The sequence below is a fragment of the Nematostella vectensis genome, chromosome 6 (genome assembly GCF_932526225.1).
Source record: "Nematostella vectensis chromosome 6, jaNemVect1.1, whole genome shotgun sequence".
Taxonomy (NCBI): Eukaryota; Metazoa; Cnidaria; class Anthozoa; order Actiniaria; family Edwardsiidae; genus Nematostella; species Nematostella vectensis.
The window spans coordinates 14,707,928-14,822,587 of record NC_064039.1 but is presented as its reverse complement, the minus strand read 5'-3'; the positions used below and the strand labels follow the sequence as shown (position 1 = coordinate 14,822,587).

The window sequence follows — 114,660 nt, the reverse complement described above, 5'->3', positions numbered from 1 at the left end:
GGAGACGACGGCCGCGCTCTTAGTCCTCAGTGGGCGGGCGGCTTTATATCGTGAAGCAACGTCAACTACAGTCAGGGCATACTTGTACCCGCGGTCGGTTGGCAAGAATAGCAGGTCCGACTGGTGGATACGGTTTGGTATCTGCTCCGAGAAGTGGGCGTAGGAAGTCGGAGGAGGGGCTGTCTGTGTGTAGCCCCCGGCGGGCTGCGAGCTTACCCACTTGCGCACTTGATCTATGGAGGCTAAGCCCTTGGGAAGTTTGGCATGCAGAGCGGTCACTCCCTGGAAGGCGTAGTATACTCGACGCATCGAGTTCTTCGTCGGACATTCGCTTCGCCGCCATTACGTGTCGGCAATGTACTGCAACAGGTGTATCAGTCCCCAACAGGCGGTTGCCGTCTGCTCGGGTAGTGCCGAGGCGGTCTTTCTGAGGTCGGTAGGCCCTCGGAGAACGAAATTGGTGAATCTCTTAACGCACTCCCTGTCTGCGCGCCACAACTCGAGGCTTCGTTTAGCAATGTCACCAAAGCTACATAATCCACCCATCGACGACACCTTCGGTGTCACTCGCTTAGCAGCGGCTGCTACCTCGTGCATAACACTCCACAACTGGTCTGCAATCATCTTATACGTATACGTATACGCGCAGTATGGAAAAAGGCCGCCTAGATGAGGCGCCGGAACGGCAGCTGCATTACAGCAAGCGGCTAGCTGTGTAGCCGATGGCGGGAGCGCCGGCGCCAATGTACGCTAACTCGGCGTTTTTCTGCGTTTTGCTGGGGATGTATTAGTCGGACAGCTCAGGAGCCCACATCGACTCCAGGGATTGTTTTGGTCGGGTCTGGTTGTAGAGTTTGAGCGCGTAGTCAGTGTCGGTGAAGTTTTGCTTTGCGAGGGCCCCTCTCTCGCGACTTTGCGCTTGCCAATCGAGGATTTTTTGTCGCCGCTGTTGGTAGCGTCCATAATCTCGTTGGTATTTCTTGAGGGCCTTGTCGTGCCTCTCCTTCTCAGCCAAGGCAGGGCTCTCATCGTTTGACAGGAACTTTGCGAGGTAGTTGCCACCAACGAATGCAGTCGCGTTTAGGGCGGCGCCACCAACCAAAATTGCGATGGAGGCCATCGAGTAGTGTGTACGTTTCACGTGCTGTGTGTACGTGAACACGAGTCTAATACGTTGCCTACACGTGTAGTACACTACTAATTGGGCAGGATCTTCTGGTCCTCAAGGTAACCCTTCAAAGCGACAGCACCCGCAACAGCGGCAGTCATTTTTGCGCAGTTCATGGCGTTCGCGGAGGGGTCTTTGGTGAAGTCTTCGCGCAAGACCTTGCGCCCAACCCAGCCAATACCGGCGACGAGGCCGGTTATGACTGCGGCGTCGGTGATGGTCTTTGTAATCTTGCTTTGCTGCGTCGTCGACATATGTACGCGTGTACGCATATGATGCACGGACGTGCGGATATGGGTGGGGCTCTTGTGTTTAAATGTCTTCTTACTCCATGGTTAACAGTCGAGATTTGCATAGTCCGGGAGCGCGAAGCGCTGTCGCCGGAGCGGCAAGCGGTAGATCCTTGATGTGCTGTGCATTTGCGGGCGGGGTCACGTCGTCGGCCACTACAAGTGGATCGGTAGCTCTCTGTTTAACAGCTGGTGTATGAGTGAACGCGGCAGCCAGCTCCCGCCTACGTGTGTAGAGGCTGATCAATGACACTAGAAGACCAGCGACTCCGATAACCGAGCTGGCCGACCAAGCAGAGTTGCTTTCCGGGACTGGTGTGTGTGCCGAAGGCGTGCCAGCGCTTGCCGTTCCGGCGGCGGCATCTTCGGCGCGCGCGCGCAAGCCCTCGCGTCCCTGCGACTCGCTAGCGACCGGCGACTCAACGTGTTGCACAGCTTTCTTCTTCGCTCTGTTAAGTCGGTTCCACTCTGCCAAGCGCCTTCCGGCTTCGACTCGTCCAGGGTGTTTAGGTCGTGTCGCAGGTGGCTCAGGGCTCGTGAGTCTCTCCACCAACGCCGAAGGCGTACGTGCAGGTTCGTGAGCAGTTTTTTGATGATGCTCATCAGCAGCTTGTTTGTCAGGTTCCGCTGACCCGTTTGTCGTTCCGGCAGGCTGAGCACTAGTACTTCCTTGAGGTCCCTCCATTTGTGATGCAACTACTTGGTTGCTGAAGAAGTGGCAAGCTTTCAAATGAACGTCTACTCTGAGGTGGCAGACTCGCCAGTGTGCGTTTGCGGGCAAACCACTGGTGGGTCCGCGACTGCTACCTCGTGTTGACACCGCGTGTCAGCGCTTGCCGTCCCGGCAGTGTCCACATGGCGTGCTACGTGTAACGCACCGACGGCTAAAGCCATCAAACGACCGCAGCGTAGAGACAGGCTTCCGCACAATGTGCGGCGCTCGTTGTTGATGATGTAGTCGGACACTAGGTCATTGTGGAGATCGACCACACTGTCTATCGGCAGCGTCATGCCTACTAGCTTGGTCGTAAGCTTCAGAAAGCTGTCTGCCAGGGCGTCTGTAGTCCGGCTGGCTAGAGCGGTCTCGTATCGCTTCTCGTACTTCCTCACCTCCTCGGCGCCCATGCGTTTGACGTCGTCGTGAGTCAGGGCCTTGCCTACCATTTCTCTCGACTTCCCCGAGGCTACGAGAATCGCGAGTTTCTCCCTCGCCTCTGCTATCTCAGTTTGCTCGGTTGCCGTTCTCGGTTGTCGTTCTGACAGGCTGCGTCGAGCAGCCCAGCGACCCGACGGCCGGGAGGCCGGCGGCGCCCCCCTCAAGAAGACTCTCAAAGTATTCGTCGCTCATCATACACCCTAGGGTGCAACACATGTGTACGTTTCACGTGCCTTGAGGGCGGTGTGGTCGATGCGTATACGTATACGTGGGTGGTGGTTTACTGCGCTTACCGTTCAACTAGGGCGATGGTATAAGGGTGACGCAAGCAAACCTCTAACTTCGAGAATTTTTTTCGTCTTGAGGGCCTTCATGTACTCTTTCATCCTCTCTTCTGAGTGGCAGAGATAGACGCGGTCATCCAGGAGAACACAGAACGAGTCAAAGAGCTGCAAGGGGTGGTAGCCACAGACAGGGAGACCATCGACGACCCTAACACGTCAGAGAGCCGCCGCCAAGAGTCCCGTGAGCGCAACGAGGAAAGGCTATCCGAGATTGACGAACTAGAACGCGAAAACCGAGAGCTCGAGAACCAAAAGCCGCTAAGAGAGCGCATCTAAAGCCATCTTCAAAAAGTACGGCTTTACCGTCACCGCTATCGGGTTGGCCGTAGCGACGACGATCGCGGCCATTGTGACGTCGCTTGGCATGTCGCTCTCCTCCGTGGCCAGAGGGGTCGGTAACGGGCTTAAGGCTATCGGGAAAAAGCTAGGCGAACTTCTCCCTGGACTAGTTGGCAGCATCGCGAACTTCGTGTTTAAGGCTGCAGGAGAAGCGGTGAAATTCCTTGGCGAGAATGCGTGGCTGCTCATTCTAGCCGTAGCCGCGTTCTTGGTTCGTCGAATGCAAAGCAATCATCGGAACAAGTAATACGCCGCGGCCACCGCGAGTGCCGACAACCCCGCCTTGAGGGCGGTGTGGTCACTCTTTTCGTCCGGTCCGGCTGCGCCTGCCGTTCCGGCGGCAGTCATGCTATGCGCAGCATGCATACGTGGAGAGGGGGCAGGCGCCGCGCCCTCTGCGTGCACTTTCGCAGGTGCGAAAGTCTTGCTTCGCACCTCGCGGTCGATCCTCGGATCAGTCACGTGTTGCACCCTAGGATGCCCACCGGACATGTTATGAGCACCGACTGGCTTTGTCTCAGTGTTGATCGCGTTTGCGCCGAGCGTCATGGAGTCTGTGGCTTTCTGCAGTTTGTTGTTGTAGCCCACAACGCTTTACGTGTTTATCACCAGATCGCCCGGCATCAGCCACACCTCTGGTGCGACCGCAAGACTCAGTCTCACCTTGGCCTTCTGCACGGCTAACTGGTGCCTTTGCACGCTTTGAGCGATGATGTCGTTTTCGATGATCGCGTCTTCAAGCAGCTTCGTGAACTCCGCCTGCGCCTCCACGGCCGGCCCACCGGCCCCCGCGATGGAGGAACGGACGTTCACCTGCGCGCCAAGCACTGCGTAGACGAACGCCTCGACCGAGCGATCGAGTCTTCCTAGCCCTGCTTTTGTTAGCCCCTCGCCTTTGGGAGACGCAAACCAGCTATATTGCACGCCCCCGTGGTCGTCGTTGCGTATGAAACCCACCTGCTTCCCACTATTGTACGTCCCACCTTCGCCGCTAAACAGATTGAGGTGGCTCGTGTACTCGTCCGCCGCCGTGTCGTAGCCACGGATCACGTGCACTTTGCGATACCCCTTCCCCCGGGTAGAACACAAACACATCGCCTAGCCCGTGGTTCCGCCCGCCTTTCCATCGGAAGTCCGGCTTACGCGGCAAACCGAACTCTATACATAGACGCTGGAAAGCGGCTTTCTTGTAGGGGTTACCTTTTTGCGTGAACGGGCTGTCGCCAGGCAGGGGGGCGCCGAGCTCGTAGAGTACCCTCCGCGTGGTAAAGTAGACGTGAAACCTTAGAAATCCCCTGATGACAAAGGGTAGCGTGGCGAAAGCTGGGTCGGTTAGGGACACCCCGCATCCGGCGGTTGCGCACCAGACCGCAAAGTTGAGTTGCTGTGGCCAGTACCCATAGGAAGGCTCCGATAGCCACCGGCGAGACTCCTTGGCGGACTTGTGCGTGACTACTGTCTCTTTGAATATGTCTCGGACCCTAGTCGTGAATGATTTGTCCTCAGCCACGTGTATCTCTAGCTGCGTGAGTAGTGGGGTGATGTCTGAGGCCGTGCTCTCCACGGGGGTCGCGGGCACGGCGTAGAGCAGCTTTTGCCTGAGGGTCAGAGACCTAGGGAAACCGGGTTTTGCGCGTTTGACTTGTTCGGCTATAGCGTGTTTGATATGATCGGCTATAGAGGCTCCCGCCGCAGTTGCCACCTTCTTCGTCTCTTCCACCCCTTTTGCCTCTTCGTTCAGCATCCGCCAGCCTTCCCAATCCATGCTCAGTCCTATTAAACACGAAGGCGTGCTGTGTTCAACACAATGGTAGTGTTACATACTGTGCTCACCAAAGGCGAACAGACGCTCTACTTCGAGCGGCCGATAAGGCGCCCACGCTTCCTGGCGCTCCGGCACTGCTAGCGGCCGATAAGGCGCCCACGCTTCCTGGCGCTCCGGCACTGCCCTTAGGGGGACTCCCACTTAAGGTGGCTTTGCCGAAAATAGAGGCCCTCTACATCTGCTGCGATATCGTAGATCGCACGCAACTCCTCTCCTTAGGCAAGCCTTCAAACGTTCTCGCTTTCCTAGAAACCCGCGGAGGCCGCACGAGAAAGTCGTCTATGGACCCGACACCCCCGTTTGTGTCGCAGCATCTTCCTCTGAGTTTGTCTCGAGTGTCCAAATATGGATCAGGGATGACTGCGGTAGACGGGTGGACTTTAAAGGCAAGCCTGTTCGCCTTGTATTAGAGCTAACCTAGCTCCGACGTAACAGACATGGCAAACAGCGCCGTTAGCAGTGGTGCCATATACCCCTCGCTTCCCAGTGTTTGCCCGCAAACGCACATGACGCCTGCCGTTCCGGCAAGCGTAATCTACGCGAAACGCGTTTCGGTGTCTATGAAAATCCAAAGTCCCCCCCCCCTCTTTTGTCCTTCGACAAGTTTTTATTTTCCTTAAGGTGGCCCGCGTCAGTTCAAAAGGACTGCTTTCCTAAAAAAACACGCATTTTCAAACCGCTTCCATACAATCATTATTTACGCGATTTCATTTATTCTTTCAAATTCTTATGAAAGAAACATCCTAGATTCGGTGTTTTTTGCAATGCCAGGTAAAATCCAAACCGATTGCGGAATAATTGGGATTAATCGAAGGGCGAAGTTTGGAAAAAAGTGACAGTGCAAAAATATATGTGAGACTCCTTTAAAATATGCTGTAATTACTAAACCGAGTTTGAAGTCAAAGTGAAATATAACGATATTCCGTTGGGCCGATCTTGCTCTAAATCGACTATAACAATCTGAACATCTCGATCTAGACGTCTTGAAGAATGAGGAACATACTGCCGATCAAATCGTCCACAGAAAGAATACTACTATCTAAAAGTAAGAATTGATATTTCCCTTTATAAAAAAAACGTAAGTATTAATATTTGGAGACAATGATTTCGAGTTTTGCGCTTGGACAAGTAAGCTGCACATTTCCGCCATAATTACCATTGAAATGCATTCATTTGGATCGCTTTTAGCTTTTGGTAAACTGTGTTTTGACTGTGTTTTTAACACATGTACAGTAATCATTTCAATAGCTATTTTCATGGCCACCACGTAGTACTAAATAGCTTACTGGGTATGTACAGGCATAGGGGGTTGTGGCCATCTCACTTTACCACCAAAAAGTAGTCTTTTTTTAAAAAAATACTTTTTTCTATATATATTGACTACTGCACATCCCCTCCCCACAGCTAATAACCAGATTGTGATTCCATATGAAGAAAACGTTGTCGTTTTGAGGGACTGGTACCGAGGACTCTTAGTTTCTTTTCAGATACTTTCTCCATTGACCAAAGATGGTCAAAGTCACTGTTTTTCTCTTCTGATTACAAGTCATAATGTTTACGAAGCACCTGCGGTACGGTAACCTTGAAAAAAAAAAACTAAGAATCATGCAGTTTTTTTCCAAATCAGGAATATAATAGTTTCCTTATATGGAGGTGACCGCGTTTGGCAAAAACGACAATTTTTGGCTAAATTTTCTTGAAATGTTGTTGAGGCCAGTGATTAGAAGGACTTGTGAGCTGGCACGTTTGCCATCTTCAAGTCGCTGCAAACCCAGTTCTAAAAGGTGACGCGTCATTGTACCGGATTCAAATGAGTCTAGTTATCCGACGTAACAAAGCGCGCTGCGTGCCCCTGGACTTCTCGATAATGAGCTTGTTCCTCATGGCAGTCGTGTATGTACGCAGGATGCGCGCGCACCTACCGCATTTAACAGCCTCTGTCCGCCGCCATTTTGTCATCCGAGCAAAACTCGTCGCCGCTTCTCGGCTCGTGTTGTCGGAGTGAAGCTCGAGCTTCTGTTACCCAGGGTAGATCTAAGTATATTATGTGACTTCCAATATGGGGGGGGGGGGGGTGAATAGGTTCGCGGATCGGCGGATTCAGCCTCGAAATGCTCACGGATTACGGATTTTGATGATTATTTCAGCGGATTGACGGATTTTGGAAATACGGTGGATCACGGATCTGTTGACAATTTGGGCACGGATTTCGAATTTTGACTGCTTTGAAGGTCGAATTTCGGATTTTAAATGAATTTCAATCGATGCTATTGTTTATCTGTCAAACCATGCGGATCTAAACTATCTGCGGATCCACGGATTTGCCCCGAAAATGTTGCGTATCGGCGAATTTACATACCCCTATTCACCCCCCCCCCCCCCCCCAATATGGAATGAACGCAATAACAAAGGTGTGATTGACAAGGGTACTTTAAGGAGGCATTGAAGTATCTTCCAATAGGATAAACAACTTTGTGTATGCTTTTATATGTGATTTTTATCTCAACAATAAAATGCACTGACCTTAGATAGATAGAAGACTTAGATAGATAGAAGACTTAGATAGATAGAAGACTTAGATAGATAGAAGACTAAGATAGATAGAAGACTTAGATAGAATGAAACTTGGCTATAGAGGTAGTAATGCAACTGGTTTATTCCGTGCTGTGTTGTAAAACTAGCCACTGGTTCATCCGCGTAGCTGAGTAGTGAACTTGAAAAGAAAGCAACTCATAATTTCTGCGTCCCTTGTTCCCGATTCAGCTGATAGCTTTACCACTGCGAATCACTGCTCAATATCCGCGCATGCGCAAAAAAAACATTGTTTCGATTATTTTACTTAATTATATTTACAAATATAACTTCCTAGACCGATGTGGTATCATATGAGGGGTTTTCATAAATTTGTAAAACATAAACATGAAACACATAAATAATAATAAAAGAAAACAAAAGAAACAATTCAGAAATAACACAAGAAAATTATAAGTACATTGGATTTTACCGATTTATGAAAACTTTCCCTTTTGTCAGAGTTGATAGAGGAAGACTCTTCCCCTACTTACTCTGGCTTTTCTAGGATGTTATTACATTAGAATATCTAGACCCTTTAGAAGAGTCCCACATTTCCTAAACTTCAGCCTTACTTCAGCTAGATCTGTTTATAGAAGAGTCCCACATTTCCTAAACTTCAGCCTTACTTCAGCTAGATCTGTTTATAGAAGAGTCCCACATTTCCTAAACTTCAGCCTTGCTTCAGCTAGATCTGTTTATTGAATTCTACGGCACTAGATACAAGCCCCCCTGTCTAGCCCCTTGTGAGCCACGGATCCTGCGAGATGCTCTCCAGGCTCGTCCGCCAGAACGCCTCTTTCTCGAGCAGCTTTTGGAGAAGCTCACACGCGTCTTGAAAAATAAAACAAAATTATGTATCAGTATTTTATCAGCGAATCTCGGGGATACAAGTGAGAAAAAAAAAGGATATCAACGCTGCAAACTACTCACAAAATAAGAAAAAAAAAGCGTAATCTGACAATACGAAGTCTGCGCAAAGACATACGTTTATCTAACGCTTTCTTTTAAATCACTAGCTACCCCATGTCCCAAGTTTCTCAAGTATAGGAATTACCCATCGAAAGGAACTTGGGGATTTGAAGGGGCTGGTTAGCTGCTTGGCTGGGCCCTTTGTACGCAACGCGGCCCGTTAGCATTTCGTATAGAGTGCAGCCCAGAGCCCAGACATTCGCCTCGCGGCGGTAGTACGTGCGGAGTGAGTCGTACTCGGGCGGACAGTATTGCATTGTACCTGTCAAGACAGATTGCCTTTGAGTACCAAGGCACTATAGGTTTTCACCGGACTACAATAAACCGGAGCACACTCAAGGCGCCGCGCGTCCTCGCTTTGGATCGCTTTGCGACCCTTTGGGGATGTGGGAGCAACTAGGGTCAGCTGTGCTAAGATGAAACACGTGATTCGCAATCAACCTTTAGAGCGATAGGGGCTGCTTGAGTACCAGTATGTTTTCAATAAATTGTAGCACACGTCACTACTCTAGAAATATACCAAATGTGAGCTAACCTCTAAACTTGGACACTTTCGGGTCTGCGTTGCGACCGGTAGCGAACCCAAAGTCAATGAGTTTGGCGCGAATGACTTTAGGGATATTTGCAACAGCACGCTCGGTACTGGATGCTCCACTGGCGGACGCGTGTTCTACTGATGGGCCAGCAATGGCGGGAAAAGCTGCTGACTTCCTCTCGCTACACCGTGGCCTTTTAGAGGATTTGTCCGCGGGCTCAACCTCCAGCAGGATGTTCTCTGGCTTGATGTCATTGTGCAGGATTCCCCTCTTGTCCAAGTAGTCAACCCCTCTCATCACGTCACGGAAGATCTTCCTGGCGACCTTCTCCTTCACGCGTCCTTGTGGCTGAATCTCGAGGAAGCTGAACAGATCGAGGCAGTGCGCAGGCCGTTCCATCACTATCACGTGACGTGAGGTCTGTTCGTCGTCAAGCATGGTGTAGTGTGCAAGGAGCTCTATGATGTTCACGTGATGGCATTTGTGCAGATAGCGGACCTCAGTTGGAATGATGCGATCCTTGAACTGTTACAACAAAAACGGCATAAGTGACAACATGGCCACAAAAACATATTGATGCTTTACAAGTAAGGTAAGGTATATGATGTTAAGACATACTCTGGACATGGCGACGTATAAGCGTCGTCTGGCATATATTTGATGGCGACCTATGACAAAAGCACTTGAATTCAGTTTTACAGTAAAAAAAAGATTTAACAATAAATTCCAATCACAGCAAAGCATACTAATTATTCCCCAAGCTTACGGGAACTGTCTTTGGTCGCTTGAACCGTCTCCATCGTACAATCTTGTCGGCACTGACCACCTTCCCGTAACCACCCTGTCCTAGCTCAGCACCGAGACAATACTCCCGGCGAAGCACTTCATCCGTGATGGCAACATCGATTGCTAAAGGGCAATATTTAAAAAAAAAACATTCATTTTGTATTTCTTAAAAAAAATCATAAAAATCACCTACTTAAACAGTGTTATGATTAATTTTAAACTTTTTAAGAATATTTTTATCACGCAACACATATATTTATCTATGTTAGCTTGTAGATATATTTATAACTTGCCTTTTATTATTTTCAATTAAATTGTAAATTATCATCATCTTTCTTTTTTTCTCTATATCAACCTTTTTTAGTTAAAGAAGATGTAAATCGTCATTGGAGCATCAGGATATGACACTTTATAAATAAAGTACTGATATCATTATTATCATAACCACCACCACCACAACCACCATCATTTATTGACCAATGTTTTGACAGGAAACCTGATATTACTGGGTATCAACATTATCATCATCATTCTTGTTTTATCATTATTAATATTATAAATGCCGTGTATTTATAATTCAAAAAGAGTAAAAATGATTGATTTACTCACGGCACGCCCTTCGCTTTCTTTGCCGTGGAATCGAAGCCGCCGTGGTCACTTCCAACGCAGGGGATGGGACCTAGTGTTAGCATACAATAAATAAAAATCTCCAGAAAATGACGGGGAACAATTTTTTGTGATATTTTGAATAAATCCTGCTCCGATAATCAAAGGTCCATTTATTTATGATCATCTCTTTATTTGCATGTCTTTACCCTCGTCTCGTTTGGCGGGCAGTTTGCGGACGTGCCAGATGTCTGTTTGACCTTCTTATTTGGCGGACGAAGAGATTCGCCACTTTCTCTTCGAGTCCGCTTGCAACTAAAGGGCAAATCATTCGATATAAATATATCATCTGCAAGATGGAGTTTTCAGTCCATCGTTTAATCGTGTTTTATCACTTTATTTCACTTTAAAAAAAGAAAAATAATAATCTATAGAAGAGTCTGCCTGATACTCACGTATTTTTATGACTTTCGGGCATTGTTCTAGCTTATTTTTCGTTTCTTTTTGCAGTTGCAAAGTATGTACGTCTTGCCTCACCGAAGTTTCAGCAAGAAGTGTGAAAATCTGTTTGTACACGCCACTTTTGCCTGTGACGAAACAACGGTCAGACGCGTTACCATGGCTGGAAAAAGTTGCGCGCGCGAGAAAAAGCTAAGGCATCCTCGCGCGCCTAGACTTCATTTAGACGGAGTCTGTTCCATTAGGAGCTGCTCAAATCTCGGGCCATTGCGCGTTCATAGACTGTTTTGCTGTTGGGCATCAAACTACGATATTAATGATCGATGCTGTAGCAAGCCAAAGTTGAGCAAATTGGTAGGAAATGATTTGACTGCCAGCACCCAAAATGTCTTGCTTGAATGTGTCGATGATGTTAAACTGGCTTGTCATCAAATTAGACAAACCCGGGACAACCACCTCAAGTACATTCGTAATAAGATCTCCAAGCGACTAGGAAAAAGAAAAAGAAATTCCTGTCACTTAAAGCAAGAACCCTTAAAGCAAGAACCAGTCACTCATATACAGCCAATATTAGACTATGGTGCTATCGTCTGTGCATGGGTTATACTTGATAGTAAATGGGATGCACCCATAGGATGCATCTACCTACCTACCTACCTACCTACCTACCTACCTACCTACCTACCTACCTACCTACCTACCTACCTACCTACCTAACTACCTACCTACCTACCTACCTACCTACCTTCCTACCTACCTACCTACCTACCTACCTACCTACCTACCTACCTACCTGTAATGATGTCAGTCATTTTTATGGAGGATTCGCTTGTTATTTCTTTCTTTACTGTTGATTTTCTTTTTAGTGTGAATATGTAAATTCTCACAGCAAAAATGTTTTTGTGGTTCACTCTAACGCCCCCTTTTAAAGAGCGTCAGGTTTATGTGGTTAAAATCAAGGCATTTGAATTACCAGAAGTGAGCCGTTCGTGCTGACCCCCTTGGGTTAATTACTCAATAAAGTTAAGAATGTGTGCGAAACCACAAATTTATATGCCAAAATCAAAGACAACTCTTAAAAAGGCATATCCGTTGCATATACTTCCGGTCAAGTGGCGGGTCGAGTGGTGGTTCAAGTGACGGGTCGAGTGATGGGTCGAGTGGTGAGTCGAGTGATGGGTCGAGTGGTGGGTCGTGTGGAGGGTCGTGTGGAGGGTCGAGTGGTGGGTCGAGTGATGGGTCGAGTGGTGGGTCGAGTGTCGAGTGGCGAGTCGAGTGAAGGGTCGAGTGGTTGGTCGTGTGGAGGGTCGAGTGGTGGGTCGAGTGATGGGTCGAGTGGTGGGTCGAGTGTCGAGTGGCGAGTCGAGTGATGGGTCGAGTGTCGGGTCGAGTGGTGGGTCAAGTGGTAGGTCGAGTGATGGGTCGAGTGGTGTGTCGAGTGGTTGGTCAAGTGTCGAGTGGCGGGTCGAGTAGTGGGTCGAATGGTGGGTCGAGTGGCGGGTCGAGTGGTGGGTCGAGTGATGGGTCGAGTGGTGGGTCGAGTGTCGAGTGGCGAGTCGAGTGATGGGTCGAGTGGCGGGTCGAGTGGTGGGTCAAGTGGTAGGTCGAGTGATAAGTCGAGTGGTGGGTCGAGTGGTGGTCGAGTATCGAGTGGCGGGTCGAGTGGTGGGTCGAGTGGTGTGTCGAGTGGTTGGTCAAGTGTCGAGTGGCGGGTCGAGTAGTGGGTCGAATGGTGGATCGAGTGGCGGGTCGAGTGGCGGGTCGAGTGGTGGGTCGAGTGGTGGGTCGAGTGGTGGGTCGAGTGGTGGGCAGAGTGGTGGGTCGAGTGGTGGGTCGAGTGGTGGGTCGAGTGGTGGGTCGAGTGGTGGGTCGAGTGGTGGGTCGAGTGGTGGGTCGAGTTGTGGGTCGAGTGGTGGGTCGAGTGGTGGGTCGAGCAATGAGTCGAGCGATGGGTCGAATGGTGGGTCGAATGGTGGGTCGAGCGATGGGTCGAATGGTGGGTCGAGTGATGGGTCGAGTGATGGGTCGAGCGCTGGGTCGAGTGCTGAGTCGAATGGTGGGTCGAGGGCTGGATCGAGTGTTGGGTCGAGTGGTGGGTCGAGTTGTGGGTCGGGTGGTAGGTCGAGTGGTGGGTCGAGTGATGAGTCGAGTAGTGGGTCGAGTGGTGGGTCGAGTGATGGGTCGAGTGGCGGGTCGAATAATGGGTCCCCCCGCTGGCTACGGGATTGCATGGGGCACTCACCGACCTAGCTCAAAATAAAATTTTGCCCAGCCCTCTCAGAAGTTCTGACTAGGTGGCCTTTTAATTTCCTCCCCTGTGGTCGGCAATCGCAGACATTAAGCGGCATTTGTTTAAATTGGAAATATTGCTATTACACCCTTCATCACACAGCAGAAAAAATATTTTTTCAGCAAAAAATAGTTAATCAAAAAAGAACCCGTGCCGTCCGAGCAAAAAGTGTGTAAATATATTGCTTATCAATATAGCCTACTTCGGCCTCATTGACTATTGAATGATAGTATAATCGGCTTCTACGTCTAACTAAATAGAGGTCTGTTAAATAGACGCAGGTAATTTTGAGAGCAAAGGATTTTTTGGCCTAATTTAAACTTTTGATAGTCAAAAGCACACCTTTCATCGACTGAGAATCACGAGAAAGATGGTTTGATATCACCAAGGGCTATATACCTGTAAACCACCTCTGACCACCTCTTCTTTATCTTATTTGCAGCGATATACTTAACATTCAAGTAAACAATATTAAAACACACACACAAAATAATGGAGCTCGGGGGGGGGGGGGGGGGGGGGGGTATGGTTTTAATAAGAACAGGTCTTAAGCAGAGAAATGGCGAATTTCGTTAACATAATACAACCGAGGGCTATCTTCATATGATGCCTCTCTTAGAACAGCCAATTGTTAGGCTGGTCTTGATTTCCAAATTAGACCTGATTTTTTTGGCAATCCTTTAATACAATCGATTTAATTTCTCGCAAACGCCAGGGCCGTAGCATGGGGTGGGGCACTAGGGGCATGTGCCCCCCCCCCCCCCCCCAATATTTGAAAACAAATATATGGAAATGACCTATAGGGGTGTGGCGGTGCCCCCGATATTCTCTTAATGTTTTTGTATTTGTGCCTCTCCAATATTCCGAGGCTGCTACGGCACTGAACGCTAAAGAGTTTTATTATTTAATCCCATTTTTATTATTCCCGGAGACATTTGTGCCGATTTTGCTCGAACTTTTGGTTCTTCATAGTAGCAAATTTATAGAGAAGAAAAAGTAATCGGATCAGTTAAGGTATAGATGTGGTTCCATAAGGTAACCATTTGATAAAATCAAGAGGCGACTTGCACTGGAACACGTTATTGCGAGAGTGCTGGAATTTGGGCGGAAATTAACAATAACTATTCTGATGGAAGAATGGTAGCTACTCGCCGGGCAGGTCTCTCTCCCCTACCGTATGTAGATTATTTTGCTTTTTAAGGCCTAAATTGTAAAACGTTTATTTTTTTATTTTTCTATTTTGCTGTAATCTATTTTGTTTTAAGGAAGGTTTTCGTATTAGCCCTTGTTTCAAGTTGATTTTGTCAAGTTGATGTTCCCAAGACCTTTTACACCTGGTTATCAGTCTGTTTATCAGTCTCGCTTTTGATTTTTCTGTTTTTCAGTCTTATGCTTACTTACTCCCTTTTGACTCACTTTTATTAAAAGAAAATGCCAACATAATTCCGATCTACACTACAAATAAATTAAAATCAGTTTTTATTGTCGTGAGACTTATTTGCTCTACTTTCCAATCAGACGAATTACCTTTCTCCATTTTATTAGCTCGAGAGTGTCCTACGAAGGAAGCCTTTTTAGCTAAAAGGCATTTTGTCTTTTCTTGGGACCATCACTTCAAAATCAATTCATAATCGGAAAATGGTGAATTTTCATTTAAATGTGCCTTTATATCTTTAAAGGGCCTCTTCAAAACCAAAAAGCAATACATTTCTTTTTCATTCGATAAAAAGCTTTATAAAATGAAGGTTTTTATGCCATTGTATTCACAAATTTGGGTCCCTTATCAAAACTTCTTGCTCAATATAGACTGATACAAGGCATTTCTAGAACCTGAAGCAGTTACTACCCTGGCATGTCTAACTTGTCTAGTACTATCAATAATAAATACTGCTATTTTCTCAATATATCTCTAGAACCGGAAGCAATGACTACCTGGCATCTCTGAACTGATAGATAAATAACACTAGGGCGATCCGGCACATCCACAATTGTCCCATAAATCTCCCACCAACACCCCAAGCTAACAGGGTCTGGATAGAGCGGGGGGGGGGGGGTGGGGAGGGTGGGGGGGGGCTGCATGTCGGTAGTCAGTTAAAATTTCCATAATTTTTCGGTAGTCGAAAAGAATTATCGGTCTTGTCGGTAGTCGGTGAATCTAAGCTAGTGCGTAGCTTTTTTTTACCAGATTTCGTGTATCAACAAGATTAAACATTATTTATGATTTATTAGAAATTAATCACTTATTAATAACTTATTAATAATCAATTTATTATGGATTAATTATTGACTGAAAAGTTGATGCAACAGGAAATACATAGTGCAATTTTTTTATCAAAATCAAACCGGTGAAAGCCTATGTTTGGGACGCCATATCATCTAATAAAACGTGCAATATGATTAGTTATTTGTTTCTGTGATCATTCATTATTCGAGAGAATATAAAAGTTTTTTATCCCCCAGAACCAAACTATGAGAAGCAATAAGCTGTTGTGTCATTTCGGGGCCTTTATTTCACCATTTATCTCTACTACAATCATTAAAGAATACATTCGTTATAACTTCTTTTATTGTTAGAGGAATTATATCTTCTCTCCTTGTATTTTTAAAAGATTTTTTTCTCTAAACATCCCTTTAAAGTAACTTCTAAAATCCGATCGATCACTTTTGCTGTAGAAACCCTGAAACATAGACCAGACATCATTTCAATAATGTGTAGTTCCAGGAAATATCCATCCCCCCATTGCGGGGATTGGAAATTACGTGGGGTGTGGGGGACGGGGGATTCAAACGCCCTGGAATTTCCAGAGGGGAGGGGGGAATGCCCCGTTTTCATTAACAGTTACTGTATTTTTTTTCAGGGGATTGGAGATTCCAAATCAAGGGTGGGGGGGATGTATGGATATTTTCAGGAACTACACAATCAATTTAAGCAATGTTTAAAAGAGAAAATGACTGCTTCAACCAGCAGTCAGTCCTTCGGGGGTACAAAGGTAGGCTTTTGTTTATTTGGAGTTAAGGGTAATGGAGTAAAGGATACCACCAAAAAATGATTGTATTGTTTCTGCGCAAGTCACTGACCGTTTAGTCATTTCAGATTTCGTACACATAGAAAGCAAATCCTTTTCCGACACACGCCGCCCTGTTGTTAGATTTTCTGCATCTCTTTTCTGTTTTCGGATTCTGAGTGCAGTTAATGGATGGGCCCAACCGGTCAAAATCTTGATCGGCGTTAGGTCCGCTCCAGCACTCTCCGTAAAACTGCAGACCTGGGAGATACATGGGATTGTTGCATTATTATAGAACTGTCGTTGTTTGTGGTAGGTGTTGGTGAATGGTAGTGTCGTTGTTGTAGCAATTGTTGTTAATAGAAGTAATGGTGGTTTGGGAAGTTAGGTGGCTGTGGTTGTTGTTTGTTGTTATGCTATCTTTTCTGCTTCTTGTTGCTCTTTGTTGCAATTGTTGTTATGAACGAAAACGGTGGTTTTATACCTCTTTTAGGGTAAAGTGGACGTGGACGTGGTGATTATTTTGTTAGCTTTAGTTTTTTATTACCGATCTTCTTGTATCCTTTCTTCTTGGCTGCATCGGAACATCGGCAAAGAAATCTTTAAGACAAATTCACATGTTTGAATTTATATATTAGAGACCTTAAGATCCAGGTTTTTCGCGATTTACGGCTGACCGCAAACCTTAAGCGGTCACGTGACCAGGGCTTGCCGTCGCGTTTGCCGTTCGAAGTTCACGTTTTGTACGGCTGGGACCCCTTCTAGAAGTAAGACATTTACGGCAAGGTTTTGCGTATTCTTGTTCACCGAAATCCCACGTTTAACACAGAGAGTTAGATTTTACTATGTGTTAACTTTCAACTGATATTTGTTTTACAATTGAAAAATACTTTTGAGAATGATTTTTATTAGCGCAAAGTCAAAGTGGTCGGCATGAATGGAAACAAACATGGCGCCAGAATTAAAGCTTCTTGTTAAACCTGTTGCTTCGAAAAAATCTTAAGCTTATCGGTGCAAAAACCTTTTTTTACCATTTTTGTTATAGCGATGTTATTTACACGTTTTATATGGCTCCTTTTAGAGGGTCATTGCTATATAATGACTTGTACAGACAACCTCGAATCTTAATTTTAAAAAATGGGCATACGTCTAACGTGAAACCGCAAACCGCGGCCTGCGGTTTGCCGTTAGCGATAAACTCGTCCAACCTCAATCTTAAGTTCTCTAATAAAATCCAATTTACTTTTGCGGTAATTTATGCTTGATGGTTTGGCGGCAGAGAGGTTTATTATTATTATTTTAGTTTTTCATTTATCAGTTTGTAGTGATTTTATAATAAACTTCTCTTATGCCAAACACAAAACAGTGTCAGTGGTTTATGTTGGGTTGAGGAATTTACCCCCCTTTGGGCACCTAGCTTAAAGGGATTAATTGCTCAAGCCAGCATATTGTATTTCAGTTATCTCTAGTCTTGATTGCTAGCACACGTTCACAGCTTCACTCTATAATTCTTTGTTCTTTTCAACGTTTATATATCAAGCTCATATTTTTCCCGCCCTCCCACCCTGGGCTTTGTGTGAAGGGTGGCAGAGAGGTTTATTATTATTATTTTAGTTTTTCATTTATCAGTTTGTAGTGATTTTATAATAAACTTCTCTTATGCCAAACACAAAACAGTGTCAGTGGTTTATGTTGGGTTGAGGAATTGCTATATAATGACTTGTACAGACAACCTCGAATCTTAATTTTAAAAAATGGGCCTACGTCTAACGTGAAACCGCAAACCGCGGCCTGCGGTTTGCCGTTAGCGATAAACTCGTCCAACCTCAATCTTAAGTTCTCTAATAAAATCCAATTTACTTTTGCGGTAATTTATGCTTGATAGAGTATCGCTGGCTTATACCATCTACAAACAGCGTCTCTGGCGTTTATTATACCACTTACTCGTTGCTGTCGACTCATTATATCACTCACTTGTCGCTTTCGGTTCATTTTATCACTCACTCGTTGCTTTTGATTCACTATATCACTCACTCGTTGCTGACGACTCATTATATCACTCACTCGTCGCTGCGGTTCATTATATCACTCACTCGTTGCTTTTGATTCACTATATCACTCACTCGTTGCTGTCGGTTCAATATATCACTCACTCGTTGCTGTCGGTTCATTACACCACTCACTCGTTGCTGTCGGTTTATTATACCATTCACTCGTAACTGTCGGTTCATTATACCACTCACGCGTCGCTGTCGATTCACTATATCACTCGCTGGTTGCTGTCGAATCATTATATCACTCACTCATTGCTGTCGATTCATTATATCACTTACTCGTTGCTGTAAGTCGGTCATTAAACTACTCACTCGTGGCTGTCGACTCAATAAATCATTTACTCGTTTCTGTAGGTTCATTATCACTCGTCGCTGTCGGTTCATTATATCATTCATTCGTTGCTGTCGGTTCATTATACCATTCACTCGTTGCTGTCGATTTATTATATCTCCACTCGTTGCTGTCGATTTATTATATCTCCACTCGTTGCTGTCGATTTATTATATCTCCACTCGTCGCTGTCGATTTATTATATCTCCACTCGTTGCTGTCGGTTCATTATATCTCCACTCGTTGCTGTCGGTTCATTATATCTCCACTCGTTGCTGTCGGTTCATTATAACATTCACTCGTTGCTGTCGATTAACAATGCCACTCACTCGTTGCTGGCGACTCATTATATCACTCGCGCGTTGGTGTCGGTTCATTATATCACTCATTCTTCGCTGTCGATTTATTATATCGCTCACTCGTCGCTGTCGGTTCATTATATCACTCACTCGTCACTGTCGGTTTATTATATCATTCACTCGTTGCTGTCGATTCATTATATCATACTCGTTGCTGTAAGTCAATCATTATACCACTCACTCGTTGCTGTCGACTTAATATATCATTCACTCGTTGCTGTCGGTTCATTATACTATTCACTCGTTGCTGTCGATTCACTACATCACTCAATCGTTGCTTTCAAATCATTTTATCACTCGCGCGTTGCTGTCGATTCTCTATATCACTCACTCATTGCGGTCGGTTCATTATATCAGTCATTCGTCGCTGTTGGTTCATTATATCATTGATTCGCTGCTGTCGGTTCATTATATCATTCACTCGTTGCTGTCGATTCATTGTATCACTCACTCGTTGCTGTCGTTTCATAACACCATTCACGTTTTGCTGTCGATTCATTATACCACTCACTCGCCGCTGTCGATTCCCTATATCACTCACGCTTTGCTTTCGGTTCAATATATCACTCACTCGTTGCTGTCGGTTCATTACACCACTCACTCGTTGCTGTCGACTCAATATACCATTCACTCATTCGTTATCGTTTATTATATCACTCACTCGTTTCTATAGGCCCTCCATTTTTTCCAGTCGATTTCCTCGCCAGAGAAGACGTTGCTCGTGTTGTCCCGGTCAGTGATGAGAAGTTCAGGCATCAGCTGTTTTCCCCATCCATATATGCTCTTGAAGCATCCGATCTTAACGGGCGAGCTGTTTTCACATCCATAATCATGGGATCGACCTGCATAAAGCAATTTATTCTTTTATCAATCTCTGAACTCCAAACATATAAAAAGAATGGCTATAACACCCCCTTATAAACGTTCCCTGGAGTTATAAAATGGGAGGTCATGCCCCATGAAGGAGGGGCTTGTATCGATGTTTGGCATCGACCAAGAATTGTATTGCGCCACCAAGTTCCACACGAGAATGCTGGAAAAGAATGCGCATATGCGTGCTGTGACAAAACTGAACACTTTCGTAGATGTGCATTATTCGAGTAAAGCTACGTCTTCATCTGCTAGTGTGCATCATTAAAGCCGTTGTGTACTAAACAAGGAGTGTGGTTTGCGAGTAAAGGTAAATAAAGTAAATATATTTTTTTTGCTTGTCTATATGACAGTTTGGGGGTAAAACATCGCCAATCTAAAACAAAAAGACTTGGTCTACCGCACGATACTGTCACACGTATCTCAGCAATCTGTTGTTCTGCGCATCATACCTAGATGTTCCTTCATGGCTTCAAGGTGTTCCTTTAAGCTTCTCTCAGCAAAGAAACATTGACCATTGTCAAAAGTACGAAACACAAAATCAACAAAAAATGATATGCGGAATAATCTCTTTATTACCTTCCAATGATTGATCCCGATTGCCAGCTGAGTCTGAGTCTGAAAAAGCGAAGACCCAAGTCATGCGATGAAATCATCACACGACTTTGGATATAATGCATTAGCCCCCCCTCCCCCTATTAGCCGAAAATACAGTGAGTTTATAAAACATTATTTAAATGCAAAATTTAAATTTTATTACAGGAGAAAATGCCTTGAACGTCCCTTTTGGGCCCCCGTCTGTTAGAAATCCTGGCTGCCTTGCTGCAGGGGGTAGGGTACCCCCCCCCGTTTTCTTAATGATTCTGTATTTAAACTTGAAACAACCTATGTAACAAAAGTTATATGGTACCAATAATAAACCATCTCCTACATCTACATCTTGTGCCCGCCAATAATTCAAGGCTTGCTACGGCTAGGCTGAACGCTTTTCCGCAAGCGGTCTTATTTTCAAATGCAGAAAGGTAGACCGATGCTAGTTTAAGCAGCTTCTCTCAACAAGAACCACCTGACCAATGTGTCGAAAGTACGAAATTCCTCACTCAAAATGGGCAAAATAGCATGCGAATGGTTTTTGTATTACCTAGGGGTTTCTTTTTCTTCATACCTGGGCGATTCCCATTACCTCCCGATGATTGACCCCGATTGCCAGATGCTGAGTCTGAAAAAGCGAACGAGGCCTAAATCATGCGATGAAATCATTACATGACTTTTGGTATAATGCATTCAAAATGATTGAATGCTTTTCAAAGCAGTCTTTTTTTTTCAAACACAGAAAGAGTCCTAAATCATGCGAAGAAAAAAAACATGAATAAATTATAACTTGACTTTTGATATAAGAACATTCACAATACTCTTTTTTATAAGAATTTCTAATTTTCCGTTGAAGCTGGACCGTTCTTATTTTTTGGAGCATTTTATTAAGGATGAAAATGTTCTTAAGGATAAATTTCAGTGTATATCAAAATATCATACGAAATTAATTGAAACAATTTTTCACAAACACAAATCGATTCTGCATTTTAAAACGCATCAGGACTAAAACATCAATGCTCCTATCTACTGAGCCTCAGTATGTTCTTAGTGTGTTATTAAAAATTTGAGTAAACCTCAGGATGGACTTTCTTATAAAAAGGATTTTTGTTAAAATAAAACAAGTAAATCACAGCGTACCTGAAAGCATGGATGCCACCAAACAGCTTGAAAGAAAAAGTAAAAGCAGAGCTTTCATCGCGACGTAGATACGAAGAACAACTTTGATTTTGAACCGTGAGTGTGAGTTCAGCCTTCTCTACACCGCTTTTATAAGGATACTGCTTGACGACAAATTCCATATGAAGGCAGTAAAAGGGTTTGCTATCGACATCGTTGCTAGAAAACATCACTTCAGGTTTCAATCTCTAACAGTTATTTTGACGTCTTACTCTACAGGAAATATTTTGCATACAAATATAGCCTAAAAAGGCTCTGGAAAAGCGCCCCACGATACTCCGAAACCTGCACGTTATCGCCTCCGTTTTTTCGCGCAATTAGCTCGTCTACCTAAGCTCTGCTCTTCCGTCTCTTACACGCAACTAGCGCCTGTTAAGCGGGCTAATAAAAATATTTCCTGTCATTTCAACATTCCCGCTACGACAGTAGACCTTTATCAAAAGGGTGTTTGCGCTCAAGTATGCATCAAGGGATGATACGTACGGGATACTTGTGTCTGAGCGTTTGCCAGATTAAAATTTTCCACCTTTGAATCAGTGCTAATCACACAATATTATTTATTTCGTTTAATGTTTTTTTATTGCAAGCTTTGTTTGTTAATTGGACCGTTTGATATTCATAAAACCGTTTCGAACAATTTGCATGCTAACTGGCTAAAACTTAACAAGAAAAGAACTTACCTATCAATTTGAGAAGTCGTTAAAGCTTAAATTCTATCTCTAAGAAAATCTTGATGAAAAATATTCTAGGGTTAAAACCTAATTTAAAAGTGTTATTTAAAAATCACAAAACTTCTTTTCTGGAAATATATTAGGGCAGTCTTTTTTTAAGCAGTATATGGCATTATATTAAAGTGCTGATCAGGCTATAAGAAAACGTCAAATCTAACAAACTCGAGTTAATGATAAAATCAATAAAATTAAGACAAATGCCAAAAGATAACTATAATAAATTATAAAAAGCGGGATGCTTTGATATTCCCACAAGTGGACGTGTTTTCTAAGATTTCTTCGTTACCAAAACATAAAAGCTTAATGATTACCCGATACATAATATCCTAAAGCAAAATTCAACTAAGGTAGAACACGTTTTACACAAATATTAGCAAAAGCACAGTTAGGCCCTCTCCACGGGATGTCACGTACACGGTAAATGACAAAATGACAAATATTGGTTAAGGAATGATGCGCGCGAGTCACCGGAACTCAAAGGGCTGCTAGCAAGACGAAATGAATTTTCGCTAAGGGATGGAAAGTGTGCGGACATATGCTTTGTATGACACAAGTATGAGCTTCTACTTCTCCCTCAGTCCCCCCTCCCTCCCCACCCCCCATATTCATAACATATTCATAATTCCCTTTCCCTCACGAATTAATTCAGGTTACATAATTTAGTTAGTGAGCGCATCCTATCGATTTGGCCATCCCCACAAGTGGCGTCACTATAGAAACCCTATACTTTCACCTTAATAATTAACAAAATATAGCTATTGATGTTTGGATTTGAAACTGCCTCTGCGCATATTGGTTATATTTGTAATCGTGTTTTGAAAATGTCTTGTCTTGACCGACTTTTCTTTGATTTTCTGACGTCATGAGTTATATACACTTGATGGGTTTCCAGTCGAACTTCGCTTGCCATTGTAGAGGAAAGTTAATATTTCACTAGTAAATCCAACCATATCTGTGGTGATGTAGCTTTTTAAAATGGGCAAGAGCTGCCGAAACTAATGGACAATGATAGCGCTCTGGCAAGTTTCCACCCAGGCCATTGTTATCGCATAAATACAATAAGAAAGTTTTCCCAAAGTTACCTAGGCACTGATTTCTTCGTGAAATAATGTTCGTCTTTAGACACGGGCTATTGGCAATTTTAATGGCTATTATGATTAAAATCATAATCCAAGCTTGGTGCGTACGCCTGCAGGTGACCTTTGCAAACATTGCCAGCAGCGTATGGTAAGTTGTGATCTGTAAAGTCGCAAAAACAAGCGACATCTGTGCCCCAGATGTGTAAGTAGTTCCAGAAATGATCAATCTCATTCCTTGCAAGATACAAGGCTCTGGGATAATCAATTTTTTCACCAACAGAATCTGTTGGTTCCGGCTTTACTTCGCATGTCCAAACAAAATAGTGAACGGAAAGAACAAGAGTTGATCTCTTTCACTGATCGATCTAATTCGCGCTTAACAAATTAGGAAAAGTCGATGATTTTACGCTGGAAGAAATTCAATCCCAGATTTTGAAGTTAGTCATCGTTTATAGAAAGGATGGTTTTGCTATATTTGTTGCCAACCGGTAGTGGTAAACAAGGGTACCCAACGACCATTTTCGGTCAAATATCTGTTCGGAAGCAACACCTACGGATTTCGGGGTCGGCCTAGAAATATCTACTTTTTTTGGAATTTGTATTTCTAGATCACCTATGTTTCACGGGAAGAGAGCTGGATCACCTATGTTTTTCGGAGTTGCTTTTGTTACCACCATCACCATTTTCGGGAGATTTTTACGTCCGACATGCTTTAAAAAAAGGAAACCTAGTATTTTCGGGAGGGAGTATACAAGGGACATTACCTAGAAATTTCGCTTAAGGATCTTAGAATCGCTAGGAGTTTCGGATGCCTCGGGATGAGTAACTAGATTTTTCGGATGGCTGTAATTTCGCCTAGCAAATCCGAACAGATAAAAAATATATAGAAAAGCTCTATATTGTATAAAAATGACTGCAAACGAATAAAAACGGTATCTTAACTCATTTTAGGGCCGGTTTTGAGTTTGTATTTTGCTTTTGCGAGTTTGTATTTTGCTTTTGCTAGTTTTTATTTTGCTTTTGCAGTTTGTATTTTGCTTTTGCGGGTTTGTATTTTGCTTTTGCGGGTTTGTATTTTGCTTTTGCGGGTTTGTATTTTGCTTTGCGAGTTTGTATTTTGCTTTTACGGGTTTGTATTTTGCTTTTGCGAGTTTGTATTTTGCTTTTGCAGTTTGTATTTTGCTTTTGCGGGTTTGTATTTTGCTTTTGTGAGTTTGTATTTTGATTTTGCGAGTTTGTATTTTGCTTTTGCGAGTTTGTATTTTGCTTTTGCGGGTTTGTATTTTGCTTTTGTGGGTTTGTATTTTGCTTTTGCGGGTTTGTATTTTGCTTTTGCAGTTTGTATTTTGCTTTTGCGGGTTTGTATTTTGCTTTTGCGAGTTTTGATTCTGCTTTTGCGAGTTTGTATTTTGATTTTGCGAGTTTGTATTTTGCTTTTGCGAGTTTGTATTTTGCTTTTGCGGGTTTGTATTTTGCTTTTGTGGGTTTGTATTTTGCTTTTGCGAGTTTGTATTTTGCTTTTGCAGTTTGTATTTTGCTTTTGCGGGTTTGTATTTTGCTTTTGTGAGTTTGTATTTTGCTTTTGCGAGTTTGTATTCTGCTTTTGCGGGTTTGTATTTTGCTTTTGCGGGTTTGTATTTTGCTTTTGCGAGTTTGTATTTTGCTTTTGCGAGTTTGTATTTTGCTTTTGTGGGTTTGTATTTTGCTTTTGCTAGTTTGTATTTTGCTTTTGCAGTTTGTATTTTGCTTTTGCGGGTTTGTATTTTGCTTTTGTGAGTTTGTATTTTGATTTTGCGAGTTTGTATTTTGCTTTTGCGAGTTTGTATTTTGCTTTTGCGGGTTTGTATTTTGCTTTTGTGGGTTTGTATTTTGCTTTTGCGGGTTTGTATTTTGCTTTTGCAGTTTGTATTTTGCTTTTGCGGGTTTGTATTTTGCTTTTGCGAGTTTGTATTTTGCTTTTGCGGGTTTGTATTATGCTTTTGCGGGTTTGTATTTTGCTTTTGTGAGTTTGTATTTTGCTTTTGCGAGTTTGTATTTTGCTTTTACTAGTTTGTATTTTGCTTTTACTAGTTTTTATTTTGCTTTTGCGAGTTTGTATTTTGCTTTTGCGAGTTTGTATTTTGCTTTTACTAGTTTGTATTTTGCTTTTGCGGGTTTGTATTTTGCTTTTGCGAGTTTGCATTTTGCTTTTGCTAGTTTGTATTCTGCTTTTGCGGGTTTGTATTTTGCTTTTGCGAGTTTGTATTTTGCTTTTGCGGGTTTGTATTTTGCTTTTGCTAGTTTTTATTTTGCTTTTGCGAGTTTGTATTTTGCTTTTGCGGGTTTGTACTTTGCTCCACAGCGGGCTCGCAAGCTAAAGCAGCTAAATGTGTGAAAGGCGTCGTGACGCTTTTCCATTGTTCTATTCACCTCCGCTCATGCTCACTGAAGCAAGCTCGAGAGCCAATAAGAATCGCCCTAGGAATTTATTATCCCAGAGACTTGTACCTTGTCGCTGACATAAAGGTAGTGGGCTCGGGGGTCAAAATCGGGCCTCAGGTATTTTTTAGGGAGGTATCCGAGGAAAAATAGACTTTTCTCTTAGAATTGGCTTTTTAAGGGCTTTTGGGGTATTTTTAGGGTAGCAATTTTTGGTGTGCTGGTATTTTTTAGGGGTATTTTTCGAATTTCCCGACGAGCATCCCTATCACTTTTACCCGGAAACGCCCCCCCGGGGGGCCTCCGATCATCGGAAATTTCCTCCTTAATATTTGGCGAACTCCAGCGTAGGTGTGGAAATCTGTAAATCGGTACAAAGAAATATAGCAATTCGATATAACTTCTATTAAAACGAGGCAGGGACGAATCCTGAAAATATTGTACACCCAAAAAATATCGTGTGAAATAACCACAGGCAGCCCACGACTGCTGGCCCCTTGGGACTTGCTTAGAAAATTGAACTCAAATGAAATCCTTAGGGTAAAAGACACTAATAGAAGCTGTGTATTTTTAATCAATTTATTTATTGATAAATATTTTTCCCGTAGCTTTATATGCAAATCCCTACTTTTGCGTATTTTTTCTGACCAATCAAGGAAGCGAATAGCACATCAGCCAGACATCATACGAAGAAAAATAAAATAAAAACAGGCATATCCTATCGTAACCACCGGAACTTTATCGTATAGCTTACTGTAACAAACGACAGAGACGAGATGTGGGGACGGTACCGGGTTTACTTGGTCGCTGTTACAAACGTTACTTTGCACAAGTAATTTTAAGAATATCTGGGCATCGTACCGCACCCCTTTTGTATGCTCTCTAATGACGGCAAGCCCAAACGAGAGACCTTCACTGACACCCCGCAAAACGTTTAGTTTCGTTTGGATAAAGGTTCTCAGCCAATGGGTGTTCGAAGAACGAGATTCCAACATAGGCATGCCAGTGGGTTACCCTTGAACTTGCCGTGACCTACATAATGATTATACGATTATTGTTTACTTCGGAGGTAACGCACTTCATGCTTGCCGAACTAGTGCGCATGACAATCTTCATGCGTGACCACAATGATTGACAACATTCCAATCATTTTTGCACTTGGTTCCTTTATACCAATTCTGGCTATACTAGAATTTCACTAGACCTAAACGATACCTAGAGTTACCTGCTCCCGAAGTCAAAACCAACTTTCTACCGGTGGTTGATGAATACGGAACGGGCATAGGCGCTCGATTTACGATTCACGAGTATCTTGAAAACAATATGGACCCGCCTACAATTGGGGAGGAGCCAAATCCCGTTGACTCATAACTAAACAAAACGCATCATCAACTCCCGGCATAAGTTGGCGGTAAATTGACTTAAATGCTAAAGTTATAAAAATAGCGAAACCCATCACCTAGTATTAATTTCCCGCTTCGCAAGTACTAGCGCATTCCGACTCCAAGCAATAATTTCCCGCGTAGCAAGTAGTAGCGTAGCCCCGACACCCTGCGATACTTTCCCGTGTGACATTACGATAGCCACGTTCTCTAAACTATGGGGCTCCGCTAAAATGTATTGAAAGAATATTAGAACTTTATCCTGTTTATCCTTTTTAGTGGTGACATTTTTCGGGTTCTACTTTGTATGGTCTTTCGCCCATACAAAAACTGTACAGGAGAATCCGCTTTGAACAGAATAAATTCCCTTCTTCCAGACTTGCTGCAACAACCACGCGCGTCAGTTCACCGAGATAATCAATGTGGAGCTGGATCTTCCGCTTTCAAAAACCTTAGGCTACCTGCGGTTTAAATCCCATACAAGGCCACGAAAGCTGCTATGAATTGTTTCGATGAACCGACGTTCGTTGCAGGAGAGCTAATACTAATGTTGTTAATTTTTTATGTTTATGTTTGCCTAATGATCAAAACCTATAGTGATATAGCTAAACGAAAAGGTCACACGAAATGGTCACTAAACACTTACCGATAGAAATGATAACTACGCGTTTAACAAAGAAAGAAAACACCACCCGGGCGTAATTATCGCTTAATATGATATAAAAAAGATGGTTTCCTTTTAGTTCGCTTGGTGATTATTTCTTTGTAAAAGAATGTTTGGCTTTAGTCAAAGAACTATTTAGCAATTAGATTAGCGATATTAAGCATAAAATCAAAGTGAAACTAAAGCTGTTTCCTAGCAAATATAATTGCAGATATAATATCGAGATATTATCTCGATCGCCACAGAGGCTGCTAGCTAGAAAGCTCTAAAGTGGGTGTTTTGCAAAGTTGGAAAAAACAAGCAAAAATGGTGTTCCGGATATAGCCCTTTTACCCTCGTGTCCTCTTGGGCATTTCCGACCTGGGAACTTGACGAAATGCAGTGTTTGTGAAAAAAAAAAAACAAAAAAAAAAATTTGAAAACTGGAAATCGGTCACTAAAATTATTTGCACGGAGCCTTGACAAAGAAGAGAACCCCGTTTTCACGCAAGAAAAGGCAACAAGAAACAAATGGCTTGCGAACTTACCCAAGAGAGCGACAAAAAAATAAAATCTCTGACATGTTGTTGTCATTTTGCTTGTTTTACGTTGCTGTTCAGAGGGATAACCTGATAACGCTTTCAAGATCAGTTGTTGTACGGGTGTGTGAAATACCAAAATACGTGTAAATGTGTGTGTGTGTCTGAATGTACTCGTTGAATGTGTTAAATGTGTGTCTGAATGTACTCGTTGAATGCGTGTAAATGTGTTTGTCTAAATGTACTCGTTGAATGCGTGTAAATGTGTGTGTCTGAATGTACTTGTTGAATACGTGTAAAAGTTTGTCCTTGAATGTACTCGTTGAATGCATGTAAATGTGTTTGTCTAAATGTACTCGTTGAATGCGTGTAAATGTGTGTGTCTGAATGTACTCGTTGAATGCGTGTAAATGTGTGTGTCTGAATGTACTCGTTGAATGCATGTAAATGTGTGTATCTGAATGTACTCGTTGAATGCGTGTAAATGTGTGTCTGAATGTACTCGTTGAATGCGTGTAAATGTGTGTGTCTGAATGAATGTATTCGTCGAATGCGTGTAAATGTGTTTGTGTCTGAATGTACTCGTTGTTTGCGTGTAAATGTGTGTGTCTGAATGTACTCGTTGAATGCGTGTAAATGTGTGTGTCTGAATGTACTCGTTGAATGCGTGTAAATGTGTTTGTGTCTGAATGTACTCGTTGGATGCGTGTAAATGTGTGTGTCTGAATGCACTTGTTAAATGCGTGTAAAAGTTTGTCCATGAATGTACTCGTTGAATGCGTGTAAATGTGTGTGTCTGAATGTACTCGTTGAATGCGTGTAAACGTGTGTCTGAATGTACTCGTTGAATGCGTTAAATGTGTGTCTGAATGTACTCGTTGAATGCGTGTAAACGTGTGTGTCTGAATGTACTCGTTGAATGCGTTAAATGTGTGTCTGAATGTACTCGTTGAATGCGTGTAAATGTGTTTGTCTAAATGTACTCGTTGAATGCGTGTAAATGTGTTTGTGTCTGAATGTACTCGTTGTTTGCGTGTAAATGTGTGTGTCTGAATGTACTCGTTGAATGCGTGTAAATGTGTGTGTCTGAATGTACTTGTTGAATGCGTGTAAAATTTTGTCCATGAATGTACTCGTTGAATGCGTGTAAATGTGTGTGTCTGAATGTACTCGTTGAATGGGTGTAAATGTGTGTGTCTGAATGTACTCGTTGAATGCGTGTAAATGTGTGTGTCTGAATGTACTCGTTGAATGCGTGTAAACGTGTGTGTCTGAATGTACTCGTTGAATGCGTGTAAATGTGTGTGTCTGAATGTACTCGTTGAATGCGTGTAAATGTGTTTGTGTCTGAATGTACTCGTTGTTTGCGTGTAAATGTGTTTGTCTGAATGTACTCGTTGAATGCGTGTGAATGTGTGTGTCTGAATGTACTCGTTGAATGCGTGTAAATGTGTTTGTCTAAATGTACTCGTCGAATGCGTGTAAATTGTGTGTGTCTGAATGTACTTGTTGAATGCGTGTAAAATTTTGTCCATGAATGTACTCGTTGAATGCGTGTAAATGTGTGTCTGAATGTACTCGTTGAATGCGTGTAAATGTGTGTGTCTGAATGAATGTATTCGTCGAATGCGTGTAAATGTGTTTGTGTCTGAATGTACTCGTTGTTTGCGTGTAAATGTGTGTGTCTGAATGTACTCGTTGAATGCGTGTAAATGTGTGTGTCTGAATGTACTCGTTGAATGCATGTAAATGTGTGTGTCTGAATGTACTTGTTGAATGCGTGTAAAATTTTGTCCATGAATGTACTCGTTGAATGCGTGTAAATGTGTGTCTGAATGTACTCGTTGAATGCGTGTAAATGTGTGTGTCTGAATGAATGTATTCGTCGAATGCGTGTAAATGTGCTTGTGTCTGAATGTACTCGTTGTTTGCGTGTAAATGTGTGTGTCTGAATGTACTCGTTGAATGCGTGTAAATGTGTGTGTCTGAATGTACTCGTTGAATGCATGTAAATGTGTGTGTCTGAATGTACTTGTTGAATGCGTGTAAAATTTTGTCCATGAATGTACTCGTTGTTTGCGTGTAAATGTGTGTGTCTGAATGTACTCGTTGAATGCGTGTAAATGTGTTTGTCTGAATGTACTTGTTGAATGCGTGTAAATGTGTGTGTCTGAATGTACTCGTTGAATGCGTGTAAATGTGTGTGTCTGAATATACTCGTTGAATGCGTGTAAATGTGTTTGTGTCTGAATGTACTCGTTGAATGCGTGTAAATGTGTGTGTCTGAATGCACTTGTTAAATGCGTGTAAAAGTTTGTCCATGAATGTACTCGTTGAATGCGTGTAAATGTGTGTGTCTGAATGTACTCTTTGAATGCGTGTAAACGTGTGTCTGAATGTACTCGTTGAATGCGTTAAATGTGTGTCTGAATGTACTCGTTGAATGCGTTAAATGTGTGTCTGAATGTACTCGTTGAATGCGTGTAAATGTGTTTGTCTAAATGTACTCGTTGAATGCGTGTAAATGTGTTTGTGTCTGAATGTACTCGTTGTTTGCGTGTAAATGTGTGTGTCTGAATGTACTCGTTGAATGCGTGTAAATGTGTGTGTCTGAATGTACTCGTTGAATGTGTTTGTCTAAATGTACTTGTTGAATGCGTGTAAATGTGTGTGTCTGAATGTACTTGTTGAATGCGTGTAAAATTTTGTCCATGAATGTACTCGTTGAATGCGTGTAAATGTGTGTGTCTGAATGTACTCGTTGAATGGGTGTAAATGTGTGTGTCTGAATGTACTCGTTGAATGCGTGTAAATGTGTGTGTCTGAATGTACTCGTTGAATGCGTGTAAATGTGTTTGTGTCTGAATGTACTCGTTGTTTGCGTGTAAATGTGTTTGTCTGAATGTACTCGTTGAATGCGTGTGAATGTGTGTGTCTGAATGTACTCGTTGAATGCGTGTAAATGTGTTTGTCTAAATGTACTCGTTGAATGGGTGTAAATGTGTGTGTCTGAATGTACTCGTTAAATGCGTGTAAATGTGTTTGTGTCTGAATGTACTCGTTGTTTGCGTGTAAATGTGTGTGTCTGAATGTACTCGTTGAATGCGTGTAAATGTGTGTGTCTGAATGTACTCGTTGTTTGCGTGTAAATGTGTGTGTCTGAATGTACTCGTTGAATGCGTGTAAATGTGTGTGTCTGAATGTACTCGTTGAATGCGTGTTAATGTGTGTGTCTAAATGTACTCGTTGAATGCGTGTAAATGTGTTTGTCTAAATGTACTCGTTGAATGCGTGTAAATGTGTGTGTCTGAATGTACTCGTTGGATGCGTGTAAAAGTTTGTCCGTGAATATACCCGTTGAATGCGTGTAAATATGTGTGTCTGAATGTACTCGTTGAATGCGTGTAAATTTGTGTGTCTGAATGTACTTGTTGAATGCGTGTAAATGTGTGTCTGAATGTACTCGTTGAATGCGTGTAAATGTGTGTGTCTGAATGTACTCGTTGAATGCGTGTAAATGTGTCTGAATGTACTCGTGGAATGCGTGTAAACGTGTTTGTCTGATTGTACTCGTTAAATGCGTGTAAACGTGTGTGTTTGATGTACTCGTTGAATGCGTGTAAATGAGTGTGTCTGGATGTACTCGTTGAATGCGTGTAAATGTGTTTGTCTCAATGTACTCGTTGAATGCATGTAAATGTGTGTATCTGAATGTACTCGTTGAATGCGTGTAAATGTGTTTGTGTCTGAATGTACTCGTTGAATACGTGTAAATGTGTGTATCTGAATGTACTCGTTGAATGCGTGTAAATGTGTTTGTGTCTGAATGTACTCGTTGAATACGTGTAAATGTGTGTGTCTGAATGTACTCGTTGAATGCATGTAAATGTGTGTATCCCCAATGTACTCGTTGAATGCGTGTAAATGTGTTTGTGTCTGAATGTACTCGTTGAATACGTGTAAATGTGTGTATCTGAATGTACTCGTTGAATGCGTGTAAATGTGTTTGTCTAAATGTACTCGTTGAATACGTGTAAATGTGTGTTTGTCTGAATGTACTCGTTGAATGCATGTAAATGTGTGAGTGTCTGAATGTAAAAGTTTGCTTTTTTCTTACAATTGATATATTGTTCAAATACTTACAAAAGTTTCTCTTCAAAAGACTGCAATAGTTAGTTTTTCTTTTATAAAGTGTAATAGCATTATGCTAGTAACCTCCGTTACCATGTCAGTTACTTTAAAACATCTTTTTTTCTTGAATGTAATAAAGTAATTGAAGACAAATACTCCTCGATGACAACTCGATTTATTGACAAAGATGTTGAAGTCGTTCTAACAAAGATAAGATAGATAACAATAAATCGTTTGAACAACATGAACGAGGTAATGAACAAAACACAGGAGTCTCTTACGACTATAAATGGGTAAAAACCGGTGGATTACACCCAGTGAAGCGGTGTATAGTTCGTGAAGTCAACTTTAGTCCGTCATCTTGTTTTTTCCACCCGTCCCATAGTCCTGGGAACGAGAGTGGTCAGCGGTAATCTCTACATCCCCCCAGTCCGGGAGGCTACGATCGAACGTAGATGGACGGACTTACGGCTCGTACCACCGACCAGTCTCGGGTTCGAAACGTTTTGGCGGTCGGCGTGCGCGGCATGGACGTGGGGAGTGCAGCTGCGGTGCCGCTGCCTTCTCCTGTTGCGGAGGGGACACTGAAGGCTCTTCGTTGGGAAGTGGTGCACACGCCGACTCGGCAGGGCTGTAGTGAGGGTTGCGGGCGGGAGCTGCGGGACCCACTGGATCAGAGTCCGCGAAGGGAGACTTTTCTGGTGATCCCAACTCAGACGGCGAGGGCGTCGTCGTAGGTGTCCTTTGTGGGGACAGAGCTGGGGGGCGTTGAGACCGTTGTCGCTGCTCTGATGTGTGACAAGGTTGGTGTGGAGGTGTTGCTACCGCGGGCGGTGGCTTGATGTCTGGAGAGGCTGGAGTGTAAGCCCGTAGAAATCGACGATTGCGTAGGGTTAGGCGTCCGGACCCGTCAACCTTGACACGGTACTGGTCGTGGCCTGGAGACTCAACTACAACTCCCGACCTGTCCCACTTGTAAGGGTTTCTTCCCTGCTGGTTTTGGAGGAAGACCCTCTCGCCGACGGCAAGCGGTCTGAGTGGGCGCGAATGTTCTTTCAGTGTCTCAGCAGTACGCGTGATACGGGAGCGGAGGGCGTCTTCCTTGGCAGCCCACGCCTCGCGCCAGAGTGGTCTGACGTGAGGGTTGGAGAACTTCTCTAGTCTGTTGACGAAAGAGAGTGTGTCCCTCAGTGGGCGACCGAAGATAATCTGAGCGGGCGAGACGTTGCAGTCTGGGTCAGGTGTGTTGCGTAGCTGCAGCATAGCGCGTAGGAAACGGTAATGTTCGAGGCTACCCGTCGGACCAGTGTTTGACATAAGGAGGCGCTTGGCTGTTTTAACGGCCACCTCTGCCTGTCCGTTAGACTGGGGGAAGTGCGCGGATGACACACGGTGGCGTACGCCCCATGCTCGGAGGAAGTCCTGTGTGACCCCTGCTGTGAACTCGGGTCCCCCATCATTGGAAAGCTCTTCCGGTACGCCGAACGTGGCAAAGAGACAGCGTAGATGGCGAGTCAGGCCTGCAGCGCCTGCAAGGGTGGTCCCCGCTTTTGAACTGAACACTTCTACCCACCCTGAGAGGCGGTCGCCAGCGACCAAGTAGTGATGCCCGCTGTAGTCGAAGAAGTCGGCAAAGACCGCCTCGAACGGGGTAGACGGTGGCGGCGATGGTAGGGGAGGGGTGGCAGCTTGTGATGGTGCATTCCTATTGCAGTCTGAACAGCTTTCTCTGATGGCACGGATGTCCCTTGCCATTCCTGGCCAGTAGATTATTGTGCGAGCACGTTGCTCCATTGACGAGGTGCCTTGGTGGGCTGCGTGGAGGTGCTGAAGAACACAGGGACGGAGAGAGGTGGGGACAATGACGCGATCCTGGTACAAAAGGACCCCTTCATGTGCATAGATAGAATCACGGATGGGCCCAAAGGGTGCGAGATCAGGATCGCGGCTGTCAGCAGTTGTCGTTCCGTGTTCAATATGTTGAAGGAGGTTGCTAAGCGACGTGTCAGAGGCTGTTTCTTGTGCGATGAGGGGCCATGATATGGTACTGATGTCCTGAGTGTCGTCGCAAATGGATGCCATGTGTGCTGCTTCTACCATGTTTGGGGTGCTCGGCGATCCCGTTGAGGAGTGACAGTCAGGGTCTGTGGATGACGGGTGTCGAGATGCTGCGTCAGCTGCAAGGTTACTTGTCCCAGGCAGATGTTTGATGTCGAAACGCCACTGGAGGGTACGCTGTTTTAGGCGGAACAGACGTGTGTTGGTGATCTCGTCAAGGGTGCGGTTGCCGAATATCTTCACGAGCGGCTTATGGTCGGTGACGACGAGGAGATTGTCGCAGCCTTGTGTGAAGTACTTGGTTTGTTCTAATCCCCAAGCTACGGCTAAGGCCTCTCCTTCGATTGCTGCGTAGCGCTGTTCAGCCGAGAGTAGGGAGCGCGAGCCGGCCAGGGTGATACGCCATCCCCCAGGGCAGCAGTCGGGGACGTCAGAAGAGCATTCACAATGCTGCTGCAGCAGGAAGTAACCGATGCCACGTTGCGACCAGTCGGGGCGTAGACAAGTGCGTCGCTGCATGTCAAAGATCTCCACGCCTTGGCGTATAGCCTTGATAATGGCCGCTTTTGACGCCTGAAATGCCTCTTCCAATTGGGATGACCAGGAGAACTTGCAGCGCGGGCTCAGGAAAGGCTTAAATGGCGCCATGATGTCGCGTAGCTGTGCATAGTTCGACACTTGGTTTACGAGGCCGAACCAGCTTCGGATGTCAGTCGTAGAGATCGGAGTAGGGAAGTCCCGGATGGCATCCAAGTATTTGGGGAGGGGCTCGATGGTGAATTCCGGGACGCGGAAGCCCGCAAAGTCTACGCTTTTCTGCGCAAACTGAAACTTCTCCGGGTTAAGCACGAAGCCAGCTTCACCAACGCGGGTGAGGAAGTCGATGGTCCTCCACCAATGCTGTTCCAGACCGGAGTCGTAGGGTATTGTGTCGTAGACACAACGTACCTTGCGCTCAAAGCCCGATAGAACGGCGTTGAAGCGGCGATTATATCCATCTCCCGATGAGAGGAAGCCTTGCGGCGCCCTAGTATAACGCCAGCGCCCAAATGGTGTGATGAAGGTCGTGAGGGGTCGGTCTGCTTCGCGGAGGGGAACACTGTGGTAGCCGTTCCAGGCATCTGTCACGGTTTTCCAGGTGTCCATCGGGACGCGTCGCGCGAGGTGGAACGGAGACTCCATGGCGAATGTCTCCCGTTGGCAAAATTTATTTAGTGGCGAGAGGTCGACCGTGCGTCGTGGCGATCCATTCTGCTTCCGTGTGATCACCATGCGGTGACACCATGTCACGGGTTCGCCATATGGAACGCGTTCGATCACGCCCAGGGCTTCGTCACGTAGGAGGTCGTCGTATACCTGTTGCTGCCAATGAAGGGGGGTATTGGCGGGGTGTGGCATGCCTTCGGGGTTGCGGTAGGGTCCACGTGGATCTCGACTGGCGGCCCCTTCATGGTAGCGCGTGGTGGGGGCAGGTGTTAAATGTGGAGGAGGCATATCGCTCCAGCAGCCAGGCCCGCATCTTTACGTTGTTCTCTGGTGTGCATTCGAATGGCAACTTTGGAGGGCGTGTGTGTGTGTGTGGGGGGGGGGGGGGGGGGCGGCGATACGCTGGGGGCACGAGCATGTGCCCGCTGTGTTGTCGGGTTGGCTGCAGCCCTCGTTGACTGCTCGCGTGGAGTTGACTGACAGGGGTATGTGCGGGGTGGCTGAGTCATCGGTGTGCTCGTCGCTTGGGTTCTTCAGGGACTCGGCGGAGGGAAAGCCATGTGATAAGATGCCCAGGTTAAGCATGGACTCGTACGATAAGTACATGGCTTGGACGCTGCTGCTTACGTATACCATTGAGCGGCAAGACACTGCTTCACCGTCACGAGTGATCGTCGACAGTCGGGAGAAGAACGCGCCATCGATGGCGATTGGCGAGCAGTTGGCGGCGGTGAGGTCAAGGCCTACCGGGAAGTGGTCCTCCAGCGAGAAGCCACATGCCAGGAATTCTGCGAGAGACCACAGGTCAGATTGTGCGCCAGTGTCCGCTATGGCCGAGGCCTCAGCTTGGAGAGACAAATTGCGTGCAGAGTGGCTATGTCTGGTTGTGGTTTGCTTATCGAGCGACACGGTGATCGGGATGGTTGGGTGTGCGCGGAGGCGTGCTCGTTTCCACTCGCCTTTGGTGAAGACATGGTGATCAAGCGTGACAGCGGTAGGCTTGTGCACAGTGCCATGGGTGGTGGGCGTGTGTTGTGGGGGAGCGTTGGCTTCTTTGTCGTGGAGCGCTGCAATTTGAGATATCGGCTCTGACTCCACTGTCTGGACTGCAGGCATGGGGTGGTTGTTGTGGCCGGTGGCGGCGACGGCGGGATCGGTGGCACGTGATGCACGTCTGGTGTGGCTTGCTGTTCCAGCCCCTGGTCCCTTCCGAAAATACGTGGAACAGAGCGCGGCAATCCGAGCAGGCAGCCTGCCTGGCCCTGTCAGGTTGCGAAGGGGCTGCTGGGGGGTTGTCTGAGGGGTTTTTTTTGCTGCCTTCGGAAAGACGAGATGGCGGACAAGGACGACGATGGTAGCGCGTTTCGAGCCATCTCTTTACCTTCGACCAGTGCGATGACGTCATTAACGGGGGTTTTAAGGATGTTCTTGGTACCCAGTACCTCCCGGCGGGTGTCTGGGTCGTTGATGCCGTTTAGCAGGACATCGCGAATGATGTGGTCAGTGTAGTCGAGGTTTCTTCCGCACTCGCACCCTGCCTCGAACTCGCATGTCTCGGCCTTACCGCACACCCGTGCAGAGAATGCGCGGAACGGCTCGTCGCGTTCTTGGCGGATCTGCAGCAGCTCGGCGCGTAGGACACCCGTTGCGACTGGGATGACGGCGAGGGATCGCATAGCAGCTAGGAGGTCTTGCAAGAGGCTTGAGGCGGCAGCCGGGTTTGCTTTCAACAAACTGTCGCCGAGCTTAGTACCTGCGCACTGGAATAATTGGGAAGGCGCTGAGTCGTCATCGATGCCAGATCCAGTGCGAAAAACTTGCCAGCGGCGAGTGAAGACATTCCATCCTTCGGTGGATGCGCCAATGTCCACTTTTGGGCGCTCAAGTTTAGGGCCACGGGGAGCAGGCGCTGGGGTAGGTCTTGCGACGGGAGGCGGTGTAATCTGGTGGGCGAGTCCGTGATTCGTAAGAAGGGTAATAGCCAGGGCTTCAGAAACGTCGTCGGTGGCAAACTCGCAGTTTGGGACGGAGCACCGGACTATGACCATGGCTGTCTGTAGCTGTGGTGCTGGGAGATCACTAGTGAGCCAACGACTTCAACATGAAGATGAATACTCCTCGATGACAACTCGATTTATTGACAAAGATGTTAAAGTCGTTCTAACAAAGATAAGATAGATAACAATAAATCGTTTGAACAACATGAACGAGGTAATGAACAAAACACAGGAGACTCTTACGACTATAAATGGGTAAAAACCGGTGGATTACACCCAGTGAAGCGGTGTATAGTTCGTGAAGTCAACTTTAGTCCGCCATCTTGTTTTTTCCACCCGTCCCATAGTCCTGGGAACGAGAGTGGTCAGCGGTAATCTCTACAGTAATTGTACCATACGTTTAAATTGTATTTAAATATATTTGCCCAAGGTTATAAGAAAGGGGTCCATAAAACCTGTAGTCCCAATTACAGTAGTTAATAAGAGTTTAAAAAAAAATTAAAATATTTTTTCTTGATGATGTTTGGATAAATTCAGCTATCAGAAAACAATACAAAAACAATAATCTTGGTGTTATGTTGTGCCTTTTGTTATATAGATTGAGCCAATGATACTTTTGGAAATTTAAAAGCATGTCTTGCATGTCTTTAAAGGGGAACTGCAAGCTAAATACAACCAAGACTCATATTTAGATATAAAAACAAAAAATACGCTTGCTGTAGGTGTTTTCGCGCGGTTATTATTCGTTTTTGAGAAATTCGACGTTTCGCCGCCATCTTGGATGTTTTGCTCGTCAGCGCATAAACTGTCAGCGGTGGCTTTTGTGACGTACTGTATGAACAAGATGGCGTGGTCTAAGTTGCTCTTTGAGATTACCGCTGAAACTTTGTGGCAGCCATTTGTTTTTGTCTCATTCCACGTGTCATCAAACAACCTCACGTTGAATCATTCAAGCTCGAAACTATGCAAGAGCAAGCATATCACAACCAAACGACAATGGATCTGAGGAATCGGTGTACATATGCCGTAAAAACTTTGTCGTGCTGCTAATGAAGTTATTGCAAGCCTTAAAATGGGTAAAATAAGCTTTTAAGTACTTGAAAATGAATCAGAAGATTCAGGTAACTTAAATAATTTTCCTTGTCTTATATTTTTTATTTCTAGTACTTTGCTTTGAAGTCAATTGTGTTACATGACATCCGAAATTGCATCCTTCATACGCTAGGCTAATATGAGAATTTATTTAGAAACTTCAGGTTTTCATTCTTCTTTATTTTGCGAAATATCTTTAGTGATGTTACTGTAATAGCTTTGACTGCCTATGGTTTTAATTTGTATTTTATAATATGAATGGCGTTTTTTGAAAATAGTTCATATATCATTTATTTTTTATTATACATTATATTTTATTTAAAATTTATACTGCAGTGATGCTGTAATGGTCTTCAGTCCATAAAGTACAACCATCATTTTATTGGCTACTTTTTACACAATTATTTGAACTCATGGATGCCTACTGTAGTGTTTTAATATAGCCTCTTGACTGTCTGCTGGTATTTGGACTCTTTCATAATATGAAAGTACTGTAAGTTATAAAAAATACACTCCTTTTTTTATAAGAACCTTTTTTATAAAAATGTCCAGGCTGGGTTTTGCACCAAATTTTAAGAACATGCTAAGAACGTGCCAATGCTCAGATAGCAGCAAAATGTTTTTTTTTATTAGAGTTATGCTCTAAAAATGAAGAATCAAGCTAGCAACTTAAAATACTATTGTACAAACAGTCTTTTTATTTGTTCATTTGGTGGCAATCACAATGTGATGTGCTGCTTATCATTTTCTGGAATGTGGTTAATGACTGCATTCCCCACCTCTGCATGATAAAAGTCCAATCAAATGTTACCAGTATATGAGAATGTTTAAATGCAAGTTGCACTGATGAAGAACCTAAAAAGAATAACTTCATGCTTCACACCTGCACCACAATAAAAGGTTGTGCAGCTGTGCTATATATGTGAATCTACAATTATTTTGACTATGTGGAATATACTAACAGACTTGTTTCAATAAAATTGCAAATATCTGAATCTCACACAGCACTAAATTGCTTGAAGTGATCTCCTAGGGTTATGGGTGAGTGTTAGACTTTTACTTGAACACAATCAACATCAATCATTAATAGATTGGGCAAAAAGATCAACCCTTCTGAACTAGTTTTTATATGATTTTGTATAGTGTACCCCTTGCCTGTAGCCTGGGGTGTGTCAATGAGGGGGAGGTGGTTGTTGGATTGGGGCTGCAATTCCCTTGGAAATGCACTAATGCTCAGCAGAAATCTTATATTATTCATTCTTTTGTTGAACCAATAAATGGCAGAAATAGAGAGGAGTTGTCTTGTCTTATTTTATATGAACATTTATTAGCTTATTGCTTAGTGCTACCTACTATGTGAACACAGTAAAAGCTTTGCTAACTAGGGGCTAAAATCACCAAGTGCCAAAAGCTAGAGACAGATTTTGAAATAAAACCCCTATTTCTATCATTCTAAACCCCCCCCCCCCCCTCTTTCTATTTTCCTTTAAGACCCCTCTTCTAGACAAAGAAAAATTGTCCCGGGAGCTGACTAGTGAGGCTTACTAGGGAAGTCTTGATGCTGTTATGGTGATTCCAAATTTGTTATAGTTGTTCATATTTTACTAAGATGGTGAACACCATACCATGCACGCTCTCTACTGCATGATTACTTGAAATGCACTGAAAAAAAAAGGGTTGCTTTTTACAAGAATTTTACCGTAAATAAAAGCCTGTTTTTATGATTTGGCGCTTTAATTCCAGTAAGCATGTTAATCATAGTCTCTAGTAGAGTTTTGTATTTCAGAACTGAAGAATTGAATTGAATCTGGTATACTTTGAGAGTTTTTTTTGGCCAAATCATCTAATAAACCAGACATCAATTTTAATTCCGAAACAATTGATGACTGATTATTTCATTGTATCAACACTCTCCGAGACTATGAAATATTTTCAAGAGATTTGAGCCAATTCGAGGAAAGAGGAGTTGTTTCCGATTCTGCACACATAGCCCACATATAAACTGTATTATGCTTGCTATACCCAGATAGATTTTTTTGTCTTATTATTGGGTAGCATGTAACTTATTCTGTTACCCTTCAGGTTCTTTATACCAGTTCTTCTACTCTGTTCAATCCCCGAAGAACGGCCCTCATTTTACAACAGCTTTTAATGCAAAGACTCACTGAGACGAGAGTATACAATCAAATACACAACTTTTAGCAGTTCATCTACACAATTTTATTAGAAGGTCTGTTCGGCAGTAAGAGCTAGCATACAATGGGTATAAATAAAATAAAAAAATAATCTAAAAAAATCTACTTCATCGGCTATTTCCCTCGCTAAAAAAGCTTAATGTAAACACTTACTCTTATCGACTTTTTTTTCCAATTTGCTAAATGCCTTCTTTTTACAACAGTATTTCAAAATATTTCAAAAAATCACTTACAGTTTTTCTAGTACGTGGAAAAGTACTTGGATCCAGGTAGTTGTGGCGGATCAAACGATAAGTTCTATGTTGTAAGCTTATCGAACAGTCGTTTGAGTACATGAAGTCGCACATCACACTTTTTCGATCTTGTTTTAAACAGTTTCCCCCTAATTGATGTTCTGCGTCCTACGGAGTAGCATCAGACTTTGTCTCTGAGTTTGATGTGCTGAAACCTCGGTGATTACAACTCGCAGCATAGTTTACAGTGTTTACGAGTGTTAATCGTAAATGAGAATATATATTTGCATAGGACGGGAACAAACGCCACCTTGTTAATACTGTACGTCACAAAAGCGACCGCTGACAGCTTATGCGCTGACGAGCAAAACATCCAAGATGGCGGCAAAACGTCGAATTTCTCGAAAACGGATTATAACCGCGCGAAAACACCTACGTTAAGGTAATTCCCTTGAAATAGTTCTACAACCCAGAATTTTTTAAAACTTGGCATAAACAATATTGAAGTTAAGGGCTTTCAAAAAGTGTAATAAAAAAATGGGGGTACCGACCTCGTTTTCACAACAGAGGGGCGTAGAGTTGACGCGTTTTTACTGATCGCGCGAGGAAATATCTCAACTCTTAGTTTTCAAAAAGAGTGCCTATAGTCTTTAGAAAATTAAGTTCTGTTTTTCTAGCTGCCAAAATCCGATCTCCTAAACAATAACCCGTAGTAGCTAATGTTCAAAACAAATCACATTTTGAGAGATCGCACTAAAAGACATTGTTTTCGCCACTATTCATATGGTAAAAGCGCCATTTTGAAGTATTTTTACGGCTTTTAAGAGAAATAACAAAACTTCTACAACCCAACTTTTTTTTCTTCTTTCAGTATATCATTTTCCGTATATATTTAACTATTTGAGCAAATAAAAAATGGGGGTAACCGACTTCGTTTTTCTGTCAAAGCGATTTTAGGTTAAAAAACACGCGCCTTTTGCTGTGTTTTCTTGTACAACTGTGGCGCGCGCGCACTTAATAGCGGAGCCAAGCGCGGCCGCAGGCCGCGCGCGTAGCCACATAGGCATAGAAATATGGTATAGGTATGCGACTTGGTTTTTGTGGTCATCGCGCGGGTACCCTGTGGTGTCACTCGCCAGCCAGCCAGCCAGCCAGTCAGTCAGCCGCGCGACTCCCAGGCCCCACTCGGCCCTGAAATGGCGGCTAAATACAAGAAGCACGGAGCAAGGGAAAAAGTTCTTGTCGATTATACGATGATTATTTATTTTGCCTCAAATTTTGTGACTTAAGGATAAAGTCAACTAGAGGAGATCTACTAACATTCATTCACGCCAAGATTTATCTGGTTTTAGCTAGTAAATTTAAGCAAGTAACAGTTCACATTAAAAAGCGAACAGAACCACAAGAAAGCGACCAAAAAAACAAAAAGAAAACAATGCAAGGTGAGTTTCGGAGGACGATTTGTATTGTCTATTGAGGATTTGACAGTTATTAGGCTTTTTGTTGTCCTTTTTGTATGCTTTGAGAATGCGAGTACTTAACTTAGTAATCAAATTATTTGAGCATAACAGGTTTTGTTTTGACATTCTTCCTTTTATCTATATTCTTGATTGTGTTGAATAAAATACAATACAACAAAAAATGGAATTCGTCTTTAATAAGACTTCTTCAGGGCAGATTGATTGTGTTGAGATGTTTCATAAAGGCTAACCAATATCGTGTTGCATTTGTCAAATACTGCTAAAGAAGACCGTTCTTGTCTTTAATCCTGTGCTCTTAGTCCTAAGAAGATACATATCCTTAGAAGATACAGCAGCTTTTTCAACTTACAAGAGAAATTTTCCTTACCGAGGATAAAAAAAAAACCCTATTTTTAATATGTATTGTTGTTATTGTCTGCATCTTGCATCTCATGTGTTTATATTTTTTCAAATAGTTGTGGAAAATTAGTTAGATTATAAATGGCTTGATAAAAGGATTGTTTTGAAAGAAATAATAAATAATTGTTTTTACTCTTTTATGAACCAGGAACTACCTGAGGGCCAAGATGAATGCTAAAGACTGGAAGACATGAGAGTTAAAAATCATGTCTTGAAGAGAACAGTAGGATGTTCTTATTCACTAGTCATTTGATACCTCCACATCCATGGTTCCAGGAAAGGGTGGGGGATTAGACTTTGTTAAAAGCCTGTTTCCAAGTTAAGAGTCAAAAACAGTCAATGCCACCACCCCTCTTGACATATTCTGGTTAAAAAGTGGTCTAAAACCCCACATTAACCCCTGACTTCTGCAGGACCATAAGGGAGGGGGCGCAAATGACTAGTTCATTACTATGTGATTCAGCAGTACACACACATAGGTTTTTTTAGAACAAGATACTTATATAATATAAAACTTTAAACAAACTTTTGCTTTTTAAATAATAAATCTGTAAAGAAAACAGTTTTCTATCAACCTAAAGATAATGGGAAAGGGGATATTTTAGAAAAATACTGAATATAATTATCACATTATTGTTATTATATTTTCTTTTCAAACATTTAAGGAAGAGTCATATTTCTTCCTTTTTCTTCTCCCTGTTGACTATTTTTATGCAATTGATGCTCTTTGCTATTTCCCCTCTACACAAAAAATAAATTAATGAACAGATTTCATTTTTAAATTAGAAATTTTCATTTATTACCTTCACTTATATTTTCTTTTTAGGATTTTCTTTCCAAGTCTCTTGCCCATTACATTTATTTTAGATGTTTAGATTTATTTCATTGGAATAGTTATGTCCAGGGTTTCTCAAAACACCAAAATATAATGCATTACTGGATGTATATTTGTAGATATTAATTCCCATGGGGATGGAAAATCACCACTTAAAATGGTACATTAAATATTCAGCATTGCATCTTATTTAAAATTGTGTCTGACACTATATTCCATCTTTGAAATCCTGTTTCATCCATTGTTCTTCGCAAGAACAAAGCTTGTCAGAATGTAGCTTTACAAATGTACATTAATGGAACTTTTATTGAGGGGAAGGGTTTTTTAGGGCAAGATACTTAAAACTTTATAACACTAGCAACAACCTTGTTATTTGTCAATAATAGAATTCTGTTCACATAGCTTGGATAGCAAAGACATGGCCTCTTTAGAGGCCTGTGGTGGTGAAAGGGTTAAGATAATGGGAAAGGGGGAATGTCAAGAAATGCTCAATCAAATTATTTTCATTACTGTTATATTTTTGTCACCAAACGTTTCAAGTCGAGTCAATCCACTTTATATCTCCTCTCCCGTCGATTATTTTTTAGTCAATTGATATTCTTTGATTCCTCTCTACCCCAAACATAGATCAATGAAAGGGTTTGGTTTGAAATTAGAAGTTAGCATTTTCAATCTGTTTTTTCTTCATTGCATTCATTTGGGAGTAGGCCACCAACATTAAGGCCACTACATGGTAAAGTGGGGTGCACCAATATGTAATGCATGAAAGGAGATATATTTTTGGATTTTAATTTCCAGACATTTTTCTGAATATTCGGTCCAATGAAGGAGAGAATCGCCACTAAATCAATACATAAAAATCACAGTATGGCATCTAAACAGTCTAAATATATTATTTTGAATCTTTGGAATGCTGTTACATCCATGACATTTTCTGCACAAGGGCAAAGCTTGTGGGAGTATTGTTTTTATTTAAAAAAAGATATTCATAATGGAACTTCTATGATGGGACATAAGAATTTACCATTAGACTCTTGACAACTTTGACAGCCATATCCACACCAGGAATTGTGTTTGTTAACTTTGATGTACTGCATAATTTAAATTATTGAATAAGGCCTGGATCCATTTGGTTGGTACAATAAATAAATCTCAGTAGAGAGCAGGATCCTAGATCCCCCAATAATACCTTTGATCAGTCAACACAAAAGGTGTTTATGCTGGCTCCGCTTTTAGGCAGTGCCTAAATCTATATATTACCGGAAAATTCGAACAAACAGCGCGCTCCACTTGCGCGGAAGGGGTGCGCAGTGCAATTCAAGGGAATTACCTTAAGCGTATTTTTTGTTTTTACATCTAAATATAAGACCTGGTTGTATTTAGCTGGCAGTTCCCCTTTAATTTAAGACACAAACATTTAAAAAAGCTTGTTATGACTTTTTCCCAATTTTCCACCCCTAAATGTGTACATTAAGCGTAGAATGGGCGTAAAATGGGCGTCTGCCAGTGCTAAAGGTTGCCTGATTACTAGTATACATACCAACAGGCCGCTTTTCAGAAAGAAGTCGTTGAATTGCAAATTAAATTGCTCTGAGTGAACTCGTTTGATCTCGAAGTGCAGCCAATTAAAGAGTGTTGAGCCCCGTGCAAACTGCACCAGCACCGGCCAGCATTGCTGGCGAATTCTCGCTTGACTGACTATAGAAAAAAGGAAATGTCAAAATGGGAAATGGACTTTCTAACATTTCCTTTTTCTTGTGGTCAGTCGAGCAAGAATTCGCCACCAATGCTGGCCGGTTCTGGGGCAGTTTGCACAGGGCTTTATGAAATGTGCCCACGGACTTTTACAGCGCTAACGGAACGAGCAAATGAGTTATAGTAAGAGAGCACGTCTCTTGGTTATAGATAGAACCCATAGAATATTCGAAGCCTGCTGGGTGTGATAAACAAATCATTGTTTGTAAGTGTTATTATGCTCCATGAAGTACGTGTTCGTAGTATGGAGGTCACACTATATAACAAGTGTTCTGTAAGATGCTAGAGTGGTCGCTATAAAGTAATTTTAACATCCTTTGTCCTCTTTTTGTACTACTGTACGGATACAACGGGCGAGATTAGATATCTCTCCGTTGGTGCAAAGCAATCTCGCTTTTTAGCCCAACTGATTATTTCAATTATATCCACTTAAGCCTATTATAATAAAAGTACTTTATTTTATCAACGAAGCGAGCAATTTTAAGTTCAAATTGCCTTTTATTGTTAATAACTATCGTAGCCCCTTGCGACGTTTCCATCACAAAAGGGAAAAATATATTATAACTTTCTCGAAGCATGACATGTGAAGTGATAAAATATTTATTTCACCTGAGCTCACCGAGAAGCTTTCAAGCAGCTGGAACAATGAAGGTGCAGTCACAGTCTTAATAACGCTGATTACCTGTCAACTTCTTAAACATTTCCATATTTCTTTCCTTTCTTATTTAGAAAAGCCTTTTTTAGCTTTTTGTAACCTTATTTCCTAATTTATTCTTTTTCTGGTTTTTAAAAAGCAGAAAAACAACTAGTGTTTAGGCAGAACAATAGGCCAATGCCATGATAGGTTTTATAGCATGTTCACCAAAGGATGCTAGCTATACCTTCAAGGTATCGTTAGGTTCTTATTTTCCCAAAAAACTCTCAACAAGTAACGTCCAAAAATGTTGCTGGTTTAATGGTAACCCGGCAAATAGTTAACAAATTTCTATTTGATAGAAAAGTGTGGCTTTTGAAAAGCTCTTTGGGCTTTGAAAAGGTGACAAGCATTAAAACTGTTGAAATTTCATTTTTTTTATGCAGACGGAGAGCTCGCCCAGCGGCAGGTGCTTATATCAAGAGGCAAAAAAAAATACGACTTCTTTGCATTTCCTTTTCTTTTTATACGGTAATTACTTAATTCTTAGATTCGTAAATTGGGGATGCAATTATATCACTTCGGCTAAACCATTACCAAGGAGCGCACCTACAAGCTGGAGTGAAATTTGAGGTTAGTATAACTCTTTACCTTATCAATCTTCCATTCTTATTTTCCTTTCTTTTTTGCATAAAAATTCACTTTGAATGTCGTACAAAATTAAGCAGTCCGCTAACTGCCTTGGAAGAATATAAGTTTCTAAGCAACTTTTCGGATTCTTTACATCACCAAAGCACTGGGTATCGAGAAACGTTTTAAGAGTATGCGTTATTATTTATTTGTTCTTTTTTGCGCTTTATTTGTAGAGCTTAATAGCTACAAGCAACTGCATTGAAGTCTTCTTCAATCGCTAAGAATCATCTGGTCAGTTGTCGACAATAATTTTGGGAAGGTTATCAAAACCGAAAACAGCAAGTTGATACAAAGCCGAAAACGCACGGGATGAACTGGCCAATATCCTGGTTACAGTAAACATCTCATTAAAAAAGAAAGAAAAATGTTTGCAGTAAAGAGACAGGCAGGAAAACAGTCAAGAAATTTGAAACTGAACAACTTTTAATTGTAATATCGCTTGCGAAATATTTCGTCTAGATGCCTGCGATGGGGGCTAATACGTGTGGTGGTGTTTACGCCCCAATATATCTATCCATCTTCACCACGACCGTCTCGTTTCTACTAACGCTTATCACGATCCCGGGTAACTTCATCGTTTGCTACGCTATCGTACGGGACCCTTTCAACGAGCTACGTACGCCCTTTAACTACTTTTTGCTCAGTCTTGCCACAACTGACTTGATCGTAGGGGTTCTTATGGACACGGTCTCAACAGTCTTTCATCTCACTGAGGTGCTTAAAGTGGATGTGGTGGATATTAGAATCCTTCACATTCTGTACTTCATCCTAACAACCGCTTCAATTCTCAGTCTAGCTGCCCTCACATTTGACCGCTACATGGCCGTTGTTTTTCCGGTCAAATACAAACTAGATTTGACAGGAAGACGGGCAATCATCGCGACTATACTTATCTGGATAATCGCACTCGGCGCATCCTTCGTCTATTTCAAACTCGGCTTCATATTTTATTCGTTTATTTTTGCAAACGCGGCGGTCATCTTCACATTCTGCGTACTTGTGTTTGTTTACGCGAGTATCTTCAAGAAGCTGCGTGCGCAGATCGCTCAGTGGAAGGCGCGTAAGCCGACTGGAGCAGCTGAGAGAAAAGAAGGTAAAATGAAACTGCGTACGATGACGCGCGAGAATAAGGTGATCCAAGCGCTCGTGAGCGTGCTGGTCGCTTACGCCATGTGCTTTACCCCGGCGTGTGTCATGATCTATATGCTTAATCTGTGCCACTCGTGTGACTGCGAGCTGATCCACTGGCTGAGAGATCTTCAGTTCGTCATCGTTCTCTTGAACTCTGGGATCAACCCGTACTTGTACGCATTCCGTATGCCGCAGTTCAAGAAGGTGATTGTCCGCCTCCTGCCATGCTCACGTTTAAACAGGGAAGTCGACATTGAGACTTCGGTATCGCAGCGGGGAAACAATAAAGAACATGCGCAGTAACGACTTTGATATACAGTACCACAGCTAAGTCTTTGAAACATTGAACTTTGATGACATCAGTAAGCAGGGAATTGCTTGATTTTGGAGTCGATTAAAATAACGGCAGAATTTTGGCGAGACAAAACACCAGAGAGCATGCGCAATGAGGTTTTGAAGCTGCGAGTCTGATATGACGTCAGAATTTCAGCTGTATCACACCAGAGAGCATGCGCAGTGAAGGTTTAAAGCTGGCTCTGAAATGACATCCGAATTTTTGCTGTATCACACAACTGCATACGCAGGTGGGACTTTCAATCTGGGTCTGATAAATTTCAAATGCCAAAGGCAAACGACTTTTACACTATCAATTAAAGAGAGCCTTAAGAATATAAAACATAACTTATATAAATCGGCAAAATTACACTATATGTAAGATATGCAATAACACTATATGTGTTATTGAGGATATGTACTTTTATCATTTTGATAATTATTTTAGACGTCAATAATTCTGCGTGACAACACCAGACAGCATGCACATTCAGCACAGCCATGGGGAATCCGTGAGGAAGGAGGGGGGGGGGGGGGGTTATACCATATCATTGCGGAATAGTTTGACATTAGGAATAGTCAGGATCCTAACTAACGTTTCTATGTCGTCGTTATCTTAGGGTAGATAACCAAAGGGCATTAATATAACAAGAGAGAAGCCATGGCGAAAATGAGACCTCAACCTTGGCGTCGTCGGGGAATTCGTAGGCTTTATTTCCAGCCGTCGCTAGGCCTCATCGGTCCCACTAACGGCTGCATCAATGGTCGCACACGCTTGTCCGTGTGTGAGCATTGATCCAGCCGATATTATGAAACTTCTTTGCATCTATTCGTGCTAAAAAAAAAACACCCATAAGCACTCGAAATAAACGAATACACGAGGAAGTACACCTTGTTCAAAATAAGCGTTTCAAAGGCCGAGTGAGCTCCCTAAAAAGTGCAAAATAAGAGAAATGTGCCACCGGAAAATATAAATAGAATACCTAGTTTGCCTTCACAATCTCGTACCGCGGACTCACAGAAACTAGCTAGGGAAATCAGGGTGCCGCCTATTGCTTCCGGTTCCGCTGGCCCGTGACGCCCTGTCGCCCCGTGGATGCGACCTTGGCTTGTCGACCATATACCACTTACACAAAAAAGTCATTATTAACATTGTATCCGTTCAGTATCACGTTTACTGAGTAAACACGCAGGCATAACACACTCATAAGGCCAATCCGAGCGATCTCTACTTGAAATGCCGCGCTGGCTGCCGTCAGGCTGGTCAAGGGGGTATGGATCACGTTTACCGAGTAAACACGCACGCATAACACACTCATAAGGCCAATCAGGGCGATCTCTTCTTGCAGTGCCGCGCGCGCTGCCGTCAGGCTGGTCAAGGGGGTATGGATCACGTTTCACGGACCGGGCCCCGGGCAAAATGGCTTTTTCACGTTTCACGGACCGAAAATGGCCTTTTAAATTGTAAATCACGTTTCACGGTAGCTGAAATGGACGATTCCACGTTTCTTGTAGGGTGAAAAATGGCCAATCTCGTTTCACCAAAATACCCTTCACCACCCTGTACCGTGGTCACCTTGAAAGTTGTGTTGTGAAGTGAGCCAATAATAATGCGAAAAATATGCTGATATAAATAGGTATTGACCTGCCGAAATATCGTTAAAAAAATCTTTTTTCCACCGAAAGTGGTTGTTGCAATATAATAAAGTGCCGTATCAGGCCTAGATATATTAGGGGGCACGAAACAGAAACATTAAGAAAATATTGGGGGCACAGCCACGCCCCTACTGGTCATTTCCTCATAATTTCAGAAAATATCGAGGGGGGGGGGGGGGCACGATACAGAAACATTAAGAAAATATTGGGGGCACAGCCACGTCCCTACTGGTCATTTCCTCATAATTTCAGAAAATATCGAGGGGGGGGGGCACGATACAGAAACATTAAGAAAATATTGGGGGCACAGCCATGTCCCTACTGGTCATTTCCTCATAATTTTAGAAAATATCGGGGGGGGGGGGGGGTCACGATACAGAAACATTAAGAAAATATTGGGGGCACAGCCACGTTCCTACTGGTCATTGCCTCATAATTTTAGAAAATATCGGGGGTGGGGGGGGGGGGGGGGCACGATACAGAAACATTAAGAAAATATTGGGGGCACAGCCATGTCCCTACTGGTCATTTCCTCATAATTTTAGAAAATATCGGGGGGGGGGCACGATACAGAAACATTAACAAAATATTGGGGGCACAGCCACGTCCCTACTGGTCATTTCCTCATAATTTTAGAAAATATCGGGGGGGGGGCACGATACAGAAACATTAAGAAAATATTGGGGGCACAGCCACGTCCCTACTGGTCATTTCCTCATAATTTTAGAAAATATCGGGGGGGGGCACGATACAGAAACATTAACAAAATATTGGGGGCACAGCCACGTCCCTACTGGTCATTTCCTCATAATTTTAGAAAATATCGGGGGGGGGGGGGGGGGGGCACGATACAGAAACATTAAGAAAATATTGGGGGCACAGCCACGTCCCTACTGGTCATTTCCTCATAATTTTAGAAAATATCGGGGGGAGGGGGGGTGAGGGGCACGTGCCCCTAATGCTACGGCCCTGCAATTCAACTAAATTGATAACCCGTTATTCAAACGCTAAAGGACAAACTCTATACCCCTCTGTAACTATATCGATACACAATATTTATGGAGCAGTTAATTAGCGGAGGAATTAAAGCTAATTGTCACGAGTAGTATTCTGTTAATTTCTTTCTGGAAATTAGTGCGATCTCAATGTAATTAACGTGGATGAAAGATCTTACTAAGACCCTTTAGCTGTATGAGTTTGGTTTGATTAAAATCAATTGCTATTGAATAAGAGCCAATTGTCAACAGTGGTATTCTGTTAAGTATTTCCTGGCAATTGGTGCGATCTCAATGTAATTAACGTGGATGAGAGATCTTACCAAGACCCTTAATCTGTATGAGTTTGGTTTGAATAAAAGCCAATTGACACCAGTGGTATACTGTTAATTGGCTGTGCTCAATGTTGGTACCCAATTGTGTTACATGCACGCCGGACCGTGTAATGGCTCGTATCAGTGTGTAATTTGCACGGTTCAGCTTGCCTAAGTCTAATCCTATTACTTTACGTTGTGTCAACGCACACAGAGTCTTTTTTGGACACGGTCAGAACTGTGTTTGCCATGTACGCTGGTAGGTAGATATCGCGAATTCGCAGAGCGTGTCACTAACACGCACGAGACGTCAATGCACGCACATTGTTTATTCAAGTTTAGAACAACTTGCTAATTTCTTGCCATAACACATTGCTATGGAGGGAGATATTGCTAATCATTTCCCTATGAGGGTAGTGAATTGTTTTTTAAACCAGAAACGAAATGGTGTATGATAAAAGAAAAGAAAAATATTCAGCAATTTGTTAATGTACATTCTATTTTTTTTAGATGGCTTTACAACATCTTTAGCAGACCTTTCGCCAAATCACGATGTTGATGTTTTTCCGCCCCACATAAAAAACGTCATCTACGACTGCGTCGATCTTAATTGAGAAGGAATGAGATACGTATGTGCAATACCACTCAAATAAATGTAAAAACCGAGCGCATTCCTTAACTCTCAAAGCTATTCGTGTTCGTGGTCTTGCTGTTTCGCGTCGTATGTTCGTGTGACCATTTCTTCAAAAACAAATTAACGAATGAGGATACGCAACAAGAACTCAAAGTACTAGAGATAGAAATCTCTAAGCTAGCAACGTATATCCATGTAGATGTTCCTTTTTGACGAGCTTTACTCTGCCGCCATTTTAGTCGTCGATTTGCGACTTCGTCAGGAAGGTAAGCTTGTTTCTCCTCTCTCTTGAGCTTGGCCTTAATTTTTCTATTGATTTTCTTGCGATTCTTGCTGTAATAGTCCTTCTGATATTTGGCCCTTGTATGTCGCTCCTTTTTCGCCAAAGACGAATTCTTTCCGCTCCGGTGACTGAACTATCTGTGTCCATAGCTAGAGCGATGCTGTGTTCTTGCGTGTGGGATCACGTTAATAAACTTACCAAAACTCGGCGAGTACACACGCCATCTAGCGACACGCTAGCGTGCTAACGACTCGGCGTGTTATACATTCGATTTACAGGGTGCGGAGGCACGGCTAATAGAGTGTTCTTGACACGACACCTTTTGCGTTATCAGATATCTTAACGCACGCTACATAGCGTGTTTAATAAGCAGACTAGTTAGTCACATAGAAGCAGCATGACAAAAGTTAGTGAGATACTGAATCCAGAACTACTCCAAGGGAAGCGTTCAAGGTTTCTAACAATCGCAATTTATTGAAACTGCAACTAATGTACACAACATCTATCACTATAAAATTATGATATTGTCTAACAAAGGCCGTCATTATACATGTTTTCTCTTCATCGACAATTCACATGACGTTTTTATGTGAAAAGTGGTTACTGCAAAATTATCCACTTGAAGCTATTTTACAAGAAAAAAACTAAGCTGAGGGTAATCTCAAATGTAAGTACATTAAGAAAGTGCAATTTTTACATCAATAGCGTATCTCTAAGCATTTTACAACGATTTTTGTATAGCCGATTAGACAAGATGTAGCGCTAATTAACACTTTTAGCCTTGAATTCTCGACTTTTTCGATCGCTGTTTCCATTTTTATTGCTAAAATATAAACTATAATTAAGGTTTAGGTTAATGTTCATATAAATAATTGAGTTTGAGTGGCTAATTTTGAATGGATGTCTAGCTTTTCGGAGATTTTAGTCGGCAATGCGCTGCGGCGCGTTTGAGTGTCAACATTGTACACATAGCCAATTATTTCCTGGAAATTGGTGCGATCTCAATGTAATTAACGTAGACGAGAGACCTTACTAAGACCCTTCACCTGTATGAGTTTTGTTTGATTAGGATCAATTGCTATTGAATTAAAGCCAATTGTCACGAGTGGTATTCTGTTAATTATTTCCTGGAAAATGTTGCTATCTCAATGTTATAAACGTGGAGGAAAGATCTTACCAAGACCCGAACAATGTCTCTATTACACTTCGAGTTTATGATCAAGCTTGGGTTAAATTGCACGTATTTTTCTTTTTTTAATGGCCTTATAGCCAAATTTGTTGTTGCGCGACCTCCCAGAATCTAAAATTAGCACGTTAGTCAACCAAACCAAACAATCAAAACCAGACTAACCGCCCGAAAGCTTTTGTCTGACTACGCGCTATTCCCAAACGAGACAAGGATTTTGGATTCACCGTGGTCGCGCAACAACAAATTTGGCTGTAACTTATCAACGTTAATTATCGTCACAAACAGTTTTCAAGACGCTTGTGGTCTTCACGAGTGGTTGTCACGAGTGGTTTTCACAAGTTGTTGTCACTAATGGTTTTGTCACCAGTGGTTTTGTCACCAGTGGTTTTGTCACCAGTGGTTTTGTCACCAGTGGTTTTGTCACCAGTGGTTTTGTCACGAGTGGTTTTGTCACGAGTGGTTGTCACCAGTGGTTGTCACCAGTGGTTGTCACCAGTGGTCTTCACGAGTGGTTGTTACCAGTGGTCTTCACGAGTGGTTGTCACCAGTGGTCTTCACCAGTGGTTGTCACCAGTGGTTGTCACCAGTGATTGTCACCAGTGGTTGTCACCAGTGGTTGTCACCAGTGGGTAAAAACGTTTTGACCCCTGCTCCTTATTTAGATCATTTCGAACTTTTATCATTAATAGTGAGGCTATCACTGATGAAGGTGTTCGTTAATGTCTTTAATTATGGATAGAGATGCCATAAGCTTATTACAAAACTTCTGTTTTGTTTATTGGCATTTATACTTTACATTTCCGCCCGAATCTTTATCAATTATTCGCTGCAAGTCCACACGGACAAATAAACATTGCCACATATAGTTGTCAAATAAAAATTGATCGTGTAGACCGGTTTTTAGTGTCGACTCTAGTTTCTTTGGTATAGTGTGCCCAGTCTTTGCAAATCTCTCAAAGTTACTAGTGCTCTAAGAGTTCATCAGAATCGCCTCCAAGTTCTTAACAATGCTACATGGCTTTGAATTGAAAAATATGATTCATATGGCTATTTTTTGCCAAAGTTTAAAAGTTGCCGGATAACTATTTTGTACGCTCCAAGTTTCCGGGTATCTCCCTTTTTTTAGATTATGTGCGTTCCCGCTTTAGCGAGCAGAGCCATTATAGCAGAGCCAACCATGCAATAGTTCGATCAACAAAGGTGTTTTCCTTTGATTACAGCAATAGAGAACGGCCTGGGTGAACTATTAATTACAAGTATAAGTTTTAAGTTTGTATGACAAATAAAACTCACTTACCAGAGTATAATACATGTGTTTGAATAGAAACCAATAAAATATAAAAAATACGACAAAGACGAGAAAGATAACTTTTTTTCTCCTACGTAGAAACCATTTCCACTGGCGAAGATGCATCTTGAATTTCGTCAGTTATGTTTTCTATTACAACATTTGGTGAGCGTGTTGGATGAGTTTTATGTGTTTTGGATGTTGGATGTGTTTTGGATGTTGGATGTGTTTTATAACACAGGGTACCCAAAGAAAGTTATCTACATGCAAACATACTTTTGAATCCGTCTCTCTAAGAGATGCTAATAGAAATCTGCAAGTAGTGAATAATTTTTAAAAGCTTTCTATGAGAAAATTACTCAATGAAAGGGTTTAATGCATTGTTTTAAATACTTTTAATAAAGTTTGGGTTGCCTGTGGTCAGGAGAAATCACGTTTTCCTGCTGTGGTAACTTTTTTGGCGGAAAGTACCTAAAAAGCATTAAAGAACACCTTCATCAGCGTTTTTAAGAAAAATGTTTTGGATTAGGTTTTTTAAAAGGTCTAAATCCGTTTAGCGACGAGTGTAACAGTGTAAATCAAGAGGGCAAGAGCAACTGGGACAAAAGGATGGATTCCCCTCATCCTTCGGGTTACCTGTGCTATTCTGAGCAGCGGTTGTTATCGCGGACCCGTCTTTTTTGACAAGGCCTTCCATGTTTTCTCTTCCAAGAAACTTCTAACTTTTTATCCGCTTTTTTAATCTAGTAATCATGGCATCCAAGCCTTTAGAATCAAACGAAGATACAGATGCAACAAGTACCAGAGTGATAGACGAGGAAGAAGAATATGGCGTAGATATAACCCCCAAGAAAGATGGCGGTGTGCGAAAGAGGATCTTGTCGGAGGGCCATGGCGCGGAAATGGCCAATGTCGGATGTACTGTTGTCGTTCGTTACGTCGGGAAGTTCTTGAATGGAGAAGAATTCGACTCGAATACTGGAGGCGTGCCATTCGAATTTGTGCTCGGAGAAAGTAAGCAGATTTCTTTGTTCCCTTGAAGGCGTTTCAGATATTGTGCTATAAATATTTAGCTTGAACAATTCATATAGTTTTTTACAGGGCAAACAGTGGCCTCACTCCCAAGCGCCAGCCCTCTCTTGTCACACATTCTATAAGCTGTCAAACAGTCAACTAGAAATATGTCTCAACGAGTCATATTGTCTGAATTCTTAAGTCTGATTAGTCAGGAAACGATTACCCTGGGTACCAGAGGCACCAGCTTGTTTACTGACATGCCGGTCTTGGCTATGGGGGAGGAGCCTCTGGCCACACAACCTTATACCCAGCCTGTAAAATTCCCAGGTAGCCAGTGCTAAGTGGCAGTCTATCCCCCTAAACACTAATTTCATTTTATATGTCTGATGGTCATGCTTTGTTTGCAAACATTTTTAGGTGTAGTCATTCAAGGGTGGGACATTGGTGTAGCTACTATGAAGAAAGGTGAAAAGGCTTTATTGACATGTAAACCGGAGTATGCATATGGCAAACAAGGTGGTAGCAAGATTCCACCCAACACTACTCTTCAGTTCATCGTAGAACTACTGGATTGGAAGGGGATTAATGTCACCAATAAAGGCGAGGTTAGCAAGGTTATCCTGGAGAAAGGTGAAGGCCACGCCCGGCCCAATACTGGTGCTGTTGTCAATGGTAAATATGTAGAAAGTGGACAAAATGTGTGAATTGCTCTGTATTTGTTGGTACAGTTTTGAGTGTGCACTTCTATTGTAGCTGCAAGTGAGCTTTAATCAAAGTCCAAATAACCACACTTTATCATTCCTCCCCCTCTTGAGTTGTGAGGATAAAGACAAAGCCGCAAAGAAGCAGTGAGAGTTCCTATATGCAACACTGTCGTGGATCAAAAGTTACATCTTCTGATGGATTTGGTTTTGGCCTTCAATACATAATTTTATATGTAAGATTTGCACTGAAAATGAACAAATCTGCTAGTTTACAGGTGACAAGTTTCAATACATAGCATACTTATGTTTTGGGACTTTCTAGTGAAGTAGCCAAGGCATGCTACACCTATCAACTTTCATATATAGTATTTATTGCAATTCACCCCCCCCCCCCCCCATCTAGCATCCTAACATTCCCATCCTTCTTAACAGCACATATAACTGGGAGTTATGATGGAAAAGTGTTTGAAGAAAGAGAAGTGGAGTTCACATTTGGTGAAGGTTAGTGTTTATGTTTTAATCTTGGTTCACACTTATTGAAGCCTTTGTATAAGTACTTGAAAGTATACATTTTAGTGCAACATTGTCAATGATTGTTACACCAAAGAGGAAAGGTCCTGTATGTTATATTTGTTTCCATCATAATAATGGGTGGCTGTCATTTTTGTGAATGGTCTAAAAGAGGCTGTGCAAGCCTGCTATGTTCATTAAATAAAGCTTGAATACGTGGGTGGGTTGGTTTGGATACGTGGTGCTCCAGTTTTTCTTGGAATTTTGAAAAAACAAATTAAGATCCCTTAAACAATGTCAAAATATTGCAGCATGGGAGGGGGGGGAAGGGGTTGGGGGCTGGTATCTGCACCCAACCAGTCATCTTGGAGTCAAGCTATATGTGTGATGTATTATTATTTTCCCAATTTATAGGCACTGAAGCTGGGTTGTTAGAAGGAGTTGAAGAAGCAATTGGTAATATGACGAACAAGGAAAAATCCAAAATATTCATCCAACCTGGCAAATATGGAGTAGGGCCTGAGGGAAACCCCCAGCTAGGTTTACCACCAAACGCCTTAATTACCTACATCATTGACCTGAAACATTTTGAAAATGTATGTGGGTATTTCCTGTGTTTTGTTTCTTATTTTGTTTTAAAAAAAGCAGAATTCTTATATCTGGTTCTGCTTAGTCATTATGCAGTGCAATGTTTTCAGTCAGGGAAGTGTAAGGAGATGGAATCACAACTGAATATATTAAAGGTGAATGGTGCACTCTAATTGGCTATAGCAGTTTGATATGTTTGTTTCGTGCCTTTCACTACATGCATTGGTACACATTTTGCTGTGAGCACTATCTCTAGCAAGCCCCAATTTTCAGATGTACATAGAAGCTTTAGGTATATTGCTATAGAACTATTTTGTTATTTGTGTGTAAAATATCGAAATTCAATGAGCAATACACAGGTTTTTCGTGGTCTATAGGACCTGGCCGCGTGACAACAAAGCCTATCGCAGGGAAACTCGCACTACAAACATTGGTACACATTTTGCCGGGAAAACTATCTCTAGCAAGCCCTGATTTTTAGATTAAGAAGCTTAAGGTATATTGCCATTTACCTATTTTGTTCTTTGTGTGTAATATATCATATTCAACGAGCAATGCATAAAAGCCGAAATCAATTTCAAAAACTCATATTAACGAAGTGAAAAGAACATATAAGAATGTTTGAAATCATTTTATTTATGCAGTTGCCATTCCATCTCCTTGCACTTTCCTGGTTCAATGCAATGTTATTGTGAATGTAATGTTATTGCTAAGTGCAAGTTTGCACTATTATATAAGCAATCAAAGCAAAAGCAATTTTTAAAAATCCATTTTCTTCTTTTTCTTTTACTTCTGCTTGTGTATAGAAACTGGATATAGGAACCAGAAAAATATAAACATAAGAACCTACACACAATTGTGGACAATTGTGTGTAGGTTCTCAGCTTCTGCTTACACTACCTCATGCTGGTTCACGCGCAGAATCATTATCTATAAGGTCTTTTATAAATGCTATTCTTTTCATGTACCACTCCAGATGCAAATGCATGCAAATGAACATGAAACAATTGACTTGGTTTATTTGCTCCATTCGCATTTTCATGGTACATGGAATGGTGCTTGTTCTTAGGTAGGCCTAAAGAAAATGTATTCATTATACTCCATATCATATTTATTTTTGTAAATAGTTTAAAGAAGCTTGGGAATTGTCCAATGATGAGAAAATAACCACAGCATTGAAAGTGAAAGATAAAGGCACAAAATTCTTTAAGGTGAGTACAAGGATACCCTGAAGTCCCATTGGTAACTTATTCTATTAATATTTAGCTGCCACAGCTGATATTACCCAATCCAAAATGTATTGCTCACTAATGCTCCCTTTTGTGAATTATAACAAAAGCAACAGGTTATTGTTTTGAGTGACAGAAATTTAATGCAAGAGTGCATGCAAGCAACCAATGTAATTTAGACATTTTTGTGTAGGCTTTTATTGTATGGTATCTGATATTTTTTAGTTTCTTTTTTTTTTGCCACTTGGCATGTCCTGAGGGTTGCTGAAGTAACACATTTTGTCATGTCAATAAATCATCCACTGTGCTCTGTTTTATACTCCAGGATGGCAAGTATAAAATAGCTTGTCGCCAGTATGCTGTGGTCATCAGGGTGCTTGAGGGGTATTTTGATGAAGAAGAAGAAAAGGCAGTTGACCCCATCAAATGTGCTGGCCACCTTAACATTGCCGCCTGTCATCTTAAGCTTGGAAACAACTTTAAATGCATAAAAGCCTGTAACAAGGTCAGCCCCAAAACAGTTCCTGTCACTATTTCCAAGTGGACTTCCTGTGTGTAATGAATAACCTTTTTAAGGCCGATTTAGACAGCATGATTTAGTAGTCCTATGCGACTTGCCCACACGCCTCTACAACTTGAGTCTTAGGGTGTAAATCAGCCTACAACTCTGTTACCATGCATGACTTTGAAAGTTGTAGTGTGTTATTCTGTGCTTAGACAGGTAGTATGCAGTTTGCATACTGTCTAAACCAGGCTTTAAGTTTTTTTCATGCAATCTCTAATTTAAAGAGCGTGAAATCTTAATTCATCAATGTATTATTGTTTAAAATTTGGTTGGGGTGTACATACATAGGGCATAGATCAGTCTTTTGCATTGCCACTCAAAGATCCATGCAAATTACTAAAGAATTTATAGCTTAACTGTGGACCACAGATCTCAGGTCTTCTCAATAAATCCTAAAACAAAATACAAATACAGATGTATTCCATAATGTGATGAAAGCATCAAATTACAGAAAACAGAGAAAAACTAAAAACTTCACAACAGGGCACAATGACAGCACATGGAAGTGTGCATGCAGAAGACAGTTAGAAAATTGACAACACTGGCTTTAAATTAAAAGTATCTTTACTCAGGCCCGTAGCCAGGGGGGGTTCGGAAGAACCACCCCACTGGACTGGAAGGTCCGCTCTAATGGAGGAAAATTGAGTACCACTGCAAGCTAAGGCAAGCTATACCTATGTGTAAGAGAAAATGGTCTGCTAAATGGGCCCCCCGCTCAAATTCCTGGCTACGGGCCGGTTACCCATCATTTGGTGGTTCTTCTGTTTGGACTGAGTTGTTTTAGTTTCTTTATTAATTGGAAAAGAGGGTGCCCTCGATTATTTTTCCTCCGTTTCATTTCAAGAAAGACACAGAACATGACTTAATTTTTAAATAATTAGGTTTTGAACAGAGCAAACTCCTCAAAATTTTATTGAATTTAGGTTAATTCATTGTTTTTACCTTTTTTAGGCACTTGACATTGACAAAGAAAACATTAAAGCTCTGTTTAGACGAGGCAAGGTATGTTATGATCGCTAAGTAAAATGCAATTAAAAACAAACATTGATAACTAGTCGAATAATAAATACAAGAAGCATAGGAAATTGAGAAAAATGGTCTTTTTTTAGATATCGAAGTTTAAATTTCAAAGCTTGATAGATTACTTATTTATTTTATTTTATTATTATTTTTTTGTTTCAAACAACAGGCTCTGCTCAACTTGAAGGATTATGAGAAATCTAAGGAAGACTTCATTCAGGTCCTAGAGCTAGACCCCAAGAACCGCGAGGCCCGGGAACAGCTGAAGATAGTGAACGGAAGGCTTAAGGACCACCATCAGAAAGAGAAGAAATTATACTGTAAGCGACAGAACATAATATTCCATATGTACACTGTAGACTGATACTAAAGAAGGACAATGCTGTCGGTTCCTTTTATTCTGGACTGATTTCTCTACATTCAAAACACTTATATCATGAGAAATGCACACATCCAAGATTTTGGCTTCTTTAGTGTTGCCTGATTACCTTTCGCACTATATTCATCAACAATGTGACGAAAGCTACTCAAATTTTATTGGCATTGTGAATTTTATTTTACGTTTTGTTTGTTGTTGCTCATATAGTATTAAATTTGTTTACTTAGATTAGCTTATTTGAGACATTTTTACATCAGCCTGCCTGCCCCCTCTCTGTTTCTCTCTCTTTCTGCTGGTCAAGTGGCGCTTATTTATTTGACCTTGCTTTATTTTGTTTATCTCCATCAGCAAACATTTTTGAGCGACTAGCAGAGATGAAAGCCAAAGAGAACAAGGATCAAGAGGCAGAGGCTGCCGAGAAGCCCGATGTTTTCCAGCAAGCAGTGGACGAAGCTGAGAGACAAATGGGCGACGATGGATCAGAAGCACAAGGTGATGGTTTCGGGGACACAAAAAGGGCACCACCTGACGGGGCGGACAGCGACGAAGACGAGGTGATGGCCGAGGCAAAAGGAGCAGTGAAGTGTTGACGACCAAGAACCAATATTGATGTGAAGATTTTTTACTCTAAAGCATGAAATGCATGCCGGACGTACGTACGTCTGCTGGGCTCGGCTATGAGTCACTGATTAGTTCATTCCGTGTGACCCGGATATGCGTACACGTTCCCTGTATTTGTCCTGCTGGTGTCTGCTCACATGGCCTGCTTGCGACTCGGGTGAGTCGCACCCAGAATGTGACTTGGACTTGATTATGTTTGCATACACACCACGTATGACTCAGGCAAAGTTTAGACGTCTTTTTTTTTTAATAAGCCTTTCAAATATAAAATCATGCAAATGGAGACGACCAACTATTTGTACATTCTGTACATGCCCTCATTGGACTCTAAACGTGTTCACTAGCGCCGCGTAAACTGGTAAAAAAAATCACTGTATTTTAAACATAAGGAAAAGTGGAAAAGGTCTTAAATAATCGTGTTTTTAGGCTTAAACTTTATTTGGTATTGTGATGTTACTAGTAATGTGTTCTTTTTCTATATTCAAACTTGAAATTGGATAATAAACATTTCTAAGAGACCGACCATTTTAAATCTGACGGGGAGATTTTTTTATTAGCGGCTTAATGTTAGGTTGCTCGATGATTATTTCAATACTTTTTGTTTGTTTTTATTCGACATATTATTGCTTGCCTATTAGTATTTGTATTTATTATAGGATGATAGGGTTCATCACGGAAGATGAAAAACGGTGACCAAACCTATTTGAAAGGCTTGACAGAAGTTTTTCTTAGAAGTATTTTATATCGATATTTCTGTAAACCCTGAGCAGAGCTTTCTGTGTCGTTCTTTCACTTTGTTGATGTGGAGCAAAGTAAACGAGCGACACAGAAAGCTCTGCACAGGAGGGTAAAATGTATATAATAAACAAATGATAGACGATTACTATATATAACAAGGGATGTGTGTAAGAACAAATAACATCTTGTATAACAAGGTAATTTTATGTATCCAATAAAAAACTTGTACCTCAATGTTATTTGTGCTGCTTCACAAGAGGCATCCTCGCGCGCCATGGTCCACCCCCCGCGCGCCTTGGTCCACCCCTCATCACCCTCGCGCGCCATTGTCCACCCCTCATAACCCTCGCGCGCCATGGTCCATCCCCCATCACCCTCGCGCGCCATGGTCCAACTCTATCATCATCCTCGCGCGCCATGGTCCACCCCTCATCACCCTCGCGCGCCATGGTCCAGCCCTCATTATCCTCGCGCGCCATGGTCCACCCCCCATCATCCTCGCGCGCCATGGTCCACCCTCGCGCGCCATGCTCCACCCCTTATCACCCTCGCGCGCCATGGTCCAACTCTATCATCATCCTCGCGCGCCATGGTCAACCCCTATCATCATCCTCGCGTGCCATGGTCCACCCCTCATCACCCTCGCGCGCCATGGTCCACCCCTCATCACCCTTGCGCGCCATGGTCCACCCCTCATCACCCTCGAGCGCCATGGTTCACCCCTCATCATCCTCGCGCGCCATTGTCCACCCCTCATAACCCTCGCGCGCCATGGTCCACCCTCGTCATCATCCTTGCGCGCCATGGTCCACCCCTCATCATCCTCGCGCGCGACTGTCCACCCCTCATAACCCTCGCGCGCCATGGTCCAGCCCTCATTATCCTCGCGCGCCATGGTCCACCCCTCATTATCCTTGCGCGCCATGGTCCACTCCTCATCACCCTCGCGCGCCATGGTCCACCCCTCATTATCCTTGCGCGCCATGGTCCACCCCTCATCACCCTCGAGCGCCATGGTCCAACTCTATCATCATCCTTGCGCGCCATGGTCCACCCCTATCATCATCCTCGCGTGCCATGGTCCACCCCTCTCATCCTCGCGCGCCATGGTCCATTTATAGGTAATTTTATGTATCCAATAAAAAACTTGGACCTCAATGTGATTTGTGCTGCTTCACAAGAGGCATCCTCGAGCGCCATGGTCCACCCCTCGCGCGCCATGGTCCACCCCTCATCATCCTCGCGCGCCATTGTCCACCCCTCATAACCCTCGCGTGCCATGGTCCACCCCCCATCACCCTCGCGTGTCATGGTCCAACTCTATCATCATCCTCGAGCGCCATGGTCCAGCCCTCATTATCCTTGCGCGCCATGGTCCACCCCTCATCATCCTCGCGCGCCATGGTCTACCCTCGCGCGCCATGGTCCATCCCCCATCACCCTCGCGCGCCATGGTCCAACTCTATCATCATCCTCGAGCGCCATGGTCTACCCCTCATCACCCTCGCGCGCCATGGTCCAGCCCTCATTATCCTCGCGCGCCATGGTCCACCCCTCATCATCCTCGCGCGCCATGGTCCACCCCTCATCACCCTCGCGAGCCATGGTCCAACTCTATCATCATCCTCGCGCGCCATGGTCAACCCCTATCATCATCCTCGCGTGCCATGGTCCACCCCTCATCACCCTCGCGCGCCATGGTCCACCCCTCATCACCCTCGCGCGCCATGGTCCACCCCTCATCATCCTCGCGCGCCATTGTCTACCCCTCATTACCCTCGCGCGCCATGGTCCACCCCTGATCACCCTCGTGCGCCATGGTCCACCCCTCATCATCCTTGCGCGCCATGGTCCAGCCCTCATCACCCTCGCGTGCCATGGTCCACCCCTCATCACCCTCGCGCGCCATGGTCCACCCCTATCATCATCCTCGCGCCCCATGGTCCATCCCTCATCACCCTCGCGCGCCATGGTCCACCCTTCATCACCCTCGCGCGCCATGGTCCACCCCTCTCATTATCCTCGCCGGCCATGGTCCACCCCTCTCACCATCCTCGCGCGCCATGGTTCACCCCTCTCACCATCCTCGCGCGCCATGGTTCACCCCTCTCATTATCCTCGCGCGCCATGGTCCACCCCCATCATCATCCTTGCGCGCCATGGTCCACCCCTCATCACCCTCGCGCGCCATGGTCCACCCCTCATCATCCTCGCGCGCCATTGTCCACCCCTCATAACTCTCTCGCGCCATGGTCCACCCCCATCATCCTCGCGCGCCATGGTCCACCCCTATCATCATCCTTGCGTGCAATGGTCCACCCCTATCATCATCCTCGCGTGCCATGGTCCACCCCTCTCATCCTCGCGCGCCATGGTCCTCCCCTTATCACCCTCACGCGCCCTGGTCTACCCCTCTCATCATCCTCGCCGGCCATGGTCCACCCCTATCATCATCCTCGGGCGCCATGGTCCACCTTTCTCACCATCCTCGCCCGCCATGGTCCACCCCTCATAACCCTCGCGCGCCATGGTCCACCCCTATCATCATCCTCGGGCGCCATGGTCCACCCCTATCATCATCCTCGCCTGCCATGGACCACCCCTCTCTTCCTCGCGCCTCATGGTCCACCCCTTATCATCCTCGCCGGCCATTGTCCACCCCTCTCATCATCCTCGCCGGCCATGGTCCACCCCTCTCATCATCCTCGCCGGCCATGGTCCACCCCTCTCATCCTCGTCGCGCGCCATGGCTCACCCCTCATCATCCTCGCGCGCCATGGTCCACCCCTCATCATCCTCGCGCGCCATTGTCCACCCCTCATAACCCTCTCGCGCCATGGTCCACCCCCATCATCCTCGCGCGCCATGGTCCACCCCTATCATCATCCTTGCGTGCAATGGTCCACCCCTATCATCATCCTAGCGTGCCATGGACCACCCCTCTCTTCCTCGCGCCTCATGGTCCACCCCTTATCATCCTCGCCGGCCATTGTCCACCCCTCTCATCATCCTCGCCGGCCATGGTCCACCCCTCTCACCATCCTCGCGCGCCATGGTCCACCTTTCTCACCATCCTCGCCCGCCATGGTCCACCCCTCATAACCCTCGCGCGCCATGGTCCACCCCTATCATCATCCTCGGGCGCCATGGTCCACCCCTATCATCATCCTCGCCTGCCATGGACCACCCCTCTCTTCCTCGCGCCTCATGGTCCACCCCTTATCATCCTCGCCGGCCATTGTCCACCCCTCTCATCATCCTCGCCGGCCATGGTCCACCCCTCTCATCATCCTCGCCGGCCATGGTCCACCCCTCTCATCCTCGTCGCGCGCCATGGCTCACCCCTCATCATCCTCGCGCGCCATGGTCCACCCCTCATCATCCTCGCGCGCCATTGTCCACCCCTCATAACCCTCTCGCGCCATGGTCCACCCCCATCATCCTCGCGCGCCATGGTCCACCCCTATCATCATCCTTGCGTGCAATGGTCCACCCCTATCATCATCCTAGCGTGCCATGGACCACCCCTCTCTTCCTCGCGCCTCATGGTCCACCCCTTATCATCCTCGCCGGCCATTGTCCACCCCTCTCATCATCCTCGCCGGCCATGGTCCACCCCTCTCACCATCCTCGCGCGCCATGGTCCACCTTTCTCACCATCCTCGCCCGCCATGGTCCACCCCTCATAACCCTCGCGCGCCATGGTCCACCCTCGTCACCATCCTCGCGCGCCATGGTCCACCCCTTTCACCATCCTCGCCCTTCATGGTCCACCCCTCATAACCCTCGCGCGGCATGGTCCACCCTCGTCATCATCCTTGCGCGCCATGGTCCACCCCTCATCATCCTTGCGCGCCATGGTCCACCCCTATCATCATCCTCGCGCCCCATGGTCTACCCCTCATCAACCTCGCGCGCCATGGTCCACCCCTCATCACCCTCGCGCGCCATGGTCCACCCCTCTCATTATCCTCGCCGGCCATGGTCCACCCCTCTCACCATCCTCGCGCGCCATGGTTCACCCCTCTCATCATCCTCGCGCGCCATGGTTCACCCCTCTCATTATCCTCGCGCGCCATGGTCCACCCCTATCACCATCCTCGCGCGCCATGGTCCACCTTTCTCACCATCCTCGCCCGCCATGGTCCACCCCTCATAACCCTCGCGCGCCATGGTCCACCCTCGTCACCATCCTCGCGCGCCATGGTCCACCCCTTTCACCATCCTCGCCCTTCATGGTCCACCCCTCATAACCCTCGCGCGGCATGGTCCACCCTCGTCATCATCCTTGCGCGCCATGGTCCACCCCTCATCATCCTTGCGCGCCATGGTCCACCCCTATCATCATCCTCGCGCCCCATGGTCTACCCCTCATCAACCTCGCGCGCCATGGTCCACCCCTCATCACCCTCGCGCGCCATGGTCCACCCCTCTCATTATCCTCGCCGGCCATGGTCCACCCCTCTCACCATCCTCGCGCGCCATGGTTCACCCCTCTCATCATCCTCGCGCGCCATGGTTCACCCCTCTCATTATCCTCGCGCGCCATGGTCCACCCCTATCATCATCCTCGCGCGCCATGGTTCACCCCTCTCATTATCCTCGCGCGCTATGGTTCACTCCTCTTCATCATCCTCGCGCGCCATGGTCTACCCCTCTCATCATCCTCGCCGGCCATTGTCCACCCCTCTCACCATCCTCGCGCGCCATGGTCCACCTTTCTCACCATCCTCGCCCGCCATGGTCCACCCCTCATAACCCTCGCGCGCCATGGTCCACCCTCGTCACCATCCTCGCGCGCCATGGTCCACCCCTTTCACCATCCTCGCCCTTCATGGTCCACCCCTCATAACCCTCGCGCGGCATGGTCCACCCTCGTCATCATCCTTGCGCGCCATGGTCCACCCCTCATCATCCTTGCGCGCCATGGTCCACCCCTATCATCATCCTCGCGCCTTATGGTCTACCCCTCATCAACCTCGCGCGCCATGGTCCACCCCTCATCACCCTCGCGCGCCATGGTCCACCCCTCTCATTATCCTCGCCGGCCATGGTCCACCCCTCTCACCATCCTCGCGCGCCATGGTTCACCCCTCTCATCATCCTCGCGCGCCATGGTTCACCCCTCTCATTATCCTCGCGCGCCATGGTCCACCCCTATCATCATCCTCGCGCGCCTTGGTTCACCCCTCTCATTATCCTCGCGCGCTATGGTTCACTCCTCTTCATCATCCTCGCGCGCCATGGTCCACCCCTTTCATCATCCTCACTTAAATGATCCGCGCATGCGCATACGTTTTTCAACACTGTCTGCGCAGAAAATATGAAGGACTCTGGGGACGAGATAAGATTGCGGTCTAGCCCAGTAGGTGGGTACCCTGTGGTACCCATGTCCCCTACTTTTGCTGTTTTGTGTTCGTTGCAGTTTTCTAATAGTTCGTGAATGAATGGCTATAATGAATGGATCCGATTGTTAATATTAAAGCTTCTCCACCGTGATGCTCTAAGTGGCTTGCTATCTGTGTCTCTAAATCCATGGATTGAGCACGCGATGAAGCCATTAGTGAAATTATGGCTACAAACCAGAGACCACTGTTAGATCCACGTCGCAAGTTGATGCTAAGTATTGGATCAAGCATGGAGACCAGAGACGTCGAAACGGCCTTATTTTTCCTTAACGGCAAGTATATAACAAGCACTGAGACGGAGAAAATCAGGGACTCCATAGAGCACCCTTTGAAAGGACTATTACCAGGAGAGGAGCTAATATCATGCCTTTACCAAAGCTGCCCCAATAACAACGCATTGATAACCGAAGTGTTAGAAGCTTGTGGAAGGCTTGATTTGAGTAGAAGTTTAAGAGAAGCAGTATCCAGAGACTCAACCGTCCATGACATCCCACAGCAACAAGTGGACAACCTCTTCTCCGGTAAAATTAATTGATACTAATTCATTAAAACCGTAATTGCTTGACTAAGAGCAACTTTGAAAGCCCCTCCTAGTCTCTAGGGCCAAGCCAAGTTTGAAAAATGCCCCCCCCCCCTGATATATTACGAACAGTTTATTATGTTTGTTACATAGCTGTCAACTCAGCCGCATTTGGCGGGTGTCACAAGATTTTGGACCTCATCACAAGCCTATTTTTTGTGAGAATGTTCGTACTTCAGGGTAAAAGTGATGGGCATGCTCGCCCTAAAAAATACTGGCACACTAAAAATTGCTACCCTAGGGGGGGGGGGGGGGGGTTGAGAAATTTCCAAGGTCTTAAGGGGGGGCATTAAAAGTGTGTGGATTTTTTAAAAAAGGGGGGGCACTAATTTTTTAGGTGTTGTCCCTTCTATATAATTCTATATAGTCTCGGTTTGGGGGCAGTTATTTGCCATGTTAAATTTAGGAGTCCATGATACATTTAAACAACCTAACAGGGGGATATCCGGATACAACCTAAATTTAGTAGCACATTTGAGAAATTGAGTGCCTTCATTTTTTCTGAATTATTGTTTTCAATGAATTCCTTCCCCTCCACTTTCTCACCAGCTTGCAGTTAATCTCTTGCTCGCGTTCCTTTGACATTTACATTGATGTTCCCTCCTTTGCTCCTTCCTTCTTCGGGTTTTCTTGAGGTGTGTGTGGGGGGAGGGGGTGTGGGGGGCACCGAAAATATGGGGAAGCGTAAGGGGGGATGGCATGGAATTGTTTGTTCCACCTGAAGGAGGGGGCACCTAATTGTTTTCCTTACTTTTATCAAAATTTTCACCCCCTTCCCCCCCTTGTGATATCAAATGAACTTTCCTTTAATGAATTTTACCCAATTTCTGTCTAAGTTGGGTTGACAGCTTTTATGATATATTATCAGTTGTTATCAGTTGATTGTTAACTGATAACAGTTGATAATCAATATCTGGGTGAATTTTGATAAGAAATGCAAGAAATTGAAATGAATTGATAATCAAAATTCTAGTTGATGGATATTGATTAACAGTTGATAGTCAAGTCAATTTTATTGATATAGATTGATAAGTAATTATAGCTAGAATTTGAATTTGATTTGAAAAAAAGTTAGCAACTTCAGATCTATATATCAACTGAAATATAATAAATACAAAAAGCCCAAATAGTCATGTTCGTGAACCAGAAGGATAAATACAACACACCAAAAAATTTATTGTACAGTTAAATAAATAAAATAATCTAGGTATTATTATAACTTGTTTTTATCAATGATTTGTTGGGGGTGGTGAACATGTAAACAGAGAAGTGCCCCAAATCAATTGATAATCATTGATATCAATTGATACCGTCAGGAAAAATTTAAGTAAGTAGCAATTATTTAGTAAATTTATATCAGTTTTATCAATTGCCCTTTGATTATCAATTTTTAAAACATACTGGGTATTAGCTATTTTAATGGTACTAAATAAGACTGATGGCATTTTAATGGTACATTGGTACATTTTTTTTCTTATTGCTTATTCAAAGCAGACTGGAGTATCACCCCTTCCCCCTTGCACCCTTTTACCCAAGTAAAGTTTACTATACCTGCCCTCTGTTTTAAATATCCCTTGAGCATGGGCAGATCTACTGTGCGTTCTCAAGAAGGAGGGCAATAGTAGGCCAATGTTAGCTCACTATACATTTTTGTTTTCTAAAATTTTAGTTCAATTTGGGGGTGGGGGGTCCTCCATTGCTTTACATTGTATTGTTGCTAATGTTTTGTTCTTATTTTATTTTTGGTTTTCAGCTGTAGGTCCTTTTCAGCATATTGTTTGGTTCACCCTCTCGGTGGCAAAAGTATGTCTAACTAAGTACTTAAATGTATTTAAACAACAAGTCCAGAACAAGTTGGAAATCAGTCCTGCTATGATGTCCTACCTCCGTTGTGATGATATTCTAGAAATCCAAAACCACTCCTTAGCAGTATTTCAGCTTTGCTTGCCAAATGAAAGCTTCATTGACAAGTTAATCAACAATTCTCTTAATGCACATCAGTGGCTCTTGGACCTTTATGTGGTTCAAGTACAGATTGACAAAAAGTCACCAATTTGTCTACTTCCTGGCTGGTGGAAAGGTTCAGAGGAAATAACTGTCTCCTCTAATAACCCACCCTTACTAAGAAGAGCATGTAGCATTTTAGGTATGTACACTTCCCAGTCCATGATAAAGATTGACAAAATCAATTTATAAGAGTTGAAAATGTTTTTTCTTTCCTCCCAGACACACCCTCCTACAGGGCCACAGAAGGGGGTAGGGCACTTGGTACACATGCCCCCCCCCTCCATCCCAATACATTTAAAAATTACAATAGAAATGACCAGTTGGGGATGTGGCTATGCCCCCAATATTTTCTTGAATCTATATGCAGTTCCTAATAGTCACTCATTACAGGATGCCCCGATGTTTTACCTTTCCCATACAAATCAAATACTGTGCATCCCCCCCCCCCCAGCTAATCCTATGTAGCTACACACCTAGTGAGACATTATACGTCATCTTATGTTAATTATGGTGACACCTTTACTTTCCAGGGGGCACTCAATCAGCTTTTCATGACCGAGTCAAGCTGGATGTCATTTTGGTGATTCAGATACCAAATACACAGTCTATTTATCCTGGACTATTCCGAAAGGTGCTCCACAAGTTGCTCAAAGCTGTCAAACGCCTTTATAATTCTGATTTATCCGTACGAGTTGCCCTCATCACCCACGGAACTACAGCTGTGGAGAGCTCAACATTATTCTTTGATAACTTCGATGATTTTGAAAGGGAAACATTCTCAAAAACACAGTCAGTGGAAATTAGTCAGCAGTCTTTCTTTGCAAATGCACTTGGATGTGTTTCTGGCTTTATTGGTGGAGAACCTGATTGCACACTACGAATGGAGGCATCTAAAGTTTGTGTTGCTATTTGTAAGTATATAATATTTAAATAAAATTTAATTTAAATTCCTAACCAGTTGCTTGGATAAACTTTGGTGATGATAAGTACAAGTTATGCAGGTCCTCTCAGTACAATTCCTAGTTGTTCTGTTCCAGTGTGTTCTTGCATCAGCCCCCCCCCCCACCCTCCATCAGCTCTTGCCTTTTATACTCTCAAAACGCCACCCCCTTACCTACTTGCTTTTCCTTCTCTTCTCTTGCCTTATTGTACCTCCCTATTCTTTATATCTACTTCCAGTCATATTTCCACTCACCTTGTCCCCATCCTCCCCGTTTGATCCCACTTGGTCCCCCCTTACTGTTACCATTGCTTTCCTATTTATATTTCTTTTTTCAAATGTACCCCCTCTCCACCTGCTTCATGTAGCAATCAATTATTCCTATTTTTTAACCCATTCTAGCCTTAACACAAAAAAAGTCAGGGCATAGAATGATGTCAACTCACCCGCTTTAGGCAGGTGTCCCAAGATGTTGGACCTCATCACGAGCCTAATTTTTGTGAGAATGTTCATATATCCTCTGTATTCACCCGCATTGGCTCTCTTGGGTTTTTTCCCATATTTACTGTATTTCACCCAATTTCACAAGTTTTCTGTCCCAAGTTGGGTTGACAGCTATGTCAGGGGAAATTAGTTAATTATTTGTTGGTATCCTTCCCTTAAGAGTTTTATTTATTTTTTTAGCATACCTACCACAAGAATCCTGTGAAATTGACCATTACCGCAGTGATTCCCATGACATCATCAAAGAGTGTAACAAGGTGGCTCTACATGCCATCCCCCTTTATGTCATCGGGATTGATTTGCCTAATGCACACCCTTGCAGTATGGCCACATCAGTGAGTGAAGGGGGACGCAGCGTGAATGACTATCCATTATTAACGGGACTGTCAGCCATAGGAGGTGGCAAGTTCATTCATCTTAGAGATATTGAACAACTAAAAGAGGTGAGAAAATGCCCCAGGCCCTTTGAATTCTTAAAGATGCAGAATTCTCTAAAATTAATGATAAAACACTTCTATACCATATAAGCCTACTCGAATAAATGCAACCTGCAAGGACTAAAAATACTGCAAATAAAAAAATACAAGCTTTATCTGCAAGATATTTTGCAAAAATACTGGTATTGAAAGGAAAGGATCAGGTGATACTTCCCCTGTTGGGTACAGTACCCCTCATCATCAAAGCAAAATATTTAGGTTAGGTGCTGTGGGAGGCATTTGGGGAAGGCACTGATTTGAGGATGCCGCTTATTCAAGCAGTTACAGTACAGAAAAAAGTTCGTATGCAAGATTTAGCCCATTTGCCACTCCGTTGAGATACATATCCTGAATCAGGGGCGGATCCAGGAGCTCCAAAAAATGGGGGCTGAAGCAAGGGTTTCAAGAAAGGGGGGCCGGATTCAATATCCTTCTGTGTATTTCCTTATATTGTTTTGTTATTTCAAAGCCAAATATCTGAAAATAGGGGGGCCGAGGCCCGCTGCTGTTAATTGAAAATTAATGTATTGTTTTAATTGATTCATATACTTCATCTTTTCACAGGTTATTAATTTCATTGCATGTGAAACAACTTCTATTGAAAGTCTTATGGGAACTGTTAATGACCTGGTCATCAATAAAATAGACATTGAGTATGGTGACATAAATCCCATGCACCTGGCTTTACATGTGAAAGAAGCCCTCGAGAAAAGAGCTTGCAAAGTAGACCGTATGACCATTGGGGAAAAACCATTCCCTCTTATATCCAAGCTAGCAGAGACCATCTCCTGGGCAGAAAGTATGGAGAATGCAGCCTTTTCAATGGCACAATGGAAGGAACACTCTGGCCAGGCTGCAGGGTGTAGAGAAAGTCTACCACAGGCAGAGTCTATGGATGTTGAGATTACACCAGGTACAGGTACTTCAAGCAAATTAGGCCTCAAGCAAGATCAGCCTGTTGATATAGGCTGTGCATACCAGATGGTCAGAAGGCAAATCCAAAGAAGTGCTTATTATAGACCGGTATGATAATAGAGTAATTTTATCATTCATTATGAATCTAATTAGGCTTTTAGCAGGAATAGTCTGTTGATATAGGCTATATGTCTCAGAGGGTCAGAGGGCAAATTCACAGAAGTGCTTACCACACACCAGCATGATATTAGAGTAATCAGATCGCAATAATACAGTATTTTAAAACAAAAGTTGAAATCTTTATGTAAAAGAATATTTGTTTGTATCAAACATAGAAAATGGTTTTGTAGCTATTGTATGAATGTTTTGGAAAACACCAATGGAATTTAAAGAAATAAAAATTAATAAAATATGTTAAGTCCATTATGTGTACACACACCAGGTTGATTCCCAGCACAAGGTAATATATGTCAAAGTCTAATTACATACACATAAGGCGGGACATAAAAGGCATAAAAAAACTGGGACATTTTATTCAAAGGAGCATTTAATTCATAACCAATTTATATTTTCCTCATATTTTAATCATAGCTCTATTGAAATTATATTAATCATAGTTTTATTATAGTTTACATTTGTTACTAGTTTTATTTTTTACTAAATGCAATAAATTATTATTATTGGGGTGCACAATACAGAGACATTAAGAAAATTGGGGAGAGGCAAAGCCACGCCCCTACTTGTTATTCCCTTTTAATTTCTACATGGCAAGGAACAGTAAAAAATTATTTAATGAATGTTACATTCAGAAATAGCCTGCGTAGTGGCTCAAGGGAAGGGGACCTAGGCCACGCATGCTTTTTCTTCTTTTACCCTCTCCCCCCCCCCCCCCCCCATCCCTCTGGCCTCGCCACGCCCCTCTATACTGTACCAGGGGCATGTCTAGAGAAAAAATGCAGGCTGCGGTCCAGAGCAGTAAAAAATTGACTTTATGAAATGGTTACTGTCAGTGCAAAATGGAATTCCTGCCGTGATAATACCTCACTTAGAACTAGAAACTTTCTCGGTATACAAAGAAAATTAATCACCCAATAACTTGTGGTGTTAACTGTAGTCAAATTATTCTGGGGATACCCTTACCCCTGTAAAATTTTTCTCTTTGGCAAATGAGCAGGGTGTGGTCTGGACCTCCCCTCCCCCTCTCCTCCCATGAAGATGCTCCTTTGTAACTTGACACCCAATAGCTTTTTAACTAAAAAACATGTCGAAGAATAACAGTGCAAATTTTAGCTTTAATGAGAAAAACGTCCAATTTATAGTTACCTCCCTCCAATACAAGGAACCTTATTTTGGTTGACATTGGCGCTTACGAATGGCCCTTGTGAGTGAGTCATTACACATAGCTGATTGAATTGTAAAAGCAGAGCAGTATACAGTATGTATACAATAAAAATATGTTTAGTAGAATTTTGCTTAAAAGAGCTGTTGTTGGTTGACTATGCTGAATTCATATTATATATAGATGAAATATGATTACTCAGAACATTTTTTAAAAGTTCTGTGTAGCCAAATACTGATTATGCTACCAAGTAATAAATAACAAATACAATAATATGTCATTATTAAACCATGAATATTCTAAGCATTATTATGTTTTTGGTGCTAGTGTGAACACAGCCTTATTAAGATGAAACTGTAACCATTTGGCCACATTGATCATTATGTACAACTTATTTTAGTCCAATTATCATAAAGAAAGTAAAAAGAATGGTTCCAGTTGTACACACATTGTCTTGTTTACCGTTAAGATGTGTATTCAGAAACATACACTCCACTGTTTAAAAAAAACTCTACTGGAATGTATGAATTTGTTGAAATGATGTACTGTATGGTATCATGTCTGGTCTTACAATGCCATCTGCTGAAAACAAATAACAATTTGATTTTCAATTTCGTCATGAGTGACAGGAATTTTCTGACGAGAAAGTGATTTTCTCAACAATCGCTTTGCCTGAAAAAAACTGATAGTTTGATCTTCTGCAATTTCCGGCTGGGCTCCCTTCACCTCTGTCAGACCCTTGGCTTGATTTTTGCTCTTTTTAAAGAGTTCTCTGGCCTGTTTCATACTTTTCATACTGGAGTATTTTTCACTATTGTTGCTGCTGACATCTAAGGTTTTCTCCCCCAGTCTTAATTGCTGGCATCTATTGTTATTTAGATTAAGGTATTTGTTTAAACTCTCTGCTAAATTGCCTACTGCTACCTGTTTTTGCTCCTGCTTCCGCCTGAAAATCTCCATTTGTACAAAATCATCAACATAGCCCATCAACTTCTCCAGAGAAACCTCTTCCAAAGCTCCATCAATGATCATCTAAAATTCAATTTTTAACAGATTTCAGCCAAACTTTGTAGATATTGAAAAAGCTCCCATGGAATTGTCATGGGCCCCTTTGCATACACAAACACAAAAGCATCTTTTCATCCCTCCCCCCTTTTTGCCAAATATTAGACATGATCTGCAATCCCTGGCATTTGTCCTCACAAAATATTATGATATAGGTTTAGATTCTTGTTAAAAAAATATTGTTTCTTTTTGTAACAAAAGCCAAACCCCCAAAATCTTCACAGTCATCATATAAAAAAATTAAATAACACTACAAACCACCTTACCTTTGACATAACATTAGCGCTGTGTAGCGGCACATACTGTCCACCGGTTATTGCGGCCATTCCGACCAGGAAATCCCTAAAGGAGTCCACTGATGGCTCACAGCCAATGGTGTACAATGTTATTCCTTTTTCGGCCATTACATGGCAACTGGCTAGAGGGTCATGGTTATCTGGACAGCCATTAGGGAATCCATCATGTGCGAAGCCCAAACCATGAGGTGGGGCATCAGCTGGAGTAGAGTTATTAATGTTAACCCTAATGCCATTAGGTACATAATTCTGATCAAACTCAGGCACAAGGCATTTGCAGTACAAAAACACATACCAGTAGATAAAATAACAGCGCAGCTTTAAGTTACAGTACAGAACAGGAATCTTCCCTATATAGACTTACTTCAAAAAACGTTGTCAATAGGAATGGCAAATGGCAGCTCTAAGACAAAAAGGTGCTTCTGGGTACTAATTATTCATAGAAATAAAGGTGATCAATAAACTTTAGCGATACCAAAGCCATTATAATTTTTCCATATTCTCCTATATTCAGTACAAGTATAAAAGAGACCAATGGTACCATGGGAAAACCAGAGGAAATGTTTGTGTATTGTATACTATCTTTAATTTGTGCACCGAATATGTATATCGTAATTCAGCAAATTTCTTGAAGGTGTTGTCTTAGATTGATCTGGTTCCATTTTAGCCATGATTCATAACGTTTAGCGATTTTCCTCCCTCATTTCAGTTCACCCCCACTTGTAATAAAATACAACAGGGCAGGAAGCTCCAAGCCCTGGCAATCACAAATTCGACTCTTCGAGGCAACTTTTTCGGCAGAAAACGGACAGCTTTTCCCTTCAAAATCCTTTATGCCATAGAAGAATAGTTTCTAAACACATCTTTCGAATAAAATAATCCAAAAAGACCAGAATTTCCCTGCAGTTTTTTGCTGCAAAGTAGAAATTAATCGTTCTTCGAGGGAGCTGACAAACAGTCGGTCCAAAGAGCATGGTCGGGGCTTGGACACAATAGAAATACAAAAAAGTTCTCAGCAGTTGCCATTGCATTGCATCCTGTTGAAGTCCAGCATTGTATTTTCTATTGAAGTTGTGATTGCCAGCCTGTGGAGCTTCCTACCCTGTCGTATTCTATTCACAGGTAGCCCAGGCTCTGTCAATGAGTAATTTGAACCAACCGGCTCATTGACCGTAAATAGAGAGAACATATGGAGTTGTTACTTTATGCTAGTATTCTTCCATAAAAATACATATTTAGAGTACATTTGGGGCTGCTTTAGCGCTGTTCGGTGAAATTTAGAGTTCCCATCACTCCACTAGAATAAAGTAACAACTCCATATGTTCTCTCTATTAACGGTCAATGGGCTGGTCAATGAATCACAGCTAAAACCGAACCAGATAAATCTATGACAACAGCTACAATAAATTGGCTTTATAACAGATATATCCAGTACACAAATTAAAGAAAATATTAGATACAGTACACGAACATTTCGTCTGGTTTGCCTGTGATGGTACATACAGTTTGGTCTTAGAACTGCCATTCAACATTTGCCATTTGCACTGACAATGTTATTTGAAATAGGTGTACAGTATAACCCATCAACAGTGACAGGTAATACACATGAGGACAGAACTTAAGATTATTTATGAATAAATTTAACAATTGATCAATATGGGAACTATAAAAAACACAGAATCTAAAAAGTTATAAAATTTGGAAGTACATTAACTAATGTTGACATTCGAATGCAATACAATGACATAAGAACCCCTTTTCAACAACTGTTTCCTACTGTTTTGTGCTGCCTGCGTCATTGCACCACATCGATGAAACGTGTGACATCATTTCTGGGGACTCCCCCTACGTTAAGTGTTCAACAAAAAATCCCCTAAAGATTCCACCTAAATTTCACAATTACTCACATCCAAGCCATAAAAAACAATAATCTAGGATCGTCTTACCTATTAAAACACACATTTTGGTTGCATCTTCTCGATATCCGAGTTTACATGCTTTAAAGATGGCGTCTGCGACAGACTCGGGACAATCCCCGCCACCACTAGCACTCATTTTGTCAACCCAAACTTTCATCTCTTTCACATCGCTCGTAAAATCATGCACACGGGTCACAAAGCTTTTGTCTTGGGGAGGATGGTCTCTGTATTCCACAAGAGCCAGTCTCACGTTGTAGGCTGTGCGAGAAATGGTCTCGGAAATGCTGATAACATGTTTTTGTGCTTGTCTGATATACTCTCCCATAGAGCCAGTACAATCGACGATGAACGCCAGGTCGAGCTTGTGATAGTCGTGCCTGGGCGCCCATCTATCCTTGAAAGGCATCTTTGCTTCAGTTAATTGGCCTCTTTAAAGGAGAACTAGATGTTTTCTTGGAAGAAAGAAGTTTAAAGCTTGTTGATAAAACGATGATCGGACAGCGTCTGACAAAACAGCCTCAATTTCATGTGATCCTTCAAGAGAAGACACAGGTAACCCAAAAAGGGAACTGGTAGCAAAATCACCTGTAACTACCCTGCGAGGGAGGCTCACCTATAACCGACCTTGGTTAAACCAAGGGAGCATGACGTGTGTCATTGAAATTATATATGATCTATACAAATACCTAAAGGATCCAACTTTGAGCAAGATATAAAGCGTTTTTGCGAGGTAAAATTTAACTTTTTGTGGATAAAGCAAATGATGCTATGAGAATGGCAAAAAAAAAAAAAAACTACTCAAACCATCCCGATTGAGAATCTAGTACCCTTGGAAAGGCAGATGGCTAATATATCACATACATACTGTATATAACAAATGCTTTTTGCATTCTTTCGTTATGGAGTTTAGCAATGTTTACATTTTAAAAGGCAGAGAGCGCACGGCTCACAAAATACGATGTCCTACACGAGACGAAAATATGATCACTGTTTGTGCGAAAAAATATGAGTCCTTCAACTTTTAATCTAGGTTTTGAGGATCGTGTATCATTGAAATTATATGTGGTCTATACGAATACTTAAAGGACCAAACTTGAAGCAAGATAGCAAGCATTCAGTGCGAGGTGGAATTGCTGTTACCCACACCAAAATGGTGCCGTGTTTCCTGTCACGCAATACGATCAGATGAAAGGGTCAGAAAAGATAAGACTGTTCAAAGGGTCTTCATTTTTATTTACGACTAGTCTGAAAAATGCATATTGAATGCTTTATATTGATATTTGGTTAGAGCACTGAGAGGACAAAGACGACAAGAAGGATTTAGCTATTATTACATCTCTAGTGAGACGGAACGGCAAAATATGATGTTTACCTAACACAGCAAAAATGCCAAATCAAATAATATCACTGTTTGTGCAAAAAAATGTGGATCCTTTAGCATTTCATCAAGGTTTTGGGGGTTATACATTATCTAAATTATATGTAAGCTATATCGATATCTAAAGGACCCATCTTTTAGCGAGATAATCAGCATTTCGTACAACTAGTTTAGTAAACTATGATAGCGGCAATGGCACCATGTTGGGGCATGTAATGCCAAGTAAATGGGTTCAAAATTCCAAAATCATTTGAATTATCAACAAGTGGCTATTTTAAAATGCAAGCAGGATATACATTTTATATTTGTATAAGGTAATATTTACATTTTAAGCCAGCTACCAAGAGGAAAAGCACTTTATAACCACGTCTAATAAAGTTGCAAGGTAAAGAAGCCGCATGTAGCCAAAATTGTTTTCTCTCACGCAAATTCATTCCTTATTTGGTGTTCATTTCGCGCCAACTCGAGCTTTACCAGTGAGGGGACTGGGCAAGTAGGTGTTTTAAAAAAATGGGGGATTATGGGAAATCGGGGGCTTTTTGGTAACAAAGATTTTTCTATCATTGGAGATATTAGATATCGATGGATGAACCGTTTTGGAGGATATTGCTTTTATTTCTTCAGATACACTTTAAAGAAGAGAGGGATTCTTTGGTATGACCCGCGCACCATGACGATTCCATATTTTCTATTTTCTGGAACAGCATCCCCCCCCCTACTCTTTGGCAATGCATGTAGTTTGAAACTGATAGAACAATTTGAATTTGACCGCGTAAACCCCATTTAGTTGCATCGACAAATTCCTTTTTACATAAAGGACACAGGCAGTAGCGGTTTTTTTACTGCAACCAGGATAACCAAAGATTGGCTTTTTCGATCCTTTTTCTCGAGACTCGTGTGCCTTATTATATGCCTTACGGTTTGTTCCCTTAGAGACCCCACCCTCGCACTCCTTCCCCATGAAGACCTGGCTTTTTCACAAAGATTAATTTAAACGTTTTTCACAATTTATAATCTAATTTTAATTTTGCAAAACCGATCCTAAAATAGAATACAGAAAGTATCGCGAATAAAAGTGCTTTTATTCCAAATTTAGAATACAATGTCAAAGATTAATCTTGTTTCTCTGCCTTGTTAGTAGGGCATGCTACCAGTGCTTGCAGGTGTGCTTTTTCTCTTTTTGGCTTACATACGGAGTATATAAGATTTGATGAAATTGAGAACAATATTTTAGAGTTCCATGTGCAGTAAAGATTTAAGATATTCCTGGCTGTCAAAATCTGAAAGAAAGTGAAATAAACTAGATTACGTAAGATATGCCATCGTATATAGCACCTCAGCAAGTGTACCTAAGGATGGGCTATTTTCTACTAACGCTTGCGACGCCAAATATCATCTTGCTTTATATATAAAAATATATAATAATAATAAAAACTCACGATTAAACATAAAATAACACATAACTACAAAAGGTTCTGTTTATAAAAGAAAAAGTTATCCAAAAATCCTGTCCCCAAATCCTTAGGGTTATGATTCGTTTTTTTTTTTTTTATGGCTCTTTGGGTTGCCTGTTGTTAATGATGGGGGCACAGGAGTCCCAAACAGAAGGAAGGGGACTAGCTAGGTTAAGTTAGAGATGCCTGGGGACGAGTCTTTAGCCCCTACGACTAAACCATGTGTGTCCCATACCCACCTAAGCCATCCCAACTGCTATCTTGAAAGCCGTAGTCTCGTGGCCTTCGTTGACGATGACAACTGGTGCCATGAAGTGTGGCTTGTCTTTCAGGTATTCCTAATCGTAGGAAAAATTAAATTATAAAAGTCTCCAGCCAAAAAGTCAAAGTTAACCTTTTTTAAAAATATTGTAGCAACGTTATTATCATCATCATCATCATCATCATCATCATCATCATCATCATCATCATCATCATCATTATTATTATTATTATTATTGTAATTATTATTATTGTAATTACTTTTATATTATTTATATATTTATTTATTTATTTATTTTTTTATTTTTTTTTTATTTATTTATTTATTTATTTATTTATTTATTTATTTATTTATTTATTTATTTATTTATTTATTTATTTATTTATTTATTTATTTATTTATTTATTTATTTATTTATTTATTTATTTATTTATTTATTTATTTATTTATTTATTTATTTATTTATTTATTTATTTATTTATTTATTTATTTATTTATTTATTTATTTATTTATTTATTTATTTATTTATTTATTTATTTATTTATTTATTTATTTTTGCCGTTATAAGACGCCATGCGGTCTTGTAATCGTCTCTAACCCCTATGATATCGTTTGTGGTATATTTTCGTTTTCGTGGTATATCGCCTAGTCCCCTTCAGCAGCCGTCATCGTCTCTGTGATCCGTTTGGTAGACATTTGTTGCCGTCGTTGACAATTGTAAGATAGTCTTGATTCATTATAAATTGTTCCCTCATAGCATGTATGTATGTAACTATTTTTTCTATTAAATCTAGGTGCGTACTCCTGTCTAGCAAATTTTACTCATAGCATACTCACGTGTGCTGATTCGAATCCTTTCTTGCGTTCACGGCGCGTGGACCCGCTACCCAGCCACACATAGCACGTGTTGATATCATCCAGCATAAACACTGCGAGGAAGGATGAAATTATCAATGTATTGATGCATATTAGAAATACTTTTCTTCCTTTTCACGCGTTCACGACAACAAGCAGGCCTGTACCCAGGATTTTTCTTGGGGGGTGGGGTGGGGTGTGAAATCCAAAAAAAAGGACCTTTTTTTCCCGGGGGGGGGGGGGGTTACGGAGTGAGTTCTCTATCTGACCACTCCCGAAAAAAACAAAAAGGAACTTTTTAGCCTTTGCAGTATCTCCACGGGACGTTTATTGTCGTATTTTGGCTACATACCAGAGTGATCTAGCTTATGCTTTATAGTTTTGTCTACAAATAGCACGTCTATTGAGAACCGAAAGTAGACCTTCGGCTGTTGTGGGGGATGGGTGCGTTTGCACCCCCTGCACCCCCTGGGTAGGGGCCTGACAAGTGAACGCGTATAGAATACCGATCAGCAGCTCATTTGTTAAAAACTTAATATAACGATCCGTTATTGTTCGTGTTCTTCTGTAGCAATATTCAAATGAAATCATAATGTTTTAATTCGCTTAGAGTGATAGGGCGTGGTCATGGGCCTCCAAAGCCCATAGGACGATGTTGCGGGGTGTGTTTCGGAGGGGGGTGGGCGTTTTTAAGTCTCTCTATTTTTGGGCCCCAAAAATAGAGAGACTATACACGGTTCAATAGCCTTGAATATTCAGTTGAGGAGTAAAATAACTTCTATAAATAATTTATAAACTCGTCGCAATTGTAAGAAAAATAATAGACCTCCTTACCGTCATCAGAGTCGAGAAGCGATCCATTGATGTCCCCACCCTTAGCAACCACCTCCACTCGGACTACAGGCGCCTTGGCTGGGGTGTCATCGTCATCTTCATCGTCTTCCTGCGTTGCTGCTGGCTGCTCGGCATTCTCCTCTTTGCTCTCTCCGGGTGCACTCTTCTCATTTTGCCCCCCGTCAACATCTCCGAGGATAGCCTCTTCCATTGCATTATCTTCTTCGTCGTCCTTCTTCTCCTGCTCGATCTCGGCAGATGGTTCTTCTGCTACTTTTTGGTCTAAAGCCGGCTCCTCGCCTTCAACCGGTTTCGTCTCTGGGTCTTCATGTGTGTCTTCAAAAGACAGCAACGGTTCCTGGTCTTCATGATTTCCTTCTTCCTCGCTATTCTTCACAACCTCTTCTGGTTGTTTATCTTGCTCAGTCGTTGTTTCAACCTCTTCTATTTTTCCCGATTCCTCGGTCTCTGCTTTAGCCTCTTTTGGCTTCTCCTCGCTCTTTTCTACCTCTCCGTCTTTGTCTTCCTCTTTCTGCACTTCTTCCTCTGGTTTGTCCGGCTGCTCTGATTCTTTTGGTTTCTCTTCGGCTTGCTCGCTTTCCGTCGCACTCTGCGTCTCGGGGTCTGCATCAGTGAGTCTGACGATTTGACAAAACCATCTTTAAGACACGACACGAACATCACAGCATTTCATAGTCAGAAAAGGTGAGGCCCGTACCTAGGATGCGCAGTTTGCTAACGCACAGCCTCAATTTCTTATTGAAACGCTCATAGAATACTATCCTTTTGCAGTTAAATACATATGGCTGTGCAGCACACCACCTCCCCACCTGTTTTTTTTTCTAGTTCTTTTTGTAGAATGGCGAATTCAGGAAAAATAAACTTAGAAAATGAAGTTTTATTTGCCCTATTTCAACATGGAGGTTCTTTGTTCCCCATACACTCAAGAGTACGCCCTTGAGAATACTCGTGGATACTCCCGGGGGTACACTAGTGCGTACTCCCGTGGGTACACCAGTGGGTACTCCCGTGGGTACACTAGTGGGTACTCCCGTGGGTACACTAGTGGGTACTCCCGTGGGTACACTAGTGGGTACTCCCGTGGGTACACTAGTGGGTATGAAATATATAATGTAACAATGCGCATAAAATATCTCACACCATTTCACAAGATACTATCTCATACCTGAAGAGTGTCTTGACATAGTCTGGGCTGTTGGGAACTGACTTCTGTATTGAAGCAAGCGGATAACAGATAATAGAGTGTTAGCTGGTGTTAAAAATAAATGTTAGTTTTAAGAAAAAAAAATAAAAGAAAAATGGATTTTCCCACAAAACATAGTCACTGAAACCAGCGTTCAAAATAAAATTCAAGTCTATTTTAATAGACTGATCTGTTTGCTTGGTTCCCACACCACGACTTAAGACTCTCCTAGCACGATTACCCACTTTTGTATTGAAGTTTTCCGTCCGTTTGTTGTCAGGGATCTCAAAGTCTTCTGGTAATGGTCCAAGCGCGTCCAGAAACTTTCCATTAGTAAGCACCTCATCTGTTTCCTCTGCAAAACGCAATACGAAGACGTTTTAAGGCGGTTTTGTTTGCCCGTGTAGTACATTCCATCAAAGTTCAAAGTTCTTCATCAAGAGTTAGGTTTGCACCAATCTTACCTATACTTTCCGAATGAAGTTTTGGCTCGACGATCTGTATGTGGATACGATAAAGAAGTGATTTAAATCATTGATGGTGATAACGAAGGTTAGGAGATGATGGTGATGATATGATGATAGATTTAATCAATCAATCAATTCTATTGGTAAAACTTGGTTATAACTTACATAGCAAGAGCCAAAGCCGGAGGCTTAAGTAGCTTAACGTCAAATATATTAAGAGTACAGTACATTCGATACATACCTTAAGATTGCTAACGAAAACCTGGGCCCGATGTCTTTCAAAATTATTCGTCTCGGCAGCATTCCACTGAAGAACAAAAAACAAAGGATTTACCAAATTACCACCTTCTTCATCAATGCCTATGGAACCCTCCATCCATCCCCCCCCTCCCCCAACACACACTCACACCCCCCCTATCCTGCTTCCCCATCCTCGTGAGCCCCGGTCAAGTCCCTATTTTTAACTTGGTTTTGTTTTCAACAGGGTTCCCATATAGCCTAGTCCTCGTTATTATTTGTTTTGTTTACAACAGGTTCCCACATACCTGTACAATACCATCCTTGTGTTCCAGCACAAACACACTGCGCATGTGCAAGTTAAACCACTTAGGATCTCTCTGCATTTGCGCAATGTCTTTCTAAATGGAGGAATGAAAAGATGAGATATCGGCCGTGTAGTGGCGCAAAATACAGGAGAATACTGCGCAATGTCTCTCTAAATGGAGGAATAAAAAGATGAGATATCGGCCATGGAGAGGGACGAGATACAGGAGAACACTGCTAATAAAAAACGAGATACCTGAAGTCTAGTGAACTCCCAAAGGCGAGGCTTCTCTCTGAATTAAAAAACATATCCATAAATATAAGATATAAAAAGAATTCCATACTTAATAGCACCTAGATAGTAAGTAAGTAAATACTTTTATTTAGAATGAGCTATGCTAATAAAATTTTGGCCCTACCCATAGCCAATGCTCTGGAAGCATTTTCTGAATTCCTCTGTTTCGTAGCCCTCGGCTTCACGGTACTGCACAGGTTTGCCTTCCAACTAAAACACAACAATGGAAAGGGCACAAGGCAGAATGGGGATTAGATATGAATGATTTGCCTTGAAACTGAAGCACAACAATGGAAAGAGCACAAGGCAGAATGGGGATTAGATATGGATGATTTGCCTTGAAACTAAAACACAACAATGGAAAAGGCACAAGGCAGAATGGGGATTAGATATGGATGATTTGCCTTGAAACTAAAACACAACAATGGAAAAGGCACAAGGCAGAATGGGGATTAGATATGGATGATTTGCCTTGAAACTAAAGCACAACAATGGAAAAGGCACAAGGCAGAATGGGGATTAGATATGGATGATTTGCCTTGAAACTGAAGCACAACAATGGAAAGGGCACAAGGCAGTATTGGGGATAAGATATGGATGATTTGCCTTGAAACTGAAGCACAACAATGGAAAATGCACAAGGCGGAATGGGGATTAGATATGGATGATTTGCCTTGAAACTGAAGCACAACAATAGAAAAGGCACAAGGCAGAATGGGGATTAGATATGGATGATTTGCCTTGAAACTAAAACACAACAATGGAAAGAGCACAAGGCAGAATGGGGATTAGATATGGATGATTTGCCTTGAAACTGAAGCACAACAAAGGAAAAGGCACAAGGCAGAATGGGGATTAGATAGGGATGATTTGCCTTGAAACTGAAGCACAACAATGAAAAAGACACAAGGCAGAATGGGGATTAGATATGGATGATTTGCCTTGAAACTGAAGCACAACAATGGAAAGGGCACAAGGCAGAATGGGGGTTAGATATGGATGATTTGCCTTGAAACTGAAGCACAACAATGGAAAGGGCACAAGGCAGAATGGGGATTAGATATGGATGATTGCCTTCTTCTTGAAACACAACAAGATAAAGAAGGATCAGGATAAGGGATCATGTGATCCTACTGATCAGATTTACCTTCTAAATTGAACAAGATGAAGTACATTTAGACGGTTTCCTGATAGTGCATTGGGCAGAGATGGGAAATGTGTATGGGGCTCTACTCCATGGGTTTGCCTTCTAAATTAACACAGCTAGAGGCAGCGCACGGTAACTGAAGAGGTATTTTGCAGACACATTTTACGAATGAGAGGGCAGCACAGAGGGGGAGGAGGAGGAGCTGTACTCGTAGCGATGTCGACGAGGGAGAAGTGCATTTTTCCCACCAATCACCAAACCCACAAATCACCAAACCCATGAATATGATTGGAACGTGCAGTAGAGCACACAGCAGGCGCGGAGCCATGATTTGCTGGGGCAGGCAGTGAGCAATCATGGATAACACAGGCAAAAAAGAAGGTTAGATTTAAATGATTGTGTTTTACCTTGACAAAGAGCTCGACGGCTTTGTACGCTGCTGTGCAGTATTCCTCGGCTGAACACTCTGAGCCAACCCAGAAATGGAGGTTGTGCAAGAGCTCCTACCGAAAGAAAACCAAGCCAGTTAAAGTGTCATTTCTGCAGGCCGTATGTATGGTAGGTTGTCAATCTAACGTGGCTTAAAGATTTCATTCACGGCATTGCACGCAATGGACTTGTCCATACCTCGCTCTTTGGGCTGGACGTGTAGCTGTTAAGTACCAAATAGCTATCTGCCGAATTGAAGATTCCATGGAGCTCTTTTGGGATAAGCACTAACTGAAATCAGAGCAGACAGTTACATAGAACCAGCAGCAAGATACTAGCAAGCCTCGAAATCCGTGTCCCCAGTGCAATGTTTTGACAAAATCTAATATGTAAGACTGCGTAATTATGATAGCAAACAGAGTATTAAATCTAAAAGTCAAAACAAGATTGTCAGGAGAGAGATTGAGCGGAACACTAAGCTCTTTTAAGGCCGTAAATTATGTATTATCTTGCAGTTTGACTTTATGTAATAAAAGTGCAAAAGAAAATTCCGTTTCACGTCAGTTTTCAATCTTCGAAACTTTGCCTATGTGCAAAAGATACATAGATACTAAACCAACACATCTGTAATAAAACTAACTGAAGCAAGAATAGGCAGATATTTAAATGTCCTATGGATTACGGATTTCGGCGGATAATTGCGCAGAAATTCACGGATTTAACGACGAATGGCGGGCCTACTAAAAATTACACACCATTGTTAGCGGATTCCAATGACAATAACCGCGGACTGCACTGTTAGTTGAACTAAGAGAAGGCAAGTTCTCCAAATAACGAAAGATGTAAAAAGTAGCGAAAAATTGGTAACGGGTGACTGTCTAACTACTAGTTACACATGCTAGTACCAAGGCCTTAAGAAAAGCCAGTAAGTAAGTTGAGATATATTATACCCATGCTAGTACCAAGGTCTTAAGAAAAGCCAGTAAGTTGAGATATATTATACCCATGCTAGTACCAAGGCCTACTAGATAGAAATAACGACAAGTGGAATTAAAAGAAGAGAAAACGAAAGTATTAGGGGATGGAATGTTAATGATGTGAGGATTGTTTGACAATTCTTGTGCAAAGAACGACAAGTATGCATTTTAAATGCGCAGGGTGAAACCCCTCGCATTTTTAAACGAACGCCATGTAAAAAAGAAAAAGTCCGATAGACCTGGAATGATTGAAGAAAACACTTTTAACAGCTGTGGATCTTTTAAACAGCTGTGTGTCTTTAGATGATGTACTCAGAATAGTGTACTCATTATTTAAGCTTAATTTTTTCGAGCATGAAATTGCAATAGATCTTTGGTAATCTATCGAAAGTGATTTGAAAAATATGAATAAAATAAAAATAGTACAGTACCTTGTAGTTATCAACTCTCCAAACCTTGACGCCTTTATCCTCCCCACACCCTTCGAAAGATTCTGACCATACTTCGTCCTCGTCGAGATCTTGGCGAACCTAGTGATTCATTACAAACAAAGCTCTGTTTAAATGGAACACATTGAGGGTCCACAAAAGCTTCTCCGAATCCCGCTTTTCGAACATTTTTCACCCACTATACCGAATGATAATTTCCTGAATCTTGAATCCTTTTCAACATTTTATGCCGAATCCTGTCTCCGCGAATTCTTGTATCCCGATCGCAAAAAAAAAAAAAACGCTGAATCCTACATCCCGAAAAATACAGTTGTGAGCACTATGTTTCCAATCTTGCACATAACCAGGATTAAAATCTATCTATCGCAACCATTCCGTAATGAAATTTTCGAAAGGTTTGACAAGCCTCTAAGTCATCTAAAGAATTGTGGACTGACTTGAAAACTGCTTATTGGCAGATATATGTAAATAAAACAAATATTACCTTAAGGTGGATGTCAAGCAGATCAAAATTGATGTCTTTCCAATCGTACATGGTGTTTCTTTACAAAAGAGAGTTTCTCCAAGGAGTTAGACCTAGCGCACGCCCTAGCTATCCGTGTCAACTGAATGGGAGCGCCAGCTTGTGTGCTTAGTCGAGTGGCCTATCCCTATTGGCTTATGACATTTGCATTGTTTTTATAAGAATTTAAACAAAGTCATTCTGTGATAGAAATAAACGCTTAGCAGCATGTAGTCTTTCATGGCACGAGTAGTAATAACTAAAAGACAAAGCAATGTAAACCCAAAACAATGCCAAAACGGATATCAGCGTTATGATAATATGAATTCAAATACCTAGAAAATTAAAGTTTCGGAACCAATTATTTCGAAAGTGCGCAAACTGAAGAAAATTCGCCAACCGTCTTTAAAAGTTATTTGCTTGCGTAAGAATACATGAAATATTTTTATCGATATGTCATATTCATGCCGTATCTAGCAACATTGCGACACTAGCTTTCTAAAAATGTTAAGATTCCCGAGAGAATATTCTTGAATATTGAAACACATCACGATCAATTAAAAATGGTTATTATTGATACTATGAATACCTGATATTCGTTTATTATACAGTAAAAACAGAGTGGAAAGACCACCGTATTTCCGGTAAGGGCGAAACTTCTGTGGGGAAGGGGGAGGGGAAAGATCCTTTTACAAAAAAAATTCCCTGCTTTGAAGACTATGTGGATTTCCTATTGAACTGCACTCTCGTCGAGAAAGCTCTTTAGAGTAATATAACGCTATTTCTCTTTGTGATCACTGAGTATTTTGAAGAAGCGATAAATTTTAAAATACCCAAACACTTCACACAAAAAACGTTGGAAATTTTGTTTCACTCAAAGAGGAATCCTCGCGGGTGTACCCGTAGAGAAAAAGCTCTACAGACAGCCTAGATAAGCAGGTAAATGGGGGTGTAATGGGAAAAAAACAGTTTAATTGAGCCAAGCAATGCTTGTGATCATGCTACAAGAACGCTTAAAACTTCTTGCTGTGTCTGTAAGAAAACTTGTCTAACCGAAAAAGTTATACGACATGGCAGGGATTCAGCAGGAATGAATATAGAAAGTGCTTACAACAGATTACCATATTATTTGTCAGCTTATACCTACAGGTAAGTAATAGAAAAAGGAAAAAAGGGAGAGCCATTTGCCCAAGGATCGAACCTCCTCAAATCAGATAAAACGAGAGAAAAATAGAGCATACTTCTAGACATAGGCTGGAACGCCGTATGTCAGCTAAAGCTTTACGGCTAGGCTGAAGCTTTCGGCTCCAGCACCGCTATCTAGGGAACTTTACAACACAAAAGAACCTGCGCATTGATGGGTAGGCAATAACCAGTTGAATATGATATTTTCAGTGCTCAGAAACTTTAAGCCAAACAATAATCTCGATTCGAGGTTCCTTCTAAAATCAAAGTAAATGTAATAGCTGAAATAAGACTAGAAGGGAGCCTCGACGTACAGCGCCCGATTTTTTTGTCTATTGTTCATCAAGGCGGGTACTTTTCCTATTGAATGTGCCAATGCCCCCTTAGTATACGTAGCCTCGTGCCCAGGCTACTCCCTTGCTGTCAGCTCCATGGTGCCTTGCGCGTAGACTCACACTTTCCAATATGGCGGACGCTTCATGCTAACTGACGTCATTGCCATGCAGAGCGTGATAAGCCCGCCAAGAAGCCTGGGGACGAGGCTATCATATACGGTCGTTATGCCAGTAACCTGGAGTTGTTTCCTGATAATTAACTAAAACAGTAGCGGGATGCATTAATAGCGATAAAAGAAACCTTACGTAGCAGATTCTGGCGGGAATAAACAGCAGCATAGTTTAGTGTTGAAGCGCACTCTCCAAGAACTGTTTCATTTTAAGTAGTTTAACCATATGTACGTTGTTTGCTAATACAACGCTCTTATAGAACTTCCACACTCGCTGTGAGTTTGGGCTACCTGTGTTTGAATATAGAATCAGCCAATCTGTGAAAGGTTTTCAATACAGTGATCGAGAAGTGTAGAAACCTGCTCGTGTAAGGCCTAACGGGATTGGCTTGATTAACTCATTGTTTTAAATGTATTCTCGTTCTTCGTCTGTGGTGCGCAAACCGAATGTGGTGAAATCTTTTGATGGCTTCTACATGACTCCAATGATTTGTTTTCACGTTCCAAGTGAATGGCTTTTTGCTGCGCGCGAAAATGTGATACTTCGTTTACGTTACAGCGGGCATTGCTAGGCGTGAGACCGAACTCCAGCCCCCCCCCCCTCCCCCCCCCCCCCCCCCCCCCCCCCCCCCACACACACACACAAACAATTTTTGTTATTTAGTGGCCGACTATACGCTATAAAAACTTAAACATGACATGACATAATATTAGCTTTATTTGTGACTCTAAACAAGCAATTTTACAAATGACAGTACTGGAAAAATCTTCGCGCTAAGTGTGTTGTGTGTTGTATGAAGTGGATGCTGCTATTAAAAAATCTCAAGAAGTAGTAAATGTTGTTTTATCGCAGAAAATTATTGTGAAGCGTTATATGATAACATCAATTTAACCGAACGCGAAACTACGTGTAACTTTTTCAATATTCAAGTTGACAACCATATCAAACAGTTGGGTCGAGTTTCCCCCTACTAAAATGAATAACAACACAGGCTATGCAGCACTCTTTATTCCTAGCAAACACATAACTTTTTCTGTTTGAAACTAGACTACAATCCTAAACTGCCTAAACTGCGTTATGAGAGGCGCGCTGTACGCTAGCCGCCACCTTGTAGCGCGGGCTCAGCCCTGGAACGCCTTGTCAAAGCTGAGGTACTTGACGTCATCATTCTCTGGAACCAGGGTGATTGGCTTGTTGCTAGGGTGATGGAAATCATCCGAGGCTTTGTTCTGGGGGTTATCAACCTTGAGGAAATCCGGCAGGGCATAACTCTGCTCTTGATTATATTCCATCTTGAGAAATTCCTGTACAAATATTATTAAATACTAATTACACTGAATGAATCGCTTACTAGGGATGCAAAAAAATTGCATTATAACGTGAAATCCTCTAAACCAAAATTCTCCAATTAAACACCAAATTAGTTGAGTCGGGAAAATGTAAAAAAAATGTGAAAATATCAAAGTATTTTCGTAAGCAGATCAAAGGTCATGTATGGCGGCTACAATGTGAACTAAATATGGAGCAAATTTTGGCTACTTCTTAAGTAAGAATCACGGGCATGGCCTAAGGGGAGCGTGACCCCCCCCCCCTCCCCGCCACTCCCCTTTTTTTGAAGTAAATATAAAAAATAGACTAGTAGCGGCGTGGCCCCCAATATTTTCTCTGCAGCCTGAAGCATGGCATATAGCAGAGGAACTGTATGTTTACGATTTTACCTCAGCCTGAAGCATGACATATAGCAGAGGAAGTGTATGTTTACGATCTTACCTCAGCCTGAAGCATGACAAATAGCAGAGGAACTTTATGTTTACGATCTTACCTCAGCCTGAAGCATGGCATATAGCAGAGGAAGTGTATGTTTACGATCTTACCTCAGCCTGAAGCATGACATATAGCAGAGGAACTTTATGTTTACGATCTTCCCTTAGCCTGAAGCATGGCATATAGCAGAGGAATTGTATGTTTACGATCTTACCTCAGTCTGAAGCATGGCATATAGCAGAGGAATTGTATGTTTACGATCTTACCTCAGCCTGAAGCATGACTTTATAGCGGATGGGAGCTGTGTTCAATTCCTGGCTGATCCAGACAAAAAGCTGTGTACGCGTATCCAGTAAAAACACTGCAAAATAAGCCAATGAGAATACAGCAAAATAAGCCAATGAAAACACTGCAAAATAAGCCAATAAGAACACTGCAAAATAAGCCAATAAACAATAAGGTCGCAATTCAGCATGAAGTATGACGTCACAAAAGAAAAGTGAGATCTGCAGTTGATTTAGTAGTAACACCAGAAGGTAGAGAGCCAGGTTTTCACACCACTCGGAAAATTTCCAAGCTGACCTGACTATTGATTTGACCCTAACGCCCTCCGGCTTCTGAGGTTCGTATTCTTCCTCAACCACTAAACAGCCCATGTTATCGTTTCTCACGCTACTCTGTGTATACTAACCATTGTCATGTGTCAGGGAGGACTTGCAAACCTTCCGCTCCTCTACCGCACTCCCAAGCAGCTTTCCGCCATCGACCAGCCTTAGAAATATAAAATCTTTACTCGAAGCATAAAATATAAAACACAATTACGCCAAGTGGTTCATATCCTTAGAGTCCCTGGTACGCCACAATGTCAGGCAGCAATGAAGCTTTCTCGGAACTCTGCCATTCTCTGGAATTGCGTGTCTAGAGAAGGAATTAACTGTCCACGGATCAATTAATTCAAATTTGGATTCTCAGCTCTGGTAAAAGTTCACTAGATCCATTAAGAAACTTTTGTATCCAAATACACTAATAAATTAATCGTTTCTTAACTACCAACAAAGGGATCAACCGGAGTCGAAGCTATCTCGTCCCCTATTGACATACAAGTTTCTGAGCAAATTCCAAATGAAACATGATCTTTTTAGATGCAACCAAAAATGGCTATCTAAAATACGACGTGTATTCTGCGTGGATTCATGACTTGAACAACAGAGACCATGCGCACGTGCATTACGATATCACTACCATGGTGACTGAACAACTCCCCAAGGGACCCAGGGCGAACAGGGCGAACAAGTAGACCTTGATATTTTTCACTAAACGTCACAGCGAGCGTCAATGCGTGGCGTATCCGACTAAGACGCGGGTACCTCAGGTGTCTTTGCATTGTACAGTTCGCTAGATAGCGTTGTTGGGGCCGTAATCTCCTGCTTCGTCGTAAAGCTCTACGATGCCATACGGTGTACGGTGATTTAGCGCATGTCTTGATGTATGGTCTATATTTTTGCTTTTTCTGCTTGTATGAATACCAGGTTTGATCCCAGGCAAGAGCTATTTTCCTGTACTTTTTTTTTCTTTTTTATTTTGCGCAAAGATTTATACATAAAATTCCTTGCAACATCTCATTCCCAATGTATAGCACGACTTTTGTAGGTGATTCGTGCGACGATGGTGCGCTCGCATGGCCTTTTCCAGCATTGTCTTTTACGTCTTATTGGTATATTTTTGGCTTGAGAACCTTGGCTGTTTATTATCGGGCTTATTACAATAGTATTCAAATTAGTTTTTGGTATATGCTACACAACGTTCATCCATATAAAAGGAAATAATTTAGTAATGAGGAACGTCAGTTAAAAATTAAAGAAAACTACTTTCAGATGTTAACAAACTTATTTTCTCTATAAATGTCATGTATTCATATGGTTATAACATACCTGTACAGCTTTTTTAGCGGGCAATCCTATAAAAAAAGATATAGCAATGTCAAACAGAAGGGAACTGAACGATTGATTGATTTCCGAGGGGCCCAAATAGTCTCCTTTGCAGCCGTTCACGTTTGTGGCTGCGGACCCAGAAGGCCCTTCGAATGATATACTCAGCTAAATTTCAAGTAGTGCATTAACTATATTTTCCAGGCGCGTACCCAGGATTTGCTGAGTGGGGTGCGCAATCATAGGTATCATATGGAACCTGTTTTCGGCTACTAGAATGGAGCTAGGACGAACCCTCCCTTATGCCTCTGAGTCGACAAATCGCCGTCGAGTCAACGATGGAAAAGTCATTCGACTGTTGATATGTCGACAGTTATCTAAACCATGATTCGTGTAAAGGCGTAAAGTCAGGAAACCATTCAGGAATCGTGAGTCAACAAAAAAGAAGCCATCATGCGAAACGTTATTAACTCGTCATGTCGAAAGCTGTCAAGTCGAGAGTTATCAGATCGAAAGTCGTCAATTCAGGAGTCGGGAGGCATCGAGAAAGAACAAGAAAAAGATGACGCGAAAAGTCGTGAGACGTCATGTCAAAAGCCGTCAAATTGAGAGTCGTAGAGAAGAGAGTCTGGCAACCAAGAATCGTAAAAAGATTTACATACAACAACAGTTCGTTTCTCTTTTCTTTTGCTGCCCATCGCTGGAAAAAGCGCATACATCCCGTGATCTTTTCCTGGCGGGTGAATCTCCTCTGAAACAGAAGCCGCGACAGACATAGTTAGCTAGGCACTCACTTTGTCATTTTCGGAAAATGTGAAGACAGAGTAGGTAACAAGGGTCTTGGTGTTTACTTCACCCAAGATTTAAAAAAAAGCTAAGTACTTACCGTTATAGAAGATCTATAATCTGGTAAGATTGGGTGGGAGGGGTAAAAACAGCTAAAACAAATACAGGAGGGGTGGGTAGGGGGTGACATAACTGCATCCGCGGCCCCTGCCCCTCCCTCCCAAACTACGGCCTTGTTTCTTTTTCCCCGCCATACTACTTTATAGTTTCAAGGTTTGAATAAACGTACAGCATGTAAAGAAACTAGAATTGGATCATTTTACTCTCCGCTTTATGGAAGATATACATTACCCAAATATCTATTCATCTGAGGAATATTATCAAATAGACGTAGATGTTTTTTTTGGATGGTTATTCCGCATTTCTTCTACTTTTCAAGTATGTATGTTAAATAGCATGTAAATTTGAATAACAATAATTCTGAGCAAAATAATAAAATAAAAAAAATCAATAGAATAATCCAAACAACTTTCAAAAATAGGGCTCAACTGTCAAGTACATATAACGAACCCCCCCTTACCGAACCCCCCCTACCGAAACCCCCCCTTACCGAAACCCCCCACTTACCGAAACCCCCCCCCTTACCGAAACCCCCCCTTACCGAACCCCCCCCTTACCGAAACCCCCCCCTTACCGAAACCCCCCTTACCGAAACCCCCCCTTACCGAAACCCCCCCTTACCGAAACCCCCCCTTACCGAAACCCCCCTTACTGAAACCCCCCCTTACCGAAACCCCCCCTTACCGAAACCCCCCCTTACCGAAACCCCCCCCTTACCGAAACCCCCCCTTACCGAAACCCCCCCTTACCGAAACCCCCCCTTACCGAAACCCCCCCCTTACCGAAACCCCCCCCTTACCGAAACCCCCCCTTACCGAAACCCCCCCCTTACCGAAACCCCCCCTTTACCGAAACACGTTAGAATATTTCGTTGTTGCTCTGATGCCGAAATTATCAATTTTTAAAGTTGCTGGGAAAAGATTATCTGTTCCCTTTTTCCAGGAGGGACTATACCTTCTTTATCCCAGCCAGCATTGGTTAGGCTTTTTGGCTCATAAATAATTGCCCGTATAACCAATCGAGATTTTTTCCCGAAGCATTCGCTCCAGCTCCCCCAAAAATATATTCCCAGCACAACTAGTTCGACTCCACAAATTTGCCAGCAGAACCATTCGAGACGCTTTTTTTACCTGCAACCGAGGGGTCTAACAGATAACTCCGTTTTGTGCCCTTAAAGTTTAAAACAAAACTTGTGCACACTTACCTAACTTCAAGATGGTAATTCGTGACGAGGGCTTTGACTGTAAAATGAATACGAATCAGTATTTTCCTTGTAGTAAAGTTCAACGAATAACGAAAACTTTACCTTTGACTGGCTGTCCTGCAACTCCTGGTGATCAAGCAATTGCGATATCATGAGACAATTCACACAATTCTGTTTAATGAAACTAGCTGAAGAGGGTCTTATCTAATGGGCCCAAGAGGGGGCCAAAGTCCATTGGGGGGGGATATAATATCTAGTAAAACTATTCGGAAGGGGGGGACGAAAAAAAATTATAGAAAATAGTTCCAATGTTTCGAACTATTCCCCCCCTCCCCCTTTTCCTCTCCCCCTGATATAGCCAAGATTCAGATAAATCATTATCGTCTGTGACCTGCCCGCGTAAAAAATCTCCCGCTAACAGTTTCCCGCCAACACACAGAATCGTTTTGTCTTAAATGCAGCCTAGATTAGCTAAGGAATACATGAATAGTATCTTGTAATTCCTGCTGGTCTTACCTTCCACTCCGTGGCGACAACATTGGCAATGCGTTCTAGATTAGCTAAGGAATACATGAATAGTATCTTGTAATTCCTGATGGTCTTACCTTCCACTCCGTGGCGACAACATTGGCAATGCGTTCTAGATTAGCTAAGGAATACATGAATAGTATCTTGTAATTCCTGATGGTCTTACCTTCCACTCCGTGGCGACAACATTGACAATGCGTTCTAGATTAGCTAAGGAATACATGAATAGTATCTTGTAGTTCCTGATGGTCTTACCTTCCACTCCGTGGCGACAACATTGGCAATGCGTTCTAGATTAGCTAAAGAATACATGAATAGTATCTTGTAGTTCCTGATGGTCTTACCTTCCACTCCGCGGCGACAACATTGGCAATGCGTGCTGCCTCTTTTTTCTCCCCTTCGTTGCTTAATCTTCCATTCCACTAGGAAGAAAATACAACAGTCAGTCATTGATTGACTCGAGTTAAATATCCTAATTTTTAATTTTCCTTCCTAGGATATCGATTTCACTATTTTTCCTCGTTGAATTTAACACGGCTCACCCCATGTAAAGTAATCCGGAATCCAGATTTTTTTTAAGCTTTTTGAATCCGGAATCCAGCGAATCGAATCCAGAATCCACAGTCTGGAATCCAGAATCCAAGTTAGTTTGGAATCCGGAATCCATTCATTGAAATTCATGTTACAAAAAGTGGGCCATATGTTATTAAGGAATAAGTACTAGGCATTTTCTATATGTTACCTATGACTATGTACCCCTTCCCGACCCCTCCAGCCAATCCTGGGCACAGGCCTAAGGCAAGCAATAGTGGCGTCGTTGACAGAGAACGCTCTATCGTACATGTGCCTCTCGCTACTTCTGGGGTTGATTCCAGGTTTTTTCACGCTATCTGTTTTTCTTTTCTACTCCGCAAAAATTAACAAATTCGATCCCCCACACGTATCATTTGGTTATGTTGTGATATCTATGAAATTATAAATTATCTTACACACCTGATAAACTTTAAAGTGGTCCGGATCAATGACTAGAAACACATCATCAGAACACAAGCTTCCACGGAGGAATTCTTGTTCCACCATCCATTTCTTCTTGAAGTATTTCTCCTTTCGCGAGTTCGGCTAAAAAATATATACTTTGATTATAACCATTTCATAGGCACCTCTTATGTTGGGACTTCTGTGCTTTAGGTAATATGAGCAAAGAGGGGACAGGGTACGATGTAAATTTAAGGAGAGGACAAAAGCTAAAGAAAGAGAGACCTTCTTCTTTCTCTCTCCCCATTCCCCTTTTTGAGACCTAAATTCGCTACAGGAAGCCCACTTTACATTAAAAAAGTCCTCGTGCAAACTAAAAAGAGCAGTTTGTCACTCACGTCGGAGACGGGCTTTTCTGCGTGGAACTGGAAGAGTCGCTTCTTGATTCCTCCCCTAGAGAATACAAATTATCAATATGAGATGAAGACAATCGGGGAACTCGTTTGAATAACTTATAAACACTGAATCATGTCTATTCCAGAAAACATACAATAACCCAAACCCTCCCCCTACCCTTACAGCCATAGCTCTCTCCCCTTACACTCACACTTGTAAACTATCCCTCACATCCACACCCTGACGCCCCCCCTATCCATCACATCCACACCCTGACGCCCCCCATCCCTCACATCCACACCCGGACGCCCCCCATCCCTCACATCCACACCCTGACGCCCCCCCTATCCATCACATCCACACCCTGACGCCCCCCATCCCTCACATCCACACTCTGACATCCCCCCCCCATCCCTCACATCCACAGCCCGGACACCCCCCATCCCTCACATCCACAACCTGACATCCCGTATCCCTCACATCCACACCCTGACGCCCCCCATCCCTCACATCCATACCCTGACGCCCCCATCCCTCACATCCACACCCTGACGCCCTCCTATCCCTAACATCCACACCCTGACGCCCCCTATCTCTCACATCCACACCCTGACGCCCCCCATCCCTCACATCCACACCCTGACGCCCCCTATCTCTCACATCCACACCCTGACGCCCCCATCCCTCACATCCACACCCTGACGCCCCCAATCCCTCACATCCACACCCTGACGCCCCCCATCCCTCGCATCCACACCCTGACGCCCCCAATCCCTCACATCCACACCCTGACGCCCCCCATCCCTAACATCCACACCGTGACGCCCCCTATCCCTAACATCCACACCTTGACGCCCCCCCATCCCTCACATCCACACCCTGACGCCCCCTATCTCTCACATTCACACCCTGACATCCCCCTATCCCTCACATCCACACCCTGACATCCCCCCATCCCTCACATCCACACCCTGACGCCCACATCCCTCACATCCACACCCTGACGCCCCCCATCCCTCACATTCACACCCTGACATCCCCCTATCCCTCACATCCACACCCTGACATCCCCCCATCCCTCACATCCACACCCTGACACCCTCCTATCCCTAACATCCACACCCTGACATCCCATTATCCCTCACATCCACACCCTGACATCCCCCCATCCCTCACATCCACACCCTGACGCCCTCCTATCCCTAACATCCACACCCTGACGCCCCCTATCTCTCACATCCACACCCTGACGCCCCCCATCCCTCACATCCACACCCTGATGCCCCCTATCCCTAACATCCACACCCAGACGCCCCCAATCCCTCACATCCACACCCTGACGCCCCCCATCCCTAACATCCACACCCTGACGCCCCCTATCTCTCACATCCACACCCTGACGCCCCCCATCCCTCACATCCACACCCTGACGCCCCCCCCCCCCATCCCTCGCATCCACACCCTGACGCCCCCTATCCCTAACATCCACACCTTGACGCCCCCCATCCCTCACATCCACACCCTGACGCCCCCTATCTCTCACATCCACACCCTGACGCCCCCCATCCCTCGCATCCACACCCTGACGCCCCCTATCCCTAACATCCACACCCTGACGCCCCCCATCCCTCGCATCCACACCCTGACGCCCCCTATCCCTAACATCCACACCTTGACGCCCCCCATTCCTCACATCCACACCCTGACGCCCCCCCATCCCTCGCATCCACACCCTGACGCCCCCTATCCCTCACATCCACACCCTGACGCCCCCATCCCTCACATCCACACCCTGACGCCCCCCCATCCCTCGCATCCACACCCTGACGCCCCCTATCCCTCACATCCACACCCTGACGCCCCCTATCCCTCACATCCACACCCTGACACCCCCATCCCTCACATGCACACTCTGACGCCCCCCCATCCCTCGCATCCACACCCTGACGCCCCCTATCCCTCACATCCACACCCTGACGCCCCCCTATCCCTCACATCCACACCCTGACACCCCCATCCCTCACATCCACACCCTGACACCCCCATCCCTCACATGCACACTCTGACGCCCCCCCATCCCTCACATCCACACCCTGACGCCACCCCATCCCTCACATCCACACCCTGACGCCCCCCCCATCTCTCACATCCACACCCTGACGCTCCCCTATCACTAACATCCACAGACTGAGGCCCCCCTATTCTGCACATCTCCTCCTTAACCTCAAAAACGGCCTTATCATTATTATCCTTGTCGATAGTAAGACGTTACGATGGTTATTAGTTGCGCTGTGTGTTGCATGTTATGTGGCTTACTCTTCCTTGAGGATTTTCACTTGAGTGAAATAAGAGTGGAAAAGGTCGGACTCGTGTTGCGCAATCTCCCGATGAAACTGCACGTGAAATTTAGCGTATTCATTATCCTGCAAGAAACCGACATACACATCAAGGAATGTGACTTTTATATATCTCCTGTATTATTTTCATTTTGAATAGATATAAAATGGAAACTATGGGTGCTGTTCCTATTTTTGCTGCTTCTGTTTATATCATTTTATTACCGTGTAGCTGTAATTATTTTTGTCTGTGTTTCGCAAAAATTAATGACTAAACTTAAAAAAATTCAAATTTTTGACTATTGGAAAAATAAAAAAAATATCAAAGGAGTGTTTATTTGCACCTTCAAAATCGCTGTGCTTATTTACGTATAAAAAAACAAAAATTCCAAATTTTTCCAAGAATGAAAGTCTATTTTTCCAAGAATAATAAGTATTACCGACTCACATCTAGTCTAGAGTCAATCATCGCCAGCTTCATGGCGGCAACGTAGTCCCGGGATTTCGTTTTCTTGGACACCCATATATGGATGTTACGAATCGGGTCCTGGAAAAACATGAGTTTAGAAGATTTGTCTTATTACTATGCGATGACGACTATACGCTTCGCAATAACATCAGTGCCGTAAAAGGCCTCAAATATTTGGCGGACCACGATTGCTTTTTTACGACTTGTATTTTAGCGGCGGCTAACAGAGACAGAAACACTCTCGTCGACAATTTCCAAATTCTAAACCGCTTTATGGCTTCCTTCTTTCAAACAAACTAACAGGATCTTGATTGGTCGGCGCCTTGAAGGGAGGTGGCGTGATTAGAAACCATTTTATTTATTTGAGTGCCGGTCAATGAATCCGCTTCGATGATTTTGAATAAACGGAAGCCGGAAGGCTTGGAAATAGCCGGCGCGAGTTCGCAGAATACATATTCCCCACGGATAGTGTCCTTCGTATGCATTGCCTTATATGGGCATTGATGCCCATATTTAGAAGAGCTAAAGTTTTCCCGCTCCCTGATCTCCAGAAAACATGGTGAAAAATGCTGATTCCTGTCAATTTGAGACTCGAGGCAAACATGTGTCAAAAAAACTTTATCGCTTGGTCAAATCTTTATCACACAAGCCTTGAAAAGCCCTTAGGCCCAGGCCTCCAAGAGATTGGCCGAGCGAGTTTTAAGGTCACCCAAATATTGATATGACAAACTGCTGTAACAACGTATGGTTGACTTTTTATGGAAATCCTGGACAATTAATTAGAATAATACACAGGAGTCTCCGCAGAGCGCTTTGTCATTTCTCCTCCGAGCCTCGTCATGGGAGAGAAGGAAGTTTGACATTGATTACCCCAAAAGAAGGGCGTGGTTTGACTCACCCCTGAATACTCATGCTTCACTGTTCCGAACACAATGTAGGCCCTGTTGGATATGAATTCTCCCAGGCGTTCCACCACCGTCATCTACGGAAGCAACGAAAGAAAAGCCCATTGTTTATTGTACATGGAAAAGCAAATCAGTTGGCTACAGCGGACAGCCTATTGGCAAATGAAATCGAGAAGAGAAACCGATGAAAAAATATCCAGCATGAAAACAATAACTGAGTTGCAGCAACCAGGCCCGTACCCAGGGGGGGTGCAGGGGATGTACCCCCCCCCCCCCCCACACACAACGGCCGAAGGTCCACTTTTGGTTCTCAATAGACGTGCTATTTGTAGACAAAACTATAAATCATAATCTAGACCACTCTGATATTTAGCCAAATCCGACAATAAACGTCCCGTGGAGATACTGCAAAGGCATAAAAACTCCCTTTTGTTCTTTCGGAGGTGGTTAGATTTTTATCAGAGAACTCCCTTCCTCCCCCTCCCCCCCTCCCTGGAAAAATTAGATCCTCTTTTTCGGTTTTCGCACTTCCCCAAAAAAAATCCTGGGTACGGGCCTGACAACAGCGTTAAAAGAATGCCGTATCTTGAATAAAGATTTATAGGGGTGATAGGGTAAACCATTATGTAGCATACAGGAGAAAAATTATTTGTGTATTTGTATCCCCTATAGGGTGTACTAATATGTAGCATACAGGAGAAAACATATTTTTCGTTTCCAAAGCAGAGGTTCACGGGAAGGAAAAAGAAAGGTTTCTCTTGGTCCCTCAGAGATGACCGTGATCCTTTGCGCACGTGCGCATAGAGCGGATATTTTCCTTGTTTTTAAAAATGAGATACAAGGTACAAGGCAAAATCGTGAATATATATTTTGTTACTCACCTCTCCATCATGGATTTGCCAAACCTTAACCAGTGTTTGATCAGACTCCTTGGCTTTCTTCTCGCCATCGATGAAGGCCCAGATAGGGTTACTCGCATTCTATAGGATATCAAAGACACATCGTATGAAATAGCGTAGTTCTTACTAGGCCATCTAAGAAGACCTTATCACCTTATCCCCGGAATTTCAGCCTTGGAAGTTTCCCTATTTGTATCTATAGTTTTCTCTCGAAAATCTATACTTACGAATTCTGTTCCCAAAGAGAAAACTTATTATCCCTAACCGAAGTGCAAATTTATGCTTTGGAATTTATCGCTATTGAAGAAAATAGTTTACAAATAAAAGAGCTTTGGTAGGCACGCAATTATAGTTTGAAGGAGATTATCAAATGGAGGCTGATATTAGACGGTTAATTTTTTCTGATTTTTTTGGAGATTTGCCAGTGCTTAGATCATATACAGTTTATGTATTATTCATATGAAAATCTTTCATACGCGGAGCTAATTAATTTGACCACAGAAAATTGCCCTTGGAGATTTCCAAATTATGAAAAGCCAAAACACTCCTATGCTATCGAAGGCATGCGAAAATCATAAAAGTCTTGTGCCAGGAGGATAAAAAGCTTATTCAATAATGTGGATAGCCTTTAGTTGCCGGTTGCCTAATAACGAGGCCCCGCAAAGGTGACATAGAACCGGGATTTGCCATCAATTAAACATTGGCTTTAAAAGTTTAGATAAACCCAGATAAATGTATATATCACCGTGTCTATTATTGCTTTCCCCTTCAGCTTTTCTCCAAATTCTTGAAATGTTGAAATCAATACTATGGCAATAAAATGGTACCATGAATCGTGAGCCGATACGTACAGTTGTTAATTACCTGGTTTGACGAGAAATCCGTTGTGCTTAATTCTGCTATTGCATTCTTCCATTGGAATTGTGGCGTCTGGTTTATAGTTTCCTCCATGGTTAACTTCAATATCTTAGATTAGGATGAACTCCAATCTCCAATTTTGATAAACCGCAAAAGGCTAAAGGAATACGAAAAGTACGACTACTATAATAAAAGTGGGCGTAGAGTAGTGAGAAGTGTTCCAAACACTAGAAAGTGTATCTGTAACCCCTATCCAAACCTCACAGCAGGAAATCCTTCGTAAGAAATCTAATGTTTGATTACCAAATTATATATTCAGAAACAATTTTTAGGTAGAAGATCAAACTAATCCAAAAAGATTTTGTGTATCTAGCAAAACGAAATGCCTGAAGAAAAGAAAAAGCCGACTTTGGATTGACACTCGGGGTCAAAAAGTTGCCTAAAAAGTTTGTCAAAGCTTGGCGTAAGCATGGCTTTACATAAATTCAAGACTCATGAATTATTAGTTGGAAAACGTTAAGCGACATTTGCAATGCTACCCGATATTTGACCAAATATGGGGCGAAAAGGGGACCGATAACACCAATCAATAGCTTGTTTATAAAAATAGTATTGTTGTATCCATTAGTTATACAATTTGATCAAAACGCTCCTTTTCAATAATCTTTAGTAATAAAACGTTGAATTTTGGCCTACTTAGAGCAAAGTCGCTAACGTCTCTAACGTTAGCGACGTCGTTTGAACAATGAAGAAATGGTTCCAAATTATTTTTTTTACCGCCCAAGCAATCGAGGTCAATAATTTATTCTTTATAGTTAGCGCAAAGTTTGTGCGTTGTTTGAGCGGGCCTTACGCGGAAATGTATGGACAGCTTACCATCCAATGAGATCGCGCGTAACACCTTACCGTAACCTTACCGTAACACAATAACAAATGTGACTTTTTCAGTTTTGTAATGTCTTTATCCTCTTTATAATCATATACGTATTGAACACTGCCCGAAGGCCAATAATCAGGATGACAAGTCAAATTATTGCTTTATGTGCCCACTAAAATCAAATATAAATTTGTTAAATTAGCGGAGTTTATATTAATGATATTCCATTCCAGAAATTGCTTGTCATATATTATTAATTTATCTATGGCCATTCTCATCTTGCCATGAATAAACCTAATAACAGGGGCTTATAAGTAGGGGCAATTATCTGTATTATTTGTTTCACGGCGTTTCCTAGGATTTTGGAGTTTTTGAAACAATTATCCGCGAATTTAAAACAATTAGCCTATTAATTCTCGAATACCCCCTAAAAATACCCGATTTTCACCCCTAAAAAATAAGGGGAGCATCACTAGCGCACAGGGCTAACACTCGAAACGTCAGCCAAACTACTCTATTGAAATGATGCTAGTATACAATTTCAACCTCGTGTTGATTTATTTCCTTATCTTTGCTACTGTTGATACTCCTAGCCAACTTTAACCTGACAACCATAACTTAAACTTCCCTCTCTTTACCCCTCAATTTGTGATCGTGTAATACCCTTTTTACAATAGACTTTTTTTTTATTTCCATCACGCCATAGTCAATAACTATTTGATAACTATGAACAACTATTAATAACTGTTTACTATTATCACGCATAATAACTATATGATGATACTTTGTTCTTTATTTCTTTGAAAAAGAGGGCAGCCTTTTTAAATTAACCCTGTTATGATGAAGGGCGGTCTAGGCATCACAACACGGCATCTTCAACCGGCTGAAGGGATCAGCGGTCTGGTACGCGTCCCTCCCCGGTACACATCGCTTGGTTGACTCCGTGCTCAGGTCAAAGTGCTTGGAGTAGCGAGAAACCCGCAGAAGTTCAGCCAAGGCAGCATCGACACTTTTTGGTTCGCCAGTCTAAGGGACAGAACAAGAAATGTAAGAACAGATGGGCAAAAATCCGCAAAACTAAGAGCGTATTACATCTGGGTAAAATATGTATGGCAAAGATAAGAGAAAAATATAAAATTTACTTAAAAAAGCGAGCATGGGACAAGGTAAGCGATAAAATATAAAACGAACAAACAAAGAAAAGCATTGTACATGGTTAAAGGCAAAAGAAGGATATGAAATTAGCTAACTCGAAAAGAACAAAGAATGAATGCTTCTTTGGAAAAGGCAGCCCCTTATTGTTCGTCTTAAAAAGGTTAATGAAAAACAAGAAAAAGGGTCTAACTACTAGCTGTAACTTTGTCAGCTTAAAGGTAGAGAAGACTCAAAATCAGGGTCTATCTCCATGGCAAAAAAAACTATCGCTTTACCTTTAATTTTGTGTATACATCAAAACCGAACTCGTTCTCGTGGTCTGGTATTGTTCCTTCGGATGAAACATGAAATATATTATGAGGTTATGATGACATTTGTAGCAATTTAAATCCAACTTATCCTACGGTAAAATAATATGTGCATTAAATTATTTCCAAAAATTATTACAATGCGACAGTGTCGCGTAAGTCGGGTCTAGTGTTTTTACAGTGCGACGCACACTATCGTGGGCACTCTAGTATCTTTATAGTGCGACGCGCGCTACCGTGGGCACTCTAGTATCTTTATAGTGCGACGCGCGCTACCGTGGGCACTCTAGTATCTTTATAGTGCGACGCGCGCTACCGTGGGCACTCTAGTATCTTTATAGTGCGACGCGCGCTACCGTGGGCACTCTAGTATCTTTATAGTGCGACGTACACTACCGTGGGCACTTAATTGGTTTACTTCACAAAACTGTCGAGGTGGCCACGCTAGCGCGTATCACTGTAAAACAACCATTGAAATACTGTACAACCTTCGGCCTAATCCACAATCAAAGATTGCGAGTATATCATAAGGATGACAAAGATGTTATTCCATTAAGCTAGAACTGCCAGTAGTTCTGAGAGTAAAAAACGACGCGAGCTACCTTAACCGCAAAGTTTTGAGATAAACGTTAGGTGCGACGCGCGCTACCGTAACCATTTAGAATTCACGTGACATTTTGAGATGCAAAATCACGCTAAAATAAACAAAAAATGTATGCGGCCGTCACGCCGAAAAAATGGAATGATTCGTAAGAGCTAAGTAAACTGCATTTTGTTGGTATAAATCTGCCAGCGCTTACAAGTCGACTGTGGCTTATGTTATTTAACTATTGTGGTTACGCACACAGCACTTTCTTCGCCACCTTTGTATGTTGCCTGTAACGCCACGTCACTGTTGTATTGTCTCGGTGATTTGATGAGACGGTAAGTGGCGGAGACGAACTGGGCCTCGTCACCTTTTTAAACCAATGACATTATTAGAATATGGACCATTTAATGGAATTGTCAGTGATCAAGGGAAATTCCGGGAGGGAGCGGACGGTGGTCTTGCAGTGCCTATTTCGGGGGTTAGGAAATTTGAAAGAAACGTTTATTAATGAATCGATTAAGGAATAGTACAGCGAACATTTCATGTTATGTTTGGAGATATCATAATAGTGGAGGTCACGCCGTCTTTAAATAACAAGTTATATATTAATATATGTAATGAAAGATTGTATTTAATAAAAGCACGCATAGCATCTGGATCAAAACCTACCTAGAATCTTTCTTAATTCGGCGGATTGACAAATAATCTTGTTACTAGCAACCAGATATGGACCAGAAAATCCTATGTCTTTACACAGTTTCACCAGGTCTCGCCACACAAGTGCGCCAGCGAAGCCCTCACCTAAAGCGAGGTAAGAGGTATAAAGCTCCAACCAATGAAGGGGGAATCAGCTAAAAACATGACGGATAGGGCGAAGCAGAGCCCAAACAATCATGCCAAAAAATAACGAGGAGAAAACTCTACAACCCCAAAAAATGAAAATGTCGAATCTATTGCACAGACTTTATTCTATTCAGCGACGTATGCCACTTTGACACAATTTCGTACGCCTCCCAAGTGAACGATACATTTCTTATAAGTCTCAAATGATAAGAGTGTTTAAAGTATAGCAAAATGGGAAGACCCTTTTACAGTCTTATACCAGAGGTCTCTCCCTAACGGGTGCTTGAGTGTACTAGGTGCATTTCTTACCCCATAAGGCTTTATTCTTGCGAGCTTCGTCACTTACTGCCCTGTCCGCATACATGTCACTAAAGTAAACTTCGCCACCCTCCTAACACAGAATCACAATGGGGTTACGAAGGTATTTAAACTGTGGCATCAAACTTTGAGATGGGTGAAAAATTGTTGCTCTTGATTCTTTTTGTATTACGAGCCATCTTATTCGTGTCTTTATAGTGTGATCCAAGAAGAAGTCTACAACCAGTAAGAATGTACGTTTTCAGCACCAGTAAAAAGAGCGCCGGCTAACCCCTTAATATTGAGGGCACAGCCACGCCCCTACTGGTCATTTCCTTATAACTTTTCAAATTAATGGGGAGGGGGGCACGTGCCCCCAGTGCCCCACCCCCTGCTACGGCCCTGAGAAATCACGCAGTCATCATTTTGAGTATGATAACTACCAGTATGCATAGCGCGCATCCAACAGGGAGTTATACAAGAACATATGTAAAGTTTTCCATTCTAAACGAGGATGAGCTAGTTGTACCTTGAGTACTCTCCAAGCCTCCTCAAGTACAGATTTCTTGTCTGAAGTAAGGTTTACCACGCAGTTTGAGCTAGAGGAAAACGCACACAGTGATCATGTTAAAGATCAATGACAACTCCTTTGTTATTGTTCAGATACAACGGTTTATTCGTTAGGAAACTTCAAAATAACAATCTACGAATGAATGCTGATCGTTATTGACCATATTTGATTAGAAGTATCTCGGTTACTCTCTTGAAATAACCAATGGAAATAGATTCCTTGTGTGCCTCGGCATTGAGCGGGAGATAAAATGGCGTCGTGACTGGCCTTCTTTAAAAATACGTAAAGAGTAAAGAGATTTGACTGAATGAAATAGGTAAAAAAAACAATTAAAAAAGAAAGCAATGTTGTTTTTAGTGTTGGAAATTATATCCTTCAATAAAACTCACACAACAACATCATATGAGTTGCTTGTCACGCCAGCCTCCTTCAAATTCTCAATGTCTCCCATGATGAATTCTGTGTTTGGCTTGTTGTGACCAAAAGCCTTGGCATGGAAGTCCTTGTATTTGTTGGCAATGTCCACCTGATGGATAGAGAGATGCCTTTATTTTACAACGGTTAAAACTCTTTCAATGTCACATGCATATGACATTGTTATCAATAAAGGCCGTTAATAATATACAATAATGCAAAAATGGGGAAAGGGATGCAATTTATTATTTGACATACGACTAATAAAAAAACGTGGAAAGTGCAAACGGCGATTAGAAAATGGTAGTTCTACGAGCGGAAGTTCCCATGTATCTAATTATATTTCAACCGAATACAGGATAATACGGATTACTTATGCGAAAATCGATTATAATCAATGTTTAGCTCTGGCAACGATGGCGTTTATCTATAATTTTTTCCGCCACCGCGACACATAGATTTTCCCGTTCAACAGCACGAGCATCGATATTTCGCAGCAGTTTTCAACATGGCGTGGACATATACAGTGTCAGGTTTGCTTAGGCCAGAAATACTGGTACTAGAAGAACTGGCAAACAAAATTGAACGGGGCTTAAAGCCGCATTGTCACCAGTTTACTTCCGGTCGATTACGTAACAGCCTCCGATGATTTTAAACGAAAAACGCGAAATATTTCAAAATATTGAAAGCAGTGTGTCTATTCGAAGTTTTTTTGAGGATGTGATCGAAAAGCGGATGGCCTGTTAAATATCTCGGATTCTAATAGATTCTTTTGTCTTTTAACGGTTGAGGTTTCCGTCGGACTTCCGGAAGTGAACTGGTGATAATGCGGCTTTAACCTGCAAGACAGATCTATGAGAAACGGTTGAATGCAATTCAGATATAGTTAAACCAAGTTGCGTTTCCAGTGCCGTAGCAGGCCTCGGAATATTGGAGGGGCACAATACAAACACATTAAGAAAATATTGGGACAATACACCAAAAACTGGAATTTACAGCCACGCCACTACAGGTCATTTCCTTATATTTTTTTCACATATTGGGGTGGGGGGGGGGGGGCACGTGCCCCCAGTGCCCCACCTCCTGCTATGGCCTTGGTTTTCAGAAGCTTATCATTCGACGTGGACCCTTAGATATTTCAGGAGGGTGGGGGTGCGCGTTGTCTTGGATGCACCTTTTTTTTACTGATCCATTGATTTTCAGACAGCCTCCGTGTATCCTGTTCTATATATTATCATACAAAGTACACCCCTTGCCTCAACTGCTCCCTGGAAGGAACAGTATTTATCCAAGAATGGGCATGCAATAGGCACAAAAACTTAACTTTTAAAACCACACAATATTACAATATTACTTTGAGGGTCAATGACCATAGTTTACTGGTTAGTTTTACTCCCCGGCCCCACCCCCTAAAACATAGTATCCCTCCATCTCTTTTTGTCTTACACAGTACCATTTAAGACAGGTCTTTAACTCCAAACAAGGAGCCCTTATGGGTTTGTTTGGCACCTGTTCTGGAGTCATGTCCACTCCTGTGACAAAGCCTTTTTCTCCAACAAGCTTGCTAAGGATGAAGCAATCGCGACCAGAACCACATCCAAGGTCAAGGACACGGCATTCCTCAAGGCATTCTGGGAATACTGAGCCACACCCAAAGTACCTTGTTACAAAACAAAATTGGATAACAATAATAATAATGATGATGATGATGATGATGATGATATATAATAATATAATAATAATAACTTTAATAAAAATTCAGAGAAAAAAATTAAACATGCATACGTATTATAATTAATAATGTTTAATATATATTAAAGAAATAATAATAATAATAAAAATAAAAACAACAATAATGATAATAATAATGACAAGCTTTATTTATATCAAAATATGCCATAATAAACAAAACAAAAGTAAAACCTGACCCACTAAAAAGCAATAGGATCAACTTATGTAGCCTCCTACGCGCCGCTCTTTGGGACCACGATTCCTTAGGCCCCACGAGCCACGTGGGGCCTAAGGAATCGTGGTCCCAAAGACCAACTACAACTTATGATTCACTGATAAATAAATATCAGCACGTTCTTTACACTTGTTCTTGGTCTTAAAATACAGCAGAGAGAGATAGCAGGACAGTAGAAGGATATAGCAAGACAGTAGAGAGAGATTGCAGGACAGTAGAGAGATAACAGGACAGTAGAGAGATAGCAGGACAGTAGAAGGAGATAGCAGGACAGTAGAAGGAGATAGCAGGACAGTAGAGAGAGATAGCAGGACAGTAGAAGGAGATAGCAGGACAGTAGAGAGATAGCAGGACAGTAGAGAGAGATAGCAGGACAGTAGAAGGAGATAGCAGGACAGTAGAGGGAGATAGCAGGACAGTAGAGAGATAGCAGGACAGTAGAGAGATAGCAGGACAGTAGAGAGAGATAGCAGGACAGTAGAGGGAGATAGCAGGACAGTAGAGAGAGATAGCAGGACAGTAGAAGGAGATAGCAGGACAGTAGAGGGAGATAGCAGGACAGTAGAGAGATAGCAGGACAGTAGAGAGATAGCAGGACAGTAGAGAGAGATAGCAGGACAGTAGAGGGAGATAGCAGGACAGTAGAAGGAGATAGCAGGACAGTAGAGAGAGATAGCAGGACAGTAGAGAGATAGCAGGACAGTAGAGAGATAGCAGGACAGTAGAAGGAGATAGCAGGACAGTAGAGAGAGATTGCAGGACAGTAGAGAGATAGCAGGACAGTAGAGAGATAGCAGGACAGTAGAAGGAGATAGCAGGACAGTAGAAGGAGATAGCAGGACAGTAGAGAGAGATAGCAGGACAGTAGAGAGAGATAGCAGGACAGTAGAGAGAGATAGCAGGACAGTAGAGAGATAGCAGGACAGTAGAGAGAGATAGCAGGACAGTAGAGAGAGATAGCAGGGCAGTAGAGGGAGATAGCAGGACAGTAGAGGGAGATAGCAGGACAGTAGAGAGATAGCAGGACAGTAGAGGGAGAGAGAAACACCGCAGAGAGTGATAGCAATACAGTAGAGAGAGAACCCGAAGATTCTAGTGACAGCAATGAGTGGTCGACAGAAGAGGATTATCATCTTGAATTAATATATTTGCTCTTCTTAATATTCAGCTTGCTCTAGCTATTCTTGATCAAGACTTTTGCACAGCTATAGGATTATTGAGTTATTTTGACAACCTTACATATAAAAGTGTTATTGATACAATTGGGATTTCCCATTATTATATTATGATATTTAAAAATATAATTATATTATCTCATTTTATTTTATTTTAATATATACACAGATGATACATATTGTTTTTATGATTAGGATTTTTGTAATAGTGAAAACATAATAGTTAATGACACATTTGGGATCCCCCATTTATATATTATAAATAGTTTAAAATTAAATTATTTACTATCTCATTATATTTTATTTTATCATTATAGTTGCAGTTGGTACATTTTGATATAATATTTGATATTTACCAAAGATGGAATGATATATTCTATTAAAGTATTTATTTATAATTGCAGTTGGTACATATTGATTTTGATCAGGATTTGTGATAGTGAAAACATAATTATAGTTATTGATATATTTTAGATAATTTACTATCATTATATTTTATTTTTTATAGTTGCAGTTGGTACATTTTGATATATTTGATATTCACCGAAAATGGAATGATATATTCTATCAAAGTGTTTATTTATAGTTGCAGTTGGTACATATTAATTTTGATCAGGATTTTGTGATAGTGAAAACAAAATTATAGTTATTGATATATTTGAGATTATTTACTATCATTTAATTATTTATAGTTGCAGTTGATACATATAGATATGATTTTCAGTTGTTATACCAGAAAATAAAACGAGATTGCTTAGATATAGAGGTCTGATTTACTGTGAAATGATATGATACAAATAGAAGTTGTAGACTAATGTCCGATATGACATACAGGCATCTGCCGATTGTGATATCATTCATATGGACATGGATGCATTTCTTGCTGTTAAGGGTTTGAATGTCATACTTTTTCCTGGGTGAGCATACCAGACCCCTAGGGGGGTTCTTCAGGGTAAAAGTGATAGGGATGCTGGTTGAAAAATTTGAAAAATACCCCCAAAAAAATACCTGCATGACCAAAAATTGCTGCCCTAAACAATACCTCAGGAGCCTTAAAAATACCATTTCTAAGAGAAAAGCTTATTTTTTTCTCGGATACCCCTTATACCTAAGCCCCGACTTTGACCCCTAAAAAATAGGACGAGAATCCTTATCAGGTCAACATGGGAAGAACCCCCCCAGGATCAGACTCCTTAGACAGCCTTCTTTTTATAATGATTGATAGTTTAGGTAGGGGTGTGGGGTATGCTTCACTATATTTTTTTTTATATTTCCAGCTCATAAGGGGGCTGGAAATGCACTAAAACTTATGATTCACAGGCCAATGAACCATTTGGTGCCTAGGGCTTGATTCACCTTTTTTTTTTTTAAGCTTGATGCACGATTTTTTTGTGTGTTTGGTCGGCCTGCATGATTTTTTTTTCCTTTTTTTTTCCTTGCACGAAATTTTTTTTGGCTGTTTGCCCCTCTCTCCCCCCCCCCCCCCCCCCCCATCACTTTTCTAATTGTCCGTCCAAAAACACCTGCGGTTGCAGATGAAAGTCTTCCAAGCCCTAAAATTGTCTACACCTCCTTTAAGGAGAGCTACATTTTGCTTTTAGAATGGTTCTTCTGGACATAAATAGCCGCCGCTGACTTCCATATATAAAATTAATATTTTATATTCAGCTTACTTAACGGTATGCTCAATTACCTTTGGATAACTTCTTCATGACAAAACTTCAAAGCCTCTCGAACATTAGGTGCCATATTACATGCTCTTGTCTTGCATACATCGGCTTGGAGATCTTCAGCGCTTTTCAAATGTTTTCCATAGAAGTCTTTCACGCATTCTTTGAGGTCCATCTTTCAAGTAAACACGAACGAAGACTTGAAAAGACAATTTCACACAAGAATGGTCAAGTTTAGTTCAATCGCTAAAATACAAAAATGGACGAAAATGCCAAGGCAAGTCCTACTCAAGTACTTTATACGAAAAGAAGAAGAAGTACCTTGTGTGCTTTTGTCTTCTTTAATATAGCGGGATTATTTAACAGCAGGGAGCTAATAGAGCAGACGTACTATGCTGGTTCTTCATGTGGCCGTCGATATAGTGTGTCCTAGATACTGACCCTGACCCTAACCATCAGGCTAACCATATTGATGGCTACATGAAGTACGAACCTCGTGCCGCCAGAATCTGCCGCTTCTGTCTGTTCTTGGGGACGATTGCGGCGGGCGCGCGGGCGCTATCTTTTGGCGTGTTCATTCACCATCTCATAGATTCGTACCATAGGTAGCCCAAGCTCTTTATTTCTCCCTAATGATGTTAACGGGGTGAAAAAACAAAATTAGTGAAAAAAACTTGTTGAAAAGACGTGTGTAGTCTAGTGTTGTGTTTATGTTTACTTTTTGCGTGTTCTTTGGCAGTATTAAAGCGCCTTTTTTAAGATTCACATAAAAGAGTTCAAATCGTGAATCTTATAACCTTTCAGAGTTGATAGACTTGGTCAAGTCTTTATATTTTCATCTTCCAAATGGTATGTGGTTCGTATGGACCCTATCTTTAATCTTTAATCTTTAATAGTTATACTCCTAAAAAACAGTTAAGACTATACTAGGAGTTGAAAAAGAAAATACAATATGTAAATACAAAAGAAAAATATAATAATAATAATTATCGGCCATCGGAAAAATAATTTAGGTTAAATTGAAAATGAAGCATAAATATATATTACTTGAAAATTATTGAAATTAGATATTTGATAAAATTAAATAACTGTTCATAAAAAAAAAAAAAAAAAAAAATTATATATACATGAAATTAAAAATTATCATCAATAGAGTGAATGCCATAAATGCATGAAACAGCCAAACAACAAGAATCAACCCAAGCGCGAAACAAAGAATCTTTGCCTCACCCTTGAGCCAACTCCCGCTAGTCTGGCAGCCGC

The 114,660-nt window shown here is 42.5% G+C and overlaps 11 protein-coding genes across 19 annotated transcripts; 3 read left to right on the top strand and 8 right to left on the bottom strand.

Moving 5' to 3' along the window:
* Nucleotides 1–7,952: 7,952 nt before the first annotated feature.
* LOC5515168 (CBL-interacting protein kinase 10) lies at nt 7,953–11,757 on the bottom strand. 3 transcript variants are annotated; one of them, XM_032384747.2, is made up of 7 exons: nt 11,049–11,757; nt 10,803–10,908; nt 10,597–10,666; nt 9,968–10,110; nt 9,820–9,869; nt 9,201–9,726; nt 7,953–8,527 (listed from the first exon to the last, which is right to left on the bottom strand). In XM_032384747.2, the coding sequence occupies exons 4-7, from the start codon at nt 9,999–10,001 to the stop codon at nt 8,430–8,432; spliced, it is 708 nt and encodes a 235-aa protein (XP_032240638.2). In that variant the 5' UTR covers nt 10,002–10,110; nt 10,597–10,666; nt 10,803–10,908; nt 11,049–11,757; the 3' UTR covers nt 7,953–8,429. The 3 variants fall into 3 exon arrangements, with proteins under 3 accessions (XP_032240638.2, XP_048585502.1, XP_048585503.1); XM_048729545.1 differs by having other exon boundaries at nt 10,803–11,757; XM_048729546.1 differs by lacking the exon at nt 10,803–10,908.
* Nucleotides 11,758–12,746: 989 nt separating this feature from the next.
* Nucleotides 12,747–13,283, bottom strand: LOC116619722 (non-classical arabinogalactan protein 31-like). Its single transcript, XM_032384772.2, has one exon. It carries the CDS (start codon nt 13,281–13,283, stop codon nt 12,747–12,749), a length of 537 nt encoding a protein of 178 aa, XP_032240663.2.
* A 2,549-nt stretch (nt 13,284–15,832) lies between these two features.
* Nucleotides 15,833–21,848, bottom strand: LOC116619731. Of its 2 annotated transcripts, none has more exons than XM_032384802.2 (7): nt 21,693–21,848; nt 21,103–21,180; nt 20,541–20,579; nt 19,753–19,933; nt 16,895–16,947; nt 16,421–16,608; nt 15,833–16,020 (listed from the first exon to the last, which is right to left on the bottom strand). In XM_032384802.2, exons 1-6 carry the CDS (start codon nt 21,748–21,750, stop codon nt 16,433–16,435), a joined length of 585 nt encoding a protein of 194 aa, XP_032240693.2. In that variant the 5' UTR covers nt 21,751–21,848; the 3' UTR covers nt 15,833–16,020; nt 16,421–16,432. The 2 variants fall into 2 exon arrangements, with proteins under 2 accessions (XP_032240693.2, XP_032240694.2); XM_032384803.2 differs by having other exon boundaries at nt 21,127–21,180; nt 21,693–21,847.
* Nucleotides 21,849–36,339: 14,491 nt separating this feature from the next.
* On the bottom strand, nt 36,340–38,784 carry LOC125567965. Of its 2 annotated transcripts, none has more exons than XM_048729102.1 (2): nt 38,159–38,784; nt 36,340–38,078 (listed from the first exon to the last, which is right to left on the bottom strand). In XM_048729102.1, exon 2 carries the CDS (start codon nt 37,964–37,966, stop codon nt 37,184–37,186), a length of 783 nt encoding a protein of 260 aa, XP_048585059.1. In that variant the 5' UTR covers nt 37,967–38,078; nt 38,159–38,784; the 3' UTR covers nt 36,340–37,183. The 2 variants fall into 2 exon arrangements, with proteins under 2 accessions (XP_048585059.1, XP_048585060.1); XM_048729103.1 differs by having other exon boundaries at nt 38,192–38,784.
* A 7,630-nt stretch (nt 38,785–46,414) lies between these two features.
* Nucleotides 46,415–49,135, top strand: LOC5515125 (histamine H2 receptor). The gene is made up of 2 exons (XM_032384851.2): nt 46,415–47,172; nt 47,406–49,135. Exon 2 carries the CDS (start codon nt 47,692–47,694, stop codon nt 48,664–48,666), a length of 975 nt encoding a protein of 324 aa, XP_032240742.2. The 5' UTR covers nt 46,415–47,172; nt 47,406–47,691; the 3' UTR covers nt 48,667–49,135.
* Nucleotides 49,136–55,709: 6,574 nt separating this feature from the next.
* LOC5515169 (peptidyl-prolyl cis-trans isomerase FKBP4) lies at nt 55,710–62,660 on the top strand. The gene is made up of 9 exons (XM_048729265.1): nt 55,710–56,069; nt 56,490–56,744; nt 57,209–57,277; nt 57,701–57,882; nt 59,002–59,085; nt 59,429–59,608; nt 60,620–60,670; nt 60,858–61,008; nt 61,416–62,660. The coding sequence occupies exons 1-9, from the start codon at nt 55,808–55,810 to the stop codon at nt 61,655–61,657; spliced, it is 1,476 nt and encodes a 491-aa protein (XP_048585222.1). The 5' UTR covers nt 55,710–55,807; the 3' UTR covers nt 61,658–62,660.
* A 5,150-nt stretch (nt 62,661–67,810) lies between these two features.
* Nucleotides 67,811–73,668, top strand: LOC5515129. Its single transcript, XM_001635221.3, has 5 exons — nt 67,811–68,355; nt 70,168–70,560; nt 70,952–71,332; nt 72,046–72,308; nt 72,906–73,668. The coding sequence occupies exons 1-5, from the start codon at nt 67,998–68,000 to the stop codon at nt 73,368–73,370; spliced, it is 1,860 nt and encodes a 619-aa protein (XP_001635271.2). The 5' UTR covers nt 67,811–67,997; the 3' UTR covers nt 73,371–73,668.
* An 860-nt stretch (nt 73,669–74,528) lies between these two features.
* LOC5515170 lies at nt 74,529–78,400 on the bottom strand. Its single transcript, XM_001635255.3, has 3 exons — nt 77,904–78,400; nt 75,927–76,156; nt 74,529–75,627 (listed from the first exon to the last, which is right to left on the bottom strand). Exons 1-3 carry the CDS (start codon nt 78,280–78,282, stop codon nt 75,163–75,165), a joined length of 1,074 nt encoding a protein of 357 aa, XP_001635305.2. The 5' UTR covers nt 78,283–78,400; the 3' UTR covers nt 74,529–75,162.
* A 1,919-nt stretch (nt 78,401–80,319) lies between these two features.
* Nucleotides 80,320–88,786, bottom strand: LOC5515130 (gelsolin-like protein 2). 2 transcript variants are annotated; one of them, XM_048729100.1, is made up of 15 exons: nt 88,656–88,786; nt 88,154–88,252; nt 86,944–87,036; nt 86,724–86,819; nt 85,294–85,379; nt 85,131–85,167; nt 84,877–84,969; nt 84,573–84,638; nt 84,329–84,362; nt 84,110–84,219; nt 83,847–83,890; nt 82,661–83,298; nt 81,809–81,900; nt 80,948–81,046; nt 80,320–80,534 (listed from the first exon to the last, which is right to left on the bottom strand). In XM_048729100.1, the coding sequence occupies exons 1-14, from the start codon at nt 88,704–88,706 to the stop codon at nt 80,948–80,950; spliced, it is 1,638 nt and encodes a 545-aa protein (XP_048585057.1). In that variant the 5' UTR covers nt 88,707–88,786; the 3' UTR covers nt 80,320–80,534. The 2 variants fall into 2 exon arrangements, with proteins under 2 accessions (XP_048585057.1, XP_048585058.1); XM_048729101.1 differs by having other exon boundaries at nt 83,847–83,887.
* Nucleotides 88,787–91,063: 2,277 nt separating this feature from the next.
* LOC5515131 (gelsolin-like protein 1) lies at nt 91,064–103,990 on the bottom strand. 2 transcript variants are annotated; one of them, XM_032384825.2, is made up of 15 exons: nt 103,539–103,990; nt 102,657–102,755; nt 101,769–101,852; nt 100,850–100,948; nt 100,382–100,488; nt 98,068–98,122; nt 97,688–97,813; nt 97,039–97,116; nt 96,269–96,292; nt 96,167–96,203; nt 94,719–94,807; nt 94,060–94,085; nt 92,820–92,899; nt 92,395–92,489; nt 91,064–91,668 (listed from the first exon to the last, which is right to left on the bottom strand). In XM_032384825.2, exons 1-15 carry the CDS (start codon nt 103,623–103,625, stop codon nt 91,486–91,488), a joined length of 1,269 nt encoding a protein of 422 aa, XP_032240716.2. In that variant the 5' UTR covers nt 103,626–103,990; the 3' UTR covers nt 91,064–91,485. The 2 variants fall into 2 exon arrangements, with proteins under 2 accessions (XP_032240716.2, XP_032240717.2); XM_032384826.2 differs by having other exon boundaries at nt 103,526–103,987.
* A 958-nt stretch (nt 103,991–104,948) lies between these two features.
* Nucleotides 104,949–114,183, bottom strand: LOC5515132 (arsenite methyltransferase). Of its 3 annotated transcripts, none has more exons than XM_032384749.2 (10): nt 113,719–114,170; nt 113,421–113,572; nt 110,096–110,246; nt 108,562–108,698; nt 108,131–108,200; nt 107,614–107,695; nt 107,131–107,262; nt 106,736–106,828; nt 105,840–105,895; nt 104,949–105,435 (listed from the first exon to the last, which is right to left on the bottom strand). In XM_032384749.2, the coding sequence occupies exons 2-10, from the start codon at nt 113,570–113,572 to the stop codon at nt 105,262–105,264; spliced, it is 1,047 nt and encodes a 348-aa protein (XP_032240640.1). In that variant the 5' UTR covers nt 113,719–114,170; the 3' UTR covers nt 104,949–105,261. The 3 variants fall into 3 exon arrangements, with proteins under 3 accessions (XP_032240640.1, XP_032240639.1, XP_032240641.1); XM_032384748.2 differs by having other exon boundaries at nt 113,421–113,596; nt 113,719–114,165; XM_032384750.2 differs by having other exon boundaries at nt 105,299–105,435; nt 106,717–106,828; nt 113,421–113,596; nt 113,719–114,183.
* Nucleotides 114,184–114,660: the final 477 nt, after the last annotated feature.

Excerpts from the sequence above, each read along its gene's own strand:
- LOC125567965 (XM_048729102.1), bottom strand. The coding sequence starts at position 37,966 with ATGGTCATAGTCCGGTGCTCCGTCCCAAACTGCGAGTTTGCCACCGAC.
- LOC5515132 (XM_032384749.2), bottom strand. The coding sequence starts at position 113,572 with ATGGACCTCAAAGAATGCGTGAAAGACTTCTATGGAAAACATTTGAAA. Across the intron at positions 107,263-107,613 it reads CAAGAATAAAGCCTTATGGG|GTGAGGGCTTCGCTGGCGCA; the intron begins GTAAGAAATGCA and ends ACCTCGCTTTAG. Across the intron at positions 105,896-106,735 it reads GTTACAGGCAACATACAAAG|GAACAATACCAGACCACGAG; the intron begins GTGGCGAAGAAA and ends TTTCATCCGAAG.
- LOC5515125 (XM_032384851.2), top strand. The coding sequence starts at position 47,692 with ATGCCTGCGATGGGGGCTAATACGTGTGGTGGTGTTTACGCCCCAATA.
- LOC5515130 (XM_048729100.1), bottom strand. The coding sequence starts at position 88,706 with ATGTACGATTGGAAAGACATCAATTTTGATCTGCTTGACATCCACCTT. Across the intron at positions 84,970-85,130 it reads GGGAGTTCACTAGACTTCAG|AAAGACATTGCGCAAATGCA; the intron begins GTATCTCGTTTT and ends TCCTCCATTTAG. Across the intron at positions 83,299-83,846 it reads TATGTCAAGACACTCTTCAG|ACTCACTGATGCAGACCCCG; the intron begins GTATGAGATAGT and ends TCAAATCGTCAG.
- LOC116619722 (XM_032384772.2), bottom strand. The coding sequence starts at position 13,283 with ATGCAATCCCGTAGCCAGCGGGGGGACCCATTATTCGACCCGCCACTC.
- LOC5515129 (XM_001635221.3), top strand. The coding sequence starts at position 67,998 with ATGGCTACAAACCAGAGACCACTGTTAGATCCACGTCGCAAGTTGATG. Across the intron at positions 68,356-70,167 it reads AGTGGACAACCTCTTCTCCG|CTGTAGGTCCTTTTCAGCAT; the intron begins GTAAAATTAATT and ends TTTGGTTTTCAG. Across the intron at positions 70,561-70,951 it reads AAGAGCATGTAGCATTTTAG|GGGGCACTCAATCAGCTTTT; the intron begins GTATGTACACTT and ends TTTACTTTCCAG.
- LOC5515170 (XM_001635255.3), bottom strand. The coding sequence starts at position 78,282 with ATGCCTTTCAAGGATAGATGGGCGCCCAGGCACGACTATCACAAGCTC. Across the intron at positions 76,157-77,903 it reads CAAAATGTGTGTTTTAATAG|CTGATGCCCCACCTCATGGT; the intron begins GTAAGACGATCC and ends ACTCTACTCCAG. Across the intron at positions 75,628-75,926 it reads GCGCTAATGTTATGTCAAAG|ATGATCATTGATGGAGCTTT; the intron begins GTAAGGTGGTTT and ends ATTGAATTTTAG.
- LOC5515168 (XM_048729545.1), bottom strand. The coding sequence starts at position 10,001 with ATGGAGACGGTTCAAGCGACCAAAGACAGTTCCC. Across the intron at positions 9,870-9,967 it reads AGCGACCAAAGACAGTTCCC|GTCGCCATCAAATATATGCC; the intron begins GTAAGCTTGGGG and ends CTTTTGTCATAG. Across the intron at positions 8,528-9,200 it reads GAAAGTGTCCAAGTTTAGAG|ACGCGTGTGAGCTTCTCCAA; the intron begins GTTAGCTCACAT and ends TTATTTTTCAAG.
- LOC5515131 (XM_032384825.2), bottom strand. The coding sequence starts at position 103,625 with ATGGAGGAAACTATAAACCAGACGCCACAATTCCAATGGAAGAATGCA. Across the intron at positions 96,204-96,268 it reads TGCAGGACAGCCAGTCAAAG|TCAAAGCCCTCGTCACGAAT; the intron begins GTAAAGTTTTCG and ends TTCATTTTACAG. Across the intron at positions 92,900-94,059 it reads CCGCTAAAAAAGCTGTACAG|GCTGGTCGATGGCGGAAAGC; the intron begins GTATGTTATAAC and ends TATATTTCTAAG.
- LOC116619731 (XM_032384802.2), bottom strand. The coding sequence starts at position 21,750 with ATGAAAGCTCTGCTTTTACTTTTTCTTTCAAGCTGTTTGGTGGCATCC. Across the intron at positions 21,181-21,692 it reads GGTGGCATCCATGCTTTCAG|ACTCAGCATCTGGCAATCGG; the intron begins GTACGCTGTGAT and ends TCGCTTTTTCAG. Across the intron at positions 20,580-21,102 it reads GAAGAAAAAGAAACCCCTAG|ACTCAGACTCAGCTGGCAAT; the intron begins GTAATACAAAAA and ends TCGCTTTTTCAG.
- LOC5515169 (XM_048729265.1), top strand. The coding sequence starts at position 55,808 with ATGGCATCCAAGCCTTTAGAATCAAACGAAGATACAGATGCAACAAGT. Across the intron at positions 56,070-56,489 it reads CGAATTTGTGCTCGGAGAAA|GTGTAGTCATTCAAGGGTGG; the intron begins GTAAGCAGATTT and ends AAACATTTTTAG. Across the intron at positions 56,745-57,208 it reads TACTGGTGCTGTTGTCAATG|CACATATAACTGGGAGTTAT; the intron begins GTAAATATGTAG and ends CCTTCTTAACAG.